This window comes from Rosa rugosa, chromosome 1, assembly GCF_958449725.1.
Source record: "Rosa rugosa chromosome 1, drRosRugo1.1, whole genome shotgun sequence".
NCBI lineage: Eukaryota > Viridiplantae > Streptophyta > Magnoliopsida > Rosales > Rosaceae > Rosa > Rosa rugosa.
In genome coordinates this window covers 66712014-66836450 of record NC_084820.1, presented here as the reverse complement: position 1 = coordinate 66836450, position 124437 = coordinate 66712014, and the positions used below count along the sequence as shown (strand labels likewise).

Genomic DNA, 124437 nt, shown 5'->3' with positions numbered 1-124437 from the left:
CCATGAAAATGAGAATCTAATTTAATGGGGAGGATGGGTAAGCATTGAAAACACATATAAGAGACCACATGTAATGAGCAGAAAACCAACCAAACTTCCCATTCAATTCCCTTCCGTCAACGACTTCATCACCATCGTCTTCTCCGTCGTCGTTTTCCAGAACCGCCGCGACTCCTGCCTCTCCCACCTCCACGACCTTAGCTCTAAGTTTAAGGATACAAAATGTTCAATGCGATTTCGATTTCAGCTCAATCCAAAGTTCCAAACTTTACTAAAGCAATGCTCCATTAAACCAAAACCCAACAAATTGCCAAAAGCCAGTTCTCCAATCACAACCAAAACCCAACAAATGGTACACAAATCTTCAACAGGGTACGAAGCAAATTAATGAGGGAAAGTGAGGTTGAAGAAGATAAAGAAAAGGAAATGGCCCAAAACGCAGATGGTATGAATGCATTGCCATTGTAAACCAGACGTAAACAGATGTAGGTGCTCCTCCATCATTCAAAATCAAAAAACCATCTGCAAGCTTTATGCTTTCTTTCCTTTTTAGGAGCTAGATCAAAAACCCATTAATCAATGCTTGCCCAGAAATCACTTACGGAAGAATATTTTCCAATTTGAGAGAAACCCATTAATCCAAACCCACATTAAAAGCTTCAAGCTTTAACATAAGAACAGAGGAACAACCGAACAAATTAAAACCCATGTGATAAAATTCTCTTTGCATCAATAATGAATATAATGTTTTCGCCGCCGTCATCTTCGACATTGAGAATCTTCGTGTCTTCGGTCCCGGTTGAATCCCTACTGCATAGCCAATCACTCTCTCAAAAGTTGCTGCGGATTGAGCTTTCAATTCATAGATCTTCAAGATTACTCCTCAATCCTCCTCTTTTTCAATTCAACCTTACAACACCACTACTCCATTTTCTCGGCGTTGAATTATTCGTATTGTTTGGCTCCAGTTTCGTTGCAGCTGGTCAACAGTCTCTTTTCTTGCGCGGGCGTGCCAGCACCGTTCGGGTGCGGTTGTCGGGGGTGTCCCTTGACCTGACTTCTTTCAAGTGATTGTGGACAAGGAGAGCACCAACCTCGTCATGGGATTCTTTGTGCCTCGTGGCGAGGACTTTTGCTGAGCTTCTTCAAAATCACAATCGATACTCGATGTCGTAGATCGAGCAGAGCGAGAACCATTGGGAAGTGAGGAGAACTTGCTAAAGCGTGACTTTAACTTGGCTGGAGGGTTTGGTGGCCCTGACAGTCGGCTCTTGAGAAGACTAGGACTGGAGTGTGACTACCGGTAAGAGAAGGAGAGGGGTTGCTCTAGAGAGGCTTGGATAATCTTAGATATTGTTGTTGATGAATTGTGTGTTGTGTTGTTTCATTGTAACCTCTATTTATAGGCTACCATGCCAAAGTGGTTGGCCTTAAACAAATGATAGTGGAGCACTAATTGGAGATAGTGGAGCACTAAGTGAGATAGTGGAGCACTAATTGGAGATAGTGGAGCACTAAATGAGATTGAAAATGATGAGTTTTGGAGTGATTTTGAGTCACTTTCTGCTCCTTTATTCATTCAATTATATCTCTATCAAGAACTCATAATGGGCCTTCGACTTCTTCATATGAAATTATCCACCATGAGTGTAGATCATTCTGGTAAAATTTTAGAGCTTACTTCCATGTGGTTGGGCCGGAAATGCCGCTGGACCCCTTGCAGGTCCGGTTTTCCAGTTTTGTCTTTCAGAAAACTGGACCAAGGAAATGAAGGTTTTCCACTCCAAACTAGCTCTTGCACTATTCATAAGAAATGATTCTTGGGATGTCTAGAATGAATCTGGAAAGTTTTAGCTCATTTGGATTTCATTTGGTTAGTCTGCCGCCCCTTCTTCCTTATTTAGCTCAGTTTCTCCTAGTCGAAGTAGAAAAATGTGCTAAAATTGACTTTTCATTTCCATGCTTCCATCATTTCCTTTTGTTGCAGCTCGCATAATCTTCCATAATTCTGCAGGTAGGCTTTATTTAGCCTCTAAATAATATATCTCGAATTTGTCGACAATATATAGCTTGAGCCACTGATATTGGCTCAATTTCTCCAAGACACGCCTTGTTAGGTTAGGCCAAAATGCTCATTTTGGGTTCAAACATGTATCAAAGCCAATTATGTGTCCCGGCCGGTCACTCCCAGGCTCAATCCCCGCCGCCTTCTTCAAATAGCACTTCACTGCCAGCGACTTGATGGTGAACTCGAGGCTCTGGCGGCGCGGAGGCGGCGATGGTACTGGCAGCCTGAACCTTCACGTCTTCCTTCTTCAGTCCGGGGAGGTCCGCCTTGAAGATATGGGCATCCGTGGTCTCCTTCCAGTCGATTCGAGTATGGGCGAAGGAGGAGGTGGTGGAGAAGGAGTTGACGAGAGAGCCTATGCCGAGAATTGGTTGCTTTGGATGATTCTGAGAATGGAGGAAAAACAGAGGTTTCTGATAATGGAGGAAAAGTAGAGGTTTTGATCGATCAGGGATGCATTTTAGGCAAAAAGAAGTGTTTGCCCTTTTTTTTGGGCCCACGTGCGAAGCACGTGACCTTTTAAATGAAGTCGTCAGCGAAATCTGACGGAAGTACCTCGTTGATAGCAAAATATGGGTTCAGGTATCACATTGATACCATTGAGAGTTTGGGTATCAAACTGGCCGGTGCACAAGAGTTGAGACACTGATGGTGCATTTTTCTCTTATTTTTTTATCGGCTGTTCCTACCGATCTACTGATAGACCAAGTTCTGGCCAGTGGCCACCCAGCTAATGTTTAGAGAAAATTTATTCAAATAATTTATTTTATTTTTGGCGAAAAAGATTATTCCAATATAACTATATAAGCAACGGAAACCACACAAAGATTCAATAATAGACCCATGCGCCCATGCACATACGCGATCAATGGCTATAGACTATTGGGCATTAACACTAATCAAACCTGGGGCTTCAGATAAGGTAAGTACATCGATCTTCAGAAACCTTTGGCAAATAGAGAGGCAAAAGCCTCCATTTGTGGTTTCTTCAAAGCAAACCCAACCTCAATAGCTCCACCACCATGCTTGCTATCCATAAGAGAAACCGCATCAGTCTTATCTATCGAAAGTTCGAAACGAGCTCGAACTTCTTTGGCCTTCCCCATCCATAATAAGTACCGTAAACCTCAAACCGCTGTGAACCCGCAATTGAATATACCTTATCATACAACGAAAAGTCGAGGAATTTAGAAACCCAAAGCTCAGTCCCATTGAAAACCCCGTCATCCAAACTCCTCAGGGCCTCAGTGATTGCCTTTACGGCCACGACCAACCCATCTTCACCGGTTAGGCCTTTTGTTTCGGCCACTGCTACACGGCCCACTACGCAGTTTTCAAAATAGGTTTCCGGTACAGGAGGGTCCAAGCGAGACCTTGCGTTCACGCCGAAGATCATAGCCGTCTTCTCTCCCTTTATTTCTTCGGCCTTGACTAAGCAAATCCATGTGTAAGCACACCCTAGAGAAAAAGTGGACAAATGAAGTGATGATGAATCAGAAGCCTTTGTTGTCTTCACAACATGCTCTCTAAGTGTTCGAATATTTGCTCGTGTGAAATCAAAGGTCCCTCGAACTAGGTCTTGGGGAAGAGCTTTAGGTGGACGACGATGCGTCACGCTCCTGTTGTTGGGTCCTCCCCGGTTGAGGTACTCATTCGAGAAGAGGTCTCCGAGCCCCTTTGGGTCGTGGATGGCCATTCGGTCGTGAAATGGTTTGAGATTATCCGGTAGTGAAATAGAAGAAGATGATGATCCGATTCCAGTTCCTTGTTTGCATATGTGAGCCCATGCTTTGAAAAAGGAACATGAGTTTTTGCCGTCCAGGACGGCATGGTGCATGGTTGTTCCAATGGAAAAGCCGCGGTTTGGGAAGAGGGTGATTTGTATTGCCATGGCCGCGGCTCGTTCATCAGAAACTTTCAATGAGGGAATAAGAGGATGGTAGTCCTTGGCTTCAACAAAGTCATTGCTCGAAAGGTGGGGGAAATTATCGGCATTGGATTCGGCTATTGTAAGTGAAACGGAGTCGCCTTGGACGTAGCTGAGATGGGTTTGGCGGAGTGTTGGGGCCAAGTTAGGTTTCCGGCGAGAGGGAGAAAGTGTTGGAGGATAAGAGAGAGGGAGGCTTTGAGTTTGGGAAGTATGGAATCATAGAAGATATGGGGGTTAGAGGCGGGAGGTATTTCATAGAAATAAACGGTTCAACAGGTAAAAACCTTAACCAGAGTAGATCAAATAAGGTTAGAGGGGACTGATCTGATGTGATTGAGTCTGGTGAGCTTGGAAGCGGAGCCACCCTACAAACCTCGACTACTTTCACTGAGTTTGAATTTGCCATAGTAGATCTATAACTTGAAGAAGATGAAATGGATATTGGGTTGAGCTAGAACGTACACACTCATATGCATTTATAGAAGAGAGTAGGTGTACATCCCCCAATGGGGTTGGCAAGATTGAAAAGGTCTGGACTTGAGTAGAACCTACACCAAGTTCCAATCTCAATAATCTCAAAAGTCTTTATTAGTAGGTAATCGGGATAACACTAGTGCGACCACCATTCTGAAACATAGTGAGATTTAAGAGTCCACCAATATACTGACGAGCATAAGGGAGCAATACCGGTCCAGAAGCGGCCATCGACAAATGTCTGCGGTTGATTCAAGATGAGGAACTTTGGGACCAATGGCATCTGTCTACTCTCTTAACTGTTTGCGATCAGCTACTGGATTGAAAGTTTGGCTCTTACATGCATCAGTGCCTTGGTGGTGGTTCAATGGGGCTTTAGTTGGGGAGTAACCTTTAATTTCCTAAACTAAATTTGTTTTGCCAAAAAAAAAAAAAAAAAGGTGTACATCCTCCTTTTATGTATAATGTGAATTGATCCGAAAGCAATTCTATGTATACATAGAATTGCTTTCGGATCAATTCCCTAAACGTATGTGCCAACAAACGTAGGTGGTGAACTGTGAGCTGCCATTCAATTAGCTAGGTTAGGGTGCTTGTCTATTATATTTATGTGACAACAAACGTAGGAGGTGAACTACCAGCTGACATTCAATTAGGTTAGGGTGCTCGGGTATTTACACCTGAAAATACTCTATCATATGGTAAACTTTGGCTGTACGAAGTACTTAATGATTTGCTAGGACAATATTCCGCTATGGGAGGTCATGGTTTAAGTCCAGAACTCCGGATGCATAGGAATTCAGGGCACGTTTACTTATTTGGAAGGAAAGGGAATGATTACGGGGTAAAAACATTCATGCGTTTACTAACACATAAATGAATCGGAATGATTCCGGGTAAAAGAAATCCTGCGTTTACTAACACATGAAGGAATCGGAATGGATATAGGTCCCACCTCCTTATCAGGAATCGATTCCTGAATACTCAGGAATTCGATTACGAAGGGGGGAGATGGGTTTATGAATCATTCATCCGGAATCAATACCGATTCCTTTCTTCTCCCATTCCACTTGTCTCCGATTCATGATTATTTTCCATTCCAAATAAGTAAACGTGCCATCAGGTTGTTTGTTCAGTTTTTGAGTTTGATCAACTTTTATGAGCTACAAACCACCACAGGTGGTCGAGTTGGTAAGCTCCATGTGTGGAACCCTCACACCCGAGTTCGAATCCCGCCGACGCTGATTGGAGTTAAATCTCAAACTGTTCTTGGTGGCCAGGGGGAGGAAGTGTTCTGACATGTTCCCCCGGCACGGATTAGTCTTTGGGCCTAAAGAGTCTTTGCATGAGAAACTGTGTGATCTCAATAAATAAAAAAAATAAAAAATAAAAAACTTTTATGAGCTGCACGTTCTTACATTCATAACTTCGGAAATTTTACTAGCAATTTTCAGCGATTACTCGCTACAAAACTTTAAGGGTTTTAGCACAGTAATGTTTAAGACCAAAACTAATTTTTGACCAGATAGGCAGATATATTAATACTAGTAATCATGAAATGTGGTGTGGTTAAAACCTCGTAGCTATTTTTTTTTTTTTTTTTACTTTGTCAAGGAGAACCTAAAGGCTTCCTAGGTCTAAGATAAACCCCTTCGTAGCTGTTAATATATAAGAACAATAGAGGCTTTAATAACAGATTTGTTGTTAATAATCTACTCCATAGTAAGTGGCAAGTTGTGACTAAACAACCGGAGTGACAATAATGAACATTACTAAAATGTCGGAACTCGCAGTTGTTGCAGTGACTGATCAAATATAGCTAATTAGCTGGGCACTTCCTTGGGCGCAATATTGTACTAATTAATATTAAGGGAAACAACGCTCTCTGCAATCATACAATTATAGATCAAATATTTGCGGTGGTAAATTAATTAAGGAGGCTGATCTAAGTCATCTATAACGGTTCCACAAAAAGCATGGTCTACCAACCATGCACTACGTATGATCTAATCTCCTATATTGTATGGGCCGGTAAAACGTTATAACTATATGGTATAGTAAGTAGGAAGAAATGTAGCAAAAATGAATGGATACCTTGGCATCGGGTGGTGAAGACGTACATTAAACATCTAGTAGTGAAAGTTTGTACTATTGTACTCACTTAATTATAACCTTCTTTTTTGTAGTTATAGTACACAAAATCTGAATGAATAGAAAATGGAGTACTCTTTATTTAATTAGTAAAAATCCAGCCAATGTTTCCAGTACAAGTTCTTTAGGAAATAGAGAAACAAAAGACTCCATATATTGTTTCTTCAAAGCCAATCCAACCTCAACAGCTCCACCACCATTCTTGCTATCTGAAAGAGAGACTGCTTCAGTCTTATCTATGGAAACAAGCTCGACCTTCTTCGGTTTACCCCATTCGAAATCAGTGTTATAAACCCCAAACCATTGTGAACCGGCAATCGAATATATTCTCTTATAGAGGGAAAAGTTGAGGAATTTCGAAACCCAATTCTCTGCCCCATTGAAAATCCCATCATCCAAACTTCTCAAAGCCTCAGTGATTGCATTTACGGCCACAAATAACCCATCTTCACCCAATAGCCCTTCTGTTTCTGCAACCGCTACACGGCCTACTATGCAATTCCCGAAATAGGTTTCGGGTATGGGAGGGTCCAAGCGAGATCTACAGTCCACACTAAAGATCAACACCGTTTTTCCACCTTTGATTTCCTCTGCCTTGGCAAGGCAAACCCATGTATGGGCACAAGCTAGAGAAAATGTCGACAAATGAAGTAGTACTGAACCCTCCTCATCATTTTGTTTCTTCTTCGCCAAGGTATTCATCACACGCTCTCTTAGAGTTTGTACATTTGTTTTCGTGAGCTCGAAGGTGCCTCGAATCAAGTCTTGTGGAAGAGCTTTGCTAGGTGGTAAAAGAAGCATTAAGCTCCTGTTATTTGTCCCTTCCCTGTTTAGGTATTGGCTTGAGTAGAGTTCTCCGAGTCCCTTCCGGTCCTGGATGACAACTCTTTCATAGAGCGGTTTGAGCTGCTCCGGCCGGGAGCAAAGAAGTTGGAGATGATTCATTTTTGCATATGTGAGCCCAAGATTTGACAAACGAGGTTGAAGTTTTTCCATCAAGGATGGCATGGTGCATTGTTGTTCCAATGGAAAAGCCACGATTGGGAAAGAGAGTGATTTGCAATGCCATGGCTGCGGCGGCTCGTTCGTAAGAGACATCCAATTTGGGAACAAGAGGATGGTACCCCTTGGGTTCAACAAAGACGTTGTTTGAAAGATGGTTGAAATTTTCAGCATCCGACTCGGCTATAGTGAGTGAAACGGTGTCTCCTTGGACATAACTGAGAATGGGTTTGAGAGAGTTTAGGGGCCAAATTAGTTTTCCGGCGAGAGGAAGAAAGTGTTGAAGAATGAGGAGAGAGTGAGGTTTTGAGTTTGGGAAGTATGGAATCAGGGGAAGATGTTTCGTAGAAGTAGAGGCGTTCTACGGGTTTAAATGTCACGCCCCGAATTTTGAATAACCAATTCAAATCCGAAACATGAATAAACAATTAATACAAATAACGTTCTGAATTTTTTTCTCAGAAACAAACACACCACTCGCCACTCAACACAAAACTCGAAAACCTCGAGTTAATTATTACAATTCACTCTTACAAAGTAAAATTGTAAAGCTCTAAATGAGCATAACAAACCTCACAATATAATGCTGTAATTCACATAACACTACTCTAAGCTGCCCGATCACCGTCCTGGTTCTCCTGACCTGCAGGGTTATCCGCTACACCGTTTGAATAGTGTACCGGGATTGCAACAACACAAAACCCGGTAAGCTTTTGACAGCCCGTATGAGTAAAAAGAAAGAACTGTTGATTTATTAAATTTCAGTTCAAGTAAAATTCAACAGTATTACGTCTGCAAAGAGACATCAAACCACTCATGTAAAACCACAAGGAATACATTTTCACAATCCTCAAATCACAATACACCACACTAGTCCTGCAAAAACCCAACCCACATAACACCACTTTGGTCCATCCCAACAGCACGTTAGAGCTCTAACCACATCGCTACCAGTCACCTTGGCCTAGGTGCAAGTAATGCGACATACTTCGGTTAATAATAAACCGTCGCGCTTTGGACATCCCCGTCCTCAGCACCATATACTTCGGTTAATAATAAACCGTCGCGCTTTGGACATCCCCGTCCTCAGCACACAACTTCGGTTAATAATAAACCGTCGCACCTTGGACATCCCCGTCCTCAGCACACAAACACTCCGGTTATCCTTAACCGTCGAACTTCAGACACCTCATCCTCAGAACCCTACATTCTCTAACTCTATACATCCTCCAATGTAAATCATGAATATTAACAAGAACTCATCAATCATGTTCATCACATATAATTATGGTAAGTCACATGTCAATTCATAATAATTTAATCATCCCAATTCCACACTCTTCAATGTCACACCATTCACATATAATCACGTAAGTATATATATACGTAATTATCCGCTCAGGGATAATCACTAATACCAACTATAGTTCACATGCAATAAAACCGAGAAATTCATTTGTATAGTAAAAATCATTTTACTTACCCATGGACCGTAGTTGATCAAGTCCATATGATTTTAAAACAAATATTTATTCCATAAATATTTTCACGCAATTACGACAAAATAAGGTAATTAAATTTATTCGGTTCGTAATATGAACCACGTGAGGTTTACTCACCTCTAAATTCCCGCTGCGTCTTCTTAACAGCTCAAAAACAACGATCCGAAATCGTTCACCAATCAATCCATCAACCACCTAGTCAAACACGATCTTAACTTAGAAATCATTCATAGACCACACATATACAGAAATCCAACGGTCGGATTCTAATTTAATGATGATCCAACGGTCAGATCAAATTTATATGATGATCCAACGGTCGGATCCTCACGGATCGCCCTTAGGATCATCCTCCAAAATTATCACGAAGATCCAACGGTCAGATCTTCCTGAATCGCCCTTACTAACATCTCCACAAAATTATATGAAAATCCGACGGTCGGATTCTCACGAATCGCCTTCCGAATCACTATTTCTCAAATATACGAAGATCCAACGGTCGGATCTTCGCCCGTGACCTCACAAAGTCACCGGGACAGTCATACGATCAACATATTAAAATTTGAAGTAAAACCGATGGTCTGATCTTCGTAGATCGTAAACCGAAGATAAAACGTAAAAACCGTAAATAGTAACGTAAAAACGTAAATCCACTATTTACCAACTTTTTCTAACATAACCTTGTAATATATCAAAACGCTCGTATGGATGCATAGATCATCGCCCAGATAATATAAACTCAAAATATGGTCCGACGCACCGCCGCATGCGGAGGACAGACGGCGGTCAACGCCGGCTAACCACTTCAGATGCTAAAGTTGTCAACTACAAACTTCTTCAAAATACAGAATTGAACCACTTTAATACCTGACTTTTTCTGAGACAAGGTCTAGATCGTCCTAGATCAAGCGTTGAAGTTGGATTAATCTCGGTCGCACGATCAGATCCTAGATTGAATCAGAGGCGTCCAAAAAGTCAAACCTTGATCTAGCGGTCTACACTCAAAATCGTGATGAAAGACTTACATAGGGATGATCAGGGGGAGGAGGAGATCACGAAACTGGGGACGATCGGCCCATGCAACGCCGGAAAAGTGGTTTTCCGGCCGGGTCAGAATCATGCGTCTAGGTGGCTTCGATCCATCTTTTGGAGCAGCGGCGGAGCAAGGCGAGGCTGGGGAGCTGCTCAGCGTGCGGCGGCGACCTCGAAAAGCTCCGGGTCCGAGGCCGGAGGAAGTCGGAGGGCCGTCGTTTGGCCGGGTCGGGTCGGTCGGGACCCGAGGGTTCTGAAGAGAGACAGAGAGAAAACGCGGGGACTGTTCCGCAAATTCAACATGTTTTCGTCCTTAATGAAAAAGTCAACATTTTTTTTGATATTTATAGAAAATTCCCAATTTTCAAATATTCATAACTTATTCATACGAACTCCGAATATTGCGTTCCACATATGCGCGAGATCGTATCGACCAGCTCTACAACTTCCATGAAGGAAGTTTTCCCAAATTTTGAACGTATAAAAAGACAACTTTCGCGAGCCCCTAAATAACGTTCGTTTTCGAAATAAAATCGTTCGAACTAATTCCACAACTTTTCCAAGCTTCGTACTCGCTCCTATTATCGTGAAATCATTTCTAAAAATCCACGGAATTTAATTTGGATTTTTCGGGGTATTACATTAAACCTTAGCCAGGGTAGATCAAATAGAGTTAGAGGGAGGGACTGATCCAGTGTGGAAAAATCCGGTGAGCCTGTAACTGGAGCCACTCTACAAACCTCGACCACAATTACAGAGTTTGGGTGTGCCATTGTCAATGGGGATAAACTTAAAGAAGCTTGATGGAAATATGCTAGCTAGCTGTAGCTTATTGGAAATATTGCATGTATATATGCACATATATAGAGACTAGATTAATGACTATAAGTCCTAACTAGACGATCTTCTTTATTTGATGTATCGATATATATAAGGAATTTAAAGTACCAGTAGCTAAATTAGATTGGGACAGGCTTGGGACACTTGTCTTCATTTATCATCATATATCGTCATGTTATTAAGGGTCTAGGGTTTAGTTCGAATTTCTAAAGCATAGTCAAATATTACAGGGAAAAAAAAAAAAACAACAACAACATTAATGTATCCTCATCAAGAAAAAAAGAGAGAAGATGATTGTAAAAACAAATTTATTAGGACCAAGAAATGAAAAATGAAAAAAAAAAATGGCAGGTGGTGTTTAGTTAGCGTGGAATTTTACGGTACATTAATATATTGATACATCAAATAGATTAGATTTGATAGAGGTAGAATGACTCCATGCATAAGTAGACTAGCTTGACTTGATCTCAGTATCGAGCTAGTCTACATCTGTATCGAAATAGTCTACTTGATATATTGATACATTAAGACTAACCCAGCTAACATTCATAAACTCAACTTCATGATAGATGTTCATGATGATGGGTGATGACCAAAACAACACCCATACGTCCTTCGAAGTGGTTTGCTGGTTGGAGAGTTTATGATTGCCTGGCCTGGACTAATTATACACATGGTTAATTTTCAGTTTGGCCACCGAGTTTTCTGAGCCGGGTGTCTTCACATTTATAGCTTTCGTACAAAACATGGATGCCAGAGTTATTCACCGTCAATTTTGGTTTTCCGGTTAGACAATATTGGAGGGTCTAGCTAAGATCCCCAAAGAAAGAAAGAATATGATTTAAGAACCAATACAAATGTCACGAGCAGCTAAACCCAACCTAGGTTATAGCATGTGCTCTCCAACTTAATTGCCAACCTATATATCAGATCAGCAACTGCTGAACTGCATATGTGTGCTCTTTAATTAATTTGTCTGTACACTGCTACACTCGCATCAGCTCGCAAATTCAACTGGTACTGACGCCGGCAGCTAGGAGTGGTCCGGTGATGGGCATCGATCACCAACGCGGGCTTTTGGTTGCAATGGTTTGGTCCGGTGATGGGCAGATCTCCTGCCCAAGTGATATAGGTCCGTGCCGGTCTGTTGGAAGGCGTGGTGGCGGTCTGCCGCTGGCGGAGGCGGACCCGATACTGGTTGCGGCAGCAGCATGGTGGCTATGTGCCCAGTTGTTTGGGTGTCCATAACATTTTCAGATTGGGCTGGGGCTTCATTTGAGCCTAGGCTTTAAGTCATGTTAGGGTTGGGCCTTGGTCTGTTAGGGGTTAATCTTAGATTTGCATTCTTTTCATTCGTATTGGGTGACTGACATACAGGTAATTTATTCAGTAAAACAAAATTTGTTTCACCTCAATCATATTGTTCCATCTGCTTCATTTTTTTTTTTTTTTTTGAGAATGATTCCATCTGCTTCATTAAACAAAGACAATAGCAAATATATATTAATAACATATTACCTTACGAAAGATTAAGAGGACCGAATTAATTGATCTTGATGTACTTCTAAATCCTGTTTACACCCGGTTTATCAACCTCCATTTTGTCAAGTCATAACTGTTGGAGGGAAACTCCTGATAATTATTAGCAATCTTCTAATTATCAACATCTTTATCTGAAGAGGTTAGAGGAAGCATGTTAGAAGTACCTCTCGTATGTGATAACTCCACGCAACAATCTAGGAGTTTGGGTTAGAATTGGCCAGCGGTATATTCATATCGAAACAAAGAGAGAGATATGAAAGATAAAGGACTTTAATTGGCTTCATGGATCAATTAGGACTCTTCAGCAAAACTGTGGTGCAGTGCTAATTAACTAATTGATCAATGTTGATTAATCATGTATAATATTACAAGACGTTGGAAGGTTGATGCATGATAATTGACAAGCCACTTGTCACATGAGAACCACACTCCTATTTGTTGAAGTATTCTAATGCATCAATTAAACAGGGGCTTCAATTGGATTGAAGTAAAGGCAGCTGCATGGAAGAAGGACACTCAACCACTTTAGCCTCTATATAAAGAAGCAATTGACAAATCAAGACACACACATCTCCAGCCAAAATTTCATCATGGGTTTCCTTTTATTTTTCTTAGCTCCAGATTAGTTTAATTCTCTTTTCAATTCTTAGTTGTTAGCTCTACTAGTTCGAGTCAATTTCCTTCGTTTTTCTTGTAATCTAGTAACGCTATTTCAATTGTTTCCTTTGTTACTTTTTTATAATAATTGATAGTTTTATTCTTCAAGCCATTTATTATTTTCTTTTTCCGCTCTTTACTTTATCACTATTTACTTTCCTGCGATTTACTTTATTGCTCTTTACCTTTCTGCACTTAATCTAGAGTTTACTTCCTTGCTCTTTTACTATTGTGTTTATTTCTTGCACTAGGAGTAGTTTTAACGCAATTGTTCGGTTACCAATCACTATTTGCGACTCGTCCATTGAACAACCCGAAAGTCCTTGTTTCCAAAGGCATCGAACCCTTAGCCGAGATTGTTCATTCCTCGGCTTTCAGTCGCTTGACGAAGCCAGAACACGCGCACTACATCTACTACATCTACAATTGCACACTTGGCCTTTTGGCCGTGTGCTGGCACGCCTCGCAACCTATTCATCGAGAAGGACGTTTGTTCTTTGATCTCTCGGCTATCTTAGCCGAAGTGATTTTCAGAGGCAACATTCTCTGGTCACGAAACATATACCTCCTACGGGCCCTAGGATCGGACAAGTTCATATTTGGCCATTCTATATTTCAGTTTACTAGTCTTGTCTTTAATCTGCTTTCTATTTCCTTATTGTCTTTATGCTTTACTTGTTTGATCAAGTAAAATTGATCTTGATGTACTTCTGAATCCATACAAGAACCTGATTGAAATAGCTAAAGGCACTGTATGCTTGTTCAAGATCATTCTTTTGAAACAGATCCAGAATTTTCTTCTATCTCCTTTTTTTTTTTCTTTTTCTTTTTTTTTCTCTCTCTCTTCTACCGACATGAAAGCTCTCTCAAATTTTCTCTCTTATTTCCCATTTTCACTCCCCAACCTTCTCCCTCCTTTTCTAGTTTCTAGATGGCAGCTAATAGGGAATTGTTGTTGAGTCTTTGTTTGCAACGTATTCTGTCTCCTAATCATTCTGTTGAGAATATATACATCCCACATGGGAAAAATGGGACCTTGCCTATAGGTTTATAAGGGTTTGGGTCACTCCATCCATTGCCAATTGGTTTTGGATGCGAACCCCAGATTACTTTATCATGGTATCAGAGATAGGTTACCCACGTGTGCATGCCTAACAGCCACACGGGCTCCACGCCACCCAAAAGTTGTCCACGTGTATTACTTGAAAATTCGCCACACGTGCGGGGGCATGTTGAGAATATATACATCCCACATGGGAAAAATGGGACATTACCTATGAGTTTATAAGAGTTTGGGTCACTCTATCCATTGTCAATTGGTTTTGGATGCGAACCCCAGATTACTTTATCACATTCCAGACCTTGTTATTTCCTCTACCTTTTTTCTTAATCATTCTCTTTAATATTCCTATTGCTATATTGAGGCTAGACTCTACATTTTTCATTTGTATTAATATATATGTTTTTTTTTTTTTGAGTAAAAGAGAAGTTGTATTGATTAAATAAGATGGTTACAATCAAATATGAGTGCATCCATTCTAATGGTTGAAGCATCCCTCAGCCAAACAACATTCACTAAAGATTCGATCATAGGCTATACTAGCTAATCTGTGAGCAACACGTACAATTAGTTGTTCTAGGAGATGAGCAACCTGTAATCCTGAAATGGTTTTCAAACTTTTTTGAATATCAAAGACCAAGGTTTTGTATTCAGAAAGATCCAATTCAGTAGCTGAGATAGCTTGTACTGCTAGCATGCAATCACATTCCAGGTCTACATTAGAAACCTGTATCTGTTGCAGAAGTTCAATTTTCTGCGTGATTGCCAACAACTCAACCTGTTGTACTGATGCAACATGTCTTTTCAATTATTAAAGAAAACAATAATCATAATACAAGGACAATAAGATTTTATTAAAATGATCGGCTTATCACACATGCCCCCAAACTATGGGGCTGGTGAGAATTACCTAGGAAAATTTGCTAGGTGTAGTTAGATAATTTATAAAAGTCAAAGAGAAAGTTTGGATATTTCTTATGTATTGATCTTCTCCAAAGATGGAGTACATATACAAAGTATACACAATCCTAATAGGAAACTAATTACACCATGATATTCTCCCCCTTAAGTACATAATATTCTCCTTAACTATACCATCCTAATTATACTACAATTCCTACAATTATGGAGAGTAACTCACGCCAACACTCCCCCTCAAGTTGGAGCATACAGATCACGGATGCCCAACTTGTCAAGTGAGTCATAAAACGCCTTGCTAGAGACTGCCTTTGTAAGATGTCCGCCAGATGCTCCTCAGTAGGTACGAAAGGAAAAGAGATGATTTGTTGATCCAGCTTCTCTTTGATGAAGTGTCTATCAACCTCCACATGTTTTGTGCGATCATGTTGGACAGGATTATGAGCAATTTTAACTGCAGCTTTGTTATCACAGAACTAGGGCATCGCTTTTTTCGGCTTGAAACCCAAATCCCTCAACAAGTGTCTTAACCACAACATCTCACAAACTCCACGAGCCATTCCTCTATATTCTGCTTCAGCACTAAAACGGGTCACCACCTTCTGCTTCTTACTCTTCCAAGTAACAAAATTCCCACCTACAAATGTAAAGTATCCGGAAGTGGACTGTCGATCAGTTATACAACCCGCCCAGTCTGCATCTGTATACCCCAAAACATCCAAATGCCTATACTTAGAAAACACCAACCCCCTTCCAAGAGCATACTTCAAGTACCTCAAGATCCGAACTACAGCTGCCATATGAGCCTCACTAGGATTATGCATGAACTGACTCACAACACTAACTGCATAAGCTAAGTCTGGTCTAGTGTGTGACAAATAAATTAATCTTCCAACTAACCTCTGATATCTTGCCTTATTCGTGGTTACTTGATCTGGATACTCAGCTAACCGATGGTTCTGCTCAATGGATGTGTCAGCTGGTTGGCAATCGAGCGTACCCGTCTCTGCTAATAAGTCAAGGACATACTTTCTCTTGCTCAACATAATACAATCTTTTCCTCTAGCAACTTCAATTCCCAAGAAATATTTCAAACTCCCCAAGTCTTTCATTTCAAATTTTGCTGACAATGCACTATGCAACTTCTTAATCTCCTCAAGATCATTACCTGTCACCACCATGTCATCCACATAAATATTAAAGCTGTAACTTTACCCTTTTGATGCTTAAGGAGGAGGGTATGATCTGAATTGTTTTGCCTGTACCCAATCCTCCTCATGAATGTCGTTGTAAGACCCCGAAAATTCGTTATTAATTCCTAAATGTTTCCTGGGATTAATAAAGTGTTCGTTTGTACGATTTCGTGGTTCGAGGGTGAAGGAATTATGTCCTAAAACAATCATTTTGATGTAATTATTATTGTAATTATTATTAATCAAAAGGGCAAGTTTATTGTTCATTGCTTATATTTAATATTTGATTGAACAATGTCCAAGGAATATGAGTTAAAGAGAAAGTAATCTAAAGAGTTAGATGTGTGAGACCTTTACTCTTTCACACTCTTATCCTAAAAGGTTCCTAGTCATAGGATTATCACTTGGACATTGATAATCCGGAAAGACTAGCACATACTATGTATGCTCAATATGGAGGATGATATGTCTCTTGTCATTTGTGTAGAGACACTAATACAAGTATGTGGGTGCTCTTAACTTAAAGAGTACACTGAACGCGATCATTAGAGTTCTTGTATGGAGTCTTACTTACATGTCAAACTTGAACTCTAAATTGCAATAATACAAATTAGTCCTTTGACCTGAGACACCATAGTTGTCTTATGAGTGAATGGATTATCTCTTGATGATGCAATAACATTGTGTCCCTTAATGGATATAATAGATGCATTCATTGGTATAATCAATTCGGTCATGGAGACATGTGAGTGTACAATAAGGAATCTCTATCCTTAAGTAAATAAGGTGTATGTTCAAAGATGTGATTCAATGAGTCTTTGGCCAAAGCATTGAATGAGATTAAAAAGGAGTTTTTAATCACATTCTAAGAATCACATAAGAATGAAAATCACATTAGGGGATTGACATATCAATTCCATACCCCGATGATGTGATTTAGAACATAGTGTTAGAGAAGGACCGTATTGTATTGTAATTCCAATTGAATAGGTTCTTTGTCATTCTACATTAACTAGGGTAGTCATGATATGTTGCAAGACGTCACTCATGACTTGTGAAGTCCCCGAGGATTAATAAACATTTATAATCCTAATAACAAGGGAGAATCAAAAATGGAGTTTTTGATTCGTAAACAAAATAGAATGGTTTCTATAAACTTCACTGCCTTGTTAATTAGAACCTAAGAGATCGCACACCATATAAGTGGATCATTGAGATTGTATATGAAGAAGATTAAACAAGAGTTGGTTATGACCAAATAATTAATTAGATTTATTATTTGGACATAATTAGGTTTTTCGGGTAAAACCGAACCTATTGTCGGGCTTTTCGTGTGGACTTGGGCTTCACTAAATGAGATTTAAATGAAAGCCCAAGACACATTTTTAGTGCCCAATAACAAGTATGGACCAGCCAAAATATTGGCTTTATGAAAGTCAATATTTTCTTTTAGTAATTGGAGTTATTTCCTATTATATAAAAGTGAAAGCATGGACAAAGAGAATAAGAGTATCTCTACACCATTATTTTTCAGATTAGAGAGAGAGAGAAAGAGTTCTTTCTTGGTCCATTACAAAATTAAAGGAAAGAAGAACACTTGCATAATTTCTTCTTTTCTTTCATCTTTCTTCATCTCTTGATTCACTTGGTGAAGATCCTTAGAGGCCATGTCCTTTTGTGGCTTTACTTGTTACATCAAAGAGAAGATTACAAGCACAAGAAGGAGTTCTTAATCCAAGGTGCTTCAAGGTGGAGGAAACACACACAAGGAGAGATCAAGGAGAGGAACTTTGGTGGTTCACTTGGATCGGATTAAAATCACGCTCCAAGGGTGAGTAGAACATAAACTCCCTCTTTGTTCTTCCTTACTATGCATGCTATGTTTATATACATATCACAATAAGCCAAGATCATGGGTTAAAGGAATGGATTTTATGTTTAGTTAGTAGTTTAATGGTTAAACTAATTCCGCACTAATTAAAAAGTTTTGAAATCCATCCATTCCTTCAGAGGGTGGAGTGGAATTATTTTCGGACGAATAATTATTCGAAGTGCACGTTTTAGGGGGGTTGCAAAGATTGACTTTTTATTCGTTAGGTTTCTCCGAAAATTTCCTTCACAAAAGTTGTAGAGCGTGTCGATACGAGTTTGTGGACATATGGAACGCGAAAATCGGAGTTCGTATGAAGAAGTTATGGCCGTCGGAAAAAGTTTTCATTTTGGTATATATTGGATTTTTCCGGAAAAATATCAGAAAATACCAACTTTCCATTTTCGGAAAGTTTTCTCTCTCCTCTCTCCCAACCTCAGTTCCGCCCAGCCAATTTCGGCGGCTTCGTTCTCCGCCGTCCGGCCGTGATTTTTGTCCCTATTTCTTCGCCTCACTCCCATCTAGCACCCTGTGAAGTTTCACTATGTGGGTAGACCTGTGCACGAAGCAGCAACTCCGGGAAGTTTGGCACCCGAACTGCAAATCATCCAGATCGGAGATCACGTTTCCGGCCACCATAGTCGGTGGTTCTTGAGGGCTTTTGAAGCCCATAGGACGTTGATGCTTCTCCCAAAGCGGCTTGAGACGATTTTACCTGTGGAGCTCGAATTTGGAAGATTGGGAATCTAGGGTTCATCAGTTTTCAAAACTTGCGAGGTAAATTCCGGCCAAATGGCTTCGATTCAGACTTTGTGCTAGTTATGAAAGTTTCAACTGGAGTTCAGATGAAGAACTTTGGTGTTGGAAGTTTTGTCAAATTTTAACTTTGAGTGGGAGGCGGTGCCGCCACTGTGGTGGTGTTTTCCGGCGGCTTCCGGCCACCCCAGGGACAGTTTCTGTTTCTGATTTCGATCTACTCGTCGATACGAGCGTTTCGATATATAGTTTGTAATTTTTGGAAGTCGTATGAGCATGTTTTGAATTTTCAAAGTTTTAGGGTTTTCGGTTCGATCGATGTTCAATCCGTGAGGATTTGGCCGTCCGTTTGACTTGTAGTTTTGTTATGTTGATCGTATAAGTGTTCCGATGACTTTGTGTGGTCTCGGATGGTGATCCAACCGTTGGATCATCGTATAATTGTGTTTTTGGTGAATTGTGTTGTATTGAGTGTGACCTTGATGTGATTAGGTGATTGACGGAATTGTGTGAGCGGAGTATGGATGATTTTGTGCTTGTCTTGGTTTTGTGTGAAGACGCAGCAGGATTTGGAGGTGAGTAAATCTCACGTGGTTCATTTACGAACGGATTTATTTATTACTCGGAATTACTTGTTTAATTGTTAAATCATTTTCGAAACAAATTATTTGTTTTAAAATATATGAACTTGATCGACAACGGTTCATGGGTAAGTGAAAACAATGTTTTGATATAAAATGATTTTCGAGAAGTAAAATTTATAAAACTATAGTTGGTATTAGTGGCATCCCTGAGTGGATGACTACGTATATATATATTTAAGTGAAATATATATATCTTGGTGGAATTGAGTGTGTAGTTTACTATTGTTGTGCAATGTGATGTTGAGGAAAATATATGGTTTTGAAAATAAAAGATGGTTTTGTTGGTTTTGAGTTTTGAAAGAAATAGGTATGGTTTTAGGTGATGGTTTGAGTTGAGAAACAATAATTGGAAAATGATTTCATTATTGCTTGAGGCTGTTGGAGATGAGGAAACAATATTATGTGATGATCTATGTGATGATCTGCGTGATGATTTTGTGTAAATGATGTGGGTTGTTGTGAGATGATTTATTTGAAGTTGATGGGTGATCATCGACTTTGGTGTTGATGGGTGATCATCGACTCTTGTGTGAGTTGTTGACCTGTGTGGTGACCTGTGTGGTGATCTGTGTGATGACCTGTGTGGTGACCTGTGTGGTGATCTGTGTGGTGACCTGTGTGATGACCTGTGTGGTGATTGGCGTTATTAATGAATGTTTTTAGTAAATATTTCTATTTATTTCTATTATTGAATTGTTTGTTTTCTTGGTAATCTCCTGAACTAAGTTATATGCAGGGATTACTGCCTTTTGAATTGTTTGTTTTAATGTAATTTCCTGAACTAAGTTATATGCAGGGATTACTGTCTTTTGAATTGTTTGTTTTAATGTGATCTCCTGAACTAAATTATATGCAGAGATTACCGCTTTTTGTATTGTTTGTTTTAATGTAAATTCCTGAACTAAACTCTATGCAGGGATTTATATGATTTCTATTGTTTGTTTTTAATGTGATCTCCTGAACTAAGTTTCCATGCAGGGATTACTGATTTTACTTAATTCAATTGTAAGTGTGGTTGTGGTTTGAGACTTGTAGTGAGTTGTGAATGAGTTGTGAGGTCATCGTTTTGACACATGCTTTATGTTGAGGGGAAGTGAATGTGATTTGTTGTTGAGATGATATGATATGATATGAACTTGATGTTTGGTTGTGTTTTGTGAAATTAAATATTGTTGCTTTAATTCATCTCACGAATTGAGAAATTATAAGCATGCGTGACATGAGTCACTTTAATTCAGTTTACTCATACGGGCTTAAAAGCTTACCGGGTTTGTTGTTTGCAATCTCGGTGCACTATTCTATGGTGTAGGGTTTATTGTGCAGGTTAGAATATCGGGTGATCGTTATCGAAGCTGAGGTGGACTTTCCGTCACGTGGGTGTAGAAGGGCACTCATACTTGTAGTCTTCCGCTGTGTAGTGAGTTGGTGAGAGTGGTTACACGTTGAATTGATATTCAGTTTAATTTGTAAACTATTGTAATGTAATATGTGACTCTAAAGAACGAGTCGGTATTGACATTGTGAGTTCAGTTTGTTTGTTGCTTAGTTTAAATGAAAAATTTTCTAAGAGTTTTCTTGTGATTGTTTGTTCTCGCATTTCGGATTTGAATTCATTTATTCAAAATTCGGGGCGTGACAGTCGTGAATCGACCAAACCAAGCTCTTGGAAACTGTTTAAGGCCATACAGGGACTTCCTTAAGCGACACACCACCTTGACTCCAGTGGAAGTACCATATCCTGAAGGCAAGTCCATGTATACTTTTTCGTTCAAATCACCATGTAAGAAGGCATTTTTAACATCAAACTGTTGTAGAGGCCAATCAAGATTAGCTGCTAGAGACATAAGTACCCGGATTGTATTGATCTTTATTGATCTTTGCTACTGGTGCAAAAGTTTCATCATAGTCCATGCCATACTTCTGGGTATAACCCTTCGCTACTAGCCTCGCCTTAAATCTGTCCACCGAACTATCTGAATTGTGCTTCACTGTATACACCCATCGACACCCAACTGTTTTCTTTTCAGGAGGTAGTGATACTAACTCCCACGTTTGATTTTTCTCAAGTGGATCCATCTCCACAGCCATTGCTTTTGCCAACTTCTCGTCCTTCATTGCATCATGCACTTTACTAGGAAGTGACACAGAAGATAATTGATTCACAAAGGCTACATATGGTTTAGACAACCTATGAGTAGACACATAATTAGCTACAAGATATTTGGTCTTAGCACACAAACTTTGGTCATATTTCTTGGGAGGCTGACCACGATTGGACCTTTCTGATAAGACTCGTGTTTGAACATGTGTAGAATCAGTTAAAGGAGTAACACTATTAGACAAAGATGGGTTATAAGACAAAGGCAAACTACTACATACCTCAAATGAAGAAGGGAAACCACTGATGGAGAGAGAGAGAGAGACTGAATGATTAGGAGCTTCTTCTTGAAGGGTAGAAGATTCGGCAATTGTCTTTTCTGTTTCAGAATTCACAATGCTTTGTTCGGCAATTTCATGGTGAAGGGTAGACGATTTGGCAATTGTCTTTTTTGTTTCGGAACTCACAGTGCTCTGTTTGGCAGTTGCATTTTTGCCAAGATCTAAGGCTGGAAAGGGAAGAATGGTTGTGGTGGGAAGGTTGATCTTTGGGCCACTGGACGTTTCCTCTTCACTGAACGATCGATCGTTTGGGATAAGCGATCTGTCGTTGGCCCTGTTTTGTACTGTCTTTCATAAAAAACACCCTGCTCCCCCTGACTATGAGTCGTAGAAGGTGAAGAATAGCTTGTGTCCTCACTGAATGTCACATCCATGGTGACATAAAAAGGTTGAGAGGGAGGATGATAACACTTGTATCCTTTCTGATGAGTCCCATACCTGACAAAGACACACTTGAGAGCCCTTGCATCTAACTTGGAACGTTGATTCTTATAAAGATGGACATAGGCTACACAACCAAAGACACGAGCAGGAAGGATATTAAGAGATGGGATAGAGACATAACTAGACAATACCTCAAATGGAATACAACCTTAAAGAGAGGAAGATGGGAGACAATTAATGAGATGGGAGGCACACAACACTGCCTCTCCCCAAAGGTATTGGCACTAACAAGAAGGGCGCGACTCATGTCTATCAAATGACGATTCTTTCGTTCAGAGATCCCATTATGTTCTGGTGTTTGTGGGCAATTGGTTTGGTGAACAATTTCATGAGATTGGAAGTAATCATGAAATGAATGATTAACAAACTCCCCCCCATTATCAGACTGAAAGACCTTAATATGAGCATCATATTGGGTACGAACAAGATTATGGAATGCTGTAAAGGCAGAGAAAACTGCATCCTTTGATTTAAGCAAAACAACCCAAGTTAATCTTGTGAAATCATCGATGAATAAAACAAAATAATGCATTCCTGAAAGAGTTGAATGTTTGGAAGGTCCCCATAAATCCGAATGAATTAATTCAAAAGGCATTGTACTAGATTGAAAGCTAGAAGGATAACTAGACCTAGAGTACAGGTTTCACAATGTAGACTAGAATTACTTACTCCCAAAAACAGAGAAGGCATGTACTTCTTCATGACACCAAAAGATGGGTGGCCCAAACGGCGATGCCACAACCACAATTCATTCAGCCGATCAGAACTCAATGTCAGGGCAACATGACTTTGTGGACTTGAAGATGCTTGTGTCGGTCCTCCGTACATGCAATCCAAGTGAAACAGTCTCTCCCTCAGATCTCCATTGCCAACTATCACCCAATTGCACAGATCTTGAAAGATAACGTACATAGGATAAAAGGTTACAGAGCATTTGTTTTGTGTATTTAACCGAGACACAGATAAGAGATGATGAGACAAAGAGGGTACATAGAGGACATTATAAAGAGTAATGGACGGTGTAACCTGGACTGACCCAATTCCTAAGACCGGAAAGGACTCACCATTGGCGTTATAGACATGTGTTATGGATGGGGAGGACACTGTGACAAAGAAAGACTTATCATAGGTCATATGGTCAAACGCACCTAATCAATTATCCATGTGTTACTACCAGTAAAGCCAGAAACATTTAAAATAACACCAATTTTACCTTAATTTTCCTGAGTTAGGGAAACATTACCCTTAGTTTGATCTTGGCCCTCCACACCATAGAAATTAGGTTCTTACTTCTACACCAGTTGGATTGCTGCCTTCTGACCATTTTCACTCCCTTTCCAACCAGAGTTATTGGAGTTGAGTCTTAGCAACTTAGGGCATTGACTCTTGTAGTGGCCAACAGTTTTACAATAGTTGCAAGTCACCTGACTGTTGAATGAAGCTGGTCCCCTGTTATAATTCTGATTTGATTGGTACCTTTGATTGTTGGGCCGACACTGAGGGTTTCCACTCTGAGGAGACAAAGTCATTCTTCTTCTTCAAACATCAACATAAACCACAAAATTTGACACGACTAAGGAAGGAGAGGCTGACGGCGAGGTGTCGCAAACTTTAGAGTTTTAGGGAAAAATAAACAGAGGACGAAGACAAAGGACAAACTCTTAAAGAGTACAAAGACAAATTTGCAGCGGAAACAAACGAACAAAGTCCAGACGGATCTTTGCTCTGATATCAAGTCAAACAGAACAAAGACAGAGAGAAAGTTTGAGAATTTCTGAAGATCAATACATCTCCAAAGATGGAGTACGTACATATACAAAGTATACACAATCCTAATAGGAAAATAATTACACCATGATATTCTCCCCCTTAACTACATAATATTCTCCTTAACTATACAATCCTAATTATTCTACAATTCCTACAATTATGGAGAGTGATTCACGCCAACAATAAATTTGTTGGGTGTACTTGAATGATATTTGCCGGGTACATTGAAAAAGTGATAGGAGCATTTTAATGCGACGTTTTACTTGCTTTTCCCTACATTTCTTGCGTTATTTCCTTATTAAAACTCTGTTTAGGAAAGTTTTCATTCTTCGATGGGGAAAGTTCCTATTTGTAGAAAGTTTTCATTTTTGTAGTTTCTATTTTTCATTTTTGGAAAGTTTCCATTTTCAGTTTAGGAAAGTTGTCATTTTTCATTTTAGGAAAGTTTCTATTTTTCTTAATAGTTTCTATTTTCAGGACCTCGGAGCTAAAAAGTGGAAATGAACTCACGAATGGAAAGAGGAGCTTGCGAACATTAAGGGGAGCAAAAATGAGAAACAATGAGCCACATAAATGAGCAGAAATGAAGAAAAGAAGTTTTCCTGCTTCAACCAGGAAACCCTGCGAAAAGGAGGAAAGCTTACCAATGAAGTTTCCAACGTTACTATGAAAAAGAAATGGAAAAATGAAGTATTATGACGTTGGAAGGTGACAAGGCTTGACTGAGAAGCAACAAGGCCCAAGAACTCTCAAGAATGAAGTAGATTTTCAGCAAATGGATCAAAGGCCCACAAAAGCCCATGGAATTAGGGTTTGTGACGCTATGAAGAAACCCTAGAGATGTTTGCCGTCCAACCCTAGAGATAAAGAGGGATATTGCCGTGAGAATCAAGAAGAATATAAAAGATTTCGGCAAAGAGATTTTCTAGGGGAGAGTTTTAAGGAAAGACAAAGTGTGGACATCAAGAAACGGCTCAAAAGGTGTCTAGATACATTCCTAAAAACCCTAAAGGTATTTTGGCCGAAATTAAAGAGATAAAATCAGAATATTATCATGGTATTTCGGCAAGAAAATCAAGGGAATTAAAAGAGAATTTTGTGATTGGTTGGACCACATCATAGGGCTTATGTGGCAAGCAAGCATTGGAGGAAATTATGTGGAGTTATCACAATATTGCCGTGAGAATATTGAGGAGGCACACGGATTGGAGAGCAAGGAGGCCGTCCCCTATATATACTCCCCCTTTCTCAACGTCAAGGGTTGCTCTCCTTTACGTTTTAAACTTTAGAAAATTCAGAAAGGTTCTTTAGCATAGCCGTGAGTTTCTCCATCCTCTAGAGCAAGCCACGAAGTTCAAGCAAGGCCAAGGAAGAGAAGAAGAAGCCGTGACCTATTCCTCCTCCATCCATCTTTGAAGCTTGCTTTCGAGTTTCAAAGGATTCCATCATTATTCACCCATCATCATCCTCTATCCACGGTGTAATTCAACCTCTACTTTGTAACATTTGCTTTGTATTTCGTTGGTTTTGCTCTAGTTGACATATATGTTTGAACAATTGTTAATTTCTGAAATTTTATGATTGATTGAGAAATTTTCAGATCCTAATATTGTAATTCGAGAGTTGCTTATGTGAGTTTATTTAATTAAATTTGCGTTATAGATATCTTTTGTATTTTAATCTTATGTGGTTCGAAACACTTAGGGTTTTGATATGAATGTTGCTAGGTTTAAGAACATGAAATCAACTTTTTGTTTTGTGTAATTAAACTTGAATCAAAGTAGTAAAGGTTTTGTATAAATATCGAATTTAATTAAAGAGGATTGCAATTAGGTGGACTTTTCCATACTAAGTTGTACACTTGAGTTGATAGCCTTTCTCTATGTCTAATGCGTTAAACATGTCATGATTGACTAGTTTTCTAGGGCTTGATTACATGTTTGATAGGATTAATGTCACGCCCCGAATTTTGAATAATCAATTCAAATCCGAAACATGAATAATAACAAATTACAACTAACATCCTGAATTTTTTTCTCACAAACAACCACACTTCACAACTCTCAAATTTACAATAACCCAAATCCTCAAGTTATTTATTACAGCACACTCCCACCAAATCAAATTGTAAGGCTCAAATGAGCTTAACTCGCCTCACTATTACAATTGCTGTAAAACTATAACCATTGCTCTAACCGCACGATCACCGTCCTGGTTCTCCTGTCCTGTAGGATTACCCGCTACACAATTTGAATAGTGTACCGGGAGTTGCAACAACACAAAACCCGGTAAGCTTTTTACAGCCAGTATGAGTAAACAAGAAAGAACTGTTGTTTTATTAAATTACAATTCAAGTAAAATTCAACAGTATTACGTCTGCAAAGAGACATCAACCCACTCATGGAAAACCACAAGGAATACATTTTCACAATCCTCAAATCACAATACACCACACTGGTCCTGTAAACACCCAACCCACATAACACCACTCTGGTCCATCCCAATAACACGTTAGAGCTCTAACTGCCTCGTTACCTCTGACACCTTGGCCTAGGGTCAAGCAACGGCAAAATACTTCGGTTAACACTATAACCGTCGCGCTTTGGACATCCCCGTCCTCAGCACCATATACTTCGGTTAATAATAAACCGTCGCACTTTGGACATCCCCGTCCTCGGTACACAACTTCGGTTAATAATAAACCGTCGCACTTTGGACATCCCCGTCCTCAGTACACAAACACTCCGGTTATCCATAACCGTCAAACTTCGGACACCTCGTCCTCAGAATCCTACATTCTCCAACTCTATACATACTCCAATGTAAATCATGAATATTAACAAGAACTCATCAATCATGATCATCACATATAAATATGATAAGTCAAATTTCAATTCATAGTATTTTAATCATCCCAAATTCCACACTCTTCAATGTCACACCATTCCACATATAATCACGTAAATATATATATACGTAATCACCCACTCAGGAATGACCACTAATACCAACTATAGTTCACACAAGAAAATCGTGAAATTCATTTTGTATAATAAAAATCATTTTACTTACCCATGGACCGTAGTTGATCAAGTCCATATGATTTTAAAACAAATATTTATTTCATAAATATTTTCACGCAATTACGACAAAATAAGGTAATTAAATTTATTCGGTTCGTAATATGAACCACGTGAGGTTTACTCACCTCTAAATTCCCGCTGCGTCTTCTTAACAGCTCAAAAACAACGATCCGAAATCGTTCACCAATCAATCCATCAACCACCTAGTCAAACACGATCTTAACTTAGAAATCATTCATAGACCACACATATACAGAAATCCAACGGTCGGATTCTAATTTAATGATGATCCAACGGTCAGATCAAATTTATATGACGATCCAACGGTCGGATCCTCACGGATCGCCCTTAGGATCATCCTCCAAAATTATCACGAAGATCCAACGGTCAGATCTTCCTGAATCGCCCTTACTAACATCTCCACAAAATTATATGAAAATCCGACGGTCGGATTCTCACGAATCGCCTTCCGAATCACTATTTCTCAAATATACGAAGATCCAACGGTCGGATCCTCGCCCGTGACCTCACAAAGTCACCGGGACAGTCATACGATCAACATATTAAAATTTGAAGTAAAACCGATGGTCTGATCTTTGTAGATCGTAAACCGAAGATAAAACGTAAAAACCGTAAATAGTAACGTAAAAACGTAAATCCACTATTTACCAACTTTTTCTAACATAACCTTGTAATATATCAAAACGCTCGTATGGATGCATAGATCACCGTCCAGATAATATAAACTCAAAATATGGTCCGACGCGCCGCCACATGCGGAGGTCAGACGGCGGTCAACGCCGGCCAACCACCTCAGATGCTAAAGTTGTCAACTACAAACTTCTTCAAAATACAGAATTGAACCACTTTAATACCTGACTTTTTCTGAGACAAGGTCTAGATCGTCCTAGATCAAGCGTTGAAGTTGGATTAATCTCGGCCGCATGATCAGATCCTAGATTGAATCAGAGGCGTCCAAAAAGTCAAACCTTGATCTAGCGGTCTACACTCAAAATCGTCATGCAAGGCTTATATGGGGATGATCAGAAGGAAGAGGAGATCACGAAAATGGGGAGGATCGGCTGAGGTGATGTCGGAAAATTGGTTTTCCGGCTGGGTCCGTTTTGCACTTGGGTCGGGCTTTGATCTCGGCTTGGAGGCAGCGGCGGGGCGGGGCGAGGCCACAGAACAGCTACACTCGGCACGGCGTGCCGGTCTGGTGCGGGTCCGGTGGCGGTGGCGTCCGGGAAGTGACCGTTCCGACCGGGTCGGGTCGGTCGCGACCCGTCGGGTCTGAGGGACGCACGAGAGAGAGAACGGAGAGGAAACGCGGGGACTATTCCGCAATTTCAACATGTTTTCGTCCTTAATGAAAAAAGTCAACATTTTTTTGATATTTATAGAAAATTCCCAATTTTCAAATATTCATAACTTATTCATACGAACTCCGAATATTGCGTTCCACATATGCACGAGATCGTATCGACGAGCTCTACAACTTTCATGAAGAAAGTTTTCCCAAATTCTGTACGTATAAGAAGTCACTTTTCAAGACCCCCTAAATAACGTTCGTTTTCGAAATAAAATCGTTCGAACTAATTCCACAACTCCTTCAAGCTTCGTATTCGTGCCCACGTCTACGAAATCATTTCCAAAATGTCATCGGACATTAATTTGAATTTTTCGGGTATTACAATTAATCTAGGTGCTTTCACTTAGGTTAATTAGCATTGAAAAGTAAAATATGGGAAATCATTTGCTTTCGAATGTTTCACATGATCAACTCCTTTCTCATGACTTAGATGAACAATACTAGGGTTTGAATCGAATTTGATTATAAGTTTCGGTTTTGATCTTTGTTTCTCTCATTCCATCTTTATATTTATGTTTTTGTGTTTTAATTGTTTTCTTAACTTAGTTTATTTTTCGAAAACCAAAAACAAAACCCCCCTTTTTCGTAAATAATGTTTATACTTGTGAATATCTTTGTGAATATTATACTTTGTTTTAATTTTAATTGTTTAATTGTTTGACAATGACAGGTGTACCCTCAATCCCCGGAATAGAACGATCCCTATTTGCTTATACTACTAACGATATTTTCAGGGTTAAATTATGCGCTTGCTTTTAGCGTGTCAAAAAGACCCTTCTTTAAATTAGTCACATACCACTACAAGAAATTTTAGCTTTTGCAACGGGTTTATATGCAAAGACTGAAAATTCCTTGTATTTAGTATGGTTACACAAGGAATTTTACAGTTTCTTGTATTGTTTAAGAGTATATACGAGGAATATCCAATTTCTTTGCATTTGGCTTCTAGATATTTTAGAACCCATAAATTCCTTGCACGTGTTTTCAGAGTCCTTGCATTGTTTTGGGCGGGAGCATTGAGCGCTCAAATGAAATCACTTAATACAAGGAATTGCAAAGTTCTTTGCTTTTTATGCACAAATATTGCAAGGACACAAGATATTCTTTGTATGTGAATAAATACAAGGAGCTAAATCCTTGCTTCTTGTGTTGATATCAAGAAGAAAAGTGAAAACAGAAGCTTCCTCTCGCACACTCCAAAGACCAGATCCACTGAGGGCTCTTGATAATCTCTCAGAATCTGAGAGCAAACCTTTTCGAAAGTCACCAGTTCTCCATCTACCTTTCTTCATCTCGCCCATCCCTAATGAAGTTCACATGATGGTTCTTGTATTCAGGTTCTCTTTCTCTCTCTCTGCTTGAAGGTTTAATGTTTAATAATTCATATCTCCTTGCAAATTGATGTATGGGCTTTCCATATTTGTGCTCTGGGTTCTCTTTTCTTTTATCAATTTGGGATTTTTATCATGTTTCTCTGTTTATGGGTTGTGAAAAGGTTTTCAATTTGCTTTATTTTGTGTGTAGGAAGATGAAGGCAAGGATTTTAGAAAATGTGTGCTTTTGTGTTGATTTTATTGTCTGGGTGGGTTCATTTCAATATCCACAAACTGGTTTTAGGGTTCTGGTGCTAATTCATTTTTTGTCTTTCTATGGCATAACATAAATTCCTTTTGTTCCCAATTCATTCTATTGCATGTGTGTACATAATGGAAAAATAACCCAATCTTGATCACTTTGAACTTGCTAGAAACACCTGCATAAGAACAAACTTTAATCAATCTCAACACTTGTAATTTATCAGGAAAAATAATATTATGATAGGAGGGATAATATTGCTGTGTTGGCCGGTACCTTTAGGTGTCCTTACAAGATTAGAGAAATTTTGTTTTTCGCTTTGTTGATATGAATTAGAGTTTATAGAATGTCTTTGTTTTATTTATTGTTATTTTTTATTTTTATGTATTTCTCAGGGCTTGCAATCCACAATTGAGTTAAAGATCATTCAGCTACCTCATCACTGATCTTCAGTTGCTTTGTTTTGAAAGGTATTCGATATCTTTTTTACATTTGTTTATGCCAAACTCATATCTTCATATTTGCTTTATTGTCCGACACTTACAGGAAAGACCAAAGGTTTTTTTTACCCATTAAGGCCAGTACAATCCTCAAACAATTTATGTGAAGTCATTAAGTTGAGCTGGATCAATATGTCACTATGGATGGTCTGATAATCTGATATTGATGAAGAGCCTGATAAAAGGGAACTAAGAGAGGATTTGCGGGTGATATTTATACTAAATGAGGTTCATGCTAACTAGATTTTAGAAGATTTATTGTGAGGTGATTTTTTTCTCGTTGTAACTAAATGATTATTTACTAATGATTCTGATCTAGTATACCTGAATCTGAGGTACATTATATATCATGTATACAGGTGTTCATATCTAAGACCTTATTTATATCTCTATATTAACTGAATTTTTTTATTAGGTGTTCTTTGTGGTGGACGTGACTGATCCAGTTGTGGTTGCATATGCGGATTCCAAAATGTCTACTGCTTAGTCTCAGTTCAAGGCTCGACTGAAGGAGGAGTGGACGACAACATACCCACAAAGCCGGTGCACGACCATATGTACAACATGCTTTGGTGGCCTCTAAGGTAAATAGAAATTAGTTTGAAGTTCAAAAGAAAATTTTAAATGGACACTAAACTGGTTAGTAATATCTATGTATATTTGTTTAATGGAATATGGCAAGGAGTTGTCGCTAATACATAATTAGGGAGTGAAACGCAAGGATGATAATTATGAATGGATCAATGAGGTTGCCAAGAACAAATATGTAAGTCAGCTAGTGTAGGTTATGTATATTACAATGTGTGTGTTGGTGATCCTTCCATTCTTCTAGGGCCTTCAAAAATCTACTCTGCCATGTATAAAATGATTAGGCTAGTTGCAATTAACTTTGGTTGTTGAGCTGTTGGTAGGTTACTATAGCTTAATCGTGGAGTCATTTGGCCAATCTCTTTCTATCATGTCTTAATCTCTTTGGTTAATTTATTCTTTTTTATTCATATTTCTCTTACTAGCTAGGTGAATGATATAGCTCTGGGCAACTTCTTTAGATATATGGATATATACTCAATGTAGAAATTGACTTTTGTACCCAGATCGATCAATCAGTTTTGTCATGGATTGAATACACAAGATAATTTTTGGAGGGATGATGTGTTTTTCTTGTCTGAGATTTTGCAGTATTACTGAACTATTGTTTTTGGCTAGCTTTTGATTATCCAACTGCTCTGTCTTGTACTATACATCAAGCCTCAAATGATGTTCTTAGTGTTATTAATTTTAGTCTTACAAAAGGCAAGACAATTTGGGATTTATTCTATATATTGGCTGGACCATAAAAATGGAGACAAACTAGCCTTGTATTCCTTATGCAGATCAAATAAGTGTTGAATCATGTTATTTGTCTTCAGTCATTTTTTTATAGTTTTATTCTTTTATATATAGGAGAAGATGAAGGCAGAGAGGAATGCCCTTATAAAGGAGTTGTACCAATACGTATATGAGGGTACTCCACTTGATTCTATCAAACTGACTCTGGAAGCTAAGTTCCTAATATAGTATGAAGGAACAAAATGGACATTTGAAGGCTCAAGTGGAAAGTTTGTTGAGGCAATATCCTGGGCAGATGAGTGAGGATGACTTCCTCCACCCCAACAGTGGCTTCTAAGACTTGCTTGAGAATTTTGGGTGAGCATTTGCTGGACTTTTGGTCTGATGTCCCTTTTTGTGCAGTTATAGCTTTTTACCTTGATTATGCTACCATCTAGCGATACCCAAGAAAATCTATTGTGTCCATTTTGAGTAATACAGACTGACACATTACTGGCATGTACATTGAAACTTCGGTGGATTTACTTGAGTTTTGACATTCTACCTTACTCGAACAGATGGGACATCTAATTTATTCTTATTATCGATTAGTGTAGGTTATGAAGCTTTAACTTTTGATGTACAAATGAACAAGTTGATTATATATGAAGCACGTATGTTTTTCTAAACTTGTTATAGATTAGTGTTAGTGGCGTGGCTGTGGCTTGTTTCTAAACTTGTTATAGATTAGTGTTAGTGGCGTGGCTGTGGCTTGAACTTTTGATGTAATTCTTTACATATGAAGAACATATTTTTAATCCTTTTTTTTTTTGGGTATTATTTATTTTTTTATTGGCTAAAAATTTCATTTATATTTAATTGAAAATAATATTAAAAGAATAATTAATGAAGGAAATCAAATATCCACAAAAGAAAATGCAAAGAAATTTCCTTTATTTATTATCTGTACATTTATATTATTATTAAAAATGCAAGGAAATTGTCCTTGTATATTAATCCTTGCATTTGGGGAAAACTGAAAATTCCTTGCATGTACTTTAATACAAGAGAAAATTAGAAAAAAACCCAAAAAATGAAGCTCATTTTAAGAGAAACCCAATCATATGTTTTCTTTTAATCTACACCCATTCATATAATTAAACCTACCGTATAGGTTTTAAGTCTATAATTAAGTTTTTTTCTCATTTTTTTAGTTTGACTATTTTACCCTTCTCGTCGAAAAAGGAAAATATCCTCAAATATAGGTGTTTTTTAAAATTTAAATATGGCATCAGTTATAAACACAAATTAGAATTTAATACCATCAATTTATTTTTCCTGATTTAAAAGCGAATAATTGCCTTAATTATTGTATATCTCTTCCTTTCTGATTTGACCTATATATTTTCCATTTTTTAGTAGATATGTTTGTGTAGATAATCCTATTATTAAATATGTCAACGTGATTAATTGCCTTAATTATTGTATGTAACTAATGTCATATTTTAGGAGATATGTTTGTGTAGATATTCCTTATTTAAAAAGATTAATTGCCTTAATTATTGTATATCTCTTCCTTTCAGATTTGATCTTTATATTTGCCATTTTTAAGTAGATGTGGTTGTGTAGATATTCCTATTAGATTTCGTAGATAATTTCTCAATCTGATTAAACATCCTTTTGTGGAGGTATTCTTATCATGTAGTGATTAAACATCCTCTCATCAAGGTATGTCATTTTGCTTTTCTTTTTTTCCCTTTTTTTGAATGAAATTTGATTCCCCATTCCAATAGGCGTAGGTATAGAATCAATATTCCATGTTCATTAATTTTCCATAATAGGGTCCATGTTATTCATCTAGAGGGTGCAATCATTGCAAGGACCAGCTTTGATTCAAAAACATTAGCATTTCCAATTTATAGTCACACTACATATAAGGATATATGTGAGGAAATATGGTTACATGCTTCTATAACACAAGAAAATAAATATGGTAACATGCTACTATAACACAGGCAAATAAATCAATCGCAGCTTCAGTAGATAACTATGCACACAACAACCTGCACACCGACAACTTCCTCATTCAAGATGGCTAGTACATCCTTAACAAATACTCCTGACTTCACTCCATGCCACAGGGGCGACCTACATGCATACATACCAACTTTCACCGGTTACAGCACAACATAATGCAAACATATACAGCAACCTTCTCATGAAGAGGTACGAACCCTATGTGATACGGAGACACCAACTTGAATAGGAACTCATAAAAAGGGTATCCCATTTTTATCCATAATTGTACCACTTACTTGTTCTCTCTTTTCGCCAAATAAACCTTAAGCCTCTTTGCATCAGGAATCGTCATGCACTTACCAACCCGTAGTCTCCAAACACCTATGTTTTGATCTACTATTGGGTCTTCTTTTTCTTGGAAGGCGATTGTACGACAAAATCATTATCGTCCTTCTTAACAATTTCAGCTTTTGCTTTTCCTTTCTTGGTCCTCTCAGTGATGAAGTCGGCTAAAATAAGGGGTTTTTTGCATTTAGACCTCGACCTCAGGTTCATTGAAATTTGATTCTCATTCTCAACGACTTTGTTACTCGGAGCATATTAATCATACCTGCAATCAAGAACTTGTATAGTCTATCATACCTACTCAATATCAAAAACCTAGAACCATCACAAAACAAATACCTCTTCGTCAGGAGCACACACACCTTTTGAATAGGTAGCAACCACAATACTCATGAACCGTACCAATCGGATATGCTGTTGAACACAGGCAACCCACCAACATCTGATTGTGCAATCCATTTATATCACAAGTTTGTAGAGATATTGACACCAACTTTGAATGTACAGATTAGACTTTTTAATGTGAAGATTACGTAACCTCCAACCCAGAGGAGAATTTTCAATTGCTGAAATCAAGGGTTAAGTAATTCTGGGGCGACGTCTATGGGCAGCCGTTTCATGATTGACTTCCATCGGCAACATTACTGGATTTTATTATCAATACTATTTAATAGGTGAATGGGAAATTTGATAGTGGCAGCTTTAGTAATTCTTAACAACATTGGGTTTTATTATTTATTCTATTTAATAGGTTTTTTTATTTTGCATAAACCTAATTAATTGGTTTGGGTGTATATTAAAACACTCTTATGGATGGGTTTATTCTAAAAGAGGTGTGTCAATTTGGGTGTATAATCAAATTCCCCTTAATACAAGGACTGATGCAAGGAACTTTCCTTACATAAGGGCAATAATGTGTACCCCAAATTAAAAAATGTAAGGATAAATTCCTTGCAAAAGCTTGTTCAAATGCAAGGAATTTTCAGGTTGTTGCATTTGCTCTTTTGCAAGGGCCTCTTTGCCAGGACCCAAATGCAAGGAATATTCCTTGCATTTGGGTTAATGCAACAAATTTCCAGTTTTTTACAAGGAAAAAATTCCTTGCAAAATTCCATTTTTCTTGTAGTGTACCCGTACAATACACATATAATTGCTATAAGCCACTTCTTAATATATTTTTTTTTTGTATTTATGTTTTTCGGTTTTTTTTTATCTCACTAATATATCTATTTGGGTGGTTCTAGTTGGACCTCCAAATTTGCTATTTGGACCTCCTATACTTAGTAGACCTCTAATTTACTTTTTAGTATCCTAAAAAGCTAAGTGGACCTCCTTATTTTTACCAAAACACCCTTGAACATGAGATACAATAATCTCTTACTCTACTTTTTATCTCTATATTCAACCATGAGAAAAAGAATGAATCAAAATCACATGATATTGTTCTCTTATGAGTAGATCTCTCCTCCACCAAAATTAATCAGAGGGTTGGTTCTCGATTTTGATATGTTCCTGGAATTCCTTTGAATTTGCTAAAAGAAGGATTTCATAGAAGGATTTCATGGGTTTTGGGTTGAAAGATCGAGTAATAACTATATCATAATATTCAATGAATATAATTTAAGGAAATTTCAAATCAGATTGTTTTGAATTTACTTTTGTATTAATTGTAGGCCATGTATAAAAATTATTAATTTTTACTTAATTGTTTTAGGTAAATTATAAAACTATATGACAATATAAGAAAATTTCGGAAAAAAAAAAAAAACAATTTAATTGAATGTTATATTTGGGGAAGGTAAGATGAGTTTTTTTTTTTTTTTTTTCATTTTTCTAACTTTGTCCTTATTTGTCTTTTCATATGACTTGACAAAATCTATTAATAATTGAAAAAAATTAGAGGTCCAAATATTAAATTTGGAGGTCCAACTAGAACCACCCTATCTATTTAGATGTTGTACCAAAAAAAAAAAACTATTTGAATGATTTCATTATGAGTTTTAATTTTATGGACTAAAAGTATTTTGGACAATTATCAAAATATGAAAATCGGAGTACTTGACTTTATAGTATATACATTGATAGATAACTAATAAATAAATAGATAACCACTCACACACTCACGCCCACGGCCCAACAAGTTTGTAAAATTCTTAGTATATTATAGTATACACAAATTATCTATTCTGTGATCTCATTGAGATCATGCCACTCCCTTTGTTCCTAGAACATTATGTGGTATGATGAAAGAGAAAAACGGAAAGATTAACTCTCTATTTTTTCCTTAGAACTTGTGCTGTTAGTACGTAGTTACTCATGTCATTAAAACAAACCTAACCTATCAATTAAATTCATGTCAGTAAGGTAATAGCTAGGTTAGTGCTCTGTCGAGAACGTTGTAATTCATGTAACCGAGTAGTTGTAGGTGCGAATGAAATTAATCAAGATTGGTTTGTGAGTTAATTAGAAAGCCGTTCACACAACACTGTTTATGAAATAGCTGTCGATTTTATGCTCCATATGTATCATACATATATGAGTTGTTTTTAAGTAGTATATATTAATTTCTTAACACACGGCCGGCTCATAATATTTTGTATGAAGATGAAATTAGGGCAAATAAGTTAAAAGGGTGGTTTAATTTATATGCTCATGCATGTGGTATATACATACATACCTAATACCTTACACACACACACACACATTTACATAATCGTACGATGAGAGAAACAAGTTGTTGGTAAGAAATTTGACAAAGCATGGTGATGGTGGGATCGATGCATAGAAGGGTAATACTGCAGGGGTGTAGGAGTAGATTCAGAAAGTTGAGGGCGATTAGTCGTGAGCTGACAGAAGAGCTTGTGTCTGGAATCCCGGGGACCATTTTTGACCTTGGGGCCAACACCAATACGTACCCCTTAAGCTTCGCTTTATTACATAATCAGTTAGTCAGATCGACCTACTCGATCAGTAATAACATCGTTTAATTGTGAATCGATATCACCTCACTCTAGCTAGCTGCCTCGATCACTAGTAGTACTGCCAACACTCTCAGCAGTGCCTTTCTGCTACTGCTGGCCTGCTGCTGCTCTGGCCTCTTCGATCTTCTTCTTATTCTTCTTCTTCTTCTTGAGATTCCCATCACTGCTTGTTTACACTCTTTAAACAGAGACACACACCAAACCCTAAAAAAGCTTCATGTCCCGTCTCTTTCTCTTCCCTGCAAAACACACCAGAACTTTACTCTCTCTCTCTCTCTTCTCTGACAGTATATGTGTCATGTGGTGATATAATAACTAATAAAGAAGTAGGCCTAATATTTCAAGACGAACAGAAACTCTTTGATTCTGTTCTGCTGATGAGTAAAAACAACAAAACGGAAACTAATTACTAGCTACTGTTTGTGATTGCTCTTTTACTTACATATTATGCTGGTTTTGCTACCTAGCTAGCTGGAGCCTGGAGCCTGGAGCACTGATGAAACACAACCAACAATAAAATAAGAGTAGCGCTAGCTAGGGGTATTAAGTTCTGGGCCATCATTATAGGTAGGAAAGCCATCAGAAAGAAAACCAGTAAACCACTCTATATATTATTGAGGACCGATTAGTCAAAGGAATGGACTGATTATTATACTAGGGGTGATTTTGAAGCGAGTAATTTGAAGAGAGCAATTAGGGCTGGTGTCAGCTGCTATCTTTTAGGTCATCAAGGTGTTGAATCTACTTCCGTGCATATCTCTCTGCAAGATAAAAAGGTAGTGTGTGGTCCTCTTATGCCAAACTTGTCCTAATCAGTGGGTCTTTTTAAAAACAATATGAATCGGTCCCTCATCTAGAAGGTAAGCTTAGCTAATATTTCTCATTTCTCATTGTTTCAAGTAGCTATCATACACATGCTATGGCTAATTAGTGTAGTGCTACTGTATTGTGTATATATGGAGACCACAACTTTTGTAGCGCATGATATATAATATGCTATATCCAAGAACTACTAGTGGCTTCTTTCCAATATTTGTCGCTGTAAACTTAATCCTCGCCCACATGAAATCTACATCTGCTTGCATTGGTTAGAATTTCCCTGGCACCCCCTATCTCTTTGCTTGAATATATACACACATTATGTCATGCATACTTAATATACATATATTATGTCTAATCAGTGTTATAGTTATGAAATAATCGGATGATCTTTGAGTTCAATTGACTATGATGCACAATTATATATATATATGGAGGAGATTTCGCATAGAGCACTACCAATTTGCATGATTAATTAATTAACTAAGTGAAATTGTGTTTAAGCTGTAATTGAAACAACCAGTGATATAATGGGGAGATTTGAACTCATAAATTTAAGTATGGCTCTTCAACGTCAGAACAACAAATCTTACGGGTAAACACAATTAATTTGTTAAATAAACCGTCTGACGAGATATGTATTCTCGAAAAAATTGGACCACATGCATCATGAGTGGATAATATTGGGATGAAAACTTGAGCTACTAGGGCTTTAATTGCTCACATGAACATCTTCATCTTTCTTGGTACTATAGGCGTGCATGTGAAAAGGATATAGCAAAACCCTTTTGATAATTGTCGATAAAGCATAACTCCTCACTTTCGAATGTGCTCAGCAAGTATGGTCCCCAATTAAAATTTTAATTTCATAATTATCTAATGAAGCATTATTTAGGACCAAAGCACACATTACGTATATCTTTGCCTACAAAACTATACATATGAAGTTGTTAACACTACTTATTCTCAAAAAAAGAAAAAAGAAAAAAGAAAAAAGTTGTTAACATTACTTAAAACTTATTTTACATTTTAAATTTTTCGAGAAAATATATGACTTTCTAAAAGCGTAAATAACATCATCCTCATCCTAATTCTATGAGTGAATCCATGCAATGATTTAAGAATAATTCTTAAGTTCACCCCTTGGGTGAATGAGCATATTCACCATCTCTTGCGATTAACACATAATAACTTTATAATTTTCTAACCCAACTATTCATGTTGTATAACGTAATACAAAGATTAGATCTGTAAAAAATCAATCAAATTGAAGACTTTTTAGTTATTCATTTTTATGAAATACATGGACGGTTCATCATAATAGTAGTAAGTGTTGTTAGAACCATCCATTTGTTTGATTCAATTAGATAATTAAACGATTTCTGATTTGATTGATTTTTTTACAGAAATGATCTTTAAAGGCTAATTTAATCTATGGACCGTTGGATTATAAATTTATTAAGTAAAAGTATATTAATCGACAATGGAGATGAATATGCTCGTTTATTCTAAGGGTGAATCTAAGAATTGTCCATGATTTAATTAGATTATTAACTCTCTTAATTTGTTACTGGTGCAATCATTGTTTAGTATTATGCGTGATGAGAAAATGATGAGATATACACTGATTACTGCTAGCACATTCATTTTGATGAGTTGATTGTGAATGTGCCACGTGGGCTCGTATCTGCCACTGCTTTATCTTTCCTTGGAGCTTGGTCGGTGTGGAATTCCGGCGCCCTCCTTTTCTCTCAACCGGCCTTGCTTCTCTCACTTACTTGTTCTTCTTCTTCTTCAACAAGTTTATTCTCCACACACTAGCAGAATATTTCGATCCTCAGAATGGGCGGCCACTTAATTGGTTCAGTTCTCTAGCTACCAAATTTACAAGGCAAATTCAACCACGCAAAACAAAAATACTTTTATATATTCTTCATCATCGCTGTGATAGTCAAGCACAAAAAACTGGTCAGCAACAGAACCAGAGAGGATTTTTGCTTCATGTAAGTTGGTTCAATTTTAAATAAGTAGTTCTACCATCATCGCATGTAATTATTAGTTTTTTGCAGTTCATAGCTCTTATAACATATATATTTCTTTTTGGCCTGCAGCAAGAAATATATTTCTTCCTTACCCTATTTTTATCTGCAGCTGAGAAATGGGAACTTGGGAGGTTAGTCCAATATTAATAGTGTAAAAATAAATTAAACGTCTTCAAGGCTCTTTGATCTCCTTCAATTTTAAGCTCCTGTGATTTTAGTTACATGAATTCATTCTATAGCATCTCCCACTTTGAATTAGTTTCATGGATCATCATCTGTATTTCATCGCAGCACACACATTTTTTGATCGTTTTATTTACTTGCCCTTTTGTTTTTCTTTTCGGATATGGAGAAGATCGAGGAGAAGCATCAAAGAGACCAGAAATCGAGTAATCTTGAGCTGAAATGATAAGTTTCCCAATAGCGAACTAATGACGAGAGAGTACACATAAGATGATTAGGAGTCCCAATACTAATGAAGCAGATGTACAGGGACCAGCAGGAAATTCAAGTACTCATAATGAAGCTGGCAAGACCTCAAAAGTAGCTTTGTCATCATCAATTTCTCGTTCAAGTACTTCAACAACAGTAGCACCATGGATGAGGTTAAGTAAAGATCCAAGGATTGTACGTGTGTCGCGTGCTTTTGGAGGAAAGGACAGGCATAGCAAAGTTTGCACTGTGAGAGGGTTGCGAGACCGGCGCGTGAGGCTTTCGGTACCTACTGCTATTCAGTTATATGATCTTCAAGATAGGCTTGGCCTTAACCAGCCTAGCAAAGTTGTCGATTGGTTGCTTGACGCGGCCAAGGATGATATCGACCAACTTCCACCTCTTCCGATGATGCCTCCTGCCCCCGGGAGCTATGGCGGTGGTGGCCTAATGAATCATCAGTCACTCCTGAATATCACTCCATCATCTCTTGATCAAAACATTGGAGATCAAGGGTTTAGAAGCAATATTTGGAGATCAACAAATGATGATGAAAAAGATCAAGAAAATGATAAAGATGTGGAAGAATCAGATGAAGATGATCATCGAAAGCAAGGAGGGAATGTTGTCGATCATGGTTCATCATCATCAAACAACTTCTTGATGACCCGAAGTAGTGCTACTACCAATCATCCATTGTTCTTTCCAGGTCTTCTGAACAATAGTAATGCCATGCCTAATTACGGTTTTCACAATTGGGATCACAATCAGTCTTCAAATTTTCCCCTATCTCATCAATTAGGAAGCCATGGATTCACATCTCAACATACAGATCCCCACAATTTCAATGTGGCGTCCTTGCCTTCCACATTGTCTTTATCTACTGGAACAACGCAAGCTTATTTTCCTTCGCATGCTACCACTGATGCAGCGGATCATCAGATCGATATTCCGAGACAGTTCAACCACCATATGCAAAATCCTCATCAAAACCTCTTGGCCAATTCTGTATACCCTAGTAGCCAGTCTATGCAGAGAGCAACGCCCCAAAATCTGATGAGTATGATTACAAAGCTTGCCCATTCTTCTCAGCCAAATAAAGACCAGGAGCCTCCTTCTAGCTGATATAGGCAAGCTACCTAGCTTATAGGCGATGCTAGTCCAGGAGTACTCATGACAAGTGACATTTCCGTCAACTATGAGAAATAAAGTATGCATCCATGTCTCTTGTACCTTTAAATGGAGATGGAAAGCTAGTGCCCTGGCATAGGTACAGATCAATCTCTAGAGGAAACCTTCATCTCGGGTTGGGACAGTCTTTAAATCGTTCATTTTAAGATTTGATTGCTTATATGTTTGGTTTCCTTCTTAGTTTTTCTTTGCATACAGGCATATGTTTATGTGCTATTCAGAAAGATCTTCAGTTAGATATAAAAAGGACAGTTTTTGACCATAAAATCAAAACATTGCTTGCTACATATGAATATATCTTTCGATAATTGTGAGAGCACTCGTGTTTGTTATCTACTTGATACATTTTTGGCCCATATATTTTTCAGCAATTTAAACTTTTACGGCCTAGTACATAGTTGCTTAACATGGTATGGAAGCTGTGCATTAAGTCTATTATTTTGTGCTAAATCAGAAAGGAAGTGAAACCAAAGAAAAAAATAAGACTAGTCTGCATCTTCAGTTCAACAGTTATTGATCAATGTTTAATGTTGTTCATACGGCAGTGACCATGATGTTCTTTTGTCTATGCCACTTATTGAAGAAAGCTAAAGTAGTTTAAATCCCGTGTTTAGGCAACTGCAAGTTTGGTTGTATTTTTATTTGCTTGATGATATAGATAGTCTGGTTTTTGATTTCCTTAGGAACTCCACAGGAGCATTGGGGGAATTGTGCTACTTAAGAACTATATATTTCTTTCTATTTAAAAGAAAATGAAAAATCTATAGTTGCATAAGCTGCATTGTTATAGGCAGCACGTAGTAGCGGTTGCAGGAAAATATGATGTAATTAAAACCCTAGAAACTGAGAGAGAGATGCAGATAGTTTTTTTTTTCTCTGGTTAATAAGATGGATATATATATATATATATATATATATATATATATATATATATATATATATATATATATATATAATATGCGTGTGTGTAGAGGTCCGTTTTAGAGATGACCTCATTGCTTTAAGAATTTGAGGATTTTTCATATTTTACAGTAGTATATAACATAATTCAATGATTTCAACAATTGATCATTTAAATCCCTATGCAAGAATTGTGTTCATATATAAAAAATCAACTAAATTCATAGTCATTTGGTCATTCAAAATTGTGTAGGCAAATGTAGTCCATTAGATAAAATTAAAACAATCAACATTATACTAATCAAATGGTTAAACGTTTTCAGATTTGGATAATCTATTATAAAATTTATATGTGTATATGTAACTAGAGAATGAATTATTTATATTATTAAACTACATACTAAAAGTAAAATATCCTCACATTTCAGATTTAAGGAGGACATCTCTTTAGATTGTCCATTTATATATGAATGCCTACTATACATACACACACATATAGATATCGGTACATGTACATAAATATACGAGTTAACGCATGAATAGTGTTTGCAGCTTCTGAGAGAAAGTGAAAAAGAAGAAGAGAAACTGCAGGCTTTTTTTTTTTATGACAGAGAAACTGCAGGCTTTAACAACCAAGAGCGAGACGTATCAGGGAGAGCAGTGTCAGCATCACCTACACTAGATCCAACAACATTATTGCATACGTCTTTGTAGGGAAGAATAAGCAAGAAAATATATATATATATATATATATATATATATACAATGCGCGCGCACATACATACATATTTGAAGGCTCGTGGTTTTCCTCTGCGTAGGTCCCTTTACGTCAGTACTCATTAGGCTGTTCACTGACAGTTGTTAAAGCCAACAAGATCGGCCAGTTGGAATTAGATAACCCAGAAATCCCGGTCAGTAGGCTATCCCAGTATCTGTGTCCTTGGAACTTATCGATCATATAAATGACTCGTGATGGAGCACGTACAATGATCAAATATTCAAATATAGAGCAACCAAGAGCTAGCAAGCTCTATGGCAATGAGATAATTATCTTGCAATTCTATCAAGGACAGTTTGTAGGAAGCATAGGTTTGAGAGAATTGCCGACTGGGGAACTTGGTTAAAATGATTTAAAGGAAAGGACCATCGATCACTTCTTACCGAAAGTATTATTGGTACTTCTGAGTTGTTACCTGATGATTGTGTTCCATGCAGTTGGAGCATAATAAGTGAAGCCTAGTATTTCTGACAGTAGACTACGTTGTATTTGACTTGGAGACATTTTACTTCTCCGGTGGGGTATAAAAATAGCCCGAAAGCCGACAAATACGCCTAAAAGGAGCACGAGCCTAATCGCTCGAACCCATAAGTTTGAGCCCAGAGTATTATTGGCACAAGCTCGAATCGCAAAACCCATTTAAAGTCCATATTTGGTGCAAAAAAGAAAAAGAAGTCGATAGTCCATAAAATCCATGTTTTGCCTGTTTTTTTGTCCTAAAGATTGAGGCAGTAATTGTGAAATCAAACTGATTCAACGAGAACAATAATCGCTTCACAGTTGAGTGTATAGATCATCTGTTTATGAATTGTTCTTTTGCTAAAGCTGTTTGGGATTTTTCTGGTAATTCTCCTACTCCTGTGCATTGGAATGCTTCTTTTATTAATTGGTTAGAATCTTTATTTAAGAATTCTGTTATAAAGTAAATAGAAGATGGAGAGAGAATAGTTGGGAGGAAGTAGAAGTGTTATCATTCAGTCTTATTAGCCTCATTTATATAGAGGTAGGGTTTACATCAAAATACATAACAAATGAGTATTTACATGGACATCCACATAGATAATAATATTTACAACACTCCCTCTTGGATGTCCACCAATGAATGATGGTATTGGACGCGCTTATTGTTGCCTCGTTAAAAACCTTGCCAGGTAACAAAAACCCAGTGGGACAAAAATAACCCTTGTCGAAGGACAAAAAGAGCACAACGCGCATATGTCCTAGGTAGCATGCTTCTGGATGCTCCCCCTGATGAGAATCTTCCCCTGATTGTTGCAAGCCTCATTCATGTATCACTACTAGAATTTTCCTCATATACATCGGCCAGAAACCGATGTAAAAAAAAATTTGTACACATGTGTTAGTGGGTGATGTAAAAGATCGGAAAAAAATAGACATCGGCTAAAAACCGATGTCCCATATAATAATAAACATCGGATTATGTTCCAGAATCGATGTTAAACTGCTATTATGATCACAAATTGGTGTTTTTAGATATTGTTAAACCTTCATAGTTTTGCATTTAATGCTTAACGAAATATAGGTCCAATAGCACTAGTATTCATTTTAACATCGTTACTCATTCTAGAAACGATGTGTTATATTCTCTTACACATCGGTGTATTTGAAGTTTGCCTGCTGTTTATAAGTTTTACGGGTACTTGCCATATATCACACTATTTAAGATTGAATCTACATTCTTTTGTATTACGCGACCGATGTTCATTAATCTATTAAACATCGTTTCCTTTTATGAAGCGATGTCCATTTTTCTATTAAACATCAGTTTTTGAGGTTGGCACCGATGTTCATACTTGTACTAGACATCGTTTTTAATTTAATAAATCGATGTCCAATGATTAATTTGTTTTACATCGTTTCTTACACAATGTCAATGTCCATTGCGTTGTTTTACATCGTTTCTTATTGCGTTGTTTTACATCGTTTCTTACTTAATAACTCAATGTCCATTAAGTTGTTTTACATCGTTTCTTATTTAATAAGTCGATGTTCATTGGGTTGTGTTACATCGTTTCTTACTTAATATTTTGTTATCCACTGGCTAATGGGACATCAATTTTTTCTTTTAGAACTTATATGACTTCATTTTTATAGTTATAAACTGATTTGTAACTATGGCTAGGAAATCTAATGAGAAACATATCGTAAGTAAATAAATTTTGATTAATATTGATGCTCAAAGTACTTAACAACATCTCAAGTATTTCTATGCATAACATGTCGAAATAAAACAAAAATTTAAGTCTAAATGGTACATGATACTAGAAACATAAACGAAAGCAAGCCTCGCCATACTTATATCCCATTTGTTCTTCTGTTTTCACCTGCAAATAAAATGAAATGAACAATTAGCTATAACAAGAAAAACATAAGGAAAGAAAGGAAAGGAAAAGGGAAAGACAAAAAAAGACATTGAGCTTACAAGACATTCCTATCCTAGCATCCATAACTACTGCTGTACTCGTCATATTATAATGCAAACCAAGTTTCTCACTATGCCTGCTATCTGCTGTGGTAGTATGGTTACAAAATATAACCAAGGAGAAGCTAGAAAGATTGGTGAGTAGCTGACATATTAGTTGGCTGTTTATAAAAGTACATAGCAGAAACTAATACCATTATGGTATAAACTCAGTTTGTTTCCAGAGATGACTAATTGGGCATCATACCCACTTCTGAGTGCTCCTAATTATTTGAAGTTTTGTATTAATTTAATTACACCGAAAGAAAGAAGATGAAATTATACTGACCACTATATCCATGAAAGCACCGACATTGTCCCAATTCACGATTACAAAAACCTCGACCACTGCAGTCATTTTTGCAGCCACTCCCACCTATTAACTGCCAACAGAACAATTAGTTAACATGAATACTCTTCCCATAAAAATTGATATTCACCTCACATATCTCCAAGGGCTTATAAAAATAGAAGAATAATAATAACATTTTTGTGTCATCTGGTTTCATAGATTAACTGAGTAAACACCCATTCACTCCCACTTTTCTTCCCACCTCCTGATTCAAACTTGCAAGGTATTCATCTCTATGTTTCTAATTTTCTTTATTCCTTCTGTACATGAATTAACTCCATTATAAGAAATCTACTTCACTCATTTAGAAAAAAAAATTATGTTACATCATGTAAAAGGTTGTTCTTATTACCTCCACAATGTTGACTTTATTAGAAATTGAGCCACAACCAGCAAGCCACCGGCCAATCTCTGCCTTCCATGGTGCTCCACGAAAAACAACTGCCTTGTGCAAGTCAGCTGGAAAATGATTTTCTAAGTCAATAGGAGGTTCTAAATTTCCCCTAAAATGATCCGTAATTGCTTCAGTGGAAGCATTGATTGGGACACAAGAGTTATGAGTACGTTTGACTAAAGTACTCGAAAGAAGGAACTAATGGAAAGAAGAGGAGATGAACTTTTGAATCCAACATTAGTGAAACCAATCCCACAATAGAAGCAACCGCCGATATCATAGACCATGAGCATTTCCATTTCAGAATAGAAAACATTATCTCAGAAGACTCTTCAGAGAGAAACCCACAACTATATCTCCATCTTCTTGACCCTGAGCCCCTCTATATGCACCTGAAAAATTAACACTTCAGTCTATGACAAAGCCATATAACATAAGTCAAAGAGAACCTACGCAAATGAATCATATCAAGCACCATTCCTTTTACCTTCTCCTTTTCGATAATCATATCAACCACCATTCTTTAAAGGATAAGATAAATTATAATAAAAAAACTTTCTTTAGAATTCTATCATCAAACTATTAAGATAATGTGTGCAGAAAATTAACATATGTAAATCAATTGGAGTAAACAATCTTTACAGGAAATACTACTAAGAGCATCTCCAATGGCTTTGTTATTTGGCTTTGGTCAATTTAAATTTGACATATGACATGGCAAATTTGATATAGCAACATTTTAACTAATTTTAGCTCCAATGGAGATGTCAAATTTGAATATTACTTTAATATATAAAATTCTATTTATGTTGTTTTTCCTTTTTTTTTTTTTTTTTTATCTTGTAATCAAAGATCATACAATGAATGGTTCCATTTAAGAGATGCAATTGAGATTATGAGAATTTGAGAGATGGGAATACATAGCAGGAAACAGAAACAGCTTGAAAACTAGCAGTCAAATAGTACTTACTTCACTGGAAACCAACAAACTGATACAAACCAGCAACTCAAGAACATAAAAATCAATGCAGCTTAGTGAGGCATTTAACTCAAGAACATAAAAATCAATGCAGCTTAGTGAGGCATTTAACTCAAGAACATAAAAATCAATGTTGTATGGTCCTACACGTCTACTTACAAAACCAGCAACTCAATCTACTATAGGAACAACGCAAAAACCAAAAACAAGAAAACAAAATTGGTGACTGCCACTACTACAATTATGGGCAAAAGCCACACACAACATGTGTGACAAAATGACCCCAAAGGACACAGATGTGTGTGTCTAGCAGCCATAGCCACACCTCAGCCACTTTTAATAGGGTCAGTGCTCTGTAGAGGGGTGGCTTTCCCCTTAACACCCTCGATTAATTATGTGCGTGGCTTGTTTATATATATATATATATATATATATATAGTGGGTAGGAATCATTATTATAATTGCTTTTGCTTCTTTTTTTTTTTAATTATAATTGCTTCTGGTCCAATATTGAGTCTTTCTGGGGATGGGTGGCTTACATCCAGATCTTATTCATTTGATTTCATCTTTCTGGAGTTGGATGGGTTCAGTGATGATCGGAGTCAACGATGATTTTCTTGGGTTTAGTCACTGTCATTGTTTCAGCCTCCTACTCAGTGAAGAAGTTTGAGATCTTCGATTAGAGATGATATGCATAGACCTATGATTGATTCAAACACTGAAACCAGATTCAGAGTCTTTGATGAGGTCGATCTGGCTGAGGTTCTTCCAGTTTAACTTGGCGTGCATCATGACTGCCATCCTTGCATACATAAAAACAGAGAGTGAGTTAACTCGGAGCAGAGCACTGACGAACAAGTTTAGATCACATCTTTCAAAATCAAAGAGGTTGTACATACATGTACATTTGCAAGCATAATTAGCTATAATGGGCCACGCTCATTCGACCGCCAAAGCTACTAATTCCAACCAAAGGAATGACATGCAAACACACCGCCAGGCGGGCTACAACCTCGGCGGCGGATCACCCCCAACGCGCCGCCACGCGCCGCGCCAAGGTAGCATCAGAAGCTCCCAGAGCTGGGGACTGAAGCACATCAGTCCCACATCGAAAACAAAGAGAAGATCAACCTCTTCCTCACCTATAAAAGGTTCTCTCCTCTCTCCTCATTAATTACGCATTCAATACTTATCTACTGTTACTCTGTCAACATAAATACATTGACTAACTTAGGCATCGGAGAGTTGAAGACCGCCCGGCGCGGTCTCCCTCTGACGCCCTGTGTATTTCACTTGACAGGTAGCGGAAGCTTTGAGAACAACATAAGTACCAATCCGCCCACCGGATTAGCGTTAACAAAGGTTCAGCTACCGCCGAACTTTTAGACATTAACATTGGCGCCGTCTGTGGGAATCCTTGAACAAAAGGTCATCCCACTACATCCACCATGACTAACTGTAGCGGAGGGAACGCTGAGGAGCGGGCGGACCAGTCCACCATCCCCCAACCCTCCGATCCAACGATAGGCGTTAACCGCGCACTATTTACAACACCGGCCAACCCCGGCGGCGAGGCAAACCCAAGCAGCAGCCGCCCGCCGGGCCAGGATCTCGTCGCTATGTACGAGATAGCACTGGCGGATCTTCATAGGGCAAACAGTGAAGGAATTATGTCCTAAAACAATCATTTTGATGTAATTATTATTGTAATTATTATTAATCAAAAGGGCAAGTTTATTGTTCATTGCTTATATTTAATATTTGATTGAACAATGTCCAAGGAATATGAGTTAAAGAGAAAGTAATCTAAAGAGTTAGATGTGTGAGACCTTTACTCTTTCACACTCTTATCCTAAAAGGTTCCTAGTCATAGGATTATCACTTGGACATTGATAATCCGGAAAGACTAGCACATACTATGTATGCTCAATATGGAGGATGATATGTCTCTTGTCATTTGTGTAGAGACACTAATACAAGTATGTGGGTGCTCTTAACTTAAAGAGTACACTGAACGCGATCATTAGAGTTCTTGTATGGAGTCTTACTTACATGTCAAACTTGAACTCTAAATTGCAATAATACAAATTAGTCCTTTGACCTGAGACACCATAGTTGTCTTATGAGTGAATGGATTATCTCTTGATGATGCAATAACATTGTGTCCCTTAATGGATATAATAGATGCATTCATTGGTATAATCAATTCGGTCATGGAGACATGTGAGTGTACAATAAGGAATCTCTATCCTTAAGTAAATAAGGTGTATGTTCAAAGATGTGATTCAATGAGTCTTTGGCCAAAGCATTGAATGAGATTAAAAAGGAGTTTTTAATCACATTCTAAGAATCACATAAGAATGAAAATCACATTAGGGGATTGACATATCAATTCCATACCCCGATGATGTGATTTAGAACATAGTGTTAGAGAATGACCGTATTGTATTGTAATTCCAATTGAATAGGTTCTTTGTCATTCTACATTAACTAGGGTAGTCATGATATGTTGCAAGACGTCACTCATGACTTGTGAAGTCCCCGAGGATTAATAAACATTTATAATCCTAATAACAAGGGAGAATCAAAAATGGAGTTTTTGATTCGTAAACAAAATAGAATGGTTTCTATAAACTTCACTGCCTTGTTAATTAGAACCTATGAGATCGCACACCATATAAGTGGATCCTTGAGATTGTATATGAAGAAGATTAAACAAGAGTTGGTTATGACCAAATAATTAATTAGATTTATTATTTGGACATAATTAGGTTTTTCGGGTAAAACCGAACCTATTGGGCCTAAACGATTGTCGGGCTTTTCGTGTGGACTTGGGCTTCACTAAATGAGATTTAAATGAAAGCCCAAGACACATTTTTAGTGCCCAATAAGAAGTATGGACCAGCCAAAATATTGGCTTTATGAAAGTCAATATTTTCTTTTAGTAATTGGAGTTATTTCCTATTATATAAAAGTGAAAGCATGGACATAATAATAAGTGTGTCTCCACACTATTATTTTCAGATTAGAGATAGAGAGAGAGAAAGAGTTCTTTCTTGGTCCATTACAAAATTAAAGGAAAGAAGAACACTTGCATAATTTCTTCTTTTCTTTCATCTTTCTTCATCTCTTGATTCACTTGGTGAAGATCCTTAGAGGCCATATCCTTTTGTGGCTTTACTTGTTACATCAAAGAGAAGATTACAAGCACAAGAAGGAGTACAAGAAGGAGTTCTTAATCCAAGGTGCTTCAAGGTGGAGGAAACACACACAAGGAGAGGAACTTTGGTGGTTCACTTGGATCGGATTAAAATCACGCTCCAAGGGTGAGTAGAACATAAACTCCCTCTTTGTTCTTCCTTACTATGCATGCTATGTTTATATACATATCACAATAAGCCAAGATCATGGGTTAAAGGAATGGATTTTATGTTTAGTTAGTAGTTTAATGGTTAAACTAATTCCGCACTAATTAAAAAGTTTTGAAATCCATCCATTCCTTCAAACAGAGAGCGTGAGGAGGAGCGTAAGGAGAAGGCTGAGGCCCAGGGACAGGTGGCTACGCTCTTGGCACGTTTTGAAGAGCTAAAGAGGACCCTGGAGCCTACCGCCCGCCCAGCACTGAGCGAGCAGTCACGCAGCACCAGACGTAGTCGACCCGGCACTGGCACATTGGCACCAGGGCCAGTCATACAGATGCAGGTACCGCTGAACCCACCTGAGTTGTCGGGAATGGGACCACCGCCCATCCCCCAACTAATGATTGAGCAGGAAGCGGAATCAGTGCCGCATACCAACCGTTCGGAGGCTAGGGCAAGGACTGAGGGCCATCCGCCTGCGCCAAGGCGCAGGCAGGTCCAGCGGAGTACCCGGGCTGACACCGCCAGCGATGCAACCGCCCAGATATTGGAAAGGATGCACCAACTGGAGCAAAGGCTGATCCGGGCGGAGTCGGGCGCCCCAGCGCCAACCCAGAATCCACTCTTCGCTTCCAGACCTGGGCCATTCACCGCTGAGATTCTGCAAGCTATCAGACCAGCGTCTGCAAAAACCCCAAAGATGGCGCATTACGGCGGATTGTCTGATCCCTTTGTCCACATGGACACCTTCAAGAAAGTCACCAACAACAAAGGATTCGATGACGCCACCTTGTGTCACTTGTTCAGTGAGACGTTGGACGGTGAGGCAATGAACTGGTTCTTTGAGTGTCCGCCGGGGTCTGTCAACTCATTCCATGCACTATCACATGCCTTCCTCTCCCGGTTCATCCTATTGTCCGCCGGACACCATAACACAAGTCAACTGTTCAGCGTCAAGCAGGGGGAGGACGAATCACTGAAGGCCTTTGTCACAAGGTGGCGGGCGGCAGCATCTCAGTGCCGTGACCTAGACAAAACAATGGCATCGGCGGCCTTCAGGAAGGGACTTCTCAAGGGGCCATTCCTCTATCACCTCAACTACAATCACCCAAATGCGGCGTACGACCATATTATGAGTGAGGCGGTCATCCACCCCCAGGCGGAATTCATTACGTATGGAGAAACCCCACCGCCGCCAGCAACTCCAGCAAAATCATCACAGCCATCACCCAGTCATCAGGAAACCGCTAGCAAGACCCCTTCAACACCGCCACCTGACAAGAAGAGGGAATGGCAGCAGGGCCACCATCAGAGCAAGCGGCAGAAGGACCAGCATTACAACAAGGGCAACCGCCAAACCCACGGGGATAACCGCAACAAGCTGGCGGAGTCCTCACAGCGGTATGCAGTGTTCACGGTCCTAACGGCCTCATATGAGAACATCTACAATCAGTGCAAGGATCAGATCCCACCGCCACCCCCTCCAAGGTACCCAAGGACGGGCAAGCCCAGGAACACCGGCAGGTGGTGCAAGTACCACGAGGACAGCGGCCACAATACCAACAGCTGCAATGCCCTCAAAACGGCCATCGAGACTCTGTACCGCGACGGCAAGTTGGAGCAGTTCAAGGTACGCCAGCCACCACCAGTGATTGCCAATGTTGAGACCTTGGGCCGCATCAACACCATCGATGGCGGCGCTCCAATCACCAGCATGTCCCACAGGGCTAGAAAGCGCCATGCACGTGCCAATCACCCAAAGGAGGTCTGCAACATCCGCTACGAGAGATCCGCCAAACTCCCAAGGTCAGGTTGGGAACCTATCACCTTCTCAGAGGAGGAGGAGCGCGGAGTCAATTTACCCCATGACGACCCATTCTTGGTCGACGCCATTCTTGGCAAATTCTCAGTGGGGAGAATCTTGGTGGACAGTGGCTCCGCTGTCAATGTCATCTTCAACGGCTGCTACAACAACCTCAAACAGAACAAGAAACTTCTCCAGGATCACGAACCACTGCTCAGCTTCTCCGGCGACATCACACAACCGCTGGGGTCTGATTACATGAGACTGGTTATTGGCACTAGTCCATGTATGGCGGAGGTGCATACGGAGTTCATCATTGTCGATTGCTTCAGTTCGTATAACGCCATCATTGGGCGGCCGGCTCTCAACAAGCTCAAGTGCATCATCGCCGGATACATGCTTCTCATGAAGTTCCCCACACCCAACGGCACGGGCTGTGTGAGAGGAAGTCAACAGTTGGCCCGGGAGTGCTACTCAACGACCATTGCGCGCTCGGCGCGCCGCCATGAGATCCTGACCGTGGGCAACCACGCACCGCCCTCGGATATTTTCGAGGATCCTCGAGACGAGGAGGAAAAATATGTAAGGAAAGAGCCGGTCAACCCGGACACGTCGTTGAGAGTTGTCTGCATCTCGGACGAGCACCCTGAGCGGACAGTCCGCATAGGCGCCCACCTAGACCCAGAGGTGGCGGCAGAGCTCACCCAGTTCCTGCGTGATAATGCCGCAGTATTTGCATGGTCCTATGCAGACATGCCAGGTATCTCCCCTGAAATTATCACTCATAAGCTGACCATCAAACCATCCTTTTACCCTATCAAGCAGAAGCGGAGAGCCTTTGATGAGGAAAAGTACCGGGCAATAGGAGAGGAGGTCGCCAAGCTCCAGGGCATTGGATTCATCCGCCAGGTCATCTATCCCCAGTGGATCTCCAATCTGGTTATGGTCAAGAAGCCCAGCGGCAAGTGGCGAATGTGTGTCGACTTCAAAAATCTCAACAAGGCATGCCCAAAAGATAGTTTCCCGCTACCCCGTATCGATCAGCTGGTCGATGCAACCGCCGGACATGAGCTCCTCAGCATGATGGACGCTTTCTCCGGATATAACCAGATCAAGATGCATCCCGGCGATCAAGAATGCACCACCTTCACCACCGACAAAGGCCTCTACTGCTACAATGTCATGCCTTTCGGTCTGAAGAATGCCGGCGCAACTTATCAGCGGTTGATGAACGCCATGTTCGCCGAACATCTGGGAAAAATTATCGAGGTCTACGTGGACGACATGCTAGTTAAGAGCATAAAGGCCAGCGGACATGTGGCAAACCTCAGAATCATAATAACTATTCTCCTAGCCTACGGTATGCGCCTCAACCCAGAAAAATGTTTCTTTGCTGTCACCGCCAGCAAATTTCTGGGTTACATCGTCAGCGAACGAGGCATCGAGGCTAACCCAGACAAGGTGCAGGCCATCCTCAGTCTGGCGGACCCCAAATATAAGGTAGACGTCCAGTGCCTCCAGGGCAAGTTAACCGCCCTTTCTCGATTCATCTCCAGACTCACCGACAAGTGTGCCCCATTCTTCAAGCTCCTCAAAACAACTCACAAGAAGGTCATCAACTGGAACCCAGAATGTCAGGCGGCGTTCCAAGGCCTGAAGGAATACTTGGCGGCAGTCCCTCTCCTTTCTGTCCCTGTGCAAGGAGAGACGCTATTCATATACCTAGCGGTCTCAACATCGGCAATAAGCTGCGCCATTGTCAGGCGGGAGGCTCAGGACGAGCTCCCAGTGTTCTACGCCGGTAGGGGCATGAACGGGGCAGAGACACGATATCCTCCCTTGGAGCAGCTCGCCCTCGCACTCATAGTTGCCGCCAGACGCCTCCGCCAATACTTTCAGGCTCACACGATCCACGTGTTAACCAATCAACCGCTGAGGCAGGTTATGCAGAACCCTGAACACTCAGGGCGCCTCAGCAAGTGGGCCATTGAGCTCAGCGAGTTTGACATAGAATACAGGCCAAGGACCGCCATGAAAGGTTAGGCGGTGGCGGACTTTATCGCCGAGCTCACCGAGCGTCAGCCAGAACCCGGCACCGGGGCGGAGCCTGGAACAGAAATGGTTACCGCGGAGGAGGCAGCTCCGCTACACTCATACTGGAACCTGCATGTGGACGGCTCCGCCAGCGCCAAGGCCAGCGGCGCCGGAGTCATCTTAACAGGACCTGGGGGACTGAATGCGGAGTATGCGTTGAAATTCAACTTCAAAGCTTCAAACAATATGGCGGAGTACGAGGCCCTCATTGCCGGCTTGCTCCTCGCCATTGACTCAGGGGCTGACAGCGTCAACATATTCAGCGACTCTCAGTTAGTCGTTAACCAGGTCAACGACAGCTTCCAGGCCAAGGACCAGCAGTTATCGGCATATTTGGGGTACGTCAAAACGTTGCTCAAAAAGTTCAAATTTCACACCATCACACAAATCCCCAGGGAAAAGAACGCCAAGGCTGATTCACTGGCGAGACTGGCAACCGCCCAACCACATCAAAGTCCAGCGGACACAAGGGTGGAATGCCTTGACAAACCAAGTATCACAAAGACCCTGGCGGAGATCTTCAGCATTGAGATCAACCCCAGCTGGATGGATGAGATCATTGCATACAAGCGCAACGGCACAGTGCCGGAGGACAAGGTTCAGGCGCGGCAGCTCAAGCGGAGAGCAACCCGCTACAATATCCAGAATGGTAAACTTTACCGCCAAGGATTCACTCATCCCAACCACCGCTGCCTAACCCCAGAGGAGGGAAAGGCCGTCCTAGCGGAAATCCATGGCGGAGAATGCGGAAACCACTCGGGCGCCAGATCCTTGGCCAACCGCACAATGCGGCAGGGCTACTTTTGGCCCACACTTGGCAATGACGCCAGGCGGATTTCGCGATCTTGCCACAAATGCCAACAATTTGCAGATCTCCCACATGCACCGGCAGAGCCGCTGTCAATTATCGTCGGCCCATGGATTCACTCCACGTGGGGCCTCGATTTGATGGGAAAGTTCCAAACCGCCAAGGGTCAGTTCAAGTACATCATCGTCGCCATCGACTACAACAGCAAGTGGATAGAGGCGGAACCACTCACGGCAATAACTACCGCCAAGGTAATTCGCTTCCTCTGGAAGAACATCTATTGCCGCTATGGTGTCCCACATACAATCATTACAGACAACGGCACACAGTTCAACAATAAGGAACTCATATCTTTCACCGCCAACCTTGGCACCAAGATGAATTTTGCGTCAGTCGCTCATCCCCAAACCAACGGCCAGGTCGAAGCGGCCAACAAGATAATCAAGAAGCTGCTCAAAAAGAAACTCGACGACGCCAAGGGTTTGTGGGCGGAGAAGTTACCAGAGGTTCTATGGGCCATCCGGACTACTTCAACTTCCGCCACCGGCGAGACACCCTTTTGTATGATGTTCGGAACAGAGGCTGTCCTACCTGTTGAAGTAACTCAGCCTACCGCTAGGGTCGAAGGCTACTGCCCGGAGACCAACAGCGACGGCATCAACCTGGACAGAGACCTCCTAGAAGAAAAAAGATACAAGGCCCATTTGCACAACTTGCAAAACAAACAACGGGTATCGTGTTTCTACAACGCCAGAGTCAAGGCCCGGAACCTCCAACTAGGGGACTGGGTAATGAAGGAAGTGATTCCACCGCCAACAAAACTCCGCCCAACTTGGGAAGGTCCATACAAAATTGTGGAAGTCGTTAGCCCAGGCACCTTCTACTTAATGGACAAGGATGGCGTCACGACGACCCACCCTTGGAATACCGAACACCTTCGGTATTACTACAAATAGTCATACCGCTACCCAAGAGCATCTTGACTTAGCTAAATTCTTGCTCAATATTTAGCTAAGGGAAGCTACCCAACGGGTACTACCCCACTTTTGTACACGCTGATCAGTCAGCTATCAATGAAACGAGGAATTATTCAAACCATTGTTACCAAGTCTAGCACTGAGGGCAACTGGCAACGCCAGCAATCGTCAGCGGACCTCGTCCGCTACGTGGTGCACTTGGACCAATCTTAATTCCTTTAATGTTTCATTGACAAAAAAAAAAATATGCAAGTCAAGGTACTAGCGGTACAAACACATCATAACAAACACAACGTCGAAACTTCATTCCATTTCAAAATTTCTGTTACAAGCTATTGTACCTCAACGGCTATATATATAAAAAAACAAAGTTCAGGGGGGAATCTCTGGCGGTCCCAGCTGGCTTCAGGGGTTGCCCTCGGCATCTTCTGTTGCAGCAGGCGGCGGCACGATCGCTCGACTCGTTTGATCGGACCCTCGAGCTGTCGGGCTGGGGGTCTCTATTGTGCCATCCGCCCGGGTGTGCGCCGCCAGAAATCCGGCACGCGACACCTCCGACGGTGTGGGAGTGGGGGTCTGCTGGGACCCTTCCATCGGATGTGCACTGCTTTCCCCACTGCCTGAGCGGGCACCTCCTGCTGGGGCAGGCACGACCTCTTTGTCCAGCGGGGCACTCTTGGCCGGCGGCGCATCAGGCTTTGACGCTTTGGCGAAGTCGATGGCGCCCTTCCGCTTCAGCATTTCTATGTTTGCTAAAGCCCCGGCCTTCGCAGACTCGGTCATTGCCTTCGCATATTCCGCCGACCGCTTGAACGCTTCCACAGCGGCGGCCGCGGCAGCATCCCCTTCAGCCGTCAGACGGGCAACCTGGCCTTCCAGCCGCTTCAGCTCCGTCGCCCTGGCGACCGACTCCCGCTGCACGATAATAAGTTTCTTATCCTTGGCAGCTATCCGCTCCTCCAGCAGGGAGTTATTCTCCTCCAGCTTAATCACGCGGTCATTTCTCTCCAAGTCCCGCTCGATCGCCACGTTGAGCTTACCGCGGACGTCGGCGAAGTCACATTCAGCCTTGACAAGCCGCCTCTCTGTCTCCGCCAGCTTCTCCCTCGACTCCCCCAGCTCCTTCTGGAGACTTTGAATCTCCTCCTTCAGCTCCCCTTCGACCAGAGGCTGCTTCTTCGCCGCCTCAAACATGTCGTACAGCCCAGCTGATACCTGACCAAACGCCGAGCTGTAGGGCGATTGGTCAATCGCTGTCTGGCGTGAGATCCCCGCTAGGCCGCCAAACCCTAGCCTTTCGCACAGGTGGAAGAGGAATTCCCGCTCGCCACCTGTCATAAACTCCGCGTAGGCGGCAAATGAGTCCAGGTCGCTGGCGGTGGGCACCTCTCCCTCCACTACCGCAGCTTTCAGCGGAGCTTGGCGGGCCTTCTTCTGATGCCGAGCCCCAATCGTCTCCACATCTTCATCCTCTTCCTCGTTGGGGGAGTTTATCTGCCGGCGCTTCCTCTCAAGCACCCTGGTATTTCCGCCAGCAGCCCTCGTCACCCTCGGCGGCGGGTCCTCCCTTGGGGCGGTCACATTCCCTGCCGGCTGCACCGGCTTTTCTTTCTGAGCACCACGCCGGTTGGCGGGTACCCTCTCCTTCGTCGCAGCCGCTGTGGCGGCCCCTTGAACGACGGGCAGCCCATCATCGCCAAGGTGCGAGTGAAGCGGCATCTGCAACAAGACCGGAACCTCTGACTGGCTTAGCGCCAGTGTCTCGGGGTCCACTACGGTCTGCTGGGCCACCATCCCCTCGGCGTACATCGTCTCCAGGAAATTATCAATCTCCGCGCGGTCCATGGCTTTTTCAAAAGCGTCCCGGGTCGATTTGTTACCTGGCGGCGTTTCTAAAAAAAAAAAAAAACTCAATCAGTCAGTTGGCTACTTAGCACAAAAAAAAAAACTAGGGCAACCTGACGGCAATTTCTTACCAACGGCCCGAGTTAATTTCTGAGCAACTAGCAACTCCCAGCCAGTCAGAAGTCGGAAGTCCAGCAAGTTGCGGTTCCGCCAACAACCTCTAATCCGCGCCACGCGACACTCCTCCTCGCGCGTTAAGTTGTACCGCAATCCCGCTGCACAAGCACAAACCAATTAGTCAAAATACATACAATACGGGCACCCGCCAGATGCAGTCAGCGGAACTTCGTTACCGACCTCGAATAGGTTGGAACTCCGACTTAATCCTAAACGCCGGCCCTCCTTCGTTCCCCACAGCCTGGTACTCCCACCCTTCTGTGGCGACGCAGAAGCTTCCCCGCCAATAGGACATGGAATCCCTTAGATTCTCAATCAACTTGGGCGCTCCCTGGCGGCGGCTCAGGTTCACTTGCCCTCTACAACCCTGGCGCCTCACGTAGGTTAGCTCGAAGAAGTGCAGCACCTCCGCCATAGTAGGCCCCTCGCACCCGGACAACCGCCACAGCGAGTTCATCGCCAACATCAACCGCCACATGTTGGGGCAAATCTGACCAAAAGCAAGGCCAAACTCGCACACCAGGATTTGGAGATTCGGCACCAGCGGGAGTGTCACTCCTTGGCGGAATATCGCCTCATGTACAGCCGCCGCGCCTTCTGGGAGAATCGACGCCTTCTCATCTACCGTCGGCGGGCGCAGCTTCACCGATCCCGGCAGCCGAAAGGCCTTCTTCATTCGGGTAACGGCGGCGGCATTCATCCGCCCTCCTGCCTCATCAACAGCAGTGCCATCCGGGAAGAACCACGCTGACTCAACGTGCTCCCCTGCCGTTTCTTCTACCTCAGCGGAGCCGCTGGCGGCGCTATTGCTCGCCAAACGCTCGTCGCACCTAGCTTTTGCAGCAGCGGCCTCGCCAGCCCTAGAGCTCTCTGGACGTGGACCACGACCCATGGCTACTTCCCAGAATATGGTCTGTAGCGGCTTAACCTCTAGCGGTTCTGGCAGTGAGGTTCCTGCATGGGCAGACGGACGCAACGAGTCAATAAAAGCCCTGTCCGCCGCGCTGAATGACACGTCAGACCCGGAATCCTCACTGCTCGAAATCTCTATGACGTTAGCCATCCCAAACCCTAAAACCCACACCAGTTAGCACAAACACAGATCTAGCCTATTCTCACATCAGTCACAGCCAAGAACATCAAGGGCAATTTACCCAGAAAATGCCAAAACAAGAACAAGCACACTCCACCCAGATTCGACCATCTAGCACATCCCTAGACACCAACTCTCTGCCAACCACAATAAACCACCCCCCCCAAATCTCACCTCACACCTCAGAACACGGAAAAGCACAGAAAAACTCCCAAACTCCACAAACACCAAAACCCAGAAAATAGCAGATTCAATAAAACAGGGACAGAAATCAAGAAACCAACCTTAGTGACGAAAGCTCCGGAGTAGTGGTGGGCGAGAGCCTTCAGGGGGGAAACTCTTCGTTTTTCCGGAAACGATACCTCCAAACTCTGGCAGCCTCTCCCTTCGGTATCACACGAGCAAGGCAGGAAGACGACGACTGCGTTTGAAGCTTTTACCAAAGTGTCAAATCTCGCTGAGTTTCCCCCCCTTTTATGTCAACATCAGCGCGTTCTCAGCCGTCCGCTAAAAACGACATCACGCACCGGCCGTACACGTGTCGCGATCTTCCACTTACTCTCCGGATTAACCGAGGCGACGCCTCGGTTACGGAATCCATGATTACCATCATTAATGGCGAGAAGGCGGCTAGGCTTAGGAGACAAGCCTCCGCACGCTAACCCTCTGCGGGTTGGACACGTGTTAACCACCACCAGACTAAGCGTCTGGTGGAAGTAACCACTTGCGATGGATTCCCCAACCGTCCGAAGTCTCCGCTGAGCGAAACCCCGCCAGCGGAACTTCTCCCTTGTCATCTTCCAAGTGACGAAGTCTCCGCTGAGCGAAAACCCGCCAGCGGAACTTCTCCCTTGTCATCTTCCAAGTGACGAAGTCTCCGCTGAGCGAAACCCCGCCAGCAGAACTTCTCCCTTATCATTTTCCAAGTGACGAAGTCTCCGCTGAGCGAAACCCCGCCAGCGGAACTTCTCCCTTGTCATTTTCCAAGTGACGAAGTCTCCGCTGAGCGACACCCCGCCAGCGGAACTTCTCCCTTGTCATTTTCCAAGTGACGAAGTCTCCGCTGAGCGAAACCCCGCCAGCGGAACTTCTCCCTTGTCATTTTCCAAGTGACGAAATCTCCGCTGAGCGAAACCCCGCCAGCGGAACTTCTCCCTTGACATCTTGCAAGCGGGGCATCTTCCGCTACACACCTCTAGCGGAGCCCCTTGTCATCTTGCAGGCCGCGTACTTTGTTCAGCGCAGTATCGCTCAATAAAATACCGCCAGGCACGTCTACTGGACGCTGCTTCCTGCTCCAATCAGCGGGGGGACTTCAGCCAGCGGCGGATCCCGACGCCACGCCTCACTCTGACAACGACCGCCACGCGGCGTTACCGTCAGACGGTCCCTACGGGACACGGGGACTTGTGTCAACAGTCTACGACGGCCCTGATCAGGCACGTTGACCCCCGTCACTTGGGTGCTAAAGATTGGGCTCGCTACCCAACACCCTCTGCTCCGCGCAGCTCCCCCTCAACAAACAATTTACAGACCATCCGGAGGTCTATCTTAGCCGGGAGTGGGGGACTCCCTGGGGGGCCTAGCAGAGGCCCACCCGAAAGGGTATAAAGCGTTTGCTCAGTAAAATCCATGGTTGACAACGCACTGACGCTAATTATGCTCTTGCAAGCCTAGCGGAAGAAAACGCTTCGAACCGCCGAACAACTCCCCAACCAAGATTGCCCTCCTTGACTGGGGAATTGGGGGACTTGTACATACATGTACATTTGCAAGCATAATTAGCTATAATGGGCCACGCTCATTCGACCGCCAAAGGTACTAATTCCAACCAAAGGAATGACATGCAAACACACCGCCAGGCGGGCTACAACCTCGGCGGCGGATCACCCCCAGATCACCGCCAACGCGCCGCCACGCGCCGCGCCAAGGTAGCATCAGAAGCTCCCAGAGCTGGGGACTGAAGCACATCAGTCCCACATCGAAAACAAAGAGAAGATCAACCTCTTCCTCACCTATAAAAGGTTCTCTCCTCTCTCCTCATTAATTACGCATTCAATACTTATCTACTGTTACTCTGTCAACATAAATACATTGACTAACTTAGGCATCGGAGAGTTGAAGACCGCCCGGCGCGGTCTCCCTCTGACGCCCTGTGTATTTCACTTGACAGGTAGCGGAAGCTTTGAGAACAACATAAGTACCAATCCGCCCACCGGATTAGCGTTAACAAAGGTTCAGCTACCGCCGAACTTTTAGACATTAACAGAGGTTGTATTAACATCGAAGCAAACTGAATACATATAGCTACCAAAGAACAAGATCTATACAAGACATCCCAAATCTGATATCGTACAGCTAAGAACAATAGTTTTACTGCTGAGTTGTCCCAGATCTAAGAGAATACCTTGATACCTTCAAGTTGAATCCACCCACTTCATCACTAAGAACCAAAACAAGGAGATTAAAAAGCAAGGGAAAGGATAAAACCCATTCACGGTGTACATATATTCAGTCAATAATGTTAAAAAGGGAGGCAGCACCTTCTTCCTCAGATCCGACTTCCTCTTCTTCATGGTAGCCATCACCATGTTGCCAACGCAAGCCGGCGGCAAACGGTTGAGACTCCCCTTGATCCCCCAGATCTTCTTCCAAATTTCCCCTTCCCCTTCTTCACGGTGTTGAGGCTTAACTTGTTGAAAGAATGATCATTGTATGATGGACTGGTGGTTCCGATGAGTTCAAGGAGAAGGGAAGAAGCAGATGCAAAGTGTGGGAGGCTGGGAGAGGACTGAAGAGAGAGAGGAGAGTGGAGAGACTCTCTTTCCCACTTATTTCTATATAAAATAAACAAAAGTAACATCCACTCATGAAGAAAATATAAAAAAAGTAATTTTCAGAAAAAAGAAAATATAAAAATTCACTAAAATTAGGTCATGTGGTATGTGTTTCCAGGAAGAAGAGTTTAACAAGTCTAAAAATAATGCCTACCCACACTTTGTGCTTGTCTGTGGGTGATAAGGACACCAACTTGTTTCAGAATAGTAGGTGTGACCCCAAACTCCACAGTTCCTTGAGTTCGTGGCAATACATGTGTGGCTGTTGCCCACAATTGTAGTAGTGTGCATCCTAAACTGAAAATTTGTAGAAACTCAAAAAATCAGCTTTTGGAGAACGACTGTTTTTATAATTTCCAGAAGCTACCAAAACGTTCCACCTCCAACCTCATTCTTCCTTCTTAACCAAGCACTAGTACCAGCTGCCCTATATCCAGAAATATTCCAACAATTACATACTCTAAATACGGTAAGAGATGTAAGCAAGTGTTCACAGGAGTACGTGATTTAATATCACCTCGGGTACAAGGCGAGAGAAACCAAACTTAATCAACAGGAGGATATGTTCCATAACCAGAATTGCAGCTATGCCAGACTCTATATTCCATTTCCCCTCATGATCATATAACCATACTAGAAGGGCGCAGTTGGTGCATATGGATGTAACAACAAATGAACTGAAAATTTAATAGAACCCAACATTAGAAATATGACCATAAAAGGGTAAAAAACAAGACCAACTAGCTGCTGTAAACTCTTGCATATTACCAAAGTATTATATACAGCTGGTACACTTACATGAATACAACAATACTTATGTAACCATAAAACATACATTACCTGAAATATGTTCAGCCAAGCACCAATTGTTGTGGAAACACGAGGAATTGGCCTCTTATGCATCAAAATCAGCTTCAATGCATCACTCCTAATTTCAGTTATGTTGTTCTGTGCCAAGTGCATCTAAGCATTAATCTACTCCATAGTATAAACCATATAAAAATTGAATTGCAAAAAGATATGTGGTTGTCATTACGAGCGTATATGGATACCACAGCTTTAAGAATTTAGAATTTCACAACAAATGAAGGAACCAAACTTCCACAGCAATACTTAAATTGTATATCAGTTTGACAAAACATATAGTAACTCCTTACTATAGCAACTAATTGAAGTCCTATTTAAACATAATGGACTAGAGTAAACAAATACAAAGCTATTGATACAAACTACAGAAATAAACAGAGACAAACTGCAACTAAAAGCCATTGAATTGACCTTGGCCTTGCAAGTTCTGCTCATTGCCTTAAACCTGCAACAAATAAAGATCATTAGGCAACTAGCAACTCAAATCAAGATATCTCTGTTATACAAATTAAAGGAAAACTAGCAGTCAAACTTACTCTCTTCTCACATACGAGCAAAAGTCTTTAGGCTCTCATAGCTGGACACCCTCAATTATCTATGCCAATATAAAAACAAATGTGAAACTGAGTCAAGTCTTTATATACAGCTAATACACAACTATGTTATTATTTCCAGAAAACAAACTCCACAAGAAGGTAAACAGTAAACACCATACACAAAGTGCCCAAAAAATACCAGTGTTCCATATTTACTTTGATCCATGTTCCTGTTATTCTAAGAAGAGAGAAGAAAGTTGAAGACAACAAAGTGGACACTGAGATTCAAATCCAAGTTTCTAATTCCATTAAATTCATATCATCATGCAAGAAAAGGAAGGACCATAATCATGCAGCTCACTGCATTCACACATAAATCCAACAATTCCGAGGCATGAATTCCCAAGATCAAAAATTAATGAGCACCCAATTGATCAATTTCACTTTGGAACAAAAATTCCTAACCGAGACAGATTCCTACGCAATTGAAATCAAATCATGGTCTATAACCAAAACACCTAAATAGAGCGTCTGAAAGTAGAGTAAATTATACACGAAATAGTAGAAGAGAAAGTAAGATTGGACCCAAAAAAGAAAGAAATTGATTGAGAGAGAAATTAGAATCGACCATGCTTGAAGGGAAGAGAGGCATCACCTTTAGCTCATTGGAACCGGGGTTTCAAAAGCATCAGTTCTGGGTGAGATGAAGGAAGAAAGAAGGGGAAAGGAGAAAGAGACCATGAATTGATTAAAATGAAGTAACAAGCATAAGGAGTAGTTACTGTTTTGGCTTCTTGGCCCAAGCTTAAAACTTCCAAGCTACAGAAACCTTCATGACTAGAAAACACAGTTCGAAGTCTCCTTTGCAAAATCCAAACCTATAACTCAACAAAAGCGCAAAAATTTCCCAAAATTAATCACAAACAATGAGAAGAATCGAGAGAGAGCAAACCAGATATGGAGAATGCCCAGAAAGCTCAAAACATGAATGCCCAGAAAGCTTGAATGCAGCCCACAAAGCTTCGGTAGATGAAACACAAATCCTTGGAAGCAAAATAATAAACAAAATCAGATCAGTGAATTAAGGACTCACAAATCCTTCGAAGACATGTATTGAACAAATTCATCAATTACCTAAGACAAAAAGCTCAAATTTTCTCCAAAATCCCGGCCTCCATCTCTGATTCTCTTCACCATCTTCGAGCAGAGGAGCTGGTCCGAGGCGGAAAAGGAGGAGGACGAGGCGGGTCGGGATGTGATTGTAGCTGGAGAATGAAGACGAGGCGGAGGGTTGTGGTCGGAGGTGGAGAACGAAGAGGAGGATGGTTTTTGTCGGATGGGGAGAACGAAGAGGCTGATTCCCTTCACCGTCTTCGAGCAGAGGAGCTGAGCTGGTCCAAGGCAGAAAAGGAGGAGGAAGAGGAGGGTAGGGTTGTGATTGTAGCCGAAGAACGGAGACGAGGAGGAGGGTTGTGGTCGAAGGCGGAGAACGAAGAGGAGGATGGTTTTTGTCGGAGGCAGAGAACGAAGGAGAAAAGGGAGGTTTGGTCGAATAGTGTTAGGGCAAGCTGCAGTCAATGATACTCCAAATATGTCTAAGTGTGGGAATGAATTTTTCCTCCCCCGCGCTTCTTTTACAAATTTTAACTTAGCCGCTCAGCGGTTTTCTGAAAATTCAAACAAAAGTTTTGTCATCAGTGAACAGTAAAAAGCGATGTCAATTATATGCATACAAATCGGTTTTTGAGGAATCAATGTTAATGACATTGTTTTACATCGCGTGTATTTCTCACTGACTTAAATGGCATGATGTCTATGAGCATAATTCTAGTGGGTAGTGTATATGATAAGCTACATGTACCATGTATAGTAGTTTGATGTGTTTATCACTGAAGTGAGACCATGTGTACTTTGCAATTTAGGTCATGTTAACTATAACGGAATGAGTACATATGAGCTAGCTTAAGACTCATTGATTCCATAAGTGAGCGTCAGGCTTTTTCAACCATTCATGGTGTTGCATTTTGAATCCTTCAAGGATTTGATAAGCAAAACGCTTATAATGACACTTTACTTTTGAGATTTTGCTTTTAGCAATGTGTCTTTAAGATCTTCATAATATATGATGACAAAGTGCCATAAATCTCTCGTCAATATAACAGCTATATGTAACACTGTACTTATAGAAAATTGTCATTTGTATAAGGGAAGATATTCATAATCTCGTGTCTCTATAAATAGATATTGTGTCATAGTGATTTATCTTCACTTAAATACCCTTTTGTACCATGTAGGATTAAAGGTCCACGTATTTCATCACGTTTCAAATATTCAATTTCATTGGAATTGACTCTTTCCAATTTGGCCAATAATATACTTTGTCGACATTCATAATGAAACGTGGTATAGCATAAATACAGACCTTAGTGATTTTTGGTAGCTACCAAATGTAAATTATCATCGATGATCAACAATCATAGATCCCACACATTCTTATATGCATGCATTAGCTATAATAAGCTTATTGATATTCGGTACTCATGCCACTTCTGGGGCATACATTGTCACTTCTAGGACAATCATCTCTCATAGATGAATTATGTAGAATGTGGATCTTTTTACGTATAATCTCATGTCGAGCACTATAGGGCTTGTATGATCTTCCCTTTTTGGGAGTTTAAAACTTTGGTGGATATAATCCACACAAAATCACGCCGTTATTCAAATGATAGTAGTCTTTCCTCCCCCTAACGGCGGGAAGACTGTCTTATTTTGACCATACTCAAAAGATGCATTCAAAAATCTATCACTTTCTTTGAAGTGAAGATGTTCATTGGTTGGTGGCGAACCAAACCAAGCTTTAGGTCAAAAATGTTTTGTCCATTAGCATCAACCATATTGATTTATTATTGTATCACTAAAACATCATTTCATAATGGCGTACTTACACCCTTTGTATGTGTAGCCATATTAGGAGTTGTGATATTGTTTAATGACATTCTCTTCAGGAGAACCATGTTAATTGGATACACTTGCATCCCACAAATCAAATGGAGTCTACATTGTTTGTATTAATATGGTAGGTCTCAAGGACTTTAACTCAAGCAGATGCATTTGCATTTAGCATATAATTTGTCACTTTCTTTTATCAATTCACTAGCTAGTTTTGATATTTCTCGAAGTCAAAATGAGACCGTGGATAAATATCTCACATCAATTCATATCGTTCTTCAGGAACAATCTTTCTCCCCCTCATGGCAGGAGGATTGTCTCATTAAAGTGACAACTCGCAAATATGCGGTAAATAAATAATTTGCGTGTGAGTAAGATTAGCAGTCATCAAACTTGTAAGTGATTCTACGCAACATGATAGACAAAAGATGACGTAATCGATCATGCCAAATAGTGTATTTTGTTCAATGAACTTCTGGTTCATGACATTTTATATGTGCCTCAATTTATTGTAAAAATTTTGATACAGTATATATGAGATAGCAAAAAAAATCTTCCCCAACCATATTGGAGGCACTTAGTGCGACAATATTTCAAATTTGGTAACATGATAGTAGCTCATTCGGAGCCATAGATCAAGATCTACAACTCTTGATATGAGTGTTACCTTAGCTTCAGTAAACATTAATTGTGAAATGCTGACAATTGGAATGGACTTAATTCATTTTGAACTGTTGGCCAAAATGATAGACTCGAAATTTCGAGTTAAACTTCATGAGCAACTTCAGGTGCTCATCTATTCAATACAATCATTGAGAAACTTCATGTCTTCATATAATTGGAGATCCAAGAAACTTGAGGTTTCAATTTTTTTCTCTCAATTTCTAACAACCTCTTAAGGAACATCAGGTTCCTAGATAATCGGATTAAGAAATACTTAGTTTCAATGGGAACTCAAGAGGTTAAAAATAAATATGAGGAATAATACAATAGTGATGTCAAGTTGCTTATTGTAAGCAAAAAACGTCAGGCATGTGAGATGAATCTCAATGTTCGTATTAGTCAATGCAATTTAATCTGACCAGTGCCTTGATAAAAATCCACCATATAGTGTACCGTAGACACATGCCCAATTTTCAATTTCCTCACATACGTGGATGTTAGGACAATATTTACATTGACTCATGATTTCTCTCTTGCCATGATCCACTTCTTGTGGCATTTCATGCTATAACCATGTCAGTCGGTTTTCTAACTATAGAATGAGACCATGAGAGGGCGAGATTATACATTATAGGTAATAATATTATGTGCTCTTCTGAAGCCATCAATCAGATATGTAAAATCTGAGAAGATTATTATATTTTCTTCATGACTATAACTTATAAATGAGGGATTTTAGATGGTCATCTAGTGAGTATGATCATTGAGGAACTTCAAGTCCTCATGTAATTAAGGATCAAGGAACTACAGGTTCTGATCTCTTATAATTACAAAATCCACGATCACAAATTTGGGGTATACTCATACTCATTCGTCATAAACCAACGGTTAAATATCTGCTTACTTTTAAATTGGTGTCAAAATAATCCCCTCAAAGCTTCAGGTTTGAGGTTGACCCAGATTAAAACTGTATGATAAATTGTCTATATATTCACTCGAGACTTATGGCTCGAGTCTGCACAATTAGAACTCCAAGTTCTAAGGTGGAGTGAACTTCTTGTACAACTGTACAAAAAAAAAAACTTATCAAACGACATACGAGAATTCATCGAAACTTCTGGTTTGAAGTGGATATAGAGTTAAATAAACTGTGAATGTATATCTGTAATCGAAGCTTCAGGTTCGAATATTTTTTTTCTATGAATTGCAAGTTCTAAGATTCCGTAATTTGAACTTCGGGTTCAAATTAATTTGGTGCTCGAAACTTCAGGCTCGAGGTGACTAAAGTGAATCTTCAAGTTCACTTTTAACTAATTTATATTTTATACTCAAAGCTTCGGGTTTGAGTTTTACTGTTAGACCTTTAGGCTCTACTATGAAATTTTGAACTTCTGGTTCAAAGAAATTACATTCAAAATTCATATGTTCGAGGTATAGGACTGCTAGTCCGTATGACTAACAAAAAAAATTAATTTAAAAGATAAGTACTGTAATGAAAGTACATAATAAAATAGAAAAATTGCAAGGAGGAAAAATAAATAGATAAACTATGCAATAAAATTAACTGTGGAAACTTCTAGTTCCATTAATGAAGAGAATACATAGAACTTCTGGTTCTATTAATGAAGAGAAAACATAGAACTTCTAGTCCGGTCTCTTCAGAGTACATGATAATAAAAGCTCTCCATTAATTACACAAGACATAATTTTATCCTGTGGAGAAACTTAAGTTCTCTTTATATATAATGTATAGTCAGAAAGCTTCTGGCTTCGACTAATGTCAATCTTCAAACTACAGGTCGTTTGAACCTCAAATTCGCACATATTGATAAGGAGGAGGGAACCCAAATATTGAAAGTTGAGGAACTTCTACTGCTCTTACAGTCGAGAATCAAGAACTATGTGAGTTTCATACATTTAGTTGTACGTATAACACCGAGGATCTGCTGGCCCTCATTATTCGATGCATGCATTAGTTCTGATCAAGAAACTTCATGTAGCAACTTTTCATTAGAACTCTTGAGGAACTTCAGGCCATCATATAATCTGATCAAGAAACTTCGGGTTTCGATTAGTTTAAATTACAAAAGAGAATAATAAGAAAAATAAATGAACTTTATTCAAAAAAAAAAAGAAAAAAAAAATGAACTTGATCAATTATGCTTAAAAGAACATACCTGAAGCTATGCCATGATATTGTTCTTGCAATATTTAATTGATATACATATGGACTGATATATGGCATCTAAGCCAAAAAGCAATTAAGATGGACTAGGATGACATTTAATTAAACAATCAAAACAAATTCTCAATTTACGTGACCACATACAGAGTTATAGATGGTTCGCAGTAAGTAGTAATGAACAAAATTGGCTGTATCAAGCCAACTAATAAAACTGTGTCGATAAGAGATAGAACAATAATAGAGGTCATCAAGGATTCAATGATTAATCTAAAGCTAGCTACTTGGCTACGTAATATGTCATAAGAAGTCTATTCATAATGAAATTGTAATTTTCATGATTGTGTAATTATGGTATGATACAATAAATAACAAAACAAACAAATAGAATAATATACAAATAATATTTCAATGGGAATCATATCTATATATATATAAATCATTCAAGTTGCATGTATGATTTGCATACTTGAAAAACGAAAACCGTTGAAACCATGAATTATGGATGCAGGGATACAAAGGAAACATAATCGATGAAACAAAAAAGAATTAAGGTAATTGACGAAATTATAATAGCGTGCCATCATATAATCTAAAAATTTTGACTCGTAGATTATGAGTTATGGTCAAAAGCAACAAAGTTGCACCAAAAACTCTTAAATCATCATAGAGTGAAAAAAAAATTAAGAGCAAGCGTGCTGATAACGTGTTATAAAGTAAAGAGAAGATGGAGAGAGAATAGTTGGGAGGAAGTAGAAGTGTTATCATTCAGTCTCATTAGCCTCCTTTATATAGAGGTACGGTTTACATCAAAATACATAACTAATGAGTATTTACATGAACATCCACATAGATAATAATATTTACAACAAATTCGGCTATTTCTCCTTAAGTCATTTCTCATATTCTCATTTTAGCTCTATTTGGCATTCTAGAAACAAGCTCATTTTCCAACAGTTGGATCATTCCCCTACTCAAACTTTTTGGGGCTGCAATATTGGGATCCAATATTGGAAAGCAAATCCTAAAAAGTGTAATGCCAAGATTTCAAAATACTATCACATCAAATGACAGCCTCCTGATCATGATGAAATTAAACTTAATTTTGATGGCTCTGTGAAAGCAGGTAAGGCCTCTATTGGCTTTGTCTTGAGAAAAACTTATGGCTATCCTTTGTTTGCTGTTTCAAATAAAATTGGTGAGACCAATGTTCTTTCTGCTGAAGCTACTACACTTAGAGATGGTTTGAATGCTGCTTATTTTTACAATTTCTCTAAGGTGTGGGTGGAGGGAGATTCTAAACTCCTTATTGATTGCATTTTGGGAATAGCTTATACTCCTTGGCTTATCAAGACTCTGGTGGAAGACATTAAAAAGCTTGTAACTTTCTTTCAGTTTATCAGATTTCGACATATATTTCACGAGGCTAATTTTGTAGCTGACAAACTAGCTTCTTTTGATCTTAGATATAGGGATTCTGCAGTTTGGCATCATTGCCTTCCCCTTTCTGTGTTCCCAGCGTTTCTTTTGGATTAGCTGGGAGAGGGTGTTTGTAGAGGCTTTCTGTTGTAGTTTGCTTTCCTGTTTTCTTTCAGTTAATTATAAAAAAATAAAAAATAAAAAAAAATAAAAAAATAAAAACCTCAAACCACAATCTACAAAATGGAGCTAAAAGTCAAGCATATATTTAAGGGAAATGACCCTACAGTACCTGACGTTTCGGTCGTTTTAAATTTTTGTACCTCAAGTTTGAAAAACTTCATAATGGTACCTGACGTACTGACCCCGACTGAACTTTGGTACCTGGAACCTTTAGCTCCGTTAAGGAGGCTGTTAGTTGGCAATCTTTGAAGGGTATTTCTATCTTGTTAGCGTGAGTCATGGCACGATATTAGGAATTGAATATATTGTAATTGTATTGTAGTTAGTACTTACCTGTTCTATTTGTGGTAGAGAATAGAGACGTAAGTCAATTGTATTCTTGTATCCCTCTTTATATACCTCTATATGTGAGAAGAATAGACATCAGAAAATTCATTCTCTATATCTCGTCTTATTTGACTTGGTATCAGAGCAAAGATCCGAGAGGACTTTGTCTCTTATTTTCTACTTTTATTTTTCTGAATTATCTCAAAAACCCCATTGTTAGGGTTATTGTTTCCTAAACGGCGTTGCCCTCCCGTGGTCATCCCGTCTTGCATCAACGTCCGTCCAAGAACGACCAGAGCGTCTTCTTCTTGGACTTCGACATTGCCAGACCAGCCCTCTCCATCTCACGACCAGACCGGCTTCGTCTTCCTCTGTTCAAGACCGCCTTCGTCTTCCTTTGTTCAGACCTAACAGTTGGCTTTGGGCACCAGAGATCAACTTCACCGGATCGGATTTCTCCGCCGCCCCATCCGGTCATCTGCTCCACTTTTCGACTTTGCTTCAGACCCAGTCATTCAGATCATACCAGAACGTGCACCAGTTCGAGATCGCCGTCATCTTTCGTCAGTTCCCGGCGACGCCGCAAAGCACCTAGATCGTCGGCTTCATCTGTGAAGATCGCCGTCCTCATCCTTTGCATTGCTCCGCCGTGCTCAGCCCACTGTCGTGTCTCTGCCTTGTCTCTTCAGTGCGTCGCCCAATCGGTCAACTCGGTCAGTCCAATCAACTCGCCTCAACTCAGTCAACTCGGTTAGCCTCACTCGGTCAACCCATTCAGCCCAGTCAACTCTAACAGGTTCCAAAAAAAAAAAAACAAACTGTTATTATTATTTTTGGAGCTTTCTGTTCTTCTTATTTCCGCTGCATACTTTGGGATTTCTGTGTTTTTTGCTATTGTATTATTGCAATGGGTGGTGATGACAGTGAAGGTCAGAGTTCCAAGATCAATGAGGTTCAGAAGGTTGAGGTTTCTATCCGAAGTTCAGATGGAGTTTCTTTTGGGGGTACGAAACTCAATGGTACCAATTTCCGAACATGGAAGAAGATTATGTCTGTCCATCTTCGTGGCATACACAAGATGGGGCATGTGACTGGAACAACTAAAGCTCCTAGTGATGAGGATGTGGATGCCTATACTAAGTGGGAGGATGATGATGGATCTGTGATGGCAATCTTATTCAAAGCCATGACTGAGGATGTGCTACAGTTGGTGGAAGAGTGTGAGACTGCTGAAGCAATATGGAAGACATTGGGGGATCTGTATACAAATGAGTCTGATTTTATACAAGTTCATGAATTGATGTGTAAAGCTGCCAGTATGCAATAGAATGGGCAACCAGTAGCTGTGTATTTCACCAAGCTGAAGAATGTATGGGCTGAAATTGATCAGAAGCGTCCTTGCAAGATCAAGAATCAGGAAGATCTTGTGTGGTACCAGAAGGAAAAAGAACTTGAAAGGGTTCACGTATTCTTGAGATGACTTGATGTGAAGCATAGCAATGCCAAGGGAGAATTGCTCAGAATGACAGACGCTCCTAGTTTGAACACAGCGTTTACATACATCCGCAAGGATGTGTCTCAGTAGGAAAGTGTCAAACATACACAGGTTGAAATATCCAGCCTAACCATTCAGGCCAAGTCACCGACACCTTTCCTTTAGCAGCAGAGTTCAACCCCACTTCATCAGCAAGGTTTCCCACAAGGCTTCAGCAACCGCCCTCGTCCTTAATGCTCTTATTGCAACGACCTTGGGCATGTTTGGGAGACTTGTTGGAAGTTGAACCCACATCTTAAACCTAAAAAGCAAGGTTATCGTCCTAAGGTGAAAGCAGCTGCTGTTCAATTGGTCCAAGAACCAGATTTCTATGGAGTGGTTGGATAAGATCATCATACAGTAGGTGGAGCTACTCCTACAACCTCTATAGCTGGTCGAGGTAAAATTGTTGGTTCTGATACATGAATTATTGATTCTGGTGCCTCCGATCATATGACCTTATGACAAATCATATTTTACTGAATTGTCTTCCCCACTAGTGTCCTATGTAACCAATGCCAATGGTGAGGCTTTTCCTGTGTTAGGGTCAGGGTCAGTTGGTATTACTCCCACCTTAGAACTTCATAATGTGTTATATATGCCTGACTTGTCTCACCATTTGATATCTGTTCCCCAGTTGAATACTGAGTCTAAATGCTCCGTAACCTTTTATCCTATGTATGTGATTTTTCATGATCTTCCCACCAGGGAGATAATCGGTAGGGGGTATCTGAGGGGCAGGTTGTTTCATCTGGATCAGACATACGCAGAAGAGAAACCAAGAGCACAGTCCCACGCTGCTTTGACTTCGAGTTCTGATAAGCTAAGTGAAATTTGGTTGTGGCATCGCCGTTTAGGGCATCCCTATTTTAGTCTTATGAGAAAAACCATGCCTACTTTGTTTATTGGTGTGGATGAGTCTGTTTTACATTGTGAAACATGTGTTTTGGCAAAGAGTCATTGTGCTACTTATATATTCTCCTAGTATTTCTAATAAAAGTGTTACTCCTTTTGAGTTGATTCATTATGATATTTGGGGACCTTCTAGAGAACCCACTGTATCGGGTATGAGATACTTTGTGTTGTTTATTGATGATTGTACGAGATTGTCATGGGTTGCTCTTCTTAAAACCAAAGATGAAGTATTTCCAGCTTTTCAAACCTTTCGCACTCTTGTTCAAACACAATACCATAGCACCATTAAAGCCCTTCGTTCTGACAATGGGGGAGAATATGTTAATCATGTTTTCCAAGAGTTTTTCAAAACCCATGGGATTGTTCACCAAACTACATGTCCACAAACACCAGAACAAAATGGAGTGTCTGAAAGGAAAAACCGTCATTTACTTGATATGGCTCGTGCCCTTCTCTTTAGTGCTCATATGCCTAAGTATCTTTGGGGCGATGTTGTACATGCCTCCTCCCATGTTATCAATCGTCTTCCATCCAGTGTCCTTCAAGGAAAAATTCCATTTGAGGTTCTTGCATGTCATGTCTCCTTACCTTCATTTCATAATCTTCCAGCTCGTGTCTTTGGTTGTGTTGCTTTTGTCCATGTCCCTAAAAACCAAAGGTCTAAGTTGGATGCCCGGGCACTTAAGTGTGTGTTTGTTGGTTACGGAGGCTATCAGAAAGGGTACAAATGTTATCATCCACCTACCAGAAAGTACTATGTCACTATGGATGTTACTTTCTTTGAGGACATGAGTTATTTTTCCTCTTCGAATACAGCTCTTCAGGGGGAGAATTCATATTTTGAAGAGCTGTATCATGGAGAGGGGGAGGAATCAGAAGGAGGTGTGGAAGTCACACAGGCAGGGAGTTTTTTGACGAATCCAGTTGAGACCACCATTAGCTCGTCTCTTCCAGCAGCAGAAGCTCCAGACATCCAGACACCAGTTTCAATCACTAAACATGAGGTTGAAGATACAACTGCCCCTCCTGCCATCGCTTCTACCCCTGACCCACAGCTTCCTGGTACTGAAGATCACTCATTTGAGGTATGTCCATCCACTGGTACTAGTAGTAGTGAGTCTAATGTTGGGCAATATGTGTTACCAAATAGGACCACTCGTGGTCAATCAGTCAAAAAATATGAACCTACTCTTACTGCCAAATCAAAATACCCAGTAGCCAACTATATGTCCACTAGGAGGTTGTCTAAGTCATATGAATCATTTGTGAATCAAATATCTGCTGTATCAGTACCTAACAAAGTGCAGGGGTCCAAAGTGGAGGAAGGCAATGGAGGAAGAGATGGAGGCGTTGCAGAAGAACAATACTTGGCAACTTGTGCCTCCACCACAAGGCAAGAAGGCTGTAGGTTGTTGTTGGGTGTTTACCGTGAAGCATAATGCAGATGGATCAGTGAATCGGTACAAAACACGCCTTGTAGCAAAGGGGTTTACTCAGACGTATGGTATAGACTACGATGAAACGTTTGCTCCTGTTGCCAAGATGAACACTATTCGGGTTTTGCTCTCGTTCGCTGCTAGTTTAAACTGGCCACTCTGACAGTTTGATGTCAAGAATGCATTTTCTTCATGGAGAGTTAGCCGAGGAAGTGTACATGAGCCTTCCACCTGGGTATGTAGTTGATTCTCCTGGTGATTTTGTATGTAAATTGAGAAAGTCTCTGTATGGTCTCAAACAATCACCTCGTGCTTGGTTTGGGAGATTTTCACAGTTCATGCGCAAGGTTGGTTACAGACAGAGCAACTCAGACCATACCTTGTTCCTCAAGCATCAACAAGGGAAGGTAACAGCTCTAATTATTTATGTGGATGATATGGTGATCATTGGCAATGATACTGTTGAGATGGATAGACTGCAGAGACAGCTAGCCTCTGAATTTGAGATGAAGGACTAGGGTGAACTTAAATACTTCTTAGGAATTGAGGTAGTCAGGGGGAGAGAATGAATCTATCTGTGCCAGAGGAAGTACGTTCTTGACTTGCTGACATAGACAGGTTTGTTGGATTGCAGACCTGTTGATACTCCTATTGAGCAGAACCATTGTTTAGTTGAGTATCCAGATCAGGTACCTACTGATCGAGCTCACTATCAGAGGTTGGTTGGACGCTTGATTTATTTGGCTCATACTAGACCATATGTTGCATATGCAGTGAGTGTGGTGAGTCAGTTCATGCATAACCCAAGCGAGAGTCACATGGATGCTGTTATGAGAATTTTGAAGTACTTGAAGTCTGCTCCAGGAAGGGGAGTACTGTTTTCTAAACACAACAACATTCTTGAGGTTTGTGGCTTCACAGATGCAGATTGGGCTGGAAATATTATAGACAGGAGGTCGACATCAGGTTACTTTACCTTTGTGAGAGGTAATCTGGTTACATGGAAGAGTAAGAAACAGAAGGTTGTGGCACGTTCTAGTGCTGAGGCCGAGTATAGAGGTATGGCTCACGAAGTGTGTGAATTGCTGTGGCTGAGAAATCTGTTACGTGATATGGGTTTCAAACTCAAAAGTACCATGCAGTTGTATTGTGACAACAAGGCAGCCATTGACATATCACATAATCCAGTACAGTATGATCGTACTAAGCATGTGGAGCTTGATCGTCACTTTATAAATGAGAAGTTGGATGCCAAAATTATTAGTTTTCCTTTTGTTCCAACTGAAGAGCAACTTGTAGATATACTTATCAAGGGAGTTTCCAGGAAGGCGTTTTATGACTCACTAAGCAAGTTTGGCATGGTTGATGTGTATGCACCAACTTGAGAGGGAGTGTTAGCGTGAGTCATGACACGATATTAGGAATTGAATATATTGTAATTGTATTGTAGTTAGTACTTACATATTCTGTGTGTGGTAGAGAATAGACACGTACGTAAGTCAATTGTATTCTTGTATCCCTCTTTATATACCTCCATATGTGAGAAGAATAGACATCAGAAAATTCATTCTGTCTTATTTGACTTATCTTTTCAGTCTTAATCCATTTCTTTTTATCAAAGCATCTTTTACTTTCTTTTTTTTCTCCCTACTGTTCTTCTCTTCCTTCTTCCTTCTTCCTTCTTCCTTCTTCCTTCACTGCTCAGTCTACTCTCTCTCTCTCTCTTCTGAATCTCCCCAGCACTGACCAATTGATTTAGTCTCAACTACGCTTTAAGCTCTCAATTATATGGCATAAATATGTAATCTTTCTCCTTCTATAACCTCAATTTTCAATAATCTCTACTTCAATGATCTCAGCTATGATTTCTGTTCTTCAATGTATTTCGTTCTTCATATCCTTGAATCCTTGATGGCCAATTTTCAATAATCTCTACTTTAATAAAAGAGAGGATCATCTGTTGAAAGAGACATTTCTGATCAACCCAATGACCATACATCTGGAATTAAGGTTACAAAAATTTGAAGCTATGATGTCCTGTAGAGATAGCCCAGAATGGGTTGGTAAAGCCATCAAGGGTGTGAAGAACAAATCACACGACTTGGTAGAGATAGCCCAGAATGGAGAATTAGTTGGTAAAGCCATCGATGAAAACTTCCTAGAAATCATTGAAGTAGAGATATGTAATCATGGAAGTAGAGCTCACCCCAACATACTCAATCTTATCTCTAATCATTTCGAAGTAGCATCATAATCAATCCAAGATTTCATCTTTTCTCCACTATTAAGCACCAAATTCAATGAAGAAACATTAACCAGTCACGGATACAAAGCTACCCACATTCACCTCTATATGATTCGCATTCAAATCATTCAGTTTGATTGATTTCAATGTAAATACCCATAAATCAATTCTCACCGTCAAGCTCAAACGACCCCTTGCCGAAGAACCTCGAGCCCAAATCGCCAAGAACCAAAACGACCACAATATCTAATTCGCCGTGATAGAGAAGATCAATTTGGACAAAAACGACGCCGGATTGCTGAGGCGTCACCCACTCCCAGATTTATTTATTTTTCCGAGGAAGGGCTAAACGGCTGCCACCAAAGTTCATGACTTCGATCTGCACACAGAACCAATGACGGCTCCCAGTCCAGAGACACGCAACCCCACCCACCATCCTTGTTCGCCCTCCGCCGTACCTCTCCGCAGACGTACCGGAATTAATATCTAATTCTTATCGGAATCGAGCTCGTTGATCATAGTCTCGACCTCTGGATATGGGATCGGATTTGGTTGCAGTGCTTCAGAGAAGGGGGAGATGGGTGCTCTTTTGCGGGTGCCCAGATTAAATTTGGATCCCAGAAGGAAAATAAATCGATTAAGACATGAAGAGACGAAAATACCCTTAAAAAATTGTCATCTGGCAAACTCCAGAACGGAGCTAACGACTTTAGGTATCAAAGTTCGGTTGGGGTAAGTACGTCAAGTACCGTTCTGAAGTTTTTCAAACTTGAGGTATGAAAATTTAGAATGACTAAAATGTCAGATACTATATAGGTCATTTTCCCTATATTTAATTAACAAGGAAGAAACAATTACGCTATACTAGCTACTTGTTATATGAAAAAGTTACAAGAAACTAAGCAAATTTTCAAAGAAACTCCAACAAGTATATATAGTAGAAATCACGTCAACCAATGATTGATTTATTTTTTTTTGTAGTTCATACATACATGGTTCAGCGCAACAAAATAATCAGCTTTACCAACGAAGGTTGGTTCAATTGGTATGAGTGTGCTTGTGGTTCAGTCTCAATCTAAGTTCAATCCCCGTTGCCAGCAATTCTGCGTTGGGTCACGCAATTTGTAAATCTCTTGCGAAATCCATATTTACGGGCTGTCGTGATAGGTACGTTTCCCACGTCAGTCCTTCAGGGTTGAGATTGCAGATCTGCCCTAGCGCGGAGATGTAAAATAGTCTTCCTTTTTTCAAAACTTTTTTTAACAAAAAAAAGAGGAAAAATAATAATAATCAACTTTGGATTTGTTTGGACCCAAAATGAACATTTTGGCCTGACAAGGCATGTGTTGGAGAAATTGAGCCAATGTCAGTGGCTCAAGCTATATATTGTCGACAAGCTCGAAATATATATTTAGAGGCTAAATAAAGTCTACTATGGAAGCATGAAAAGTTAACTTTAGCACATTTTCCTACTTCGGCTAGGAGAAACCGAACTAAACAAGGAAGGAGGGCCGACAGACTAACCGAACGAAATTCAAATGAGCTGAAACTTTCCAGATTAAATCTACAAATCCCAAGGATCATTTCTTATGAAGAGTGCCAGAGCTAGTTTTGAGTGGAAGGCCTTCAAACAATCAGTCCAATTTTCTACAGAAGCAAAACTGGACCTGTAAGAGGTCCAGCAGCATTTCCGGCCCAACCGCATGGAATAAAGCTCTGAAACTTTGTCATGATGATCTACACTCATAGTGGAACATTTTTTATGAAGAAGTCGAAGGCTCATTCTGAAGTCTTGTTGGAGAAATAATTGAAGGAATAAAGGGGCAGAAACTGACCTAAAACCAGCTTAATATTCACATGTTCATGTTTCCTACCCACATGAAGAAAGCTAGATGCTTTTTTTTTTTCCTTGGATATATTTTTCTACTACAATCTCTTTAATAGATCATCATCACTTCCATGTTTCTGCACCTTCATGCTTTGCTTTCATTCCATCATTTCTCTATCTTTTCCATATTTTACAAATCACTTTCATACTCCACTTTCATTATTTTTCTTCCACTCATCATTTCACTCTTCTTTTTCTTCCCTATATAAACACCTTCTCCTCTCATTCTAGACACACATTCACAACATCAAAACATCTCTAAGATGATCTAAGTTCTCTCTAGAGCAACCTCTCTAAGAGCAACTCCTCTCCTTCTCTTTCTCTTACCGGTGATCACACTCCTAGTCCTAGTCTTCTCAGAAGCCGACTTTCAGTGCCACCAAACCCTCTGTCAACGTACTTCGGTCCTAGTCTCCTCGAGAGCCGATTGTAGTACCACGACCAAACACCAACACCAAGACACATTCACAACATTCAACAACATCTCTAAGATGATCTAAGTTCTCTCTAGAGCAACCTCTCTAAGAGCAACTCCTCTCCTTCTCTTTCTCTTACCGGTGATCACACTCCTAGTCCTAGTCTTCTCAAAAGCCGACTTTCAGTGCCGCCAAACCCTCTGCAAACGTGCTTCGGTCCTAGTCTCCTCGGGAGCCGACGGTAGTGCCGCGACCACAACGGTTACAGAACCAGCCAAGCAAGGGTAACGCCCTAGCAACCCAGCCAAGCTAAAGTCACGCTTTAGCAAGATCTCAATACTTCCCGATGATTTCGCTCTGCTCAATCTGCAATATTAAGTATCGACTTGTGAACAAGAAGAAACTTCAGCAAAGTCCTCACCACGAGGCACAAAGAATCCCACGACGAGGTTGGTGCTCTCGTCGTCTACAATCGCTTGATAGAAGTCAGGTCAAGGGACACCCCCGACGACCGCACCCGAACGGTGCTGGCATGTCCGCGCAGAAAAGAGACTGTTGACCAGCTGCAACAAAATTGGAGCCAAACAGGATTATCTTCTTGAAATTGAGTAATAAGAGAGACAAAGAGGTAGAAGCTTGGTTTCATGGCTTCAAGCAATGCATACCATCCATCTTGAAGTTGAACAAGACTTTGCAATTCTTGTCAATTTGATTCAAAAAGAGAAAGATGCTCTCTATTAAGACTTTGGTTGTTATTTCACGAGTTTTTATCATAGGTAGTGTCTGAACGTTCTCAGACAACACAGAATGGTACCTGGACTTTTAAAATGATCAAATAAGTACCTGGACTTCTGAAATCACATCACTAAGGTTAGGGCTGTCAATGGGTCGTGTCGGGTTGGATCCATGTCGGGTCAATGTATTTGTCGTGTCGCAAGAGACATATCCAAACCCAACTCATTTAATAATCGTGTCAAAAATTTAAATTCAAACCCAACCTATTTATTAAACGGGTTACCCGTTTCTAACCTGCTTAACTCATTTAATAAATAGGTCGTGTCGTGTTAGACAAAATGACCCATTTAAGGTTTACAATGCGACCCATTTAACTAAAAAAAAACATAAATTGATTAAATTTGCTAAAAACTCTACAAGACGATGAATATAAATAATTCTATGTAACTCATAAATAATTAAATCCAATAATCATAAAGCAAAATATTTCAAATTGTCTAATCCTATGATCAATATTTCAAATTGTCTAATCCTATGAAATTAGAATTGCAATTAATTTTTATCGTTATGCTTTGTTTTTCTAGAATACTTTGTTGTATAATCACTTTTTTTTTTTGTGTTTCTTAATTTTACTTTTTAAAAAATAATTGCAATTCTGGGTTACTTTTTGAAAAACAATAAAAATTATTCGAGAAAACATGATGTTGGAAATTGGAATGTTGGTCCCATATTGTTATTATTTATCGAGAGACAATAATTAGAGGTAAAATTTATGGTAAGTTTCACATGAATAGTGTTGGGGGAAAGAGTTTGGAGGGAGAGTAAGATAGAAAGGAATGAAATGTGTTTGTCCATGTCAGATAGGTTATGACAGTCATTTCAGTGGCTAATTTGAGTAAAATGTCTGATTTACCCCTCCACTTAACGGAGGAATAACGAAATATACACGGAAGCACATTAATGATGTGGTTTTAAAAGTCCAGGTATCTATTTGATCACTTTGAAAATATATGTATCATTTTGTCCGGTCTGAGAAAATTCAGACCCCCACCTATGATAAAAACCCTTTATTTCACTATTTGCAGTATGTTACCTAGCAAAGTTTTAAAAAACCGACATGTCGTAAGAGTGGGGAGGCTCTATAGGGGACAGGTGTGCTGATCTCTCTTTCCTTCTTTCTGGTTCGTAACAAACAATCAAAATCAAAATCAAAATCAAAATCACAGTCTCCCATCTACAACTCAAACCCACCTTCGCTCTCTCTCTCGATCCAGTGGTTTTTCTAGGGTTTAAGCCCCCCCAACCCACCCAAGCTCAAATCTTTCCCCCTTTTTACTTTCCTTTCTGCTTCAATCATTCTCAATTCGGAACCGATTCGGAGTTTCGCGGACTCTCCCAGCTCAACTTTCTACTCTTCAATTGCTTCTGCTTAGATCCCAAACCCCAGACTCTCCGGTAAGCTTCCCGCTCTTTTCCTTTGTTCTTTAGCTTCTATTCCTCACTTTGCTTGGCCCAATTTTTTGTATTTTGAAATTTTGAACTCCGAAGTTGGAATCCTAGGGTTTGGTCGCTATAGAAATTTGGAAGCTCCCTTTAAGAAACTAGATCAAATTGTTGGATGAGATTCAGCTTAGTATAATTCAATCAATTTGGTTTTTCTTTGTTTCTGTTTAATAAAGATTGTGTTTTTGTTTTTTTTTTTCTTGCATTTTCTTAGGTTAGAAGCAGAGGGATAAGAGATATAGTTGATGGCGTGTTGTGGGTAAATGGTGTGGTTGTTTGATAGTTTTCGCTAGCAATGTTGTATTGAAGGTACCGCTTTCGTGATATGAGGGGTTGAATATGAGCGATGGGGGTGGGGAGAGTGGAAGAGAGCATGAGCAATTCAATAGAGCACTGAGAAAATCAAGCGGTGGTGGTGATGATTTTGCACGAGCTGTTTCTAAGATTGCAGTAGCGCAAGTATGTGAGATAGTGGGGTTTCAGACTTTCCAGTTGTCTGCTCTTGAAACACTTTCGGATGTTGCGGTTCAGTACATTCGTAACGTTGGAAAGACGGCACATTTATATGCAAATTTATCTGGCAGAACGGATTGTAATGTTTTTGATATCATTCAAGGGTTGGAAGATCTGAGCGTGGCTCAGGGGTTTGCAGGTGCTTCAGATATTAATCATTGTCTCGCAAGTTCAGGGACGGTTAAGGAAATTTCTCAGTATGTTGCCGAAACTGAGCATGTTCCATTTGCCTACTCTACTCCTCAATTCCCAGTTATTAAGGACCGGAAGCTGACTCCGAGTTTTTGGCAAAGCGGGGAAGAGACTCCTGGAGAGCATATACCTACTTGGTTGCCTCCATTTCCTGAACCACATACGTATTCCCAATCAACTACATGCAATGAGAGAGCCACAGAACCTGACAGTGCTATAGTTGAGCAGGAAAAACAACAGAGAAATGTGGAGCGGGCCCTGCTGAATTTTCAGCGTAGGCTAGTCTGTAATGGGATGGAAGGACCCTCTGTTGACCCTGGGGATGTTGAAAAGGCGAAACAAGCAAGAGAGAGTAACCCTTTTCTTGCTACACCTCTGCAATTTGGGGAGACAGAAGTATCTCAGGTTACTCTTCCAGCTAAACTGTCAATCGAAGCAACAGAGGAAAATCTTAAGGCTGAGAACCATGCCAAGGATAAATGTTCTTCAGTGCTGGAGACCTTTGCCCCAGCCATTGAAGCAATCAAGAACAAATCGTTTGAATTGGAGGAGGATCAAAAGATTCTTTCGAGCAGGAAACCCACTGTGCAATTTAAGATTGGGATGTCAAAGAAGTCCTTAGGTACTATGTTACATTCAGGGCCGCATAAGAAGGGTTTTGAGGAAGTGTGTCCCTGGTTCGGGAGAGAAAATGAAAAGGATGAAAAGAAAAGGAGGGCCGAAAAAATTCTGAAGAACTCCATGGAAAACTCACAGGAGCTTGCTCAGTTGTAAACTAGGTTGTTCGTTACTAAAATTTGTACACTTGTTTAGGAGACTGGTAGTGGAAGCTGGTTCACATATTGTTGTCTGCATACTAGACACTATAGAATGGATATTACAAAGTTCTGGAGGGAAATTTCCCACTTTAACAAGTTTTTGAGGTATGTCAATGTCAGTTTCTGTGATCAACCCAATTAATGATTCTTTCTAATTGAAATTCTATTCTTTCCTTGATATTTCTCCCAATGAGTGCACAAGTATTATAGCTATCCTGCTTGTTGCTTTGTTGCTTTATTTACATATAGTTGTTTACTAAACAAAATCAAACGTGTACAGTGTGCTAACTCTCTCATTGAACAGTAGTGTAACTCAAGATCCTGTTGTTCTAAAATGATATTAAAGGTTATGGATGAATCTTATCTACATCCAACTTGCATTGAATTGCTTTGTTAGTTTGATGTAGTATTTACTTAAAGAGACTATATTGCTGAACCTCATGGCTTCAACGGTTGACATAATTGTGTGTATAACATGAGATTCATAGTTTTTTTTTTTTTTTTAAAAAAGATATTTCTGCAGGAAAAAAGAAAAAAAACAGTTAGAATTTCTCTTTAGCAAAAACAATGCAAGCGAACCTTTTGCTTCATCTTCTTCATGGTAGATTATGTTTATATTATTGTAGAGATCACTTGAAATAGAAAGTTTGTTATCTGATAGTTTTTTTTTTTTTTTTCCTATTTTGGCATCGACCTCAATTTTGGTGAGTTTTCCATGGAGGGATGAAATTTTTTTGTAGTATTTGGTTTTTGCTTCCTGGTTGATTATAATCCCTCAATGATGGTATTACTACATAAGATTTTAAGAACTTTGTTAAGTGGTTGATAAGTATATGCTTAGAGGAAGAGTGAGAGGGAGTGTCTATTTCCCTGAGGATCTTGTAATGTTGGTCTGGTCCCAGAAACTTGGTACTTTTGCCCACTGTGTACCTCTCTATTGCAGCTGAGCATTATTCTATTAAACCATTTATATGCAAATTTCATCTTCGAACAAGTGAGGTTTGATATATGTGCCATCTATGTATTCTGATCTTAACAGATGATATGACTTTGTGTACTATTACCATAATACCCTGTTTATTGTTTAACTTATGTGTGTCAACTTTACTAAACTTTAACCCAATAGTTGTGATATTAGAGACAATAGAACCAAAAAACAGGAATGACTGTAAAATAAAATGCCCTTTCCTGTGAAAATGCCCCATAAACCTTTAACATAATATCAAAATGTAGTTCAAATTACAGATGTATCATTAGCCTCTATCAAAGATTTACATGTTAGAGAGGAGCTAAACGGTAACCCAGTAATTGTGATTAGAGAAGATAAACCAAAAGATAGTAATGGAAGTCAAATTAAAATGGTCCCTCCCCCCTCCCCCCTCCCCTTCTCTCACAACAAATTCTGCATGAGAATATATTCTATATTACCAAAGTCCGTATGCAGAGAATAATTGCCTACAATCACCCCTCACGGTTTGATCTATAAGTATCAACTGCTCAACATACAAAAACCAGAGCCTGAGTTTCACTGTTGCAATCAGTCCCACTCCCTTGGTCGATGTATGAAAGCTACTGACCAGATGCTTCTCAAACCATATTTCTTATACCATTCAGGTTTTTGAAAAACAATGTTACCAGAGCCCCTTCTTGGAAAACAGTTGCCTACAATGCCCACCAGACCAACCCGCATGGTCAACTGCATCACTGCTCACAATTTCAGTTATCAAGTCTTTAAAGATCAATCGCTCAACATCCAACACTACACTCGGAATTTCACCATCACACACTGTCCAATTCTGTGATTGATCCATGAAATTTTCCAACAAGATACTTGTCAAACTTTCATCTTCATCATCTAGGTTGCCATTCAAGTTGCTTCTTTGTAGCTGATCAACCTGGGAGCACAATTCTGTCAAAAGCTGCTGCCCTCTTGGTTTCCCTTCTGCCAGCTTGTTTGGTGAGAACCACTGCTTGAAAGAGTTCTCCACAACTAATTTTTGAACTAGGAATTCTTTAACAACATCGAACACTAGCTTTCTTTGAATTTTTTCCTCTGATTGGGACTGGAGAATCTTTTCACATCTCTTTCCATCATCCCAAGGCTCTATATCTGCCCTAATTTCTTCCAGTGCAAGGAACAAATTAGGGTTGATCAGGAGTTCGAATGTCTGGAGCTCAATGGTTGTCCACGCAGATTCGAGATACCTAAGAATTCCTGATGCTAGCAATATATCTGAAATGTACATGTGGTCTGGATTTGAGCGGTCACAGAGGAAAGTAATGGGCCCGAAGATGGGTTCTTCATGTGTGCTGCTCATATGTCGATGATTATGAATCAGGTGCTTCAGGTTCTCTAACCTTTTATGGTCAATCTCTGCACCAAGACTGGGCGTTGTACTGTTGGATATCAGACCTAGGTCCATCGGTCCATACTCTGCTTCATCCAGATTTTGCCCACCATCATCTACAGCAAGAAATTTGAGGAAATTCAATATATAGATATTTGTATTCTATATAATCAGGTGTCAAATGCACAAGAACTTCACCTTTAAAGGCATTTGATATCTTCTTCACAGGAGAAGGCGAGTCGTCCCTATAGAATGTAGAATCAAGAACGGAGATAGGACTTGGTTGTTCTAAGGAAGCTTTGCCACTTTCTGCTGTTAACCTATCATCACTCAACCCTACTGCTGGCCTCTGGATGAAAGAAAATAAAATAACCCGTTTATTAAGCAGAATAGCAGATTACTTGTTGGAACGAATGAGAGCCAGAACACGCTTACGTTTTGTTTTTGGCTGTGCTGCTTCATGCAAGTATCTCTAATCTTATCTGACTGATGAATGCTTGTGGCTTCTGTGTCTGCATGTGAGGCCAAGCTGCTGTTGCTTTCAGATTGCTGAGAAGTGGTATCATCTTGGTGACTCATAGCTCTTGTACTGGTGCTAGTCTCGCTCAGTTGGCAATTGCTTTGATGAAAACTGGGAGATTTTGGCCTGAGTTTTCTACCCGGGGTGCTTGCTTCTAGTGATTGCCTACTGTGTTGCCTTCTGGTCATGCTTGACTCTGATGATAGAGTGGTTGGAGGAGATTGCTTCTCCAATCCAAATCTTCTGTTTTGCAGTCTTGGGCTCGTGATGCTCCTACTTGGGCCCGGGGAATTTTCTTCACTCTGGGGCATCTTTGGTTTTTGTGCAGCTTTAGAAGTTCTTACATTAGAATTCTTATCAGTGGAGCGAAGGTGTCCATTGAAAGAATCACTAGTATGAATGTTTCTTGGAGTCAAATCTTTGGCTTTCCTGTCAAGCAATTCCTTTCTGTTGTCACCAGGGTTGCTAGTCTGAAGCCTCCGCGGACATGATCTGTTGTCCCTGGAGATCACTGTGGAAGCAGAGTTGTGTGTTTTCTCCATGAGTTTACCGGGTTTCATGATGATGATTGGTGATTTGTAACTCTTTGGGGATTTGGAACCCATGGCTGTGGCTGGAAGTGATGAGCTACGTTTTGTATTTCTCTTGCTTGCTGATATTGTGCTCTCAGACAAACCACTTTTGTTGCTTACTTGAGAGGCAAAATTTGAGGCTTCTTTTTTGTCCTCCGAGTTTTCCTTACTCTTCTGCATTGCTTCAAGTATCTGTTTAAGAGCTCGGAGGTCCTTTCCTGATTTCTTGAACTCTAGTTCTGCTAGTCTTTTCTCCATTTCACCATATACTGAAGGTGATGACTTTGGTGCTTTTGTAGGTTCTTCTTGACAGTTGAAAGTTGATTGAGGACCTTTGCTTCCATGTGGCTGCCTCCAAGGAGCTGTTTCTATTGGAAACTTGGAATTTGCGGTGGGCTGCATGACTGAATTGGCACTTCTCCTCTGGGGTGAGCTGAAGCCCTTCTGCATATTTCTTGGGGACCCAGACAAAACATCTTGCTTGGATTCATCTGTTTTTCTCAATGATCTGGACAAGGGATCAAATCTATCAGATGGACAGGTATTAATCAGCCTCAATGGAGTAACACTGGTTGACCCTGAATCTGAGAGATCCAATCCCATCAACTTTGCAACAACATTCGGTCTTTTAGAATTTCCGGGTTCTGGCTGCAGGTCAAGCATTTTGTCACAGTTCCCATTCTCCCTCTGCAGATCCTTGAAGAAATGATTTGATCTTGTTTCGGGGCTACAAGCTCTCCTAATGGAACGTTCTTTGCTGTCCAAGGAAAGCCTTGGGAGTTCTTTGAGTTTTGTTGTGGATTTCACTGTATCTCGTGATGCCCTTTCATCATAAGACAGCCTCCTTGCTTCTTTTGGCGCAAATCGCATGCAACCATCCTTCTCCTCGTTGGAATTTCGATGTGCTTCCCGAAGCTTGGCATGAACTTGAAATGACTCGCCACCAGAAACCCTTGGCTTGATGGGTTTTAGTGGTTGTGAAGGCCTTGGGGAGTCTATGTATTTCAATATATGACCTACTCCATCTTTTCCTCCAGGTCTGACTGAAATGCCACGGGCTTCTCTGTAGGTTGAGTCGAAGGATTGCTGACTTAAGGGCTTTGAAATATTCGGTTTGTTCATGGACAGGTCCCGAGTGTGTCTGTCATTGTAAATTGTTTGGCCAGACGAGGATTGTTCTTGCTGAGCTGCTTTGTTGTATTCAAGAGATGATGAGAAGCTAGATGAACAAGAAGATGAAGAAACAGTGGTTGTGGATGATTCTGTGGAGTTTCGTCTCTCTTTGACAGCCTTTTTTCGATTTTTATCCTGAAATTGCAAGTTGAATGTACTCAATGCCTCTGATCAAAACAAAACTAGATTACTAAGAAGTGATCATGTTCTGAATTCTTACTGTAGCTTTGGGCAGTGCTCTGCTTTTGGGATCTATTTCTTGGTTGCCATTCTCACCTGTAAAAAATCATTTATATATGTAAAAGAGCGCAAACACAACAAATTACAATCAACAGTTTCAAAAAAATGCAGAAGCAAATTTTACGCATATGAAACCACAAATGCAGATATTTTTTTTTTCCCCAAGTATTTGTTATGCTAAATCGTATGTTCTGTTCTCTGTAACTAGGAATGTGAAATAGAAATAGCTTATGGTAAACCATCAATGATCATACAGAATTGTTCAGCAAATTCTCTAGGTCCATTTTTGAAACTTTTACTAGAGTTCTTATGAGACAGAAATACCTGGAGGAAGTCTCTTGTGACTGTGGCCATTGATGCTCCGGCCGGAGAGGAAATGCCGGCGATCAAACAGCTGAAAAATCCCGCTCATGCACCCAAGTTGCTTATGGAGATCACGATTCTCATCTCTGAATGAATGAAACACCTTTGCAGACATCTTCACCTCCTCTGTTCTCTTCTGCTTTACAAGTTACAGCCTTCAAGTTTCCAAATGGGGAAGGACTTAATTTACTAGCTTCAAAAATTGTAGAAGACTCAAAAACCACGAACTTTTGATTGTGTGAAATGCTTAGTGGGTTCAAGCTTTCAGCTTTTGCTCAAGTCATCAGGACACTATTTTTGCAGCGAGTTACTTAAAGTCATAAAGAGTCATGCATTAATGCTTCTATGTATGACCTTCCAGCCAGAAAATTGAAAAACAGATATCTTTTTCCAGAATCTTGAGGAATACTGTAATACAAGATTGCTTCTTTTTGTCTTGGGAGTTTCTGAAAATGAAAACAAAAGAGGAGAGAAAGGAAGAAATATGAGAAAACAAACCAAACCCAGAATGTGTAGCTACTAGCTAGCTTGCTCTATCCTACCTATGAGAAATAAAAACAAATTCTTTTTGGGTTTCACAGAACAAGGCAGACAAAATCTTGCTGCAAAACCAAAAGGAACAAAAGAGGGACATTGGAATCAAGGGACCCAATATCCAACTCAAACCCCACCTTCTAATTCTGGCACAGAGGGTTGTTCTGCAAACCCCAAGAAGATATGTTTTTTTTTTTTTTTCTTTGGGGATTTTCTTTTTGGGTTTTCTCACTTCTTCTGCACAAAAGAATAAGAATGCTTTGTCCTTTGGCTCTCTCAAGCTACAGCCTAGATAGCACATAAGAGGGTCTGTGCTGCATTTATATATAATGCCAGTGCTTCTGAATATCAGTTTATGGAAAATCAGAGAATTGGTAATAGCCTTTTTTTTATAATGTGTGACCTAAGAGAGAGAGTTTCAGGACTAAATTAAGAGAGATGACACACTTTTCAAAATATAAACTTAAAAAAAAAAACAGTAAAGAGTTGAAGAAAGATGGGATTTGCCTCAAATATAGTATCAGAATTGAGATCTCAACCCCTTTTCTTATTAATTTCCTTACAGTTCAAGACTTTCTCTATTGAAAAGGAAAGTGTGTCATTTCTGTGTGGTGCTTGTAAAAAACAACGAGTCATTTACTGATAGAAAAGAACCAGGAAGAGAAGAATGAAGGCAAATTTAAGATGAGAATTGAAGGAGAGATGATGTGAATGGGTGGGTGGAAAATGTGGTTTGTTCATTATCTCCACTTCCATTCCATTCGATTCCATGTGGACAAAATTATGGGTGGGTCAGTGGGTCTGGAGCCTCTACATGGGCATGTGGCTATGTCAGGACTCAACAGGGTATAAGCAAGGAAGAAGAAATGACTAAGTGGATATATGGACTGGAAAGCCTGCACAAGTCTAAAGCCATTTTCCAACCATTCCCTACAGCCAAAGTTACCTATCTACCCTCCCCTAGATCCTCTTCTTCTGGTTGGGAAAGTCTTTTTTGATGCTCTGATGCCTCTGAAAGTCAGCATATAGGTTTTGGAATTAATAGGAGAAATCAACACTATTTCAAACTTGGAATCTTTTGGGTTGGTAACAATTTACATGCTTTACACCTAGCTCTTTTACATCCTTTAATACTTTTTATGTGGAAAGTTGGAAATCATTCAGTCATCTAAAATTTGTAGAATATATGATGAACAAATACAAGCTGAAACAATAATCATAGTCATCACCATTTTAATCATATAATTGAAGAAATGGATGAGGACAGTAGGAAATTTTCGTAAAAAGAATATGACCTCTCTTGATAAATAAAGAGTTTAACAGTCATTCACAGGAATCATATCTTTGAAATTCATATGGTATGACTTTTAAAAGATGGGGAATTGGTCATATTCTTGTCATGTACTATATACGGTTGAAGTGAGTTTTTTTTTTTTTTAGGAGATAATACCGGAGCATCTTCAGTACACGCCGGTGGTTAACTCTCTTTCCTGACCTATATCTCTGAATCTCTGTGTTGGTCAAAGTCGAATCTTTTTAACTTGCTGGCAATATATCACTTTGCCAGTGCTGCAAATCAGAACCCTATATGGCCCTTAATCACTTTTGTACGTGTAAGCAGCTGATCGATCATATAGAGATTTTCATTTTTCTGTTAAGATCATGCAAATCCTATATGGACCATGACAATACGTTTCCCAAATCGCCGTAGATAAAGCCACAGGTTTACAGAACCCTTTTTAAACAATGAGATCGTCCCCTTTGAAGCTTTCTGCAGATGGTCTGTTACAAAACTTCGTCGGTTAGATTGTCTTATATACATAGACTATGTATTGGATCCATAAATGTGGCTTTGCTTTATATTAATAGGCCGGTATGTTTTTTTGCGCAACTCATTCGTCAATGAAAATGAAAAATTCCAAAAGAGAAAACGTAATATGCAATCGATCACTAATTGCTAATGCGTCTACTATACTACTGCATATATGAATACAACCTTATCTTAACAAATGTGCTCTGCAATAAATATTGTTCATCGATGCATGAAATTAATGTTTGCCTAATCGATTATTATTGCCTCTAGTACAGTACCTTGATCAGAAAAGACAGCTAGCTACGGTTCTGCTGTCTCTTTGCCATTCTGAAGCGAATACAATCATTATAAAGCCATCGGATCTGTTCTATAAATTTGCACACATTCATAATCAATATTCGAATTGTATCACTCATGAGTCATGAGCAGTACCTTTCCTCAACGTTCATATATAGTAACTAGCTCCATATACTAAGAAAGATTGATATATATATGTAGTACTCCAGAGTCCAAGACCTAGCTAGTGTTTGAGCATCTAGGATTAATATTTCTTCGATAAGTAATTATCTAATACCCAAAAAAGTTAAACCCTTAGTGAAGGAAGAATGCGTACTAAGAATTGACAAGAGACTGAAAACCTGCTCTCTCCATATATGTAGTACAAATCAAATAATTATAACTGGGGTGGTCCTGATCATAATATTATAGCTATTCAAGGATAGTTTATAGGTTTTGTTTTGGTCGATCTCCAGGAAGACAATGAGTGGTTAATGACACTATCCTTATAAATGCTATCACGATATGATCGACATTGTGGTTGCTCTGTCATTTAATGGCTCAGATTGTGAAGTTACGAGATTTAGATCATTGTTTAAGACAAAACTCATTCTCAAACCTAAACCTGATGGTGATTAATCATTTTAACTTAAGTCGCATTCATCATGATATATAGTCTCCATTTGGTGCACGTGATTTGCTTCAACTATAATAGATCTAAACCTATTATTGACCCACTAAATACTGGCAAATTATCAACAATTGAGTTTAGAGTTTTGTCGAAATCAAAACACAAAAAATATATGTATATACATTCTCATCTTCAAGATTATCATAATTTGAAACGTTTTAGATTTTTCAACCGTTTGCTTGGATGAAAACATCAAATACATGCAATACAATAGGAACATGATCAAAATTCTGCTCGTTTAATTTAGGGCTAAATACTAGTTAGTACCCTGTGGTTTAGGTCCAAAATCAATTCAGTCCCTGGACTTCTAATTTCATCAAAAACACCCCTGCATTTTCAATTTTGATCTAATAGGTCCAATTCGTTAATATTCTGTTATGGGTTCAAGTTATAGTTGGATTATTTGTTGAAAAACTAATTATTTTTAATAGTAGGACTCACTCCTAAATTGACTATGCAGACCACCTCGACACCACATCATAAAACATAGGCTATATATGAGCCACATTAACAAGTTAAATAACTCAATTGTCGGAAAACTAACAAATTGGACCTATTAGATCAAAATTGAAAGTGCAGGGGTGTTTTTGATGAAATTAGAAGTTCAGGGACTGAATTGATTTTGGACCTAAACCACAGGGTAGTAATTTGTATTTAGCCCTTTAATTTAATTTATAATTGTTCACTATTTTACAAGGCATCCTCCTTTTGTTCCTTCCTTCCTAAATCCTAATGCATGATACTCACATATAGGATCTAATATGCAGAGACCTAGCTAACCTTTTGGGGTATCAGACCAGAAAAAAAAAAAAAAAACCTTTTGGGGTATAAAATGCACGTCTCTCTATCAATCCCCTTTTATGCTTCTCATCCTTTTGGAGTCTCGGACAAAAAAGAACTACTTTATCCATTTTAAGACGTATCTCTGAATTCAGTCATTCATATTCAACATGATATTGTTACGTGCAAAGTAGGGTGCAAAGTGAGAAATGATCCCGCTATATTATTATCTGCATTCTATAATGTTTATGGAAAGAGCCTTGTGGAAGCAATTCATCCTTTTTCAGACACCTTCATGTATAAGCATAGACCTTTTAATTGCAATTTGCCCAGAGAATATTACTATTCTTGTAATCTAAGAAAAATAATACACAACCACACTGCACACATATAAATCCGAGTGATTATAAATGAAAGATGAATTGTATTTGTATCCATTTTTAAGTATATTAACTAGCTCCAAAGGAAGAGTACGTGAAGGAATCTGAAGATCCTAAACCATATCATGCATTTACTCAGAGATTCATCGATCATGTTCAAATGGAAACTACTCATAGAGAATAAAATGTGAAGCAGTAATTGTTTAAGTTTGGTACTTCGGGAAATGAGGTTCGTAGCTAGTTTTGCTTGGGAATGTGAGCTAGCATTTTTAAATTTGTGTTTAAAATTAATTATATATGGATCTCTATCTATTAATTTAAATGTATATTTCGTCTGGATGATGCAATCTCCGATCATATGAAAAGAGGGTGTGATTGTGATAGTCTGCTAAAGAATGGATTGATAATTGGAATTGAACAAGGGGAGTGGGGTGCAGGGCACATGCAAAAAAGTGAGCACCACATGAGGATTGTCATTAGCTTTTTAGCTTAGCTTCAATTGTTGGGGACCACCTAAGCATCTCCATCACAATCCTAAACTAGGTTCCAAGAAGAAGCACCACCACCATGATTGCCACATGATATCTCCATATACAAGCCCACAAAATTCCCCACCATATTCATAACCCTACTTCCAAAACTTATCGTACCTTTTTATATCTGGTATTACAGTCCTTATATTATTTTCTTCAAAATATCGAGTGTAATGTATTGAAATAAAATATGTGATGATAAAGTTTATATTATTTTCTTTTCAATAAATTTTTCTCGTGCGGTCGGGATTTAACAAAAAAAATAAGACATATATAAATATATATATAGTGATAAAAATTAAAATTCAACTTTCAATACCATTTGATCTAGTGACATAAGTCTCTTATTTATAAGTTGAAGGTCGTGAGTTTGAATCATAATAGACTAGTTGTTTTATATAAATTTATTTGATAAAAAAAAATTGAACGTTCTTATAATGAATTTAAAGTTAATTTTTAGTTATTATATAATATTTAAGTAAGAGAATACAATATATAAACAAAATTTTGTTTTGCCAATCACCGCATGCACAAGTAATAGTTTTTCATTGATGAATCATACGTACAAGAGGATTAAGAGTTTTGCAAAGTCAACAAAAGGGGGATAATAATATCCCAATAATTTTATACAAATGTACAAATAAACTACTATACATGCACAGAATCACAGAGAGATATGGATATTTAAACAGGTTGTAGCCTTGTGGAGTAGGCTCCTCTTCACATTCTGAGGAATTTCATGGAGGACCCAAAATGTGACCATTAAACAAGGTGTGTAACAGTATATGAATACAAGATAGTTCCACGTTAGAGGGTTTATTTCAATATTATGGCTAATCCAAGTCAATGTACCATATGCACCTTATCCCTAATACAGTGTGGAAATGAGAGCCTTGACATCTCACATGCAGATCTAAACTTGGGGTGTAAGAAAACTAAACCAAAGAGCCTCAATCTGAAAACTCTGTTAACTAACTCTCCATGTCCATATGAAGTAGTTTAACTAAGCGAGTAATATTCACATCCTAATTAGTTTAAGGGATGACAAAAGTTGAACTCTTCTTAAGGAGTGTTTTACCATTAGATCTATCGACATATTGACGATATTCATATGTATAGCGTTATATTTTGATGCTTTAACTTGAACCGCTTTTGTTTAAAAGCACTTGCATATAAATGATATGTTTCATGTACTAATACTTAATTACTGCAATAAGAACTGCTCTAATACACCACGTAAGAGATTATTTATAGTACGTGTTTTCAGCCAGTACTATGTTTTGCACCCTTTGAGCGCCAGAAGTAAACCTTCTATATTATGATAATTGATTAACCGTGAAAATTAAGAGAGCGCACACACCAAAAACAACATACTGTAGAATTCGCCTGGCAAAGTACTTTCAACTATTTCGAATTTTCGATCGAGCGCTACCAACATCGGTTCTAATTATCCGAACTGTTTTGGCTGGCTTAAGCATTTGGAGCAACATTGTAATTAAGCCTAAACAGGTGTCACGTGTACTAAGATTACTTGGTTGTTTATAAAATTGGCACTTGCATGGCCATGGCAAAAAGTCAAGAACAAAAACATCCAACGAGTTTGCCAGGTAATTGGGATCTAGAAGTCGACTGTATCACATGCCACTTCTGATACAAGTTTGATTATAACCCTCTTCCAGTTCCAGCTCCATTTCAACATTTGACGATTTCTAACTGGTTCAAACTCTTTAAACAATTAGTGGCAATGAAAAATTTGCACACAAGCTTCTGAGGAAGATGCTTAGGTTTTCATGGACCACCTTCTAATCTCTGCAATTTGCCATTGCAGCCCCAACCTCGTCTTGTTTCTCTGTCTTTTGGGTGGGTTTGCATGGACCCATATGTTGTTTTCTGTCCCTGTTTGTCATCATATGATCTCTCAGAGGGTTCCATAACGATTTTGTGAACCATCATGTCAGTACCTTTGAAATTGGGTTCCAATTTCACAGTACGTTATGTATGATCTTTTGTACAATAATTGCTCTACAATTCACAGTACATCGATATGTTTAGATTTCTTCGAAAATCATATAACTTACGGAAATGACACTAATATTCAACGGTCATACATCTTTTACTTAAAACTTTATCTCAAAACATTAGTGTTAAACGAGAATTTTTTAAGTCTAGACTTCTACAATCAAACTGAATCAGATTCAACGGCTGATGTTTTTTTTAATCAAACACCATCTCAAAATATGTAACGAGAGTCTAAAATTGATTATTTTAGAATTTAGAGCAATATTTGATGCATTTCCTTGAAATCCTATTTGCAGTTTATCCTTTAGATAAGTTTGGAGAAGAAGTCTGGGAATCATGGGATTTATGAATTACGTGGAAGAGGAATGGGCACTGGACCATATAATGGTCGAAGGGTCAAGTGTCAACACCATATCCCAGTAATATTGTGAGGAAGAGGAACAGGCATGGCATCACAAAGTCATGAGTGTTGGGCACAAGTTGTGGTCAGCACCACCGGGCAGAGAGCTTTTGTCAAAAAGTTTAGGTAGGGGTGAAGAAAACACATTGGCATAGTACTATGCCAGTTTCAATGAACAATTGGAGCAGACAATGACACTCCAGTGTACAGCCGGCTGCTGTTTACACATTGCATGCGAATAATCCATCAATGGCCCTCAAGGACTGAGATCCATCATTCCATGTTATATCTCCATCACCTTCTTGGAAATTGCTCGTGGTAGTTGGGAATCACTTATTTCTCAGCACCAAAGGGTTAAAGTTCTTCGAAAACTACAACATTTCCGTAATCTAACTTTTCTGACATATAAGCAATGTCCAAAATATTTTCCAAACTAATTTTTGCGTATCCATATCGGCAAATACCAGAATTTTTCGTAGATGAAGGGCTCACCGAAACTATAGTGAAACGGAAAGTGCAAATCTGGTCGGTTCTCACGAACCATATAGCTTGAGCCCAAGAATATATCTAACCACACACACTGAGCCCAAAGAATAAGTCTACCCACACAGATTGAGCCCAAGAGGCCAAGATGAAGAAAAACAACAGCTTCAGCAACTAACATACGAGCCTGCAAACACATCTGAGATCACAAAATGAAATCAACTGTTCACAAAAGGATTCTCTGAGATGGAACAACCAGAAAGTAGAGTAAATTTTAATGTTTTGTTACAATCAATACTTCCACTGGAGTGTTTGATGCGGTAAATTTTTTCAATGACCCGTGGCTGCTTTTGGTCAATCACCAGCTCCACTTGTATTGGTAAAAGCTTTGGAGAATGCTCCTTTCATTGGATTGGAGAAAGATCCACCCAAGACACGAAGGATAGTACTACAAAAATACAACAGATGCAAAATGCATTCCTAGTGCTTACAAGTAGAATTCCAGGTTATCTGGTTGGTTTTTACGGAATACACCGTATTGAGTACCCTGAGGTAAAAGTCCCAAGATGCACTTCTTTCAGTAATAGGTCTTTGACCAAATGGATGTTGGTCTACAAACTCTTGTAGATTTTCAGCTGCGGCCAACTTTTCCAAATAGGTCCGAAGACGACCTCCAGGACCTGTTATATTGCAGTCAGTTATCTTTGCAAACTTTAACCAAAAACTACAAATAATTAAGGTCAAACAATAGTCATTCAGAATTCAAGAACCAAGTCATTCTAAATATGATCTCGTATCAGGGTTTCAGAATGTGTTTCAACTTTCAAGCAAAACAATCATTCTAATAAGTCTACATATCTGTAGACTTGTACAGTTATACAGTACATGTTCATTTTCTAAAATATATATGAAAAGATTAATCTCTTATTACCTAACGCATTGTCGCACCCTCCATGAAACGTGTATGGATAAGGAAAGACCCCAGTATGTGCCTATTACATGAAAGTTCAACATAAATCCAAAAACAAGATTTACTTAATGATTATATTAGGCCCAATCAACCAAGAAGATAAAATGAAATCTTACAGGATTAAGCAGGGCTTTGTACGGAGAATCATCCAACAATAACGTATTAGATTCATTATATACGCCCTTCTCCCATGGAAGACTAGAGTCATCTTCTTCCCAAATTCTCCTCAGATCCTTAAACACCAAGGTCTTGTGCTTATTTTCTAGAGTTCTGAACCCTGTTGTAGTGCAGTGGGATAGATCCTGCAAAACCATTAAAAAATCATCCATCAAGAGTTTCAGATTTGTTGCAAGGAATTCAATATGTGAGCTGTTTTCAGTGAACCTAAGATGATGGCAGAACACACCAGTCATGAGAAAAGTATAAGAAAGCTGATTGCCGACAAGTAAAGGCACATGATCTTTAGTGTTTCCTACTATGAGTCACTACATAATTTGGTTAATAGTTATATTTGTTTTGTTTTGATTGTTGTTCGGCGATATTCATACTGCACTCACTAGGTGATTTGACCATTAATTGAAGGCAATTTTTTGTCAGGATTTAATCCATAGACATAGTAAACTGATTAGGACATGTTTGCTAATAAACCCAGAGGATGAAAAACAAAGGGTAAAATCTTACATGCCTTCCCTTATTTAGAAGATTCTCTAATTTAAGTCCATTGGAAGATCTCATGTTAGACAGTAACTAACGGTATGACCAAGCAAGATGGTTGACTCCAAAATGTTGTAACAATTTATACTCTACAAGGAGCTAGATGATGCACACATACTCCAGCCTTGTTGAAGGCAGATACATCTACGAAACACAAAACAAAGGAACAGATAGAAGTGCTTACCCAACAAAACAGCAACTTGTGCTTTAGATCACCCATTAGATAGTCAACCACTCTTTCCACAATTTTCCTTGAAAGAGTTATTAGGCATTACTGTCAATAATTATTCTTAAACCAATTGACACAATGAGAATATAATTAAAATAAAGGAGGTGGAAGAGAAAACATAAACAATTCTTTCAAACTTCAAATGGTAAATCAACATATAAGAAATAAAGAGCAGTCTATAGGTTACTTGGATCTTGAAGACCACACACCCACTTCAAAACGCTCAAAGCAGAACTTAAGAAAATCAAGATAGTATGGCCTCTTGAAAACTGAACAAACAAAAAAAAAAGTACAATTACAGGCAAAGAACACATAAAGCATTAGACTTTATAAATGAAACAATATCACAAAATTGATCCTTACTTGCTCGTCCTGCAATCCTTATGTCAGATGCAAATCCCTTTGGAGGAGGAGAGACTATATCCGCAATAAGTCCATTAATGTCAAGAATAAGAAGTTTTTTCCCTGTATACCTAAACTGTTCTCTCACAATTGAGCCATGTGAAATTCCTGAGCTGATGTCCTCTTCACAATTAGTTTTAACCGCTCCAGATGAAATAACTAATACATCGCTACCTCTTTCATCTGATAAACTTAAAGTTGACAATCTTTTTATATATTTAGTGTCACCCTGCCCATGTTCCTGAGGCAAATTATGAACTACACCAGTATTTTGCATTAGATTCGGTTTCCTCCTATGTCTCCTTCTTGTTCTCTTTTTCAACACTTGACTTGACTCCGAAATATTTTTGGCAGTGTCCATACCTGTCTCTGGAATTTTAACAAAGGATGGACGGGGTGCTGAATTTGCCAAGAGGTTAACTTGCACTTCACCCTTGGTCATGGAGAAGGAACTAGTATGCCTAATCATATGTAATCTATAAGCTTCTTGGACCGATCGTTTTCTACTATCTGCCTAACTACGTCAGTTTCCAAATCGTTTAGAGCATCCTCTATCATTCCCTCTTCCTAATCGCCTGCAACAAGTTTTCGACAGTAGAGACCAAACATGAGCTATTACCCAAAATGACAAGAAAAACTCATTTCTGTTTCAAAACACTACTTTACCAGTCATGATATGCACCATGCAAAAGTACTCAAATAAATAAAAGAAACGAAACAAGCACTACATTAGTGTCGAATTCGAACACCCACAAATGGGTGAAATCATGCAATTACTCCAACTGAACTCTTTACCTGGTCAACATTTAAGCTACAAAAACTCAACTTAGGTCCAATTAGCAAACATTCTAGTCCAAGTTCTCTGCTTTTCTCAAACTACCAGCTCTAAGCAACTCAAAATCCCATCTTTTCAGAGCCAAATTTTTTCCCACAGAGTAATAGAGTTTCCAAATGAATCCCATCACACCAAACCAAATTAACCAGATGGGCTCTCAATAAAACAGTAAAAAGATTCAAGCTTTGTTTTCCCAGCAAACAAGAACCCACCAATATAACAATGATTTGAAACAGAGAAAATCTAAGGTATTGCATGAAGAATCAGAATAGTTGTATTGCATTAAACCTTGTCAGATTTTGGAGACAGAGAGATAGAAAGTATTGACCTTTGGAGTTCCAGCTTCGCTGAGAATGAAGGAAGCAGAAGAAGAAGAAACAGACGTTTGTGACCTTTCTTTGAGTTAGCGAGAAAGAGAGGGAGAGACAGAACAGGATGTGGGGGGCGGATTTATCGGTAGGCTTAGAAGATTTCAAAGACGAGTACGACCACATTTTTAGTAATCAAAATCAAACCAGACCCGGCCCAGCTACTTATATATTCATGTAAGGTATTGATCCATATGGCAAAAGATATTTTGATGAATGAATGGTCCACTTAACATAAGTTTTTCTTTTATTATGTCCCCCTGCGTCAAATTGTTTGCCCACCCATGTCCTATGGACTCTAGCTACTATCCATTCCACTCTCTGCTTCTCACTTGCTTTCTCAACGTTCTAAAGTTGGGCTTTTGTTGAAAATGTGGAAAGTTATTATTCCTCCCAAAATCAAAATAACTTCAGGCAAAGGTTACTTGCTAGATATAAGATTTTTTTTCTAATTATGATAGATCTTGTCAGTTTTGTCACTCTGATATTGAAACACTAGATCATCTTTTCTTTCATTGCTCTTTTTACCAGACAGGTTTGGCAAAGAAGTTTTCCTTCTTTCTCTTTTGAGGATTGGCATTACTGTTTTTGTTGACTGGCTGGATCATTTATCTTCTCTCAAAGATGATTCCTTTTTCATTGCTCTTATTACTGCTTATTGTTTGTGGAAAGCTAGAAATTATGCTATTTTTAGAGGTAAATTGTCCTTACCTATTCAAATATTTTATGCAGCTTTAACCATGTTTACTGATTTTACTAGATGTAATCCTAAACCCCCCTCAGAAACATGCTTCTAAAGATCTTATTAGATGGAAGCCTCCGAACCGAGGTTCTTTCAAATTAAATTTTAATGGTTTCGTACTTCATAATAATAGCAGTGGTGGTTTGTTTAGAAATACGAATGGTAATCCGGTGTTAGCAGCTCCAAACAATATGGGTTGTAATGATGTTCTTCTTAGTGAAGCGCTAGCTTTACGAGCAGGTCGATCTGCATGCTGCAGTTATTCATGGATTTCTTAACCTGGAGGTAGAAGGAGATTCTAAGCTTCTTAAGTTTGGAGCAACTCTCTTCCTCTGTCTACTAATCATGCTTTCTTTTTTAAATTCTTAGGTTTAGGTTGTGTTAGGGGTTCTACTTTGTAATTTTTTTGTATTTCGAAGAAGAAAAAAACTACTATTGACTCTAACTGCTACTTAGAAATGTCAAGTGGTAGCTTAAGACCATAAAATAAGTAAATAACTATTCAACCTACGGGTTCAAATTGGATCTGAATATCGAAAACCTAACCATTTTTTACTGTGGCACATACGCCCAAATTATATATGAAACTTGAAATGTCAAATTGCAAAATTTTGCAGAAAGGTAAAAAGGATCGGAATGAGAATTCGAATTTGAACTTGATCTCTACTGTCTTAAAACGACCAATGTGAGATATACATATTTTTAAGTTTTAATTTCATCATGTCATCAAAAAAAGTTTTAATTTCATCAATGTTCATCTATTTCGTTGTCAAAAATCACGTGTCTAACATGTGAAGGTTGAAAAACATTAATTTTGAACAAACATGACCAATGAGAGCCTTTCAATGACAAAAAAGGTCAATCAAGTTGAAGGACAACAAAAAGATGAAATAGTATCATCCAATAATATTTCTTCCGATTGAAAAGGCGGTTGAGAATTATGTCTATACGCCAATTTGACCTCTACCTCCATCGATCCAAGCTTATGCAATCTATATCCTATATGGTTCAAGCTAGGGATATATAGCAAATAGTAAAACAAGAAAACTAACCGAATGATCGAGCTTGCCTAGCTACTTAATTTGACTACTCGAAAGATAACTTAATCATGGATGATATGATTGTGAAAGTACATTTCCACTGCTAGCCCACTTCTTGAGATGCAAACTTGGAATGATGATTGTTATTGATGCCTCAAATGCAAACGTGATCCAACTTTTTCTAATATGACGGTGGATCGATCGTAGCTAGCAATTTTGGACCACAGGTCAAACAGATGCTTAGTATTCAAGATATAATTAGTTAAGAGCAAAAGGCACAAGTGAATTGGAGGATGATATGTTCATGAGTACATCATTGGTTACGTGCTCAAACTCTTAAAGTTCAAGCGTGCTCAAGATTACTAGGATCCTGTGCATATAATATGCATGCATAGCATGATCATATCATTCATGCTTAACCTTTCAACATATAATTGTCCAGATTTAGCTCGATTAGTACTGCCTATACATATAAAATATTCTCGTCATCGATCTGCCGAGTGAAGCTAGCTAGGTAGCTAGTAAGTAACTATGCTTTGCTAAGCACAAGGCATCATTCTCTCCAGTTGCAAAAAGCCCCAACGGAATCAAAAAGAACTAAAGAAGAAGAAGTGGTCCAGAATTTATATGAATCGTGGACAAGCTTACCCATCAATCATACCATGCTTTCATATTTCACAAAGTGAAAGTAATTAAATTTCTATATAAAAGAAAGAATCAACTGGGGTTGGCAAGGACGAGTACTGACTACTGAGAGATGGATGAATTGAATAGGGCTAGATATGCAAACAGTTGGGACATTTATATATGAAATCGATCTGCAATCAATACTTTCGACCACCTCATGCCTTCCTTGCTTAAAAAAGAGAGGAAAAGAAACACAAGTAGTACTGTAGTATTGCAGATTGCAGATTGCAGATTGCATATTGCATATTGCAGGACGATATTCAAATTAATTCAGGATCCAACCCACTTCATTTATATATCAGACCAAAAAGAACAACTTTCATTTAATTTATCACAAACCAAGCAATGATGCTACTCATCTAACAACTGACAACAATAAAAGAATACAATATCTTCAATTCCTTCTTTATGATTATCAAATGAGATGATCGAGTTAATAAATTTCTGGAAATTGAATATATATAATTAATTAACACAAAAAAATATGTTTGAAATGCAAAACTCCATCTCTTTTATTCGTTTATATATAAGTTATAGAGAGAGTAGATTCGAATGTGAGATCTCATTCAAGTTCAACATTAATAGGTGATTGATGAAAAAGTCCTCATCCTAACTCTAAAATGTGGTAGCTAGGTAACGTTTAAACACACTAGAAATGATTAGGTAATTTGGCCAAAAGAAAGAAAGAAAAAATTACTAGCTAGCTAGCTATGGAATAGAAATCAAAGTTCGTCTTAATAATTTGCTGCTCTTGTGCTAGACTAGCTAGAAAGTTACCGTATATTTATAACATCCTTCCCATCCATCCCTCTCCTCCCCCTTCCTGTTGTCATTTTTCTCATGCTCGGTACTCAAAAGTTGTTATCAAGAAGTCAATACGACCGTTATAATTAATTACCAATATTCATCTATATTTGCCATAAAAACCATACCTTTTTCAATTGCTCATCAGGTGACTAAGTTTAATTGACAAGCTATCTGTGGTAAAGTAGAGTACGTAGCTAGGAAGACAGTAAGTTCTATTCATAGACTAGTCCTGCAGATAGTAATGTCTCTTCTGCCTGCCTTCAAGGTTTCGACTAAGCCCCTAGCTAAACCCTAAACCTTAACTTATCCATGTTGAAATAATTGGCAGAAGTCAACATATATATTATAGATAGGAAACCTAATTTAATCGCTGTTGTCATAAAAGGAATTGCTGGTCATTGCATACTGAACTTGCTAGATTCGCAGCTAACTAAAATTAATTAAGCACCGATCTTTCTTGACAGGTGGAGTTAAATGCTCACCGGAAATGCCAAGACTGGTCGTTTTCCTAAGACATCACCGTCCTGCGTGCATGCTGTTTAAGTAATTAGGTTTAAGTCGATAAGTATTGCTATCTATATCTATCTATTCATAGTACCCATCTCTTAAATTTTAGTACCAATTATTCTTCAGAGTTGTATAAGTAGCGAGAGCCCTAAATATAGAGAGACCAATAGAGAGACCAATAGCAAAGTCCATTAATTGGAATTTACGTGTCTATAGCTAGGCTGCTGATTCTCCACATGAACGTTAACTACTGGTGTTATGTTAGGAAAAACAATAATAATTACCTTGTTTTTTAGCTAGATTCGTTTCCTTAACTAGCGAGCTATAGCTATATCATTTCTTTAATATTCCAGAAACTAATTAGAGGGTTTTACAGATAAGTGAGATAACTGGAGTTTTAAATTAACTTAAAAATGATGCTTCGAGTTACTGGCTTCCACGTTATGGTGAGGATGGGTACTACTACTATTGGGTTTGAACTAGAATGAGTTGTGAGGCACTTCATAGCTAGGGAGAGTTTAGGGTGGGGATTTCTAGTGCAATAAACAAGTTAGACAACTACAATCTCTACCATTTGTTAATTATGTTAACTATCTGGATTGCATGAAAACTAAAATGTTCTGAAATTAACCATCTATTCTAGAAATTAGAAAAAAAAAAAAAAAACTATAAATACATGTTCTTGAGTCGTAAATGCATGCAATTTTGTTCCACCCATTTATTATGTGAGTGAACCAAGAACTACTTCTCAATTTTAGTTTGGATGGATTTAGCTTCACAATTTATTTTTGATTTCTGTAATTGATACCTAGAGGTGGCAAACGGGCCACTAAGCACGAGCACGGTACGGGCCCGGCAAGCTTAAAAGCGGCCCGGCACGGCCCAAGCCCGTTAGTGGCCCGGCACGACCCGAGCATGTTAAAATAACGGGTCGGGCTGGGCCTAAGAATATTGGCCCATTGGCCCGGCCCGGCCCGAGCCCGTAATGGGCTCGGCACGGCCCGAGCACGACATATTGTGGGCCGGCCCGTTACAAACACAAAATTTCATTTTGTTTTTAAAAATATTTAAAAACTACAAATTACACACTCTAAATTTTTAACATTCAAAATATGGGTAGATAAATCGACTAAGATAGACATAAATATGTCGGTGCAGGTGTCCTGGCGCTGGGATACCACTGCATGGGTGTGTGAGTTACTAACAACTAACCCGATCAAAAAAAAAAGATAGACATAAATATATGAGAGATATATATATTAGGTTTAAAATATTTAGAAATGTGTGGATATTTTTTTTTTTTTGAGTTAATAAAAAAATAAAAAAACAAAGAATGTTTACCCACACTCCAAAGTAGAAAGCCTATAGTAGTTACCATTTTTCTGACCAAAAGAAAAAGTAGTTACCATTTTCCACACCACCCTTCTCTAACTCTATATATACGTTTCAAAGTTTCAACTTTTCAAAGTCTCAACACCCCTATTCACCCAACTCACTCAAACCTCCCTCTTTTTCTTTCTCCACCTTCTCCACCCTACTCCTCCAACTTGCCACCACCTCTCTCTCTCTCTCTTCTCCTCTCCAACACTTCACCACCTTCACTTTTTACCCCTCCTCTCTCCAAAGTCTCAATCTTTCACTCCCTCTCTCTCTCTCCATGCACCACTAAACCCAAATGGGCAACCTCTGCGCCATCCTCGCCCCCAAACCCCCCCTCAAGAAAAAGCCCATTAAGCGCCTCCCGAACCCGCCGCCCGTACCCAACTCCAGCACCCGCTGGACCCGGATCCGATCCTCCCGCAAACAAAACCCCGATGACGCTCTCCTCCAAGAACAGGCTCTCGCCGCCGCGATCCTCTTCCAGCAGCACCAGCAAAACGGCGGCGGTTCTATGCCGTTTGATCGCTCCACATCCCTGCGCTACCCCAATAATAACAACTCCAGCTCCAAGAAGGGCAACAGCAACGTCTTGCCACGTAGCTCCAGCACTCGGGCTCGGTCGCTAACCGACCCGCTGCTCCAGCCACACCAGCTTGTGACGCAGGTGAGGGTTTATAGGGTTTTGGCTAATTTTGGTAACACCAACTTAACATTTGGATTTTGTGTCGTTGTGTATGTAGTTTTCCTGGGTTCTATTTTTGGGTTTTTTTTGGATGTAGCTTTTGATTATGGAATTGATGAGTTTGTATTGTAGTACGTCATTTTCGTGATTTTGAGTGGTTATGGAGTTTCTTAATGAGGTTTGTAATGTAGTTGGGTCATTATGGTTTTTGAAAAATTTGGGATCTTTTGTTGTTGGGAAGAAATAAATGATGGCTTAAAGGTTGAAACTTTGCTTTCAGAGTAGTTATCTATAACCAGGACGGTAATTTTCATTTGTGATTAGATTGTGCTATCTCTTCATACAAGTGTACAGACACATGGATGTCTGTTTCTGTGTAGTCCTCGATTTGTGTGTATGCATTTGTATATGCAAAGGATAATGGAATTTTGCTTTAACTAAATTTTTTTGCATTACTTATCATTTATTAAGGCATGCTGATTTTTATTTTGATGTGAGGAACTGGTGGTTTTAAGCTTATTGTTACTATGACAGAGTCCAGTCATAAATTTGGCTTAAAATTATAACAGAGTATATCTATTAACATGAACATGGACTTATTAAAGAGAATTAGAAATCCAAAAGGATAAATTTGATTTGCCAATCAGGGTGATGCACCTTTTGTTGTTGTGTTGAATTCCTCTGTTGAGATTGTTTAACTGTGGTCCGTTTCACTAACATTTGGAGGAATGTGTTTAACTGGCTTCTAATATTTTTTTTGTTTGTGTTTTGATAGGATGTAAAGATTGATGATCTTGAGACCAACCACTTTGTTCTTGTACATGGAGGCGGGTTTGGTGCTTGGTGTTGGTATAAAACCATTGCACTTCTAGAAGAGAGTGGTTATAAAGTTAATGCCATAGACTTAACTGGTTCTGGAATTCATTCATCTGATACAAACACCATTGCAAGTCTTTCAGAATATGTGAAGCCGCTTACTGATTTTCTTGAAAAGCTTCCTGATGGAAAAAAGGTAAATTGAATTGTCTTCCGATCAACTTTCTCGTCCCTAATCGCATTTCAATATTTATATGTGCTGCTGTTTTAGCTTGGTTTTCTTACCATGGCCTCTCGAGAGTTTTGGTGAAATCAAGATGTTGTACTACTTAATATTCATTGCTATCTTTGACTATGTGCTCAAATTGTTGATAATTAAAGCATGCCTATCATGAGTCAAGTTTATGAATTTGAGATCCTCTCTTTTGGGTTGCTCTTGAGTCACACATAAAAGAAAATAGAAAAAAAAATGATAATGGGACAAATTGATATGATGAAACTGACGCACAGGGGTCATCTAATTCTAACCTATATTTGAAAGGGGTCCTGCTGTTTTGTAGACCTACTTACCAGATCTGTCACTGCATCACACTGTATATTTTGTCAACAGATAATGGTCAGATAACTGTTAGCTTATTGTTGCATGTAGCTTTTCAGAATCATCTGCCTAAGTTTGTTGGGTTTACGTATGAGCTATATTTGGTACAGAAGCTACTGTCATTCTTGAGTATATAACTTCCTCTCTGTTTTGAACTTCGTTTTTATATTATCCAGGTGATCTTGGTGGGCCATGATTTTGGTGGCGCGTGCATATCGTATGCAATGGAGTTGTTTCCATCTAAAGTTGCGAAAGCCATTTTTCTTGCTGCTGCAATGTTGAAAAATGGACAGAGCACCCTTGATACGTTCTCCCAACAGGTTTTCTCTCGGCCTTTTTCTCTTCAAATTTGTTTTGTTGTTTTGTTTTTTTTTTTTCATCCATGAAATGCATTTTGAAAACTGAATTCATTATTTATTCCTTGACTATTTTGAGAAATATTGAATAGCAATGAAACATTACTAGAATTAGAAACCTGGAGTAGTTATAGATGTATTTGCTTCTCAAACTCTCTCTTATGGACTACTCTGTTCTATGTAATTTGCGCTAGTATAGTAGTATTTGCCTCTGATCCTGTCAAGATTTACAACGGGATGTTTATACTCAAATGGAGAGACCCTTATAAGAATGCAATTGAAGTTGAAAAACCTTTGTTGGGATTGAAAGGGCAGCTCAATTATTTGTAGAGCTGATAAGGGTACCTTAATCCTTGCATTTCCAAGACTGAGGGAATTAAGGGATGGGATTTTATGGGTGCTTATCATAATAATTCCGGAATGTTTTTATATAGATTGATTGAATGACTAATGCTTAGCGTTATTGCAGGCAACTTCAGATGATCTTATGCGACAGGCTCAGATATTTTTGTATGCAAATGGGAATAATCAGCCTCCAACTGCTATTGATCTAGATAAATCAATGTTGAAGGATTTGTTATTCAACCAAAGTCCTTCCAAGGTATGCACAATTTTGTTTTGCAACATACGAATAAAAGTTCGAGGTCCTTCTATCCATTTTGGACTACGCATGCGTGCATGTATGCTTGTTCCTCCATTTCCCTAATCAGTTCCACTCACTTATGTTTTGCTTTTTCCAATCTAGGATGTTGCATTGGCATCTGTTTCAATGAGACCGATTCCATTTGCCCCAGTTCTGGAGAAAGTTTCACTTTCTGATTCGAAATATGGATCAGTTAGGCGGTTTTATATAGAAACATTAGAAGACAATGCCATACCCATCACAGTCCAAGAGAGCATGATAAATGCAAGCCCCCCTGAACAGGTTCTGCGGTTAAAAGGCGCTGATCACTCGCCTTTCTTCTCAAAGCCTCAAGCGCTGCACAAGTTATTGGTAGAGATCTCAAAGATTTCTTCACCTTAGAAATGCCTTTTAGGCTAGATGGCTAGTGAAGTTCTGCTGACACAATAGAAAAAGCCACTGAAATCGTCAGTAATTTATGCAATTGCATTAGAGAGGATTGCAAAGCGTGTAAATGCACATAGGAGTGAAATTGTTGTGCGAGTGTTCATTTGATAACACGAGATATCTTCACATGTTCTTTGAGGTGTTTTTTCTCCCTGGGGACTGGGAATGACGTGACATACCGGAGTGTTCATATTTATGCTGCTGAAAATTACATTTCAAGAAGTGCACAGAAGAATGTATCATGGAGGGCGATTGTATATCAAACTAATGCACATATCAATTTAGAGTATTGTTGTTAACATCCAGGATGCCAAATTGGTTTTTCACATCATCTGTATATTTGGTCTCTACGCCAAAGTTCCCCAGTTCCACGTTGCAAACTCGGATGTTTACCATTTTTACATGTGAAGTTATCACTTAGCTTCATCAACAAGCAAGTTTTCGCGTTCTGTTGGAGAAATGTAACTCTAGTGGTTAAGAATATATAACTCTTCACTCTGCGGTTGAAATCTTTTTTCCGTGGTGTGAGTAAAAAGTTTCCCATCACCGCTAATTATTAGGAAAAATAGAAAAAAAAAACAAACAAACAACAAGTATTATGGGCCCACGTGACAGACAAAGCCCAACTGCATTGGCGTTTGTCTTAGCCGAACTGATTTTGCCATCTCAGAAATTGACCACGTCTACAAACCATAATTTACCTTTCAAAAAAAAAAACAAACCATAATTTAAATACCGAGCATACAAATTCTGAATCATTAGTTTCACAAGAGTCTGTTTCTCCTGGCAATTGGCTCCAAAAGTTTGGTCCCAGAAGAAGCAAGAACAAAGTATGCAATCTAAACAAAAATGACATCCTTTTGAGCTTCGAATTTCGAATTATTTTTCATGTTAAATCTGTTGTTTCTTTCTCAAGGAAAATTAGGGATCTTATAAATGTAATGTTTGTACTTGTGTAATCTAATATTTTGATCTGTTTTCCTCTGGATTCTTGATTATGACTCCTTTTTCAAAACCTGTTTATCATTCAATGTTCTGCTGGTAACAATTATTGACTACCTATGGAATGCTGCAATTATTTTCCATGTGATTTGTTGCCAGACCTTGTTTATGAAGAAAATTGGACCAGCAATGGTTTCAACTTGCTGTAAATTTTAAATTCTCTTTGAGTCTTTCTTGTGATCCCTCCGACAAGTTCTTGATGAAATTTCAATCATATACGAAATCTTCATTACGTTCTCATTGATGAAATGACATATTTGTTTAGGATTTCTTGCTGAACATAACCAAACAATGGGCCGCGGAGTCAGCTGTGGTGGTGGACAAAGTTCATTGGGATACTTGTTTGGAGGTGGAGCAGAGGCTGTTCCAAACAACACTCGTTCTCTGAATAGGACTTCTTCTGCTAGCTCGATACCAATTGAAATGCAACCTCCAGCAGGCATTCCCACAAAAAGGGATGCAGTTGATAAGCAAGTCCCAGCTTCAAGCAATAATCCCACAAACACAATACCGTCTCCGAATAAGACTAGTGCTCCTGCTACAAATCCAATTGACAAGAATATTCCAGCAGGCATTCAGAGCAATCCCACAAATAATTACTTGCGTTTGGATGGCCAAAACTGTGGCAACTTCATCACGGTATATAATCTTAGTATCAACATTTTTGATCATATTGTTTCATGAATGTTGGTACTTCTGAATGAAAATTGGTTCTTTATGTTAATGCAGGATCGACCATCTAGGAAGGTTCATTCAGCTCCGGGAGGTGGATCGTCCCTCGGATACTTGTTTGGCGGTAGTGATGGGAAATGATTCTTGCTTCTGAATAATGCATCAGCACTCAGCAGCTGAGTTTTAGAACGGATAATGTGTAACATTATATATCCCAGAAAAATCGAAGTTTATAGTTTTATACAATGAAACTGTGAACTAAATCTTAATGACAAATACATGATGTAAGTGTGTACAATGGGATTCTTGTGATTGGACATATTTGCTTCACCCTGGTCCCTGGATTTTCATTACTTAAAGCAACTGCAAAATGCACTAGTTCTGTAGTTCTTCTTTGTCTTTCGGTCTTAATGAATCATAACGCACCAGCTCGATGATAGCTCATTCAGTTTGCTACCAGTATTGGTTTGTTGATTGAAACTTCATCGTGATTCAAGTGATGCATTATATATGAACACATCTGGATATCTAGAATTGTGAAAATTGTTGAGTCCGGCCAGTATGGTCACTATGGTGGATTAGGAGCAAACATAAAAAATTGAGCTGTGTTGATAAAATGACAATCAAATCTTGTAGTATATGAAGTATTCTACAAATTCCGAGTATTCTATGGAAGCAAAGTTCAAAAATGTATTTAACATTTTGTTCGGTTTAACTGTGCTAATTGCATGCGCTCTAAATATGATTATACGAACTAGTTGTACTTTAAAACGACTGCATTGCACTATTGTACAATCGTAGAGCAAATGAGATCGTCTTTTCTTCTTGATCAACAAACAAAAGTCCAACAGGGAAACACAATTTTGTAGTAAAATAAAAATTGTATTTGACCACTGAGTGAATCGAAGTCCGAAAGTTTGTTAGCGTAGATTTAACTTACAATACTAATGCGATTGTCAGTATAATAATTCACGGTTATGATATGTTAAGTAGTTTTTATTTCCTGAATATTTAGGTAACGGAAAGTGTAATGAATTAACGATCAAGTTTTTGTAACAATGTAGGACCAGCTAGGATTGAACTTTTCAGCACCTAAAAACTGAAATGGTCATGAATCGCACCGATAGATTTCATTTGGTTCGGTCGGCAGTTAGGCTCCCTAAAAACAAACGAAAATCAATGATGCTGACTATGCCAAAAACGACTGAATGTTGCATTTTTATGCGAATCTAACCTAAATATGGTGAATTTTAGCCAAAACCGAACTAAATCGCGCCAAAACTCCCACAAATTCAGTTTTCGTCAATTTGGGTAGCAATCAGTCATTGAAATCAAGGTGGCCACTGGCCAGTTCCGGCCAAAAAATTTGAAACCGAGACCACCCTTCTAATCTAGAACTAGCAATGAGCACATCATGGGCCTAATTAAAAGATAAATAATATGGGCCGAAGATAAGAAAAGTAAAGCCCTAAACCACAGAATAACATTCCTGTGAAACTCTGCCGTCAATAAACGACTGAGAGTCCTTGAGGTAGCGTTATCTAGGGTTTTGAAGCTGCTGCCAGAGAAAGAGAAAAACCCAATCGCAGCTGCACAGAGCTTCAAACAATGACGACGATAGTCCCGACCTCCGAGGAAGATCCGGCTCTCGCCGTCGTCCGATACGCCTCCGAGCAAGCCTGGGCCGACGCCGGCGCTGAGGTACCTCCTCCTCTCTTTCCTCCTTCAAAAACCCTCTCTGTCTTTCAACTTTCATGGATTTCATCTTCTTCGTTAAATCCTGACCTGAAAAAACGTTGAAAAGAAGTAGAATTGTATACGCATCGGTTAAAAAGAGCAATCTTAGCAGATGTAGTGAGTATTGATTGATATGATTGTGTGGTAAGAATCTTAGAAACAGTGAAATAGCTGCATAGAATTTGAGGGATTCGTAATAGGCATTCCTTTGTTTCGTGGCGAAAGTATGGTTTAAGCTAGATTATTATATTTTTTTTTTTAGAACAAAAGAAGAAAACAAATGAACCAATTTGGACTTTGTAGAGCACTAACACCATTTCCATGGGAATCGAGGGGCGATAGGTTGAGATGGGAAGTGGCATAGTATTATTATTATTTTGAGAAATGGTGGAGTTGTGGATGCAAAAGTTGAATTTATACAATTAGTGTTTTGATTATGGAGGAGTTTTAAATGTTGCAAAGGGGTTGAAGGACTGCGTACGTTTAATTTTATCAAGATGTACTAGCAAAGTGCAGCCCTGTTCTGGACCAATTACATTTTCAAATTTGTAGAAAGTTTTATGTTTGTTGATAGAAGAAGATTAATCTTTTCGCTGTCATTTGTTTTCTTTTGCATAAATTTCATTAGGAAAAATATTTTTTTATGGTGACATGCATAATCAAAGAGACAGAACAAATTCATCTGCATTCAGGCCATGGTCATTCAAATTGACACGTGTTTATATGCAATGGGAAAAGCTTAAACATGGTTTATTAAGCTTTGTTAAAATATTTGTTTCCTAGACCCTTGTTGTTTTTTTTTTTTTAGATATCTATATTCTCTCTTCATAAGTTATTACCAATCACATTCTTGTTTCTGGATAACTATATAAATACTTGTATTGTATATAAACAGTATGCATGTCACTCATGTGCCTGATAGAAGAATGTAAATTCCGATTGGAGTCGGTTATTTATCTATGTCATAATTATCTGCAGGTTGCGGACGAGCATGTTAAAAGACTCTGTGACGAAGCCATACAATGTGTGAAAAATGCCAGGTGGTTCGATTTGGTGTCACTTATGCTAACTTCAGCTGATGTGATACTATCAAAGGTCTCAGACAAAGGTACTGTAAGCTATTGTTTTTCTAATGCCCTTTTAGCAGTTGGAGGCTCAGTGTTGCATGACTGCATGATACAATGACATATCTACTATTTAGCTAGTGATGTGAACTGCATGCTGTTGATGGTCCAGAGTTTTTATTTCTACCCTTGTTGCATCAATATAGTAATAATCCTTGCTTCAAGCTTAGCCACTGTTTTTTGGTTAGTGACCTAGCCCTTATGGTTACAAAGATTGCTAATGTCTTTACAACAGTGGGAATTGTAATAGGATTGGACCATATGATCACTACTGATCACCTCCTGCAAATTTAACAATAAGCAAATGATAGTTGAATGGTGACAAGTGTTTTGTTTTTATCGTCAATATTCATCTATCTTTGGTTTAACATACAAGAATTCATGTTGTTTTGTTCGCAGATCTTGAGTGCATCTTCACTGTTATCTGCAATGTTGTTACAAATTCTGAAAGTCTAGATGAAATACGTCAGATGGCAGAACTTATATCTGGAAAGGTTACACAGCAACCAAGTGACAAACCTGCATCGCGCTTAAAGATGTAATACACCATTGTGATTGTGACATTTGCGTATATGATTTTGAATGTACTTTTGATGTTTATCATTTTTATTACAGTTTGTTCAATCTGTACAACCTACTGGAGGACCCATATAGTCGGTTCGCTGTTTACTTGAGCGCTCTAAATTTGGCCATCAATGGAAAGGTCACTGAGCATGTCCTCCCTTCATTCAAACAGATAGATAGTTTCTTGAAAGAGTGGAATATTGGGGTCTCGGACCAGAGGGTGCTATTTCTTACCATATCTAATGTTTTAAAAGAACATAAAAGGTATCCTATGCATATCCCTTTCCTATGAAGTTTTATTTTTATGTAAATGCCTTTTCTAAATTAGTTATAAAATATTTGATTATTTCTTTGTTGTATTTTCAGCTTGGCAAAGGAGTCTTTCAAGTTCCTAACTAAATACTTGGCAACATTTTCTGGCGAAGATGCACATGTTTTGAGCCAAGCCAAGGATGAGGCTGTTCGCACAATTGTGGAATTTGTGAAGACACCAGACATGTTTCAGGTATTGTAATGTCTTGTGGAATTGCGAAGATGTTGCATAGCACTTTCTTAGTCCTATTTCTACTTTGTGCATGTTCATCCTAGTTACTTGTATTTTTTTTTCTTTTGTTTTTTTGTTTCAATATATTCCAATTTTATGAGGTAGACTCAGGCTCCCTCATATAATGTCATCTGCAGTTACATATAAGTCTTTGTTTAGATTTTAGACATTGGTCATAAGCAAGAGGAAGTGCTGGCTTAAGGTCAGCCCTTTCAAACCTCTAGATAATTGGCACATGGCTCAGATGTTCAGTGTCTTTCTAGTAGGATTGTCTTTTGCAGTAGTTTTTCTGGTTTTTATTGGACCTTAGTCCAGTTTCTTATTTTTCTTTCTTTGGGAAAGAAATTCCACACGGCTTGGTTGTTCAGAAAATTGATTTTTGTGTGCGTTGTTACATTGCAGTGTGATTTGCTAGATATGCCTGCTGTAGCGCAGTTGGAGAAGGATGGTAAACATGCATTGGCATATCAGCTTTTGAGGGTATTTTTGACCCAGAGGCTGGATGCATACTTGGAGTTTCAGGCAGCAAATTCTAGTCTGCTACAAAGCTACGGTAAAATTTTAGTTCCACGTCATTTATAAATGTGGGCTATGGCTGTGTTCTTCAACAGTAGATGTATTCTAATTGCTTACAAAGGGTGTTTGTTGACATTTTGCAGGTCTGGTCCATGAAGATTGTATTACTAAGATGAGGTTGATTTCATTGATGGATCTTGGCTCTGACGAATCGGGACAAATTCCTTATAGTCTCATCAGAGATACACTTCAGGTTGGTTTGGATTACCTTTTCTGGTCCTGCTGGTTTTCCTTTCTCATCTTTGGTTTGGATTACCTTTTCTGGTCCTGCTGGTTTTCCTTTCTCATCTTGTTAATAATATTTATGCACTCTTCTGACAGATTAATGATGATGAAGTGGAACCTTGGGTGGTTAAGGCTATAACAGCCAAGTTATTGGACTGTAAGATGGACCAGATGAATGAAGTTGTAATTGTAACGTAAGTTTGTGTTTGTTGTAATAAATATATGTTTTACTGATTCATTGTTTTTGGCATAGGATTTGAGTAATCTGTTTTAATGCTTGGTATGCAGCCGCTCTACTCAGCGTGTGTTTGGCAAGGAGCAATGGCATACCCTTAAGACAAAGCTAGCATCTTGGAGGGTAAATAGCTGCCTTCAGTGCTTAATCTTTTATTTGTCATTTTGCAGTCTATTGTCGAAATTTGATTTATTGTGTATCAATCAGTGACAAAATTCTCATTTCAGGGCAATATTGCACATGTCATCAGCACTGTTCAAGCTAACAGGCCCGCTGAAGATGGTGCCCAGGCAACTCAAGGCTTGGTTCGTTAGGATGCTCCTTTTTTCTTCTCTTTTCCCTTATTAGTTAGTTTGGACCATATGATGTGACAATCCAAATGTCTTGGAATTTTTGACGGATAGTGTTTTGTTATATCTATGAATCTATTATCACTCTACACTTTTCTAATGGTGAATGACTGCTGGGCTTATAGACCGAAGCGTGGACTACACTTGGATGTCATTTGCAGAGAATATTGATGAGTCTGCAAACACATCTGGTATCGAAAAGTGAAATCGACTCTTTTTTTCATTATTCACGCAACTGAGCTAAGCTGTCATTCTGTCTCAGTTTACTTCATATTTTTGTTCATTTATGATGAGCGGGTTGACGCTGGAGTTCATAAGCAATGCAATTTTTTTTTTTTTTTGATGACAGAATACACAAAGCAATTTTTCTTTGGTATAAGAATATTTACAATCATTTACAAAATTTGACTGTACAATAAAGACTGAATCTGAAAATGATTCATGGGAGTTGGGACTATGTTAGAACGAGTTGATCTTCTCTAGTGTAACTAAAAAAATATAGTTCAATGTCCCTTATCATCAATTTCCTTGTAATAAGCTTTTCAAAATGGAGAAAAATAGGAACTCATTGTGACGGCCCATCTGAAATTCGGAGTAGATAAAAACTGCTTGGAACTCGAACCCGAAGCCAACTTGGTTGGCTCCCAAATTGCTCAGTTTAAAACCCCAAATCTCAATTGAAAACTTAAAACTCCAATTCCCAATTCACATCAAAACGCCACCGCATGGAAGCTCCAAGTCCTACCCAGATACAGTTTATGGTAACATGGGTGATCTCTAGGAATTCAAAGTCTCTAGCTTTGTTCTGTATCACTTCAGAGATGTGTGCAGGTTATACTCCTTGTATTCTTTTTCACTTCCAATCGAATTTTAGTTTGGAAAAGCAGAAGTTAATGTTTTTTTTGCTCGTTTTAGAATAGGAATTGAGATTTCGGGCGATTTACTACATCTTTTGCAAGTGATGTTAATTTAGTTTCATGCAATGTTCTTCGGGTTCCATAATGTTCATTTTGATATTTACTGAAATTTTGTGCAATTACAAAGGCATTACCATTTTATGCTTTCTATATGACTATTTGAGTGCTCATATCATTTCTGTTTCACTTGACTGGAAATAGTCGCTTCTGAAATTCTATACATTGGTGATACTTATGGGAATTTTGCAAAGGATGATAATTTAGAATGCACTGTTATCTGATTTGAATACTCATTTCAACTGATATTGCATTGCTGGGTTTAGATTCATTGAAGTATTAGACGTAGCGTATTTCTTACCTTACAACTAACATTGTATTCCAGAGAAAATTGTAGGGGAACAGTCTCATCTCCCACTTGGGTTGTTGATCTCAGAAAAGATTGTCCCAGATATGCATATAATGGAATTGTTGTTTGCACAACTTTGCTCACTACTGTTTGTTTCAGTTTTACCAGTCCTTTCAGTGCAGTTGATGTTCCCCTCTGCGCTCGGTTGAAGGTCCAAAGCAAGCTCAAGCCCTCTTACAACATCATTCATAGATGGCCGTTTGGTCCCATCATCATGCATGCAACTGATAGCTACATCAGAGAATATATTCAAGCACCCGGCTGCAATCTTACATCTCAAACTTGGATCAATGATTTGATCAAGTTCTCCGTTCTGATGACAGCTCTTGGCCCACTCAGCCAGGCTGGCTTGCCTCAGCTCTTCTGTATGTATCACTGCTGGCCTTGCACATAATACCTCGCACAGAACTACACCAAATGAGTAGACGTCTGACTTCTCAGTCAGATGTTGTCGTCGGTAGTATTCTGGATCCAGATACCCGAAACTGCCTTTCACAATCGTGCTGATGTGGGTTTTGGCCATGTTTGTTGTGCCTTTGGACAGCCCGAAATCTGAAACCTTGGCCACCCAGTTGTCATCCAATAAGATGTTTGTGCTCTTCACATCTCGGTGAATGATGGTGCCCTTCACACCACTATGGAGGTACTGCAATCCTCTAGCTGCACCAATACAAATCTGAAGCCGTTGTTCCCAAAGAAGAGGTGGAGTATTAGTGTGGTAGAGATGGTCACGGAGGGTCCCTTGTGCCATGTAATCATACACTAAGATCATCTCTCCTTTATCAGTACAACATCCAATGAGTGAAACCAAATGGCGATGACGGAGTTGGGAGAGCATCTCAATTTCAGTCTCAAACTCACGGACACCTTGGGATGATTCTGGTTTCAGCCGTTTGATTGCAACTGGAGTGGCACCACCATCAATGCATCCTTTATATACATTACCAAAACCTCCACCTCCAATGATAAAAGCATCACTGAAGTTTTTGGTGGCGGCTTTGATCTCTGCCAGTGAAAAGTAGCGACACGGATATGATGACCCGGGGGTGGTCGTGAACTTCCTTATCCTGTAGTCAGGGTCCTTGACTTTCCATCTTTTCCTGAAAACCAAGTATCCGAGGACAGAGAACACAAGTATGCTGGAAACTACACCAGCAACGAGGACAAGCACAGGAAACGATTTACTATGCGGTGTCATTGTTGGGTCTGGGTTGGTTTTGAGATCACCTTTTGGGTCAATTAGCTTGAAGATTTCGAGTCCATTCAACATTGCATCCTTGTATTCGGTCAACCCATCTACTCGGGATGCTTGCAATGCAATAGAGAGATTAACTTTTTTCTGGCTTCCAGGGCCAAGCATGAGCAAGGTGTAGTCTCTGAGTGTTGGTATCCCATTTCCACCACTCCATAGAATTACGTCTGCTCCTTGTTCAGCAGTTTGATTGGCTAGGTAAATTACAAATGTCCTCTCTCCGCTCTTGGTAACGTCAGACTCAAACTCACAAAAATGCAATCTAACCAGGTAGGAGAAGTTAGAGTCTACAGGAAATGACCAAGTGAGATTGTAACTCTTGTTGATAGTATTGTTCATCCACAGGGACCGACCTGTATTGTAAACTTCTTTTGGAGCAGAGTACTCTGGAGTTTCGACAAAATTGAGCTCAACTGTATTGTTCTGTGCTAGCACGCTGTATTTTTTACTAAAACCATCCAAATACATGTCGTCGGCAGCGTCCCATTTCCGGTACATTCCGGTGTCTTCAGTAGTGTTGATTGGCTTTCCGCCTATGTTGATTCGGTACACCATGTCCAGAGCTATTCTGCTTTCGAATGAATAAGGGCTATCACTGCCGATGGAAAGAACTGAAGTGGTGTAAATTTTGGAGGGCATAGACACGATTTCAATCCCATTGATGAAAGCGTATGCATCTTTGCTGGGACTGAATGTGATGTTCAAACTATGTTGTGTCTCTATGTTGACGCAGAATTCTCTCATGAGCGGCATCTCCCTGTAAGCATCGTCGGCAGTGATGTAAGCTCTGAAGTCTTTGAGGAGGATGTAGCCGCGGATGTAGTGGCTAGCTGTGACAGAGAAGAGGGAGTTGGAGATGTGGAAGTCTGGGTATGAAGCCGGGTTGAAATGCAAGCGGATGAACTTTTTCCCGGGAGAAAGAGGAATTCTGTAAGTGAATTCCGAGTAAGAAAGGCGGGCAGTGGTGTAAGGGACTTGGCTGGCGGATTGTGATAACGACGGAGGTGCTTTTCTGAATTGGGATGTGGCGTTACTGTCACCATCTTGTTTGGGGGAAAATGTTGAGTTGATGTCTCCACTCCAAATCCTGGGGTCATAGCTATTCGAGTGTTGCCCCAAATTGCCACAGTCGAGGGTGATATCATCCGCCGGAGTGTATATAGGTGGCGACTGACCGGCCTCTAGGAGAGTGAGGATGTGGAGAAACAAGGAGAGGTAGAGAGAAATGAAAATCGGTTCCATGGTGACAACTGTTTACAAGCTTTTGTTGTTGCTCGGGACGAATTTCTTGTTAGACAGGATGAAGGCTCATGAAAGCTGCGTACAGAGATTTTCTGAGATACAGATATGTATTGGTCACTGATTGAAATTTCTGTAGGGGAAGGAGGAGATGATCTCATGGGCAGCACTTGACGAATTAACTAGTATTTGAATTGGAATAGGTCTTTAGAGACTTACTGTAATGAAAAGCACTTCTTTTGAATCTAACAGGGCGTTAGCATAGAAAAATAGGGTGTGGCTTAGAAAACTAAGTTCTTGACTACATCTTCATTTGACCTCTAGGCTCTAGCATTTTGTTATTCAACTGCTGTCATTTGTTCTTCATATGATACTTAAACAGTGGAGCAGAAGATTATGAAGGAAGAAAAATTCTTACATACGGCAGCCGCACCATATAGCCGTGCGGCTGCCCAATCAGAACTCATCAAAAATTTCCTCTATTTCGAAACTGTCCCTGCTTTTTAAAAGTAAAATACCCAAAATACCCCTCTGGTAAGGATCTGATTGGTCAACCCGTACCACGTGTTCCTTGCATCTGCCGTACGCAAGACTTTCTCATGAAAGAAGCTTCTTAATGATTTGCAACATCTTGAATAGCTTACAAGTCAATTTTTGGGGTGCATGCGCGTACTCCAATTGAGAATTAACAATTGAATTGACATCAACCAAACAATAAAATATAGTAGTGCTTATTTAGTGTTCGCATTTGCAGTTGGACTTGACAAACTTGCATCTAATTATTTACTCTCTTTTCTTTTTTGGGTGCTTGACCCAAAGCACCAAAATAGACCAAAATCATTCCACTTACCCCAGCAACAAATTTTTATTCCCACTAACACAATTTGAAGTGAAATAACAATTTTGACCTCAGCTTAATTAAAAAACTACATCAATGCCATCGAGTACTCTGTCTTCTCTCTCTCATTGCTCTCCGATCACTCTCTCTCTCTCTCTCAGGCTCCGCCGAACCGAAGACTCCCTTTGTATATCCACCATTGTCGCTTTCCTCCCCCTCTCCACCGCTGTGTTCTTCCTCTTCCCCTCCGACTTGGCCAGATCCAACTCGTCGGAGAAGCTCACCGTGGACCTCTCTAACTTCTTCTTCCTCTGGTTCTCAAATGCGGCAACCCATTCCGATTTCAGCAGCCTCAACTCGCCGCCGGACCTGAGGACCCGATCTGGCAAGGACCTCAGCTTCGTTTTGCAGAACAGACAGCAGTCGTCCTCAACCGAGACTAGAAAATCTTCGATGCCTTCGAGAACGCAGGAGCGCCGATGACCGAGTCCGATATCGCCGGATTTTGCTCGAGAATTCCGATTGCAGTCTCGAACCCGAGCTCTGCCCCAATGAGACATACCGCCGATTCGAGCCTTCTCGGGCCATCAAATCTCAATCTGAACTTCAAATGCTCTAAGAAGAAGATTGGTTTCCATGGATTCTGAATCAGCTTTGAAGATTAGTCTAGTCTTGCTGTATGTTGTGTATGGTTTCTGATAGCCTGGGGGATTTGGTGCAGCAAGAAGAGAGGGTTCCGGTCATCGAGGAAGAAGAAGATTGGGTGCCCAGATCATTTTCTGGGTGCCCAAATCAGATTTTTTTTTTTTTTTTAAGTAACTGGACAGAATGAAAGAAATTTTTTTTTGAATGTCTATTGAGGGGCAATAGACGTCTATTGGGAGGCAATAGACGTTTTAAAATTGATATAATCTCTTCGTTTTTTTCTTTAATCAAATTTTTATTTGTCTAATTTTCGGAATATACTATCTCATTCCCGCTACCGAAAGTTGTATTGGAGGACAATAGACGTCTATTGGGGGGCAATAGAGGTTTATTGACTCTCTATTGGGGGGGGGGGCAATACATGGATGATAGTCGTCTATTGGGGGGCAATAGAAGTCTATTAGGGGGCAATAGATGTCTATTGGGGGCAAAAAAAACTTTCCAGTGAGATTTTCAATAAATTCCGGCGGGTGGCGATTGGTGACCGGATTCCGGCGAAAGTTGATAGGATTCCTGCTGCCGGTGACCAGATTCCGGCGGCCGGTGACGGGGCTCCGGCGGAGTCTCCTATGGTTTCTCTCTCTTCCATTTTCTCTCTCTCTCTCTCTCCCTAAGTAACAAAGGGGTGAGGGTAAAATGGTATTAAAAAAAATTAAAAAAAAAAAAAAAAAATCTTAATGGGGTATTAGGGATCGGAATACCTCCTTAGAGTGTTTTGGGCAATAGGGAATTAAAAAAACTTAATGGGGTAAGTGGGAAAAAAATCTCTAAAAATGGGGATGGACAAAAACCCTTCTTTTTAAGATCTGATGGTAAGATATTCAATTAAACAAAGATGGTGGACTTTGGCAAAAAACTTTCAAAAGGTGATGGACAAGTTTAGACCTTTCAATCAATTTCAACCGATGAACGCATATGCATCTAATTTTAAAGTAAATGTAAAGTTTGATTTCGAAGAGAATGTGATGTTTAAAGACTATTCTTTCATTTCGTTCCTTGGGTGGAAGACTATTTGACAAGTGGGATTCTTCGGGGCATATCCTTTTTTTTATTTGTTTTCGGCCGGAGTTTTAGACCCTCTAGGCCACCCGTGACCTTGGCTTTTTAGAGAATCCTGCTCCTGTGTCGTGGAACTTGTAGCTCGGACTTACATCACGATATCTTTTTCTTCCTCATTCTGATTTTGGTTTTCGTAACATACTCCTAATTTGAACTAGAAATGGTACCCGCACTTTGCTGCGGGATTTGTTGTTGGTAATAATCTATAATAATGAAAGATATAATTGAAAATGACTTCATTCTTGATTAAACTGATAAAATACCGTATATATATTACATAAATTGGAATAGTATTTATGTGAAGAGATGCAAACTGTTCTCGATTAAACTGCTCCAGAAACTACTTCCATATCATCTGATCCCTCCAACCCTTTTATATGTATCCCTCAGGACACTCAGCTTCCTGTTTTAGCTGTCCAACAGTAGCATCCAGCGGCATTACCATTATCTCACCTGGAGGTAACTCCCTCTTGAATTCAATTTCCTTATCAAACTTGATTTGGCAAACCAATGTCAGTAACTGCTCTTTCTCATCTGTAATGTCAGTACCAATGTCAGTATGGAAGAAAACAATTTCCTTATCAGTCAAACTTGATTTGGCAAACCAATGTCAGTATCAGCCATATCTGAAAGAAAACAAAGAACATACAGACCCATCAACCCAACAAAACGGAAGAGCTAGAAGAAAAAAAGAATCTGAGAAAATACAGAAGTTTCATCATTAATCCACTCGACACACGCTGCAATTATGAGCAGACCAACTACATACTCATTCAAAATCTAATGTGGTTGGACTTGTGCATACACCTAGTTCACTCAGCTAGAGCAATTTGTTCATATATAACTATGACCATTAACCACAACCTTCAACTTTTCCATTCCAAAACTAAATCCACAACTCTAAATAGTTTGTGCAGCTCTTAATCACCAAATAACCCATTAAACAACACAAAATTTAGTAGATCTTTTGCTATTAATTCAGATTAAATGTCACACTTCTCTGTACACTTCCATTGGCCCTCAACAATACTTTTCACATTCCACCTGATGATCTGAACTATCTAATCGAAGAAACTAAGAGCAATATAAAGGTTTATAACATAAACATACATAACAGTACTTAGTTCAAAGAAAACAACAATAACTGGGTAACTCACACAATGCTAAGAAACCAAAGGCCCAAAATAACTCCCAAAAGGCATGCCTAATTCAAAACTGAAATGCAAACAATAATCAACCATGACCACAATAGAACATATAGGGTTGTTCAAAGTAATCCAAAAGCAAAGTAGAAATCTTGGGATGGCTGATTGTAGAAAATTTGAAAGGTACTACAAAGTGCTTAGTGGCCAAGAAGAAGCCTTTGCTTCTGTAAATAAGCAAGTCTGCAAAAAGTATATCTTGTTAAATAAGAACAACACCTTGGCATCAAAGGAAAAGTGAGATATCTATGGTGACGCATACCTCCATGAAGTCAATGCTCCAAGTTTCCATTGTTGATAT

At 39.4% G+C, this 124437-nt stretch overlaps 8 protein-coding genes, 3 long non-coding RNA genes and 2 pseudogenes across 16 annotated transcripts; 6 read left to right on the top strand and 7 right to left on the bottom strand.

Moving 5' to 3' along the window:
* Window positions 1–2857: 2857 nt before the first annotated feature.
* On the bottom strand, window positions 2858–4436 carry LOC133745407 (malonyl-CoA:anthocyanidin 5-O-glucoside-6''-O-malonyltransferase-like; annotated as a pseudogene).
* Window positions 4437–6701: 2265 nt separating this feature from the next.
* LOC133733460 (phenolic glucoside malonyltransferase 2-like) lies at window positions 6702–11001 on the bottom strand (annotated as a pseudogene).
* Window positions 11002–29848: 18847 nt separating this feature from the next.
* On the top strand, window positions 29849–32839 carry LOC133745398 (uncharacterized). 2 transcript variants are annotated; one of them, XR_009863597.1, is made up of 4 exons: window positions 29849–30084; window positions 30718–30792; window positions 31238–31406; window positions 32266–32839. It is a non-coding gene; the product is annotated as an uncharacterized LOC133745398 (long non-coding RNA). The 2 variants fall into 2 exon arrangements; XR_009863596.1 differs by lacking the exon at window positions 32266–32839 and having other exon boundaries at window positions 31238–31580.
* A 7177-nt stretch (window positions 32840–40016) lies between these two features.
* LOC133726283 (transcription factor TCP13-like) lies at window positions 40017–42278 on the top strand. Of its 2 annotated transcripts, XM_062153792.1 has the most exons (3): window positions 40017–40297; window positions 40406–40467; window positions 40692–42278. In XM_062153792.1, the coding sequence occupies exon 3, from the start codon at window positions 40790–40792 to the stop codon at window positions 41891–41893; it is 1104 nt and encodes a 367-aa protein (XP_062009776.1). In that variant the 5' UTR covers window positions 40017–40297; window positions 40406–40467; window positions 40692–40789; the 3' UTR covers window positions 41894–42278. The 2 variants fall into 2 exon arrangements, with proteins under 2 accessions (XP_062009776.1, XP_062009777.1); XM_062153793.1 differs by lacking the exon at window positions 40406–40467.
* Window positions 42279–45818: 3540 nt separating this feature from the next.
* On the bottom strand, window positions 45819–62804 carry LOC133745388 (uncharacterized). Of its 3 annotated transcripts, none has more exons than XR_009863594.1 (5): window positions 62409–62804; window positions 46824–48646; window positions 46409–46502; window positions 46081–46205; window positions 45819–45982 (listed from the first exon to the last, which is right to left on the bottom strand). It is a non-coding gene; the product is annotated as an uncharacterized LOC133745388 (long non-coding RNA). The 3 variants fall into 3 exon arrangements; XR_009863595.1 differs by lacking the exon at window positions 46081–46205 and having other exon boundaries at window positions 46824–47257; window positions 48384–48646; XR_009863593.1 differs by lacking the exon at window positions 46081–46205.
* Window positions 62805–63361: 557 nt separating this feature from the next.
* LOC133745384 (uncharacterized) lies at window positions 63362–64978 on the bottom strand. Of its 2 annotated transcripts, XR_009863582.1 has the most exons (4): window positions 64897–64978; window positions 64242–64300; window positions 63679–64150; window positions 63362–63515 (listed from the first exon to the last, which is right to left on the bottom strand). It is a non-coding gene; the product is annotated as an uncharacterized LOC133745384 (long non-coding RNA). The 2 variants fall into 2 exon arrangements; XR_009863571.1 differs by lacking the exon at window positions 64897–64978 and having other exon boundaries at window positions 64242–64495.
* A 17357-nt stretch (window positions 64979–82335) lies between these two features.
* Window positions 82336–84342, top strand: LOC133726282 (transcription initiation factor TFIID subunit 8-like). The gene is made up of 2 exons (XM_062153791.1): window positions 82336–82591; window positions 82854–84342. Exon 2 carries the CDS (start codon window positions 82979–82981, stop codon window positions 84116–84118), a length of 1140 nt encoding a protein of 379 aa, XP_062009775.1. The 5' UTR covers window positions 82336–82591; window positions 82854–82978; the 3' UTR covers window positions 84119–84342.
* Window positions 84343–85308: 966 nt separating this feature from the next.
* On the bottom strand, window positions 85309–90440 carry LOC133726281 (protein LONGIFOLIA 2-like). Its single transcript, XM_062153790.1, has 5 exons — window positions 89340–90440; window positions 88996–89051; window positions 86946–88910; window positions 86709–86859; window positions 85309–86626 (listed from the first exon to the last, which is right to left on the bottom strand). The coding sequence occupies exons 1-5, from the start codon at window positions 89491–89493 to the stop codon at window positions 85794–85796; spliced, it is 3159 nt and encodes a 1052-aa protein (XP_062009774.1). The 5' UTR covers window positions 89494–90440; the 3' UTR covers window positions 85309–85793.
* A 7047-nt stretch (window positions 90441–97487) lies between these two features.
* LOC133726279 (uncharacterized) lies at window positions 97488–100928 on the bottom strand. Its single transcript, XM_062153789.1, has 7 exons — window positions 100766–100928; window positions 99564–100177; window positions 99388–99469; window positions 99156–99222; window positions 98374–98559; window positions 98219–98279; window positions 97488–97967 (listed from the first exon to the last, which is right to left on the bottom strand). Exons 2-7 carry the CDS (start codon window positions 100069–100071, stop codon window positions 97768–97770), a joined length of 1104 nt encoding a protein of 367 aa, XP_062009773.1. The 5' UTR covers window positions 100072–100177; window positions 100766–100928; the 3' UTR covers window positions 97488–97767.
* Window positions 100929–106049: 5121 nt separating this feature from the next.
* Window positions 106050–109788, top strand: LOC133726278 (putative methylesterase 11, chloroplastic). The gene is made up of 5 exons (XM_062153788.1): window positions 106050–106632; window positions 107426–107662; window positions 108241–108384; window positions 108890–109021; window positions 109166–109788. The coding sequence occupies exons 1-5, from the start codon at window positions 106264–106266 to the stop codon at window positions 109442–109444; spliced, it is 1161 nt and encodes a 386-aa protein (XP_062009772.1). The 5' UTR covers window positions 106050–106263; the 3' UTR covers window positions 109445–109788.
* A 393-nt stretch (window positions 109789–110181) lies between these two features.
* LOC133745374 (protein SPIRAL1-like 1) lies at window positions 110182–111501 on the top strand. The gene is made up of 3 exons (XM_062173436.1): window positions 110182–110319; window positions 110757–111130; window positions 111221–111501. Exons 2-3 carry the CDS (start codon window positions 110783–110785, stop codon window positions 111302–111304), a joined length of 432 nt encoding a protein of 143 aa, XP_062029420.1. The 5' UTR covers window positions 110182–110319; window positions 110757–110782; the 3' UTR covers window positions 111305–111501.
* Window positions 111502–112663: 1162 nt separating this feature from the next.
* LOC133726268 (uncharacterized) lies at window positions 112664–116607 on the top strand. Its single transcript, XM_062153784.1, has 10 exons — window positions 112664–112864; window positions 113879–114008; window positions 114424–114562; window positions 114640–114852; window positions 114955–115093; window positions 115535–115685; window positions 115792–115901; window positions 116030–116127; window positions 116222–116291; window positions 116396–116607. Exons 1-10 carry the CDS (start codon window positions 112772–112774, stop codon window positions 116480–116482), a joined length of 1230 nt encoding a protein of 409 aa, XP_062009768.1. The 5' UTR covers window positions 112664–112771; the 3' UTR covers window positions 116483–116607.
* Window positions 116608–117541: 934 nt separating this feature from the next.
* LOC133726266 (receptor-like protein kinase FERONIA) lies at window positions 117542–120670 on the bottom strand. Its single transcript, XM_062153782.1, has one exon. It carries the CDS (start codon window positions 120333–120335, stop codon window positions 117840–117842), a length of 2496 nt encoding a protein of 831 aa, XP_062009766.1. The 5' UTR covers window positions 120336–120670; the 3' UTR covers window positions 117542–117839.
* Between the last annotated feature and the right edge of the window lie 3767 nt (window positions 120671–124437).

What these genes read in the sequence shown, in the direction of transcription:
- LOC133745374 (XM_062173436.1), top strand. Translation starts at nt 110,783, where the DNA reads ATGGGCCGCGGAGTCAGCTGTGGTGGTGGACAAAGTTCATTGGGATAC. An exon ending in ACTGTGGCAACTTCATCACG is followed by an intron (nt 111,131 to 111,220) that starts GTATATAATCTT and finishes ATGTTAATGCAG; the next exon opens with GATCGACCATCTAGGAAGGT.
- LOC133726268 (XM_062153784.1), top strand. Translation starts at nt 112,772, where the DNA reads ATGACGACGATAGTCCCGACCTCCGAGGAAGATCCGGCTCTCGCCGTC. An exon ending in CCTGCATCGCGCTTAAAGAT is followed by an intron (nt 114,563 to 114,639) that starts GTAATACACCAT and finishes TTTTTATTACAG; the next exon opens with TTTGTTCAATCTGTACAACC. An exon ending in AGACACCAGACATGTTTCAG is followed by an intron (nt 115,094 to 115,534) that starts GTATTGTAATGT and finishes GTTACATTGCAG; the next exon opens with TGTGATTTGCTAGATATGCC.
- LOC133726278 (XM_062153788.1), top strand. Translation starts at nt 106,264, where the DNA reads ATGGGCAACCTCTGCGCCATCCTCGCCCCCAAACCCCCCCTCAAGAAA. An exon ending in CACACCAGCTTGTGACGCAG is followed by an intron (nt 106,633 to 107,425) that starts GTGAGGGTTTAT and finishes GTGTTTTGATAG; the next exon opens with GATGTAAAGATTGATGATCT. An exon ending in AGCTTCCTGATGGAAAAAAG is followed by an intron (nt 107,663 to 108,240) that starts GTAAATTGAATT and finishes TATATTATCCAG; the next exon opens with GTGATCTTGGTGGGCCATGA.
- LOC133726279 (XM_062153789.1), bottom strand. Translation starts at nt 100,071, where the DNA reads ATGATTAGGCATACTAGTTCCTTCTCCATGACCAAGGGTGAAGTGCAA. An exon ending in AAGGATTGCAGGACGAGCAA is followed by an intron (nt 99,470 to 99,563) that starts GTAAGGATCAAT and finishes TTGTTTGTTCAG; the next exon opens with TTTTCAAGAGGCCATACTAT. An exon ending in ACAAGTTGCTGTTTTGTTGG is followed by an intron (nt 98,560 to 99,155) that starts GTAAGCACTTCT and finishes ATGGTTTTGCAG; the next exon opens with GATCTATCCCACTGCACTAC.
- LOC133726266 (XM_062153782.1), bottom strand. Translation starts at nt 120,335, where the DNA reads ATGGAACCGATTTTCATTTCTCTCTACCTCTCCTTGTTTCTCCACATC.
- LOC133726282 (XM_062153791.1), top strand. Translation starts at nt 82,979, where the DNA reads ATGAGCGATGGGGGTGGGGAGAGTGGAAGAGAGCATGAGCAATTCAAT.
- LOC133726281 (XM_062153790.1), bottom strand. Translation starts at nt 89,493, where the DNA reads ATGTCTGCAAAGGTGTTTCATTCATTCAGAGATGAGAATCGTGATCTC. An exon ending in TCACAAGAGACTTCCTCCAG is followed by an intron (nt 89,052 to 89,339) that starts GTATTTCTGTCT and finishes GATTTTTTACAG; the next exon opens with GTGAGAATGGCAACCAAGAA. An exon ending in GAGCACTGCCCAAAGCTACA is followed by an intron (nt 88,911 to 88,995) that starts GTAAGAATTCAG and finishes TTGCAATTTCAG; the next exon opens with GATAAAAATCGAAAAAAGGC.
- LOC133726283 (XM_062153793.1), top strand. Translation starts at nt 40,790, where the DNA reads ATGATTAGGAGTCCCAATACTAATGAAGCAGATGTACAGGGACCAGCA.